Raw genomic sequence first — 121,020 nt, 5'->3', positions numbered from 1 at the left:
GATCATCACTGCTCAAACTTCGTTTCCTGATTAGAGGTACCTCTGGACATTGTTGTTATAAACATAATTTGCATACTTTAAATTGCTGACATTTTTGAAGCAGCCACAAGCATCAAGGGAAATTGTAAATATAGTCTTTTAAATGGGACGAAGTTAAGTATGTAATTAAATCAAATTTTGATGCATGATGTTCATTTTTATGATCTTTTAAAGCATATATTTAGGGTTTATGTTTTCGAGGTACCTTTGCAATGTTGTCATGTAAATTTTTACAAGGCAACAGTCTTATGAATTATTCAATTAAAGTTAATCTCATCTAACCCTTGAAGATTATTACTGAGAGTTCATAAAATTTAGACCGCCTACCTTTTGTCATGACCATTAAGAATGAAAGACAAGGTCAAAACACTATTTTTCCCCCAAGGTTTGTCGAAATGATGTTCTGACACTTTAAATTTAAAAAAGCCAATTTTCACCTACCATCTACTTCTGTTAGTGAATTTCGTTAGGTGAAATAAATAAAAATTATTTTATATAAATTTTTCTATTTTTTCCTTTTTTTTCTACTTTCTACTTTCCCTCTTATTCTTTTTATTTTTCTTTTCATCTTATTTTTTCTATTTTCCCTTTTCAAACAGTTTTGAGAGTAATTGTAATTTTAAAAATACTAGAGGTGTTAATAAAATTTTTTAGGTTTCTTTTAACCTTAAAAAAAGTTCAAAGTGGTTTTTGAAATTTTAAAATTTTGAGTTGAATCATTTCAAAATAACTAGTTTTTTTAATAAGAAAATCTTATTTAAATTGGACTTTTTTTTTTGTGACCAAATTGACCACTCCAACCAATGATAGTCTGTGGTGGTGGAAGTTAATCAAAATAAAAAATGAGCTAAGAGACAAAATCAAATATAAAATTGGAAAAAGGAAGAATACCTTCATTTGGATAGACAATTAGCACCCGTGTAACCCTCTCTTGGAGAAGTATAGAGAAAGACCAATCAAGGGGCATTGATGACTTGGGTACTAGTAGGGATGCGAAAGTTATGGAGATTGTGAATGACAACTCTTGGAAATGGTCGACTGTTAAACTCTTGGAAATGGTCGACTGCGGACTCTAATGCACTTTCGGAGATCAAGGAAATTGATTAATAATCCTAGACTATGTAGCATGGAAACGAAAATGGAAAAACGTGGAAATGGAAACGTAGAAACATATTTTTTAAAAAAGATAAGAAACGGAAACGTGGGAAAACTCATAAATATGAAAAATATAAGAGTTTTTTTATAAATACCAAATTTTTTATAACAAAAACATATAAACTTATATAATATAAAAATAAATAATAAAAAAATGAAGAGAAAAAATACTATAAAATATAATCATAAAATCTATTGTAAATTATTCTTGAGCAACCACATGTAGATATTTAAGAAAAAAGCAATAATTCACACCAATTTATATAATGTGTCAAGTAGGAGATAAGTAACACATCGAAGAATGGAAAGAAAATAAATTCGATATGAGATTTAAAGACATTTCTAGTTTGAAAATACAAAAGATATGTGTTTAATCAATTTCATTTTTTTTCTTTTAAAAGAAAAGTGTTTTAAAATTTTTCAAAAATTTCAAAATGACCCAAAAAGTTTCAAAGAGTTTCAGAAACAGAAACATTTCTGAAACATAAAAACACACCCCATTGTGAGTTTCCATGCTACTTTGATCCTAGAGATGGCTTAGATTCTATCGCATGGTTTCCATCGTCCAATGGTCAGTTTTCTACGAAGTCGGTTTGGAATGAGTTTAGGAGTAAGAAAAAAGAGGTTAAGTGGGCTGACCTTGTATGTCACTAAAAACACATTCCTAGACTAGCCATTATCCTCTGGTTGGCAATTAAGCAAAGACTCATGACTAGAGACAAACTTGTCAAACGTGGACTCACAAATAATGCTAAATGCGTGTTATGTAATAATCATTATGATGAGGATATAAACCACATTTTCTTTGGACATGAATACAACAACTATATCTGGAAGACCATTTTGAGGAAAAGTTTCTTGAGTTATAATGGGCAAAACTAGAACTCCTTTATTGATGAAATTTCTTCGGATTTGAAAGGAAGTCAGTTAAAATTCTTATGGGCAAGTTAAGCCTGGGGCTACTATTTACGCCATTTGGAAGGACAGAAACAACAGGATTTTCTCTAATCTTCTGCAGCCCAAAGTTCGAATTGTGGAAAGGATCAGAAGACTGGTAAGAGGCTGTCGGAAATATAAATTGGGCTTACAAGTGTGTAGATTGAAACCCATGTTACACAAAACCAATTGGCTTATGTTAAGGTCCAATCTATAACACTTATATACCACTTATTTTACTTAAGTTTATTAGATGTGGGACTCTTCTTTATTTGAGTCTCAACACCCCCGCTTAAGTGCAAGCACCTAGGTTATTAAACCTGCCTCTTGGCTCAGTCGATTTTTGGCTGGGTGCATTGTCACTTGTATCCAGGAACACTTAGGCTGTTAAACCCGCCGTTTGGCTCGCGCTCTGATACCATGTCGGAAATATAAATTGGGCTTACAAGTGTGTAGATTGAAACCCATGTTACACAAAACCAATTGGCTTATGTTAAGGTCCAATCTATAACACTTATATACCACTTATTTTACTTAAGTTTATTAGATGTGGGACTCTTCTTTATTTGAGTCTCAACAGAGGCAAAGGGGCTGACCTCTCAAATTTTTCGCCTACTAATGTCAATAAAGCCATTGCTAGGAATTGGAACCTCCTCAACTGCATCTTTCATCTTCAAATGCTAAGGCTTCTCCTCTTTGGAGGTGGCAGCCCTTTTTGCTAACAGTGTGTTTTTTTGTAGGTTCCCTCTTTCTGATCTTTAGTCGAGTCCTATTCTGTAGGCTTTGGTGCTGTTTGCAGTGGTCAATATTGATAGCTTTTCCCCTCTCCATTCCCTCAACTCTGCTGCTGGGATTTTCTTTTCTGCTCTTTCCTGGTGGCTTTCGAAACCTGCCTTTTCGCTACTGTCTTCTAGAGCTTGAATCTCCTGTTTCCTGGTGCTTGTGTTTGTTTCTAAATTCTGATCAGAAGCTTTCGCATCCGTTTTCTGTGCTTCCCCTGTTTTTGCCGTTCAATCCCCTGCTTTGAGTCTTGATAGGACTCTTCCTTGTTGGCTGGCCTTTTATTATGTTTTGGCAGTGTATTATTGGCTATCCTCCTTGGGGATGAGTTTAGGATGTATTGGGACTGTTTTTGGAAGATTTTGTAATATAAAATAACAAAGAGTTTAATTTAAAATATCATTCAAAATATTTAAATCTTTGTTTTTGTATTTGAAATTTTATTCTTTTTTAACTCAAACGAGCTTTTTAAGGGCATAGAACTACCATTTCAACATCTTTGTTTTTGTTTTTGTTAAACTCTAGGATTTGTTTTTTTTCACTTTTAGGTTTGAAAATTAGTATTAATACTATTATAGTCTTTAAACAGGATTCTTAAATGTCACGTAATATATATGTGGTTATAAAATTAACTAATTAGAAACAAAAGACACGATTCGATGGTTTGTGGTCTGGATTTCTACAATTGAAAAAATAAAATCAAAATTTGCCACATAAACAAAGAATTGCATGGAAATTCCTGAAATGCTTTAACGATCTTAAAAAGGATATCAAGAAAAAAATTTTCCAAATCCAAACAAAGTAAAAGAAAAAATTAATTCGTGCAGACTAATTCCCACCAAAAATATTAAAACGAAATCAATTTTTCAACTGCTGTCATTTTCATATTTAATTTTCCATTAGTAAAATATAATGTGGATGCAGGTGTTTGATTAAGATAAAGTTTTTTATTACTTAAAAAAATAATAATGAAAGAATTCAATTGTGACAAAATTCATATGCCATATACCTAAATTATTTTATTTGATTGAGTAATCTTCTCTTTTGTTTTAATCCCACTGCTTCTAGATCAATTTATATTAAATCAAAGATAAAATAATATCAAATCATATAATAATATATATAAATATATATGTATTTATGTATTTAAAATAGATACATATAATATTACTGATTGTTTGATCAATAAAATTATATATATCTTTCTTAAATATAAATAGATACACATTTAATGTATATCATTATATAATTGAATGATTTTAAATTAAAGATAAAATAATATTTAATTATATAATAATTTTTTTAAATATGTATCTATTTATATATTTAAAATAAAGATATATAGTAGTATTATTTTATAATATGCTAATTAATGGGAGAAATATATTGGGGGAGAACATCTTGAGAAAGAATCACTTTCATTTCATGGGAGGAGGAAGCTTAAAAGTCATTTTCTAATTTTCCGCGTATCACTCCAAATCAAAACAGCTGAGAGAATTCACATCAAAAAATACAAAGGGAATTTAATGTTGTCATTTTCATATTTAATTTTTCAATTTCTTCGGAAGAAAAAATACAAAGGGATTTTGATGCCATGACTTGACCGCAATGGAGATTTTGATGGTCCTCTTAAAATACTAGTCTAAACTAATAGTCGTAACTTCAATGGACGGAGACTATTGAGCTTGACAAATGGTCTAAATTTTCATCGGCAAAAATAGTAAAATATTTTAATATTTAATATTAATAAAATTATGTGTATAAGAAATAAGCGTAAACTTATGTTCAAATTATAATAAATTATCATATAATTGAATGATTTTAAATTAAAGATAAAATAATACATAATTATATACTAATAATTTAAAATAATCTTTTGGCTTGCTTGAAAATAAAATACAAGTAGAAATCACAAGGCAGCTTAATGTTCATTGGGCAAAAAGTCCAAGTCAAAAAGACGAAAGGCAGGGCATCTTCTGGGAAAACAGATAAGGCAAAGAAGAAAAAGGCAGGCCATCTTCCTGGGAAAAGAGATGAAAAAGACTTAGATATTGTGGAATATAGTTCAATTGCTCAATTAGGTGATGTTTTAGTTTACCCTTCTTTGTTTATGCGAAGTGCCTCTCTTCACTTGCACTTTATGGCTTCCTCTTCTTCTTCTTCTTCGTCTTCATCCATTACTCCTAAAATAGAGTATGAGGTTTTCCTTAGTTTCCGCGGTGTGGACACCAGACAAAACATTACCAGCCATCTTTATGAAGCCTTTTGTCAAAAAAAGATTAAAACTTTCATTGATGATAGCCTTGTTAGAGGAGAAGAAATTTCTATATCTCTTTTGAAGGCAATTGAACATTCAAAGATTTCGGTTATCATTTTTTCTAAAGGGTATGCTTCCTCAAGATGGTGTCTCAGAGAACTTGAAGAGATAGTCAAATGTAAGAACACGTATGATCAGATCGTAATACCAGTCTTCTATGAAGTAGATCCATCTGATGTGAGGAATCAAACTGGGGATTTTGGGAAAGCATTTGCTGAGCTCGAAAAGCGTTTTATGGATGATTCAGAGATGTTGCAGACATGGAGGACTGCTTTGAGGGATGCAGCCAACTTATCTGGTTATGATTCAAAGAACTCTAGGTAACTGTAAATTTTTTTGTCAATGTTTTTATGTAATAATCTTTTTTCTTTTTTGGTAAGTACTTGGAAGCTACAAATTACCAATTTTTATGTAATAATCTTACATACTATAGTTTCATACATTTTCTATTTTTATTATCTTTTCCAAATTTACTGGAGGCAGATTCAGATGGTCAAAATAATAATCAATTGGAAGTTTGACCTTATATTTTATACTATGCTAATTTGGGTTGGGTTCTTCTTGTGTGTCTTCTGGCTCAAAACACATAAAGACTTAACACAAACACTATCCATTAATACGAAGTGTCAGTTTTACAATCCAAATATGATACATCATTGAATACATACTTACTGATTATTTCATTTTTTCCCAGAATTGAATTGAATTTTAGCATTGATAAGTTTTACAAGTTTTTACGACATGAAAAGTGATGATCAAATTATATCTGAATCTAAAATTTTGTGCCACTGAGGAATGAACTTAGAGTTCATGTCATGACGCAGTTCTTCATTATGCCAATCTTACATTTTAAAAATTTTTATTCAATGAAGAATCAAAAGAAACAGAAAAAGAATTAAAATTATGTTATATTTCCTTATTTCGTTTTTAGTCATTTAATTTTAGTATCATGTTATTTAATTATTTATTTTTTATTTTTAGGAATGAGGCAGCGTTAATAAAGGATATTGTTAGTGATATATGGAAGAAATTAGATTACAACTCAGTTATTTTTACCAAGAATCTAGTTGGACTAGAGTCATCAATCAAAGAGATTGAAAATTTATTATGTACAAAAAGTGTTCGTAAGCTAGGAATTTGGGGCATCGGGGGCATAGGAAAAACTACTCTTGCTAGTGTTATATTTGAAAAAATCTCTAAACAATTTGAAGCATGTTACTTCATTTTAAATATTAGAGAAGAATCAGAGAAAAACGGGGGATTAAATGACTTATGCCAAAGATTGAGTTCTGCAGTTCTAGGGGATAAACATCCCAATCATGGATTCACCTTCACAAGAAAAAGTCTCATTAGTAAAAAAAAAGTTCTCATTGTGTTTGATGATGTAACGAATTTAAAACAAATGGAATGTTTAATGGCAATTTTTGATGACTTGGATTCAAATAGTCAAATCATCATAACGACAAGGGATAAACATGTGCTAAGAAATTGTGAAGTGGATCACATTCATGAGATGAAAGGCTTATGTTTTGATAATGCTCTTCAACTTTTTGCCCTATATGCCTTTAGAGGAAACACTCCAACAACAGATTATATCAAGCTATCATCAAGTGTAGTAGCTTATGCTAAAGGTGTTCCACTAGTTCTTAAAGTTCTAGGTTCCTTTCTATTTAAGAGGACGAAGAGAGAATGGGAAAGTGAACTAAAAAACTTGAGAACAAGTCCTCATGTGGATATCCAAAAGGTATTAAAAATAAGCTACGAAGGGTTACATGATAAACAAAAGTGTGTATTTTTGAATATTGCATGTTTCTTTAAAGGGTATAAAAGAGATCTTGTAGAAGCAATCTTGAATGCTCGTGACTTAGACGCTTATATTTATATAAATGTTCTCATTGAAAGATCTCTTATAACTACTTCATATGACACTATAACAATGCATGATTTACTTGAAGAAATGGGTAAGGAAATTGTTCGGAGAGAATCAATTGATAATCCTGGTGAACGTAGTCGGTTGTGGGATCATGAGGATATATTTTCAGTATTGAAGTATAATACGGTAAGAGTCAAAACACTAATTTTTTATTTCTATTTTATACATAAATTATAATAAAATATTTGCTAGTAGAATATTTATTTTCAGTTATCATTGGGAATTAATTTATTTGGTATAGGGTAGTAATGACACATCTATTATATTTTTTATATTTACATATTTTGAAAAGAAAATTGAAAAAATTATATATTCAAAGGTAAATTACTTATGAATTGATATTAAGCAATTTCAAACTAACTTTTCATCAATATGCTCGTGAATACCAGGGAACTAAAACAATTCAAAGCGTACACTTGGATATGTCTAAAGTAGCAGAGTTGTATTTAAATCCTAAAGCTTTCAACCACATGAGAAACATAAGATTCTTGGAATTTTATGGGTTCGAACATAGAAAGAAGGTGTCTGAATCTGATTCCTCTGCATTGCACCATAACTTAAGATTCTTGAAAAAAAATAGCTCCAAGAATGGAAAGAAGGTGCATGGTTTTGAGAAACTTAAGTCTGATTTTTCTGAGCTAAGGTACTTTTGCTGGCATAGATATTCTGCAAAATCATTGCCACCAAATTTTAATCCAAGGAACCTTGTTGCACTTTACATGCCTAATAGCAAAGTTAAAAAACTTTGGACTGGTAACCAGGTATTTGTTAACTTTTATATTGCTTTTTTTTGTATGCTTTAAATTGTTATTTTTTGTAAGTTAGTTATGTTTCTAGCTTTACTTCATTTAATTTTTTTTCTTTTTTTGATAGGTTTTTGTTAATTTGAAACATATTGACCTCAGTCACTCTAAGCGTCTATGCAGAATACCAGATCTTTCGCTTATGCCAAATCTTGAGAGCCTGAATCTTGAAGATTGCACAAATTTGCTTGAGAGTTTCTCATCTATCCATAATCTCCATGAACTTGTTATCCTGAAGCTACAAGGATGCAAAAGCTTTGATAATCTTCCAATTAGTTCTAATTGCCAATCTCTTCGAGAAGTTAATCTCTCCAATTGCTCAAATCTCAAAAAAGTTCCATATCTCCCTAATACAATTGAAGAGTTATATTTAGATGGAACTGCAATAAAAGAATTGTTATCAATAGGACATCTATTTAGACTAGAAAAATTGGGCCTTAGAACATGTTCAAGGCTTGAGAGGTTACCGGATAGTATTCATGAGTTGAAATCTCTTAAATGTCTTTATCTCTCAGGTTGTTCTAAACTTGACAGATTTCTGAATGACTTGGGAAATTTAACAGCTTTGGAGGAACTTGAATTGGAGGAAATTGCTTTCGCTGAAATACCAGAGTGTATAACAGGTTTGATCAACCTGAAAACATTATCTTTCGCAAGATGTAAGATGCAGAAGCTAACAAGTATCTCGCTTGTCCATTTATCTATCTTCCAAAATATGATAAGGCTAAACTTGGTTGATTGTTGCATTGAAGTGTTGCCCAACAGTATTGGCCAATTACTCTCACTGAAATATTTACATCTTGACCAAAACAATTTGGAGACGCTGCCAGAGAGCATCAAATACCTCTCTAACCTGCGAGCTCTTTATCTAGGCAATTGCCGGAGGCTTAAATACTTACCGGAGCTTCCAAGTTGGTTACGACATATAAAAGCAAATAATTGCATATCTCTTGAATCAATATCAAGTTTATTCGCTTTATTCCTAAGAATGCGTGGTTCTAGGGAGGAAATCAGCTTCATCAATTGTCTCAAACAAAAATTAGATACGACAGCTGCTCTCTTGAATATTGAGAGAGATGTAGCTGCGTGGTATTGTCCTATAGTAAGTGCGTTTCTCTCACTTTCTCTGTTTTCTTATAATTAACTTTTATCCTCCCATTGAAAAGACTGAATAATTAAATATCAGTATATATTTCTTTTTAAAAGTAAAAGATGTGTGAATTAAAATTAAAATTTTAATTTTTATCAACTTAAAAGATATAGAGAAACTTACATGAATATAGAGTTCCAAACAAAAATTAGATATAACAGATGTGTGGACGACTGATTTATGAATATAGAATTTCATATGACATTATATTAATATATGTAAGGCCAAATGACTATTTCCCACCCAAGGTTTGATGCAAACCGAACTTTCTACCCCGTAACTAGCAAAAATCCAAATACCCACCCGTCTGTTAAATTTCACTGTTATTGTTAGAGATAAAATTTTCATTTACTAAAATATTTAAAAAAAACTATCCAAAGTTTGAAAAATGAATATTTTCCTAGAAGGGTTATCCAACCACCACTACTGGTGCAAGAGACGACGATGGTTTGATTCCTCTCTCCCTCCCAACTTCTTTCTCCATCTTGGTCTATCCCTGACCATCACTGTCCAATGAAAAATTGACCAATGACAAAGTCTTTGCTCATCCCAATGAAGCCGACAATTCATCTTTGTCAAATATGAAGGCGGACCATCTTTCTCTTAGACAAAGGCAATGAATCACTATCGTTGTCTTCATATGGAGACAAAGTTGTGTCTTCATCGATTGCTTTCGTAGGTCGTTGATGGTCGGGAATGAAACGACTTTGAGAGAGAAGCATGGATGGAGAGATAGCACAGTCATCGCCATATCCGACTGTTGGTAGCGGTGGTTGCAAAAACTCTAGGGGAAAATATGCATTTTTCAAACTTTGTTTGGAGGGAATTTGTTAGATATTTAAATCTAGGGGGGAAATCTGATAAATTTTTAAACCTGGGGAAATACTTATTTTTCAAACTTTGGGTGAGGGGGGGAATTGTTAGTTTTTAAACTTGTGAGGGAATGTGATGCATTTATAGTCTTTTTTAAATATTTTTATTAAATGATAATTTTATGCTTGACGGTAATAGTGAAATTCAATGGATGGGTGGAGATTTATATTTTCAATAGTTAATAAGTGGGAAGTTGGGTTTGCATCAAACCTTAGGTGGGAAATAGTCATTTGGCCTATATGTAATATTAAATGGGGATAAATTTGTGTGTGTGCCTCAAAGCAATAGAGAAACTTAAAGAAGTGATGTACATGCAGGTGATTCCTTGGTCAAGATGCAACATATGTTACGTTGGAAGCAAAATTCCAAAGTGGTTTGACTTAAAAAGTAATGAATCTTTTATAGAGTTTTCAAAAGGTTGGCTCAATGATAACTTAATTGGTTTCGCTTTGTGTGTTGTTATATCATTACTAGACTACCAAGAACTTAGAATTTTTGAAGTTGGATTTGATCTAATTGTTAACGAGGAGATCATTTCCTCTGGTGCTTTATTTACGTCAGTATGGCATAAGAATGAGGTTATTGAATCAGATCACGTATTCGTAGGATATGATTATAGTATCATGTCCTTGGAATTGCTTACTCTCAATTTGAATAGCCAGGGTGTCATTAAGTTCTTTGTTGATCATGCAACTAAGAATGGTAGGATTCAAAGCCAAGTGAAAAAATGTGGAGTGACTTTGTTGTATGCCAAAGATGATGATTTGAGAAGAAATGAAATAGTGGATAGAGACAAGAGATTGAATACTTTAAATTGCTCTATTAATGACTGTTTGAAGTGTTGTCTAAATTGTTGCCGGAAACATGACAAAATGGAAGGTTTGGCAAGATCATTTGAAATTTTGGAAAGGTGGACTCCTCATTCAGAAATATACAAGCAATGGATGAAATATGAAGGGTAAGTTGGATTAAATTAGATGTAAACAAAAAAAGTACATATGTATTTTATCAAGCCCTGCTTTGTATGGTTTTTATGGCCTTAACACATACTATAGTAACTAGTAAACGTCTTTCTCATAGTTATGCCCTCAAAATATGTGGCCGCCTAAGTATTTTTACTACATGGTAGGTGGACTCAAACAATGAATTTAATTGATTTATTTAGTGAAATTTTAACTTTGCGAATCTTTTTTCAACTATTTATAGTGACGTCTCATTTTCATTTAACTCTTTTATCTGTAATAATAAAAAAATTATTGTTTTGATGTTTTACATGCTAAACATTGTCATAAGGTATCCTGTAATTGTTGCCTATGGTTATTTCTAAATTATTTCCCTTTTGTTTCAAACATATGATTTATATTTTATGCTTGAAAGATTTCTTATATGTTTCACTTGATTTATCAGGATTTCGTCTATAACGCCATGTAATAATAAACTTACATGATTAGGATTTTTATGTTTTTATTTTATAAAAAGGAATGGTTATGCAGTGATCTCAACTCATAATTCATGGAAAATGATCTTTGTGTCGTTCAATTTGTCACATGTAGAAATAACATAAGACTATGTTGTTATTGGTATTATCGTTATTATTGATGGAAATATTCATTGTATTTTACAGAATATGTTATGCGGCTAGGAAATATCTTGCACCATTGAAACTTGATGATCTTCTTCTAAGAGAAAATGTGTTGTAAGTGCAAAGTCTATGAGCTTATTATATTGGCCAAAACACTTGTTCTCACCCAAAGTTTAGTGTATTTCGCAAACTCTCACATATGAAATTAACAAAATTCATTAAATGATAAAAATGTTATTTGACTAATAATATTAAAAAAATAAATTTTATCTCATTTTCCTTCCTTAGTTTAAAAAACTAACAATTTCCTCTTACTCAAAAATTTGAAAAGTCATTTCTCTCTTGCTAGGGTTTACTTTTCTTTTTCCCATTTCTAGCCACCTTCTTTGTTGTCAGCTAATAGCCCATGCCCAGTCCCTCTCCTTGCCAATGATGTCTGTCTCTCTAGTGCTCCATTCTGATGAATCAATCGTCTTGACGAAGAAGAATTTGTTGAATCTAGATTTCCAAATGAATTGTCTTTGTCTAGACAATTCATCGTCATCCAGACAAAGTGAAGATGATTCTTCTGATCATCTATGTCTTTGTCTAGACGACAAAATATTCGTCTAGATTCAACGAATCCTTTATTGTCTAGATGATTGGTCCGTCATGAGGGAGCACCGGCAAGGAGAGTCATGGGCTGTCAGCAGATGATGGAGAAGGTCTCTGGAAATTGGAGAAAGAAAAGAAAAACCTAGCAGGGAGAAATTGTGACTCTTCAAACTTTTGAGTAGAGGAAAATTGTTATTTTTTAAACTAATGGAAGGAAAATGAGATAAAATTTTATTTTATTTTAGTATATTGGTCAAATAACATTTTTACCCTTGAATTTAACAGATTTAATTAATTTAAATAGCCTATGGGTAAGTGTTTGAGTTTTTTAAAGAGAATTTGGAAATATACTAAACTTTTGGTGGGAATAAGTCTTTTAGCGTATTATATTAGGTCAGAACAGGTTGATAAGAGTCCCTTTATGTCCCCGTGCCCCTCCTTCATATGGTAACATGATGGCTGGTGCTTGTGCAAATTTAACTCACCGGGCAGAGTAAATTTACTCCATTTCTGGGTTTATTGTTTTCCTGATCTTCAGGATATCCCAAATCTTGCAAATTTTTCTATGGTATTCTTTATAGTTGTTGCGGATTTGTGCATATTAGTCTAATGATTTCAAGGTATAGTTAATGTTGCCTTTTGAACGACTCGCTAACTTTCCTTCTATGCTATTTAGGTTGCAGTATCTTGAAGCGCATCTTCTTTGATGCTATTCAGTGTGCTGGTTTCTAGTTGAGTTCTCTTGCAGTTTCGTGGGAGGGAGCATTCACGATGATGGCAGAATAGAGTTTGCATACTACAAATCAGGTGCAACCGATCCAACTTTTCTGTACTTGGCGTATGGGTTGAAGGAAATCAATTGTTAATCCAATTAGGTAATCAGATGGTTGTGTCATGTAGTTTAGGCTTTAAGATTTTATAAGATATTATTGTATTCTGTTTACTTTTCAGTCAGATGATACTTTACATGTAACATTCTAGCCTCCTAACAAGTACAAACGGGAAGCAAGTAAACCTTTGGATAAGGTAAGTTCAATCGTGTTTCTGGTCATTTCAATTGGATTGGGTGGAAACATTTGTTAGTTGGTTGAAAGATTTCCATGGGGCTTTACGTTTTCCTAGTTGGCTGAAACTTTTGAAATATTACACTTTTCAAAATTGGTTCTCGTATCAATGCAATTCAGGTGGTTTTTTGTATTAGTTCGTGAGGACTTTTGGTCATAGCTATGTGATCTAGTATATTTGTATTTTGCTAATGTTTTTTATTTCGGTGGGCAATTAATTTCAGGGTTTCACAAGCATGACAAAAACTTGAATCCAAGTTATCTATTTGGAAATTCTAATGTTTCATCCGTTTTGCTAATCCCAATATTTTGCTAATGTTAGCATATACTATTCTGTTGTTTTCTCTAGCTTTCTTGAATAGTAATATCTATTTTCAGATAGAATCTCTTCTCCATCAATGCCATAGAAATTAGCACAAGGCCATGAATTGGCACATAAATTACTGAATGTACTATGCACTACCTTTGACTTCAGTGTAAACAGTGCTCATAGTCTCACAATCGACAAATTTTATGCATAGGTTGTTGCTAATTTTGTTGGGCTTATATGGTTTTTAAATAGATTAAATGATAATCTCTTTTGAAATGAAGTGAGTCTCTGTTTTTTTTTGTTACAAACTTCTGCAGATACAAAGACGTCTTGCACAAAACCATGAGGCTGCTCGTTAAAGCCGGTTGTGGAAAAGATATGATGAGACCTGCTTTGAAACAGATTTACTAACACGCAACAAGTGGTTTGGGATTCTAAATTTAATTTGGGTTTGTATGTAGGTGGTGGAGTAGAAGGTTCTCAGATGGGGTTTTCTGGGCCTGTAAACTCAGGTTTGTCAAATTATTTCTGATTAACTTCTTGTTTTGATATCCTCATTCACAAACATTCTGTTTCTTGAAATTGCATGTCTCTAGTTGCATATTTTGGTATCTAAATCTCGGAGCCAAGAGTGTATGCATGATAATAAGACTGTTTGTGGAATTTTGTTACTACCAGCTTACCACCACCACCACTCATGGTATGCTTCCGATATTTATTGTACAATCGTGTTCCCTTCAAAGCATTATTCCCCCGGTATTTTCATAGTTTTGTTTTTTCCACCATCATTTCAAGTACATAAGAAAAAATATATCCCTTCTTCGTCAACACTGAAGTCATTTCAATTGCCGTCCATAAATCAGTGTCTCAAAAATTTTCCTGGCAATAGATTCCACCCATCCACAATCACATGTGTCCAACGCTTTGCAAACTTGACACCTCCATGAAAAATGATGTTGTGTTATGTTGCTATGTATATGATCTCTGATGTGCTGAATCTGTTCTTTGAGATTTGATTACCAGTAGTTCCTTTTGCTTATAGAACACTTTTGTCATTTCATGTTCTTGCATTCAACAAAAAGTCCTCACTGAGGTTTGTGCAGGAATTGCTGCATTTGAGATGGAGTATGGACACTGGGTTGAAGAGCAAACTAGGAAAATTTGTGAACTGAGGTCTGCTTTGAAGGCCCATATTAGTGATACAGAGCTTCGCATACTAGTGGAGGGTGGCTTGAGCCACTATTTTGAACTTTTCCGCATGAAATCTACTGCTGCAAAAGCCAATGTTTTCTATACAATATCTGGCATGTGGAAGATAGCAGCTGAACCTTTTTTCTTTTGGATAGGAGGTTTTGACCCTTCTGAGCTTCTTAAGATGATTCATATTTCAATTTATTCAATAAAGTGAAACAATTTGCTCCACTGAAGGTAGTTATGGATAATAAAAGGAGAAACCATAGTTTTGGATACACGCGTAAATATTGCTTGCTCACATTCTTCTTAATTGAATTGTTCTCTAAGGTCTTTCACCACAGGTAGAATAACGCTGATTCATAAGCTGACATTGATAACAGGTTCTCGTTCCTCATCTTGACACTCTGACTGATTCACAATACATGGAAGTAAATGATCTAAGAGAGTCATGTCAGCAAGCGGAAGATGCTCTCAGTCAAGGCACGGAGAAATTGCAGTCGACTCTTGCTTGAAACTGTTGCTGCTGGTCAACTGGTAGAAGGAGGTTACATCCAAAGGATACCTACTGCAATGGAGAAGTTGGAAGCTTTAGTCGGCTTTGTGAACCAGGTAAGATTCCGCATCATTGCTCGATCAAGTATGGCTTATTCTGGATTCTTCCCAAGTATTGCGGATCTTAACTTTCAATAGCTTTCTGTTATCCGTTTTCTAACCTGTCAATTAGTTCTTTATCAGCACATCTGATTTAAATTGAGAAACTTTCTAGTGAGTGGAAATTGCATTCATCTGCAAAATTGAAGTTTTCTTCTACTTTTAACTGTTTATTAGTTATTATTCTTCTACTATTCATCTGCACTATGCAGCTCGTATGGAAAATAACTAGCTGGTGATTGAGTTATTATTTGGGCAGAAATTCGGCAAGCCCGAGATGCCAGACAAATCACACCTCTTTTAAACCATCTTCTTGGCATTGAATTCACTATTTTGGTTCTTTTTTTGCATTCATGATTCACAGGAAATATTATTTTGGCGATGTTCTCAAAAAACTGTAGTTGATTTTTTCTCGAGTGCTTTGCTTTTCTGCAAACTTAAGTATGGTTACAGAGTCTAATATGGATCTAAGCATAACATGGTTCTTTAAATTTCGGGTTCATACGATCTGATCTATGTTAGTTTTTACTTGGAACATCTTGACATTTTACCAACTTTATAAGCTCTTGCCCGAACAGGCTGATCATCTTTGTCAAGAAACAGTACAGCAGATGTCTTGTATCCTAACAACTCGGCAGACAGCTCGAGGTTTGCTTGCACTAGGGGAGTACTTCCGACGACTCAGAGCTTTGAGTTCAATTTGGGCAACCCGTCCTCGCAAGTCTGCCTAATCTTATACCAGAAAAAATCAACAAGCTCAAAATCCCTCCAAAATCATCACTGCTGGAACTTTTTTTCCCTGTCAGAGGTACCTCTGGACATTGTTGTTATAAACATAATCTGCATACTTTAAACTGCTTACGTTTTTGAAGCAGTTGCAAGCGTCCTGAGAAATTGTAAATACAAATAGTCTATTTACCTGGACGAAGCTATGTTTGTAATTAAATCAATTTTTGATGCATGATGTTTATTTTTATCATCTTTTAAAGAATATATTTAGGGTTTGTGTTTTTGGGGTGCCTTTGCAATGTTGTCATGTAAATTTTTACAAGGCTACAGTCTTCGTACTCTGTAGGTTGTCACGTAAAATTGTGTATTATACAAAATATTGTGTTCTTGGAGTATGAATAGATACTTGATCATATAATATGTGATTAAAGATTTAGCCATTGTGATTAGTGGAAGAATGACTACATGTTGTGTGTCAATTCATTTTGACATATGTGGATTTGTTAATTTTTCAAAGAAGCATCTTTTAAAATGGGGAAACACAATAGCCGTAGTGATAGAGATATACTACTTGATATATGAGGAAGTAGTATTTCCATAAAAACAAGAGACGGTAAAAAAAGAGTAAAATTATTTTCTATTTTATATTCTATGTCTTTACTAATTTTGTAAACTTGATCGTACCCCAATAACATGAATTATACTTTTTTAAGGAGTCCTTCAATAGAAAAAGTAGATTATCTAAATTTCTAATTATTGACTTAAATATTACTTTTCTAATATTATTTTTTGGGATAACAAATTTCATTATTTTAATAAAAAACTTTTGATCTTTCAAAAAAAAAAGTATGTGATAGTTAGATCTATCTAGGTTTTCTTGTCCTTATTATTTTTTACTCTAACAAACATATTCATTGGATCAAACAAGAAATTGCCACTTGTTGAATGATACATTTTCACTTTTTAAATTACAAAAAGTTGAAATCTCACCCAACATCTATTTTTGTTATAGAATTTTGTCAAGTGAAAGAGTGATAAGATCATTACATATAGAATATTTTTTTCTCCTGTTCTATCTATTTTCAACTTCCCCTCTTATTTTTTTTATTTTTATTTTTCTCTTATTTTTTCTATTTTCCCTTTTCATAAGTTGATGAGATAGATGGTCAATTTTAAAATATTAGAGGTATTAATGAAAATTTTAAGGTTTTTTATTTGAAAAATAAGTTTAAGGATGTTTTTAAAATTTTAAAATTCAATATGCCCTTAAATAGTTTCAAAAAAGGAAATCTAACATTTTAAAGTTGATTAAAGTTTTAATATTTTTATAAGTCTAAGTGAACAATCTTTAAATTGATAACAATATATTAGTAGTTCAACATTTATATTAGATGTTGTTAACAGTTTTGTAATTTAATAAAAAGATAAAACAATTATTTTGAAGAAACTTTAACAGATTCACTCATAAAAGTGGATGACAAAAGAGAATTTGCTTTTTTGAAATTGCAAGGTAAAAATTTATCATTTCTGTAAAACTTGGGTGGAAAATAGTCATTTGGCCGAAAAACAATAAAATTGAAAATAAAATGCAAGTAGAAATCAAAAGGAAGCCTAATGTTCACAGATCAAAAAGTCCAAGTGAAAAAGACGAAAGGCAGGGCATCTTCCGGGAAAACAGACTAAGCAAAAGAGAGAAAGACGGGTCATCTTCCCGGAAAAGAGATGAAAAAGACTTAGATATTGTGGAAAATAGTTTTAGGATTCTTTGTTTATGCGAAGTGCCTCTTATCACTTGCAGTTAATGGCTTCCTCTTCTTCTTCTTCCATTACTCCTAAAATAGAGTATGAGGTTTTCCTTGGTTTCCGTGGGTGGACACTCAACAAAACATGGTAGTTCGTTTGCTAAGCTTGAAAATTGATGATAAAACTTTCATTGATGAACTTGAAGAGATAATTAAATGTAAGAACAAGTATAAGCAAGTTGTAATACCGGTCTTCTATGGTGTAGGTCCATCTGATGCCAGAAATCAAACTGGGGATTTTGGGAATTCGTTCGCTAAGCTTGAAAATTGTTTTATGGATGATTAAGAGATGTTGCAGGAATGGAGGACTGTTTTGAGGGATGCAGCCAACTTCTCTGGTTTTCATTCAAAGAACCATCCGTAATCAATAACTTTTATGTAGTAACTATAATCCTACTTTCAGCAGTTTCTTTGATTTTTTATTTTTATTTTCTCTTTTAAATCAGAATATAATGAACAATAAAAATAAACAGAAAATAATTTAAATTATGTTGTATTTCTTTGAATTGTTCTTGGTCATCTAATTTAGTATCATTTTATTTATTTATTTATTTTACTTTATAAGAATGAGGCATCATTGTAAGAGATATTGTCGATGATACCTTGAAAATATTGGATTATCACTTCTCAACAATTCAAACCAAGAACCTTGTTGGACTAGATTCATTAATAGAGGAGATTTAAGAATTATTATGTATGAAAGGTGTTTGCAAGATTGGAATTTGGGGCATAGATAAGACTATTCTTGCTATTACTATATTCAACAAAATCTTTACACTGTTTAAAGCTTCTTACTTTATTGAAAATATTAGAGAAGAAACAGAGAAAAGCAAGAGATTAAATGACTTATGCCAAGAATTGAGTTATACACTTCAAGGGGATAAACATCCTAATCATGGATTCATCTTTACAAGAAAAAGTCTTATTAGCAGAAAAAAAATTCTCCTTGCATTTGATGATATAACAAATTTAAAACAAATAGAATGTTTAATAGAAGTTGTTGAAGACTTGGGTTTAGACAGTTAAATCATCATAACGACTAGAGATAAACATGTGCTAAGAAATTGTGAAGTAGATCACATTCATGAGATGACAGAATGCTCTTCAACTTTTTGCCTACATGCCTTCAAAGGAAACCTTCCAACAGAAGATTATATCAAGCTATCATCTAGAGTAGTAGCTTATGCTAAAGGTGTTCCACTAGCTCTTAAAGTTCTAAGTTCTTTTCTATCCAAGTGGATGAAGAGAGGGAAAGTGTACAAAAAAAACTCAAGAACAAGTCTTCATGTGGATGTCCATGAGGTGTTAAAAATAAGTTACGATAGATTAAATGATATAGAGAAGGTTGTATTTTTAGATATTGCATGTTTTTTTAAAGAATATTAAAGAGATCTTGTAGAAGCAAACTTGAATGCTCGTGACTTCTATTCTCATATTGATATAAATATTCTCATTGAATGGTTTCTTAAAACTACATCATCTAACACTGTACTAGGAGTACATGATTTACTTGAAGAAATGGGTAGAGAAATTGTTCAATAAAAATCAATTGATGATCCTGGTAAACATAGTCAGTTGTGGTATCATAATGATATCTTTTCAGTATTGAAGCATAATATGGTAGGAGCCAAAACACTAATTTTTTATTTCTATTTTATACATAAATATAATATAATATCAATTAGCAGAATATTCATTTCCCCTTATCATTGGGAATTAAATTATTTGGTATAGGTTAGTAATGATACATCTATTTTTTTTTTATTTACATATTCTGAAAACAAATTTGAGAAAGAAATTACTTAAGAATTGATGTAATTAAGTAATTTCAAATTGACTTTTCATCAATATGCTTGTGATTACCAAGGAACTAGAGTAATTCAAAGCATATGCTTGGATATGTCTAAAGTAGAAGAGTTGCATTTAAATCCTAAAGCTTTCAACAATATGCAAAACCTAAGATTCTTGGAATTTTATGGGTCCGAACATGGAATGAAGGTGACTGAATTTGATTCCTTTCCATTGTGCCTTAACTTAAGATTCTTGAAAAGAAATAGCTCCATGGATGGAAAGAAAGTGCATGGTTTTGAGAAATTTAAGTTTGATTTCTCTGAGCTAAGGTATTTTTGCTGGCATGGATATTCTACCAAATCATTGCCACCAAATTTTAATCCAAAGAACCTTGTTGCACTTTATATGTTTATGTTAACTTATATATTGCTTTTTTTATTTGCTTTAAATTGTAAATATGCGTATGTTATTTATGTTGTCTTAATTCATTTAATTTTTTTTTTTACAAAAAACTTGTTAATTTGAAATATATTAACCCAGTCACTCCAAGTATCTATGGAAAATACCAGATTTTTTGCTTATGCCAAATCTTGAGAGCTTGATTCTTGAAGATTCTACAAATTTGCTTGAGAGTGTCTCATCTATCCATAATCTCTATAAACTTGTTATCCTAAATCTACGAGGATGCAAAAGCTTTGATAATTTTCCAATTAGTTGTAATTGGCAATCTCTTCAGAAAGTTAATCTCTCCAATTGCTCAAATGTCAAAATAATCCATATCTCCCTTATATAGTTGAAGAGTTATATCTAGATGGAACTGCCATTAAAAAATTCCTATCAATAGGGCATTTATTTAGATTAGTAAAATTGAGTCTTAGAAAATGTTCAAGGCTTGAGAGGTTACCAGATAGTTTTTGTGAGTTGAAATCTCTTGAATGTCTTTATTTCTCAGGCTGTTCCAAACTTGACAGATTGCCAAATGTCATGGGAAATTTACAAACTCTGGAGGTACTGGAATTAGAGGAAATTTTCTTTTGTAGAAATACCAGGATGTATAGCCAATTAAAACATATGGAAGAGAAGGAAATCCATTTCATCAATTGTTTCAAACTAAAATTAGATTTGAAAGATGCTCTCTTGAATATTGAGAGAAATGCAGATGTGCGGTATCTCCATGAAGTAAGTTTATCTCTCTCACTTTTTTTGTTTTCTTATGATGTCCTTTCATTTTCTATAAATTTTGAATCTTCAAACTTTATAACATTTATTATCCCATAGGAAAAACTCAAAAGTTAAATATTAGTATACATATTTCATTTTAGAAGTAAAAGATGTGTGGAATAAAATTTTAATTTTTATGAACTTAAAAATAGCCCTACTCTTATAGTGTCTTGCCTATTTGAGATTTTTTGGGTGCATTTTGTACGTTGTATAGGATTGCACTAAGTTTTTAAAATTATGTTAGATTGAATAAGATTTGGGTAGGACTACTATATATAACATATAATAAATAAATTCAAATTTCATAATAATGCACTAAATAATTTAAAGGGAATTTACAATATTTTCTATATAAAATCAAGTAGGCTAAGTGAGAAAAGATAAAACAGAGAGATTTTTTTTTTATTGATAATCAACACAAAAATACACAACTAGGATTTATATACAAGATTTGATTGCCAGGTTGGCAATCCATGTCTTTAACTTGGGATTGAAACTTGGAAAAGAAATCAATGAAATCTAGAAAATCTGGAAAAGAAATCAATCTACTACTTTTGGAATGAAGATAGATCGATGATTGAACAAAGTGGAGGGGTTTTCTTCTTCTTGTTTGTGTTATAATGAAACAATGAGTTTTGAATAAAACTCGTCGTTTTGATTTAATTAACTTTGCAATTCTAACCCTTGTATTATTACAAACAAATCCACCATTTTGCACTTCTCACACTTTTATTCTCAGCATTTTGCAGTTCTAATATCTCATCTCCCCTTGAACATAACTCTCTTTATTATCAGTATCTCCCCTTAAACATAACTCCCTTTATTTTCATCTTTTTGATTGAAATTTTCAGGTAACACACCTGATGACACTGAGTTATGAAACCAGTGGAGAGTTGAATTTAGTATAATCTCAAGACAAGATTAATTGGCTTTTTGTTTATATAAAAATTTTAAGGAAGAACTATCTGTAAGAGAATTTACAAGACAATAAAACTATGTATTTATAGTTTTGAGTATATAATTGGATACACTGATGATGTGTCATTATGTAATTGAGTAATTTTGAATTAAAAATTGGTTAAAGATTATACTGAATTGAACTATTAGGAATAAATATTGAACAAATTTGATGAAAGAAGAATGCAAGTTTGATGAAAGAGAAAACAAACAAATGAAGAATAGGAAGGGAAAATGAAAACCTAATTGAAACTTTTATTGTTCTCATAACTCTCTCCCTTTTTTAATGAAACGCTTAGTTTTGGGTGAAACTCACCGTTTTACATTATTAACAAAAAACCACTCTTTGTTTTGGGAAACAGAAGAATGTCCATCAATTTAAGAAAACTATTCGAGCACCATAATAGTTTTCACAATTATAAACAGATTCACCACTTTGTTGTTCTCACACTTTTATTTTAAATGTACTCTTAAACATAACTCCCTTTATTCTCAATATCTCTGTTTAAATATAACTTCCTTACCTAACTCAATTTTATTATCATTGTATCTTAACTTTAAAATATATTATACATAATTACATTTAAAATATGGTCTTTTTAATTATATAATATTAATTAAATAATTTATATATTTAATTATTTTTATTTGATATAATGAAATACTATGTAGTCTTAATCTAAGAGAAAGTTGATAATTCTTTAATCAAAATGTTTTCTATCTGAAATTTTTACTCGGACTACTGATTTATGAATATAGAGTTTCATACGATATAATATTAATATATATAGTATAGTATTAAATTGGGTTAAGTGTGTGTGTTTCTCAAAGCAATAAAATAACTTAAAGAAGTGATGTACATGCAGGTGATTTCTTAGTCAACAGTCTACATATGTTACCTTGGAAGTGAAATTCCCAAGTGGTTTGGGTTAAAAAGTATTACATTTTTATAGAGTTTCCAAAAGGTTGGTTCAATAATAACTTAATTAGCTTCGCTTTGTGCGTTGTTGTATCATTACAAGATTATCAACAACTTAGAATTTTTGAAGTTGGATTTTCTCTGATTGTTAACGGAGAAATTATTTCCTTTGGCCATTTATTTGAATCAAAAAGGTATAAGCCTGAGGTTATTCAATCAGATCATGTATTCATGGGTTATAATTACATTATCAACTCTGTCGAGTCGCTTACACTAAATTTGGAAAGCCAGAGTAGCATTGTATTCTTTGTTGATCATGCAACTAAGAATGACTGAAGTGAATCTGAGGTGAAAAAATGTGGAGTGACTTTGTTGTATGCCAAAGATGCTGTTTGAGAACAGATGGAAGAGTGGACAGAGACAAGCGATTGAATTCTATAAATTACTATATTAATGACTATTTGAAGGGTTGTCTAGACTGTTGTTGAAATCATCATATAAATGACCAACTAGTAAGTTAAATTAAATAAAATTTCCAAAAAATAAAAACATTACATATATATTTTTCTCATTTTAAAGTCCTTAAACACATAATAGTTACTAGTAAGCATCTTTCTAATAGTTTAGTGGACTCAGACATTGAATTTAACTTTTCAAGCTTTTTTTCAACTCTTTTCACTGATTTCTCTTGTTCATTTAACTTTTTTTCTATAATAATAATAATAAACATTAAGTAAGGCATCATTTAATTGTTTCCTCTGGCTATTTCTAAATTATTTCCCTTTTGTTTCAAAAAAAGTTCACATGATTAGGATTTTTATTTTTTTGATTTTTTTCAAAAAATGTTTACACAGTGATCTCAACCCATAATCCATGGAAAATGGTCTTTTGTCATTCAATTTGTCACATGTAGAAATTACATAAGGCTATATTGTTGTTGGTATTATTGTTATTATTAACAGAAATATTCTTTGTATTTTATAGAGCCACTGAAACTTGAAGGTTGAAATGTTCTTACAGAAAAGGTGATGTAAGTGCAAAATCCTTGAGTTTATAATATTAGGTTAGAACATTATTGCTGGCGTTTGGTTTTCTGGACTATAAAATGATGTAGATTTTTTTTATACTGTTGTAATTAAGATGCTATTATTGGGTATTTTTTTTATTTGAAACACTATTTTGTCTATTTCTATGATGTTTTTGCCACTTATGGGTACCAAAAATTCACAACCAATTCAGCTTGGGGGTTGTGTGATATGGTATAAATTTGTTAGAATGTAGGCTCTGATGGAGTGAAAAAAAAAAAGAAGCTATTTGGCTTCTCTTCAAAACGGTATGTTTCTGAGTGTTTATTTTGCCAGCATTCAACTGTGTTATGTAATACTTATAGGTATGCCCAACTATAATTTGGTTTTTTGACCTTGTGTGTAATTTAATTATGTTTAATTAGTCAAGCTTATGAAAACTGCAATCCATGGTCGCGTGGGGTGACCACACGCCCGTGTGTGTTGTGACATGGGCACAATGGTCTTTTTACAAACGTTCTATGTAATTTGGCTAAGTTTGGAAGGATTACACGCTTATGTATGGAGGAATACACCCCCGTGTATCGTCAGTGCATTTGAATTTTGGATAAGGAGTAGTTTCACGGAGATTTCGGAAACTATCATTTTCATGTAACAACATATACGATTGTGTATGAATAGTATATGATCATATATCACTCATTTTAATGAAAAACAAAATGAATCCAAACACCTTTTAGCACACATTCTCAGAAATCAAAGCGTTGTGAGGGTGAGCCAAGGGGAAGCCATTAGAGCTACGTGGCCTTGCCACGTGACAATTTTTGCACCATCGAAAGTGAGGTAAGTAGGGCCTTACCCTCAATGCTTGTGATTATTTATGAATGAATTTGAATTGATAATTTGTAGAATTTGTATTGATAATTTGCAGAATTTGTTAATGTTAATGTGGTGATGTTACATGAAAATTTTGATGGATGAATATGGCTATATGTTGACTATTAAGGATATGAATTTGTAAATGTGTCTCATGAATGGTTGATGGTTTGTGATTAGAAGTTGATTATTTATGGGATGACAATTTCATTTATGTGATTAGAAACTTGCATGATTGGGAGAGTTATTGCCAATTTTGGTGGTATGTATTGGCTTGGTAGTATTGCGTGTTGAATGGCATGAAATTAGAGTAGTAGGGATGATTTTCGTATAGCTAGAAAATCAGTAGATCAATTGGCCAAATTTTAGAATTTTGACGATACACAACCATGTAGATTTGGGAAAATTTCTCCTTGTGTGTGACATGTATATGCGTGTGCACCAGGAGAGAAAACACCACCGTGTGTCAAAGACACACCCTTGTGTACTTTTGGGAAAAGTAGTATTTAGGGATTTTTGATATGAGAATGTTATATATAACTATGGAAATGACTATTTACAATTCGGAGGGGAATAATTAAGAGAAATAAGAAGAAAAGACCCCAACAAAGGCTATCAATAATGGGGACCATATTGGGGGTGCCCAACTATGTGGACTTTGACACGAACCCCGACTAGAGCAAATCATAGTTGAAAACACCAAAAATGCATCATGAGATTTTATCACCAAGTTGTGTGCTGCGTGAGTTCCATCAAACTTGGTGCAATGTGGAATAGTCACCAAACCATGTGCAGCGTGACTGGTCACCAAGCTATGTGCAATGTGATGCATCACCAAGTTGGGTGTAGTGTGATGCAACCATTGAGTTGTGTGTGTTGTGGCAATGAAAGCAAAAAGTGTGTGTCTGTATAACCCAAACCCTAACCCGATCGGCTCGTGTATAGACTACATTCGATAGTTGACATCGGGAATGTCACGTGCTTTCACCAGATATCGAGGACATCGTTGAACAGAAGTCATCAAGGATGATGTGATTGATTGGGCATTGAGTGTCGAGTAAATTTAGATGGGAATCTGGGATGCTAGGCAAACATCTGAAATACTGCAATATTAATAAAACTGAGACACCTCGAAAACAACTGATATTAATTATGTTATGTGTTTACCTACTTACTGAGTGTGTTTCACTCACCGTGTGCCATTTCTATGGTTTTGCAGGTAGAGTCTTGGAGTAGCATTGCAACAGCAGGGGAGCTAGGGGCATTTTTGTAATTTGCATGCATGAGACGTACTTATGTATTTGAATTTGTAGTGGAACTATTCTTTTTAGTTTATGCACATGGGATTTTATATTGTCTTTACGCATTATTTATTTTAAATAAGACACCTTTGGGGATTTGTAGGATTTTGTTTAAGATGCACGCTTGGTTTTAATGTGATGCATAGGAAATTTTAAACAGGCACGCCTCTAGTTATTTATTTTATGTAGGAGTATGTTAATAGAGAGGGGGGTTACATGTCATGAATGTTGAAGTTTTGTAATTTGTTGATAATTGATGGTGTAGATCTGTTGTTTTTCCGTGTCTTCCAGTGTATTGAGCATGTTCTCTGCAATGTAAATTGATGTATTCCTGCTATTTTATCATTAAAGTATTCAGTGAAAATTGGGTATGTAAAATATTCAAATACTTTCTTCTTGTTCTTCCGATGTTTTGTTCTTCTTGGTTGAAATGTAAGCTACTTTCATGATTATGGAGATCGGAATGCTTGTGCCTGTTAGAGTGCTTAATACTAGTGTTGGATTCTTGATAAATTCTTTAAGTCAGATTGATTACCTATCAGAGTGAACTTCTGATTATATTTGAATTTATATCAAACAAATATGAGCTTTCGTGAATCAATTTGTTAATGGCATGAAATAAAATTAGTCTTAGAATTCCTCTGTTTTGATTTTAGATGTTAGTGGCTGCTTGCTTCTAATCATGAACATGAGGACCAAGACATGGAAAACCAATTTCTTGTTCTTGTTGCTTTTGCATTTAAATTAAAGCCTTTTTCTTTTCTCTATTTGAGCATCCAACTCCTTTGGTTAAGTGTGTATTATAGATTGTGGTTTGCATTAAAATATTTAACTTTCATCGCTAGATTTGTGTCCTTCATCTGCTTTTGTCCTATTGCATCCTTATAAACAATTTGTCTTCTGTTGATTTCATCTGCAAGAGATAAGGCTTATTGTTAATTGAAGTCATCTCAGATCTGTATCAAATTATGTCAGATATTAACTATTAGACTCTCTTGCTTTTGTGTAAGTAGAGCAAGTTTCTGAGGTTTCCATGACTTAGGTTGTTCTGCACTGGAACTCAGTCAATTAGATATCCTGTTAGACTGATTTTGTTTTAGTTTAAATTTAGACCTCAAACTCCGATTCCCTTTATATCAATTTTGAATCTTTTTGTCTTATATGTTGTATGTGTGTTTATGTCTAAAGCTAATGGAGCTGCATCCCATCATAAGTTTGAAGGGCATGAACTCTCTGTCCACCCAGTTTGTCACCCAAGTAGATTTGGAATTTATGAGCCCATTCATCAGCGTGACACATGGGGGAAAACGTTGAAAAGCAATGGCAATCCAAATACATCAACACGTATGATCATGGAGGTAGATACAAAACTAGATACTAAATTAGATACTCAGGTGCAAACTATTGACATTTCTTCTGATGGTAGAGGACACAGTATTTGCACCCCCAATCTAAATAATTCTTTTGTTCAACTTTTTGGTCAGAGGATACTTCACATGGAACATTCCCGCCTTCTAACAAGTATGAACAAGAAGCAAGCAAACATTTGGATAAGGTAAAGTTCGATTGTGTTTCTGGTCATTTGTTTACCTCTGATTCTTATTTATATGAATTTTATTTGTATTGGGTGGATTTATTTGTTAGTTGGATGAAAGATTTCTATTGAAAATTAAAAGGGTACACACTGTGTTTCTCCTCCATGTTATCTTTCCCTCTTTTCCCTGCTGTATTTTTCTAGTTCAGGTTAGCTATTGTACATGTTTATTTGCATCTTCTGTTTTCAGCAGACTCACAAACTCTTGTTTTGCTTCTTAGTTCTTGATGCTTGTTTCATTGAAATTATTGTTGCTTTATGTTTGCCTAGTTGGCTGAAACTTTGGAAATATAACACTTCTGTAAAATGGTTCATGTATTAAGGCAATTAAGGTGGTTTGTGTATTAGTTCATGAGGATTTTTGGTCATAGTTCTATGATCTGGTATTTTTGTATTTTGCTAATGTTAGCATGTACTATTCTTTTGTTTTCTCTGGCTTTCTAGAATAATAACTATTTTCAAATTGATCATTTTCTCCATCCCGAAGATAGAAATTACTCAAACAGTCTATATCTGCAAAAAGCCAAGAATTGGCACATAAATAACTTAATGTACTATGCACTACCTTTGACTTCTGTGTATTCAATACTTGCAGTCTCACAATGGACCAATTTTACCCATACGTTGTCACTAATTTTGTATATGGTTTTTTAAATTGATCAAATGATATTCCCTTCAACATGAAGTGAGTCTTTGTTCTTTTTGTTTTTTTGTTACAAACTTTTGCAGATAGAAAGACGTCTAGAATCTAGTAGATTAAAGTTGGTTCAGTTTGCGGGAGACTGAGCAACCTAGACAATAGGTATAAAAAAGATTTACTATTTCTATTTCTTGCTTATAGTCAATTGGTATTACGACACTAGAAACCCTTTCCCACCTATTTCCTGTTTATATTAAAATATTTGAAGCAATGTATGCTACATGCAGGGTTTGTATATAGGCAGTGGAGTAGAAGGTTCTCACTGAAGTCCTTTCGAAGGTGTCTATAAATCAATCTCTCAAAACGTTCCTGGCAATAGGTTCCAGCCATCCACAATCGCAGGTTTCCAAGGCTTTGCAAACTTCACACCTCCATAAAAAATGATGTTGTGTTATGAAGTTATGTAAATGATCTCTGATGTGCTGAATCTGCCCTTTGAGATTTGATTTCCTGTAGTTCCTGTTGCTTACAAACCACTACTTTTTGTCATTTCATCTTCTTGCATTCAACAAAAAGTCCTCACCGAGATTTGTGCAGGAATTGCTGCATTTGAGATAGAGCATGGACACTGGGTTGAAGAGCAAACTAGGCAAATGTGAACTGAGGTCTGCTTTGCAGGCCCATATTGGAGATAGAGCTTCACATACTAGTGGAGGGTGGTTTGAGCTACCATTTTGAACTTTGACTGAGTCACTTCTACTGTTGCAAAAGCCGATGTTTTCTAAATAACATCTGGCATGTGGAAGACTGCCGCTGAACGTTTTCTCTTTTGGATAGGAGGATTTCGCCCTTCTGAGCTTCTTAAGGTGATTCACATTTCAATTTATTCAATAAAGGGAAATAATTTGCTCCATTGAAGGCAGTTATGGATAACAAAAGGAGAAACCATAGTTCTAGACACGCGTAAATATTGCTTGCTCACATTCTCCTTAATTGAATTGTTATCTAAGGTTTTTCACCACAGGTAGAATAACACTGATTCATAAGTTGACATTGATAATAGGTTCTCAATCCTCATCTTGGCACATTGACCGAGTCACAAAATATGGAAGTTAATAATCTAAGAGAGTCATGTCAGCAAGCGGAAGATGCTCTGACTCAAGGCATGGAGAAATTGCAGTCGACTCTTGCTGAAACTGTGGCTGCTGGTCGACTGGTAGGAGGGGGTTACATCCCAAGTATACCTACTGCAATGGAGAAGTTGGAAGCTCTAATCAGCTTTGTGAACCAGGTAAGAGTCCGCATCATTGCCTGATCAAGTAGGGCTTTATTTTGGATTCTTCCAAAGTATAGCTGATCTTAACTTTCAATAGCTTTCTGTAATCCGTTTTCTGACGCATCAATTAGTTCTTTATCAGTACATCTGATTTATATTGAGAAACTTTCTAATTAGTTGAATTTGCATCCATCTGCAAAATGGAAGTTTTCTTCTACTTTTAACTGTTTATTAAAGCACTATGCAGCTTGTATGGAAAATAACTAGCTGATGCTTGAGTTATTATTCTGGCCGAAATTCTGCATTGAATTTATCATTTTGGTGATTTTTCTTTTTTTTGCATTCATGATTCGCAGCAAATATCATTTTTGTTATGCTCTAAAAAACCGTAGTTGATTTTTCCTTGAGCGCTTGGCTTCTCTGCTAACTTAAGTGTGGTTACAGAGTCTAATTTGGATCTTAGCTTAACATGGTTCTTTAAATTTCACGTTTGTATGATCTGATCTATGTTAGTTTTTACTTGGAAGATCTTGATATCTTACCAACTTTATAAGCTCTTGCCCGAACAGGTTGATCATCTTTGCCAAGAAACATTACAGCTGATGTCTGCTATCCTAACAACTTGCCAGGCAGCTAGAGGCTTGCTTGCACTAGGAGAGTACTTCCAATGCCTTAAGAGTTTTGAGTTCAATTTGGGCCACTTGTCATTGCGAGCCTGCCTAATCTTATACCAGAAAAATCAACAAGCTTTTGATTTGGTGATGATCTTCTTCTCAATAATGTAACTCATTGGTTAAGTGCTTACTTTGTTGAGCAGTAAAGTATGTACCTGAAATCTCCATAACAAAGGTTGGTTTAAAGCTGAAAAGAAATGAAATGGATGAGAGTACAAAACTGGGGTCATGTGCATATAGTGAATGGGTTGTGGAAAGCAAGAAAGACATGCGAAAATGTGTCTAACCCTTATTATAGGTTGTTGCTCCTTCTTCTGCTGTGTCAAATGTGCACTAAACATAAATGAAGCATATTTAACTTATTAATTAATCACATAAAAATATTTTTTGTGTTTTGAAGGATCAATGGAGGTTGCACTGTTAAAATAAGGTGGATGCGCTTGAAAGAAGAAAGGTGGAGTTTTACTCGTCAGAAAAAAAAGAGAGGAAAGGTGGAGTTTCAACTTTAACCCATGTAGTACAAACAAAAGCGCAAATGGAGAAGCATGTTTTCTTAAAAAAATAGGAACAGAAATGTGAAAATTTTCTATATATTAAAAATATAAAGTCTTTTTTCTTATAAATACCAATTTATTAAAATAAAATATTTTAAGCTTTATTTTAAATATATATATATATATGTATGTATGTATGTATGTATATGTATATGCATACAAACCTAAGAACAAGACTGTTTTAAAGAATTTCTCTTTACTTATCCAGATATTACTTAGATTCTAAATCAAATATGAAGAATAGTGCACCAAATTAGTTACACTAATAAAGACAGTTGTTTTAGACTTTGCCGAGATTTTGAGACACCAGAAAGGAGGGGAGTTCATGTTGTTGATGCATTGATCAAGCCAAATATATCATTAAAGAACTAATGAGTCGAAGAGGAGTTCGTCAAGACTTCAAGACACTGGAGACAGTTAGGAGTTAGATGTTGGAGAGTGTGAGGAGTTAAGATGGCAAAGGCAGTGAGGAGTTGAGATGCCAGAAACGGAGAGTAATTGTGACGATTGGGATGAAGAGGAGATAGTTAGGTTACCATGTAAATGGGGAACGATTTGTTTCTGAGCAATACTATGTGTACCCACTTTGGATACACAAATGTATACACACTCATATGTGTCATCATATGATTGGTTATTGTTTTATTCTTAATTCAAAATCATTCAATCACATGATGACATATATGAATGTGTATATATTTATGTACCCAAAGTGGGTACACATAGTTTTATTGTTTCTATTTTTATTATCTTTTCCAGATTTACGGGAGACCGATTCAGATGGTCAAAATAATAATCAATCGGAAGTTTGACAATATATTTTATACCATGCTAATTTGGGTTGGGCTCTTCTTGTGTGTCTTCTGGCCCAAAAACACAACAAGACTTAACACAAACACTATCCATTAATACGAAGTGTCAGTTTTACTATCTAAATATGATATATCATTGAATATTATTGATGTTTTATAGTTACCCAGTTTGAATATAATGCAAGATCCAGCTTATTTATCACCTAAGAATCACACAAGAATAGTATAATAAAAACAATGCACAATGAATCAAAACAGTAATATACTCGGTTTGGATTCAAAGATTAGAACCCTACATCCAAGGCAGAGGAATTCTCTAACAAAATTCATTATGAATCGAAAGAGTACACTTACAGAACTTGACTTGCTTCAACTCAACCAAACAGACCTCAACTGCACTCGAAACAGAGAATCAAAGCAAGCACGATGCTGACTCGACGATGAGAAGGCCAAATCGGTAGAGAAACAAGCAAATTTCTCTTAGGATTGGAAACCCTAGCACAGAGAATATAAAGAGCCAGAGAGAAATTCAAGCCTAAAGCTTCCTGCGATTTTCTTTTCTTTTTTTTAAATCAACGCATGCCTTTCTTCTGTCTTTTCTATTTTAATAAACCAATTAATGGTTTATACCCATTACATAACAACTTAGCCATGGAATGACTAAACTACCCCTGATTATTATCTAAAGACCAAACTCTGCCCCAACTTATTCTCCTAATTACAAGACTGCCACTCTCGGTTTTTTAAGTCACAGCTTTTCAATTACGTACTTACTGATTACTTCATTTTTTCCGAGAATTGAATTGAATTGAATTGAATTTTAGCTTTGATAAGTTTTACAAGTTTTTAGGATATGGAAAGTGATGATCAAATTATATTTGAATCTAAAATTTTGTGCCACTAAGAAATGAACTTGAGTTCATGTCATGACGCAGTTCTTCATTATGCCAATCTCATATTTTAAAAATTTTTATTCAATGAACAGTCAAAAGAAACTGAAAAGAATTAAAATTATGTTATATTTCTTTAATTGGTTTTCAGTCATTTAATTTTTGTATCATATTATTTAATTATTTATTTTTTTATTTTTAGGAATGAAACAACATTGGTAAAGGATATTGTCAATGATATATGAAGTAAACTGGATTACAACTTCTCAGTTATTCTTACCAAGAACCTAATTGGACTAGAGTCATCAATTGAAGATATTAAAAATTTATTACATTCAAAGGGTGTTTGTAAGTTAGGAATTTGGGGCATCGGGGGCATAGGAAAAACTACTCTTACTAGTGCTATATTTGAAAAAATCTCTAACCAATTTGAAGCTTCTTACTTCATTCTGAATATTAGAGAAGAATCAAAGAAAAGTGGGGGATTAAATTACTTATACCAAAAACTGAGTTCTACAGTTCTAGGGGATAAACATCCCAATCATAAATTCACGTTCACAAGAAAAAGCCTCATTAGCAGAAAAAAAGTTTTCATTGTGTTTGATGACATAACGAAATTAGAACAAATAGAATGTTAATGGGAGTTTTTGACAACTTGGATTCAAAAAGTTGAATCATCATAACGACAAGGGATAAACATGTGCTAACAAATTGTAAAGTGGATCACATTCATGAGATGAAGGGGTTATCTTCTCATAATGCTCTTCAACTTTTTGCCCTACATGCCTTTAAAGGAAACCCTCATATTTCTATACATGAGATGCATGTTTCTTTAAAGGATATAAAAGAGATCTCATAGAAGCAATTTTGAATACGCGTGACTTCGACTCTCATATTTCTATACATCTTCTCATTGAAAGGTGTCTCATAACTATATCATCTGACACTATAACAATGCATGATTTACTTGAAGAAATGGGTAAAGAAAATGTTCAACAAGAATCAATTGATGATCCTGGTAAACGTAGTCGGTTGTGGAATCACGATGAAATCGTTTCAGTATTGAAGTATAATATGGTAAGAGCCAAAACACTTGTTTTTTATTTCTATTTTACATGTAAAATATAATAAAATATTATGTAGCAGAATATTATTAAATTATTTGGTATAGGGCAGTAATGACACATCTATTATTATTATATTTTTACATATTCTGAAAAGAAATATATTTGAAAGTAAATCACTTAAGAATTTATGTAATTAAGCAATTTCAAATTGACTTTTTACCAATATGCTTGTGATTACTAGGGAACTAGAGCAATTCGAAGCATATGCTTGGATATGTCTAAAGTAGAAGAGTTGCATTTAAATCCTAAAGCTTTCAACAACATGCAAAACCTAAGATTCCTGAAATTTTATGGGTCTGAACATGGAATGAAGGTGTCTAACTCTGATTCCTCTGCATTGCGCCACAACTTAAGATGCTTGAAAAGAAAAAACTCCAATGATGGAAAGAAGTTGCATGGTTTTAAGAAACTTAAGTTCGATTTCTATGCGATAAGGCACTTTTGCTTTCATGGATATCCTGCCAAATCATTGCCATCAAATTTTAATCCAAAGAACCTTGTTGCACTTTACATGCCTAATAGCAAAGTTAAAAAACTCTGGACTGGTAACCAGGTATTTGTTAACTTTTATATTGCTTTTTTTTGTATGCTTTAAATTGTAATTTGTTGAAAGTTAGTTATGTTTCTAGCTTTATGTCATTTGATTTTAGTTTTTTTCTTTTTTGGACAGGTTCTTATTAATTTGAAACATATTAACCTTAGACACTCTAAGCATCTATACAAAATGCTGGATTTTTCACTTATCCCAAATCTTGAGAGTTTGATTTTGAAAGATTGTACAAATTTGCTTGAGAGTCTCTCATCCATCCTTAATCTCCATAAACTTGTTATCTTGAATCTACAAGGATGCAAAAGCTTTGATAATCTTTCAATTAGTTTTGATTGGCAGTCTGTTAGAAAAGTTAATCTCTCCTATTGCTCAAATCTCAAAACAGTTCCATATCTCCTTTGTACAGTTGAAGAGTTGTATCTAGATGGAACTGCAATAAAAGAATTGCTATCAATAGAACATCTATTTAGACTAAAGATATTGAGTCTTAGAAAATGTTTAAGGCTTGAAAGGTTACCGGAGAGTATCTGTGAGTTAAAATTTCTTCAATTTTTTTATCTCACAGGTTGTTCCAAACTTGATAGATTGCCTAATGACATGGGAAATTTACAAACTCTGGAGGTACTAGAACTGAAAGAAATTTCTTTTGAAGAAATACCAACATTTATAACAAGTTTGATCAACTTGAAGACATTATCTTTGACAAGATGTAAGATGCCAAAGCGATCAAGAACCCCACTCATCAATTTTTCTGTCTTCCAAAAACTGGCAATGCTAAGCTTGGTTGATTGTTGCATCGAAGTGTTAGCCAACAATATTGGCAAATTACTCTCATTGAATTATTTATGTCTTGACCAAAACAATTTGGAGACACTACCAGAGAGCATCAAAGACCTCTCTAACCTGCACATTCTTTATTTACGCAATTGCCAGAAGCTTAAATACTTACCGGAGCTTCCAAGCCGGTTAAGACATATGGAAGCAAATAATTGCATATCCCTTGAATTAATATCAAGTTTTCCAGCTTCATTCCTAGGTATTCAGACTTCTAATGTGGCAGCTTGGTTCCTCAATTGTTTCAAACTAAAATTAGATAGGACAGATGCTCTCCTGAATATTGAGAGAAACGCAAATGTGTGGTATGGCCGTCATGTAGGGGTGGATTCTAAGCAAGCCTGTTCGGGCTCGAAACGAGCTTTGCTCAAATGAGCCCGAACCTGAGCTTGCCTTGAACGAGCCCGAGCCCGAACACGAGCCTGAATTTTAAGCAAAAACGAATACGAGCCCGAACACGAACATTGGTTAAGCGAGCTGAGCACTCAAATAAAAAAACATTTATTTCAAAGAAGAAACAACATCGTTTTTCCTTGGAAATACGAGCTTAAAGCAAACCCGAGCCCGAACACACAAACCCGAACACTAAAATTATGAAACGAACAGAACACGAACATATGTTTAGCGAGCTCGCGTGAGCCCGAGCCTGAGCCCGAGCTTGGGCTCACTGAAAATGAGCCGAAAATGAGCTGGGCCCTGTTCGGGCTCGGCTCGGCTCGTATCCAGCCCTACCGTCATGTAAGTCTATCTTGCTCTCTTTTTCAATTTTCTTATGATGTCAATTCATTTTCTATAAATTTTGAATCTTCAAACTTTATAACTTTTATTATCCCATTCAAAAGACTTAAAATTTAAATATGAGTATACATATTTCATTTTAAAAGTGAAAGACGTGTGGATTAAAATTTTAATTTATATAAACTTAACAAATAGCCCTACCCTTATAGTGTCTTGCCTATTTGAGATTTTTTGGGTGCATTTTTTGGTGCACTGTATTGGATTGCACTAAGTCTTTAAAATTATATTAGACTGAATACGACAAGGTAGGACTATTATATATAATGTATAATAATTAAATTCAAATTTCATAATAATATACTTAATAATTTAAAGGGAATTTATAATTCCCTTTATCTTCAGCATCTCCCCTTAAACATTACTTCATTAGTTGACTCACCTTTATTCTGAACATCTCCCCTTAAACTTAACTAGTTTTATTTTCATCATCATGATGGAAATTTTCTGACAACACACACCTAATGATATTGAGTTATGAAACCAGTGGACAGTTTAATTTAATATAATCTCAAGAAAAATTAATTTGCTTCTTGTGTATATAAAAATTTTAAGGGAGAAGTATTTGTAAGGGTAATTACAAAACAATGAAACTATATATACTTGATATTGAGTATACTATTAGACATATAGATAATCTGTCATTTTGTGATAGAGTGATTTTGAATTAAGGATTAATTAAAGATTATATTGAATTAAACTATCCAAACAAGCATTGAACAAATTTGATGAAAGAAGAATGTAAGTTTTGATGAAATAAAAAACAAAAAATCAAGAATAGGAAAGGAAAATTGAAAGCTTATGTGAAACTTCTACTTGTTTTATAACTCTCTATCCTTTATTATGGAATGATTTGTTTTGGTTGAAACTCATTGTTTTATGTTATTAGCCAAAAACTGCTATTTGTTTTAAGTCCATCAATTTATGAAAACTATTCTAACACCACAATATTCTTCACAATTATATACAGATCCACCAATTTGTAGTTTTCACACTTTTGTTCTCAATATACTCTTAAATATAACTTCTTTTATCCTTAACATGTCCCTTTAAACATAACTTACTTAGCTGACTCACTTTTTATTCTCATCATATCTTAAATTTAAATCTTATCATACAATTACATTTAAAATAAAGTTTTTTATTGTATAATATTCTTATACATATAAATTTGCTATTGTTAACTAAGTAATTAATATATTTAATTATTTTTATTTGATATAATGAAATACTACGTAGTCTTAGTCTAAGACAAAGTTGATAATTCTTTAATCAAAATATTTTCTATTTTAAAATCTTACTTGAACTACTAATTTATGAATATAGAATTTCATATGACATAATATTAAAATATATATTATTAAATTGGGTTATATATGTGTGTGTGCATCTCAAAGCAATAGAATAACTTAAAGAAGTGATGTACATGCAGGATTCTATATATCGTCGGCTAGATGTGCGCATTTGTTACACTGGATGTGAAATTCCATAGTGGTTTGATTTAAAAAGTAATGAATCTTTTATAAAGTGTCCAGAAGGTTGGGTCAATGATAACTTAATCGGTTTTGCCTTGTGTGTTGTTGTATCATTACAAGATTATCAACAAGTTGGAACTGTTAATGTTGGATTTCAATTGATTGTTAATGGAGAGAGCATTTTCTTTGGCCATTTTGTTGGACCGATAATGTTTAAGGCTGAGTTTCTTGAAGTTGAGAAAGTTATTGAGTCAGATCATGTATTCATAAGTTTTAATTATGTTACCGCATCCATAGAATTGCGCAGACTTAATTTGAATAGCCAGAGTGACATTGGGTTCTTCGTTGATCATTCAACTAAGAATGGTAGGGTTCAAAGCCCGGTGAAAAAATGTGAAGTGACTTTGTTGTATGCCAAAGATGACAATTTGAGAAGAGATGCAAGAGTGGACGAGATATGAGATTGAATTCTATAAATTGCTCTGTTAATAACTGTTTGAAGTGTTGTCTAAATTGTTGCTAGAAACATGACAAAATAGATGGTTTGGCGAGATCATATGAAATTTTAGACAAACAGTCTCCTCATTCAGAAATATACAAGCGATGGACATATTATGAACTGTAAGTTGGATTAAATTAAATGTCAAAAAAGATATAAACACACACACATATATATATATATGATGAAGCCTTGTTTTGTATAGTTTTTAATAGCCTCAACACATACTGGTAACTAGTAAATGTCTTTCTCATATTTATGCCCTCAAAATATGTGACAATGCCTAGGCATTTCTACTACATGATAAGTGGACTCAAACAATGAATTTAATTTATTTATTTAGTCAAATTTTAACTTGCAAATCTTCTTTCAACTTTTTTCATCGACTTCTCATGTTCATTTAACTCTCTATCTAAAATAATAATTATTATATATATATATATATATTTTTTTTTTTTTATGTTTTACATGTTAAACATTGTCGTAAGGCATCCTTTCATTGTGGCCTATGGTTATTTCTAAATTATTTTCCTTTTGTTTCAAAGATGTCTTGTATGTTTCAATTGGTTTATCAAGATTTTGTATATAACTCCACCTGTTAAAGAACTTCACATGATTATGGTTTTTATCTTTTTATTTAAAAAAAAAAAAAGGGTTATACAGTGATCTCAACTCATAATCTACTAAAAATGATCTATTGTTGTTCAATTTGTCACATGTAGAAATAATTATTATTGATGGAAATATTCATTGTATTTTACAGACTATTTTATGCGATTGACAAATATGTTGTACCATTGAAACCTGAGGATCCTCTTGTTACAAAAAATCTGAAGTAAGTACAAAGTCCATGAGCTCATCATATTAGGTCAGAATCGGTTGATAAGATTCCCTTTATGTTCACATGTCCCTCTTTCATATGGTAAAACGATGGCTGATGCATTTAGTTAATGCTTGTCGGAAATATAAATTGGGCTTACAAGTGTGTAGATTGAAACCCATGTTACATAAAACCAATTGGCTTGTGTTAAGGTCCAATCCACAACACTTATATACCACTCATTTTAGTTAAGTTTATTAGATGTGAGACTCTTCTTTATTTTGAGTCTCTAACACCCCCGCTTAAGTGCAAGCACCTAGGCTGTTAAACCTGCCTCTCGGCTCAGCCGATTTTTGGCTGGGTGCGTTGACACTTATATCCAGGAACACTTAGGCTGTTAAACCCGCCGTTTGGCTCGTGCTCTGATACCATGTCGAAAATATAAATTGGGCTTACAAGTGTGAAGATTGAAACCCATGTTACATAAAACCAATTGTTGTCGAAAATATAAATTGGGCTTACAAGTGTGAAGAATGAAACCCATGTTACATAAAACCAATTGGCTTATTTTAAGGTCCAATCCACAACACTTATATACCACTCATTTTAGTTAAGTTTATTAGATGTGGGACTCTTCTTTATTTTGAGTCTCCAACACCCCCGCTTAAGTGCAAACACCTAGGCTGTTAAACCTGCCTCTCGGCTCAGCCGATTTTTGGCTGGGTGCGTTGACACTTATATCCAGGAACACTTAGGCTGTTAAACCCGCCGTTTGGCTCGTGCTCTGATACCATGTTGGAAATATAAATTGGGTTTACAAGTGTGAAGATTGAAACCCATGTTACACAAAACCAATTGGCTTGTGTTAAAGTTCAATCCACAACACTTATATACCACTCATTTTAGTTAAGTTTATTAGATGTGGGACTCTTCTTTATTTTGAGTCTCCAACACCCCTGCTTAAGTGCAAGCACCTAGGCTGTTAAACCTGTCTCTCGACTCAGTCGATTTTTGGCTGGGTGCGTTGACACTTATATCCAGGAACACTTAGGCTGTTAAACCCGCCGTTTGGCTCATGCTCTGATACCATGTCAGAAATATAAATTGGGTTTACAAGTGTGAAGATTGAAACCCATGTTACACAAAACCAATTGGCTTGTGTTAAAGTTCAATCCACAACACTTATATACCACTCATTTTAGTTAAGTTTATTAGATGTGGGACTCTTCTTTATTTTGAGTCTCCAACACCCCCGCTTAAGTGCAAGCACCTAGGTTGTTAAACCTGCCTCTCGGCTCAGCCGATTTTTGGCTGGGTGCGTTGACACTTAGCCTAAGTGTTCCTGGATATAAGTGTCAACGCACCCAGCCAAAAATCGGCTGAGCCGAGAGGCAGGTTTAACAGCCTAGGTGCTTGCACTTAAGCGGGGGTGTTGGAGACTCAAAATAAAGAAGAGTCCCACATCTAATAAATTTAACTAAAATGAGTGGTATATAAGTGTTGTGGATTGGACCTTAACACAAGCCAATTGGTTTTATGTAATATGGGTTTCAATCTACACATTTGTAAGCTCAATTTATATTTCCGACAATGCTGACTTCTGAACTACTTGCTAACTTTCTGTCTATGCTATGTATTTCTGCTTTGCAGTATGTAGTTCCCTGATGCTATTCAGTGTGCTGGTTTCTAGTTGGGTTCTCGTGGCAGTTTCGTGGGAGAGAGAATGCACAATGATGGCAGCGTAGAGTTTGCATACTACAAAGAAGGTGCAATGGATCAAGTGTTAATCCATTTCAGTAATCAGATGGTGGTGTCATATAGTTTAGGCTTTAAGATTTTCTAAGATATTTACTATATTCGGTTTCTTTTGATACTTAATTATGATATAGTGAGTTTTTAAACCATTTAAAAGGTCCTAGATTTGAACTAAAATTTATTATTATATGTACTTCACACATTATGTTAGCATTTGTGTTTTTTTATATATAGAGAGAGGATATCAATATATCTCTTAAAATTTTATTTGAAATTTCTTAGATTTTATTATTTCTTAATTGACTCTTTTATATTTTGTTTTTATTCAATGTTGATCCCACTAAATTTTATCTTTGGGTCTGCTACTATAGTCAAGAGATGATGAACTCTTACTTGTATGTGTATTGGGTTGGGAATGTAGATGCAAACATTCCCTTCCCTCTTGGATGTTTAGAAAAAGAAGGGAATATAGGACGAAATAAAAATAGAAGCGACAATGCCATTTACTTTTTTTATCAAGAAATAAAAATAGAAGGGAATAAGGTCTTTAAAAAATTACCATTAAGTAATTCAAGTCGAATTTAACAATTGACTTGATGAAAAAAATGATGTGAAACATCCTCTCTTATTGGAGAAGGTTTAATTGTTACTTAATTATTGTACATAAAATCGTAATATTTTGAGCAAATATGTGGAGTGATTTTATTTGTATGTCAAAGATGATGATTTGAAAAGATAAGCAAGATCAGTGGATAGAGACCAGAAGTTGAATACTGTAAGTTGCTCTTTTAATGACTGTTTGAAGTGCTATATAAATTGCTGTAAGGAACATGATCAGTGGGAGAATTTTCTGAGATCATATGAAATTTTAGATAGATGGTCACCTTATTCAGGAATATACTTGTTGCCTTTGGTTTTCTCGATGTTATTTCCCTTTGGCGTTTGATATATGATTTATCTGTGAAGCATGAAAGATTGTAAGGAGAAGACTGTATCTAATTTGGTATCCGGTTCAAGCTTGCTCTGGGAGGTAGTTAAACGGAACCTGTTATCCTACTGTTAGGCGTCCAATGCTCATTAACGGAAGAAGAGGCACCTGTTATACAGTCGTTACTCGAAGTAACTGGTGATGTGCATGTTAGTTATCATGAAAGAAAATTAGTCTTAGAATTCCTCTGTTTTGATTTTAGATGTTAGTGACTGCCTGATTCTAATCATAAGTATGAAGACCAAGAAATGGAAAACCAGTATCTTGTTCTTGTTGCTGTTGCATTTAAATTAAAGCCTTTTTCTTTCTCAACTTATGATATTTGACTTTCATCGCTTAGATTGCTACTTACTGCATCTGCTTTTCTCCTTTTGCACACTTATAAACAATTCATCTTCTGTTGATTTCATTTACAATAGATACAGCTTATTGTTAAATTGAAGTCTTCTCAGATCTGAATCAAATTAAGTCAGAACTTAACTATTAGAGTCTGTTGCTACTGTGTAAGTAGAGCAGGTTTCAAAGGTTTCCATGACTCGGGCTGTTATGCTTTGGAACTCAAGTCAATCTGATATCCCGCTAGGCTGATTTTGCTCCAGTTCAAATTTAGACCTCAAACTCAGATATGATTTATATCAATTTTGCACCTATTTGTCTTTATGGTTTTATCTTGCATGCTTTTTTATATCAAAAGCTAATGGAGCTGCATCCCATCTTAAGTTCGAAGGGCATGAACTCTCCATTCACCCAATTTGTCACCCCAAGTAGATTTGGAATTTATGAGCCCATCCATCAAATTGGCAGATGGCGGGAAAACTTTAAAAGTAATGGCAATCCAAACACATCAACACCTATGATCGTGGAGGTGGATACAAAACTAGACACTCAGATGCAAACTATTGACATTTACTCTACTTCTTCTGATAGGGAGGGAGGTGGAACATTCCTGCCTTCCAACAAGTATGAACAAGAAGCAAGTAAACCTTTGGATAAGGTAAGTTCGATTGTGTTTCTGGTCATTTGTTTACCTCTGGTTCTTTTTTATATGAATTTTATTTGTGTTGGGTGGATGTATTTGTTAGTTGGATGAAAGATTTCCATTGAAAATTAGAAGGGTACACACTATTTTTCTCCTCCATGTTATCTTCCCCTCTTTTCCCTGCCATATTTTTCTAGTTCATTTTAGCTATTGTACATGTTTATTTGCATCTTCTGTTTTCAGCAGACTCACAAACACTTGTTCGGCTTCTTAGTCTTTGATCCTTGTTTCTTTGAAATTATTGTTGCTTTATGTTTGCCTAGTTGGCTGAAACTTTTGATATATAACACTTTTGTAAAATGGTTCATGTATTAATGCAATTAAGGTAGTTAGTGCATTAGTTCACGGGGACTTTTGGTCATAGCTCTGTGATCTTGTATATTTGTGTTTTCGGTTGTTGCAGTCTCTCAATCGATCAATTTTACCCATAGGTTGTCGGTAATTCTGTACATGGTTTTTAAATAGATTAAATGATATTCCCTTCAAAATGAAGTGAGTCTTTTTTTTTGTTACAAACTCCTGCAGATACAAAGACGTCTTGAACAAAACCGTGGTGCTGCTCGTAAAAGCCGGTTGCAGAAAAAGGTATGATGAGGCCTACTTTGAAACAGATTTAACATGCAACAAGTGCTTTAGAATTTTTTAGTTTGTGTTTTTTAACAGACCTGCGTTCAACAGCTAGAATCTAGTAGATTAAAGTTGGTTCAGTTGGAGCAGGAGCTTGAGTGAGCTAGAGTGAGTATTGAGAAGATTTACTATTTCTATTTCTTGCTTACTCGGTATTATGACACTAGAAACCCTTTCCCATCATTTTTCATTTACATTCAAATGTTTGTACAGCGAATGCTACACTGCAAGGGTTTTATTCAGGTGGTGGAATAGAAGGTTCTCAGATGGGGTTCTCTGGACCTGTAAACCCAGGTTTGTCAAAGTATTGCTGAATTGCATGACTCTAATTGCATTTTTTCGGTATCTGAATCTCGGAACCAAGAGTGTGCAAATAATGTTAAGACAGTTTGTGAAATTTTGTTACTACTAGCTTACCACCACCAGTCATGCTATGCTCCTGCTATTTATTGTTTAATCGTGATCCCTTCAAAGCATGACTCCTGCGAGTTTTTCATAGTTTTGTTTCCTATATCATTTCAAGTGCTTGCAACAAGTACTTAAGAAAATTTATATCACCTCTTCATCCGCACTGAAGTCGTTGCTGTCCATAAATCAATTTCTCAAAAATGTTCCTGGCAATAGATTCCAGCCATCTATAAGCACAAGCGTCCAGCACTTCGCAAACTTGACACCTCCATGAAAAATGATGCTATGTTATGAAGCTATGTATATAATCTCTGATGTGCTGAATTTGTTTTTTGAAATTTGACTTCCAGTAGTTCCTGTTGCTTATAGAATACTACTTTTTGTCATTTCATTTTCTTGCATTAAACAAAAAGTCTTCACCGAGGTTTGTGCTGGAATTGCAGCATTTGAGATGGAGTATGGACAATGGGTTGAAGAGCAAACAAGGCAAATTTGTGAACTGAGGTCTGCTTTGCAGGCCCATATTAGTGATATAGAGCTTCACATACCAGAGGAGGGTGGCTTGAGCCACTATTTTGAACTTTTCCGCGTGAAATGTACCTCTGCAAAAGCGGATTTATATAATGTCTGACATGTGGAAGACGACAGCTGAACGTTGTTCCTTTTGGATAGGAGGATTTCGTCCTTCTGAGCTTCTCAAGGTGATTCATGTTTCAATTTATTTAATAAGTGAAATAATTTGCTCCGTTGAAGGTGGTTATGGATAATAAGAAGAGAAGCCATAGGTTTGGGTTTTGTAATCCAAAATGTGTCTTAACGGTTTAGGAGCTCACAGACTATTTAATCAATTTTATATGCACATAAAGATACCAAACATTTCTGGTGTTTTATCGATATGAGATTTGCTTAGGAGTGTCACAATATTGCTCTTTCACACACATCTTAATTGAATTCTTTTCTAAGTCTTTCATCAAAGGTAGAATAACGCTGATTAATAGGCTGACATTGATAACAGGTTGTCATTCCTCATCTTGACACCTTGACCGATTCACAATATATGGAAGTTAATAATCTAAGACAGTCATGGCAGCAGACCGAAGATGCTCTGACTCTAGGCATGAAGTTATTGCAATCAACTCTTGCTGAAACTGTTGTTGAAATTAGTGGCTCTTTATGTCCCACATCTATTAATTTAATCTCTTTGTATTTTACCAAAGCCTATAAATAGAGGCCTTGGTTTTAGTTCAAAATCATCCCTAAGACAGTTGTAGTCAGATACAATTGTATTGAAAGAATCCTATTATTTAGGGATCTCTAATAGTTTATGTTTCCTTTGTAACTATTCTTTGGAGATAGTGAAAGTAGTCAGCGGCGCCGAGGACGTAGAAAATGGCATCGACATCAACAAAGACAATTGTGACAACCGCAAAAATTGATGTGGAAAAATTTGATGGCCGAAACAATTTTGGCTTATGGCAATGTGAGGTGATGGACGCCCTGTGTCAAGAAAATCTTGATATAGCTCTGGAGGAGGAAAAACCAGAGAAGATGGATGACAAAGACTGGGTGAGGATCAACCGTCAAGCTTGTGGTACAATTCGTACGTGTCTTTGTAGAGAGCAGAAATATCCATTCATGAAAGAGACGTCTGCAAGTAAAATGTGGAAGACATTAGAGAACAAGTATATGAAGAAGAGCAATGAGAATAGACTTTATTTGAAGAAGAGACTGTTCCGTCTTCAATTGAAACCTGGTACAAGTATAAGTGATCATATTGATACTTTTAACCAGTTGATAGCTGATTTACTGAATCTGGATGAAACTTTCAAAGATGAAGATAAAGCAATGCTTCTACTAGGATCTCTACCTGAAGAATTAGATCATCTAAGTATTACATTACTTCATGGAAAAGAGAAAGTGACTTACGATGAGGTATGTGCTGCTTTGAGTAATAATGAAATTTGAAAGAAAGATCAACAAGAGAATAGAGAGACAACTATTGAAGCCCTTATTGCAAGAGGACGAAGTCAAAGTCAAAAGCAAGAAAGAAGGGGTAGATCTCAGAAAAGACCTAGTAAAGATGAATGTGCTTTCTGTCGAGAGAAAGGGCATTGGAAGAAAGATTGTCCGAAGTTACAAAGGAAAGATGAGGGGAAGACCAAAGTTGCTTCATGTGTAGCTGAAATTGAAGAAGATGAGTCAGATTTTGCTTTAGTAAGTCTACCAACAACATCTCAGTATGATGAATGGCTTCTAGATTCAGGTTGCACTTATCATATGTGTCCACACAAGGAATGGTTCTTTAGTTATGAAAAACTAAATGGTGGAGTTGTTTTCATGGGCAATGATAGTCCTTGCAAAACTGAGGGGATAGGTTCAATCCGTTTGAAGAATAATGATGGGTCAACTAGAGTTCTGACAGACGTTCGACATGTACCACAGTTGAAGAAAAATCTTATCTCTTTGGGAGTTTTGGAATCCAAAGGCTTCAAGGTGTCAATACAAGATGGAGGCTTGAAAGTTATCTCTGGTGCCCTTGTAGTGATGAAAGGTACAAGAAAAAATAACTTGTATTATTATAATGGTGGTACAGTTTTTGGATTAGTAGCTATAGTATCTGGAAAAGATGTAGATGATGAAACAACCAGACTTTGGCATATGCGTTTGGGACATGCAGGGGAAAAAGCCTTATTTAGTTTGGTGAAACAAGGCTTATTGAAAGGAGCAAAGACCTGCAAGTTAGATTTTTGTGAGCATTGTGTCTTGGGAAAACAAACAAAAGTAAGATTTGGTACTGCAATTCATAATACTGAAGGTATTTTGGATTATGTTCACTCTGATGTGTGGGGACCTACTAAAACAGCTTCTTTGAGAGGTAGACACTACTTTGTTACTTTTGTTGATGACTTTTCTAGAAGGACATGGGTGTACACTTTAAAGAAGAAGAATGACGTATTAGGTGTTTTCCTGAAATGGAAAAATATGGTTGAAACTCAGACTGGCAGAAAGATTAAACGACTAAGAACTGATAATGGTGGTGAGTATACCAGTGATCCGTTTTTTGAAGTTTGTCAGACTGAAGGTATTGTACGTCATTTCTCAGTCAAAGGAACACCACAACAGAATGGGGTGGCTGAATGCATGAATCGAACCTTGCTGGAGAAGGTTAGATGTATGTTGTCCAATGCTGGGTTGGGCAAACCATTTTGGGCTGAGGCTGTTACACATGCATGTCATCTCATTAATCGTTTACCATCCACTGCAATTGAAGGGAAATCACCCCTTGAGGTATGGTCTGGAAAACCTGTTAATGACTATGATTCCTTACGTGTGTTTGGTTCGACTGCCTATTATCATACAAGGGAGTCTAAACTAGATCCAAGAGCTAAGAAAGCAATCTTTATGGGGATTAGTTCTGGAGTGAAAGGATATCGTCTTTGGTGTCCAAAGTTGAAGAAAATCATTCACAGTAGGGATGTTACCTTTAATGAATCTGCCATGTTAAAGAAGGTAACAAAGAAGATCGATGATACTCAACAGCAGGAGGAGTGTATTCCACAACAGGTGGAGTTTGAGACAATCATAACAACAAACCCAGTTAGAGTTGTTGAAAATGATAGTGATACTCTAGTGGCAGAGGAGGAAAGTGAAGATGAAGAGGTTTCAACCCAAGAACCTCAACAGCAACAAGAATCAATTGCATCACATGGGCCAAAACGAGAAATACGTAAGCCTGCTCGATTTGCTGATATGGTGGCCTATGCACTTCCAATTGTAGATGATGATATTCCTTCCACTTATAAAGAAGCAGTCAAAAGTCTAGAAGCTGAAAAATGGAAGAAAACCATGGATGAGGAATTACAATCCCTTCAGAAGAATAAAACTTGGCAGTTAGTTCAATTGCCAGAGAACAAGAAGACAATTGGGTGCAAGTGGGTGTATGCAAGAAAAGATGGATTTCCTAACAAAGAAGATATTCGCTACAAGGCAAGGTTGGTAGCAAGAGGCTATGCTCAAAAGGAAGGGATTGATGAGGTATTTTCTCCAGTTGTAAAGCATTCCTCTATTAGAATTTTGTTGGCCTTGGTAGCACAATTGAATCTTGAACTAGTTCAACTTGATGTGAAAACTGTATTTCTACATGGTAATTTGGAAGAGGAAATCTACATGACTCAGCCTGAAGGATTTAAGGTTGCTGATAAAGATAATTGGGTTTGCAAATTGAAGAGATCGCTTTATGGACTGAAACAGCCACCAAGACAGTGGTACAAGCGATTTGATCAATTTATGATGGAGCATAGGTACACAAGAAGCAAGTATGATAATTGTGTATATTTTCGCAGGCTACAAGATGGGTTTTTCATTTATCTATTATTGTATGTTGAGACTGCTGAGAATCCTATAGATATGATGACCAAGGTGGTAACAACGATCAAGTTCAATCATTGTTTGAACTTGATCAACATCCTGCAAGCTTAAATTGCGCCGAAAGGCGCATTTGAAGTCGTCGCTGAAGAAGATCGTATAAAGGAAATTTGGTGGGACTCACTAAATCGCCAAGGTGGAGATTGTTGAAATTAGTGGCTCTTTATGTCCCACATCTATTAATTTAATCTCTTTGTATTTTACCAAAGGCTATAAATAGAGGTCTTGGTTTTAGTTCAAAATCATCCCTAAGACAGTTGTAGTCAGATACAATTGTATTGAGAGAATCCTATTATTTAGGGATCTCTAATAGTTTATGTTTCCTTTGTAACTATTCTTTGGAGATAGTGAAAGTAGTCAGCGGCGCCGAGGACGTAGGTACATTTACCGAACCTCGTAAATACTTGTGTTCTCTTTCTGTTATTTTTCTGCATTTTATTTTCTGCTTTAATTATTTATTATATTCAATAGCATAGAAGTTGTGTTTTGTATTTCCGCTGCACAACAACTGTCACTGCCGGTCAACTGGTAGAAGGAGGTTACATCCCAAGGATACCTACTGCAACGGAGAAGTTGGAAGTTGGAAGCTCAAGTCAGCTTTGTGAACCAGGTAAGATTCTGCATCATTGCTCAATCAAGTATGGCTTTATTCCGGATTCTTCTGAAGTATTGCTGATCTTAACTTTCAATAGTTTCCTGTAACCCGTTTTCTGACCCATCACTTAGTTCTTTGTCAGCACATCTGATTTATATTGAGAAACTTTCTAATGAGTTGAATTTGTATTCCTCTGCAAAATTGAAGTTTTCTTCTACTTCTAACTGTTTATTAAAGCACTATGCTGCTTGCATGGAAAATAACTAGCTGATGACTGAGTTAATATTCTGGCCAAAATTCTGCAAGCCCAAGATGCCAGACAAATCACACCTATTTTAAACATCTTCTTGGCATTGAATTCATTATTTTGGTGATTTTTTATTTTTATTTTTTTGCATTCATGATTCGCATCAAATATCATTTTTGTGATGCTCTGAAAAACTGTAGTTTTTTTTTTCTTGAGTGCTTCGCTTTTCTGCTAACTTAAGTGTGGTTACAGAATCTAATATGGATCTTAGCTTAACATGGTTCTTTAAATTTCAGGTTTGTATGATCTGATCTATGTTAGTTTTACTTGGAACATCTTGACATCTTACCAACTTTATAAGCGCTTGCCCGAACAGGTTGATCGTCTTCGCCAAGAAACATTACAGCAGATGTCCTGTATCCTAACAACTTGCCATGCTGCTCGAGACTTGCTTGCACTAGGAGAGTACTTCCAATGCTTAAGAGTTTAGAGTTCAATTTGGGCCACCTGTCCTCGCAAGCCTGCCTAATCTTATACCAGAAAAAATCAACAAGCTTAATCTCTCCGGAAGATCATCATTGCTGGAACTTCGTTTCCCAATCAAAGTTAACTCTGGACATTGTTGTTACAAACATAATCTGCATACTTTAAATTGCTGACATTTTTGAAGCGGCCACAAATGTCCTGAGAAATTGTAAATATAAATAGTCTTATTACCTGGACGAAGTTAGGTTTGTGAGTGAACCAATTTTCGATGCATGATGTTCATTTTTATCAACTTTTAAAGCATATATTTAGGGTTTATGTTTTTGGGGTATCGTTGCAATGTTCTTGTGTAAATTTTTACAGGCCAACAATCTTCGTACTCCATTTGTTGTCAAGTAAACTGTTTATTGTACAAGATCTTGTGTTTTTGGAATTTGAAAAGATATTTGATTATGAAATACCAATGTATGTTAATAAAGATTTAGTCATTGTATTTGGTGGAAGAATAATTGCATCTTTGTATGTAAATTCATTTCGATATCTATAGATTCATAAATTCTTTAAATAAGTATATATAAGAGAGTAGTATTTTCATAAAGATGAGAAAAGAAGAACAAACTAGTTTTCTGTATTTTATTCGCTGCTTCTTTACTATGTTTGTAGAGTATATCATACCTTTACAAGGATTATGATAGCACGAATCATACTTTTACAAGGAGTTCTTCGATTAAAAATGTAAAGTAGCCAATTTTCTAATTATTCACTAAAATTTAACTTTTTTAATATCAAGCTTGGGATAACAAGTTTAATTATTTAATAACAAAAATTAATTTGTCTCTTTAATAAAAAAAAGCGATAATTTGATCTATCTAATTTTTGTGATTTTGTCATTTTTCTTCTCTATCAAATATGGTTATTGGTACCAAATGAGAAATTGCTGAGTTTATGATAAAGAGTTTTTGTTGTGAATTTGCAAGAGTATGACTCATGAGTATGCAATATTTTAAAATTGGTTAAAATTGTGATATTTTTAAGAGTTGAAGTGATAAATTTTTTTAAATGATGAATACATATTAATAATTTAACATTTATATAAAGTGTTAATATCAATTGTGTAATTTTAATATAATAGGTGAAAATTCGGCTGTAGTCATTTGGCCGAAATCAATAAAATATTAAAAGACAGCCAACTTGTTTGCCCAAAAAAAAAAAGCAAAGTAGAAATCAAAAGGCAGTCTAATGCTCATGGGTCAAAAAGTCCAAGTGGAAAAGGTGAAAGACAGGGCATTTTCCAGAAAACAGATGAAGGTGAAAAAGAAAATGCTCGTAAATGTGAACAACTATTGTGTCTCTCGAATATACAATTGATGTACCACTGGCACATGTGTATTCTTGATGGAATGACTGTTCTATCATTTGAAATGGTTGTTTTATCTTGTTTATATAGACACATCTTTATACAACGAATAGCATTATATGTATAAATAATGAATATGAACTTTTACATAAATAATGATATATTATTATGTAATTAAATAATATTTTATCTTTAATTTAAAAACATTCAGTCGTATGGTTGCATGTTCACGTTTGTGCATATGTTTGTGTTCATTATTTGTGTATAGAATTTTGTTGTTATGCAACATGGACTAAGTCTTTGGTGATTTATTAATACATATCGATACTCAATCAAAATACTCGCTTAGCCAATGCATTCTAGAAAAAGAAGAGTCTCTTCTTTCTTTCTAACTACTCCTATTGCTCCGTGTGGATAACTTGGTGTTGTCTTACCCTTGGTTAAATAGCAAAAGACTTCTCAAATTCACTTCAAAGAGAAAGAGCCACCAAACATGAGTAATTAAATTCCACACACCTTCTTTACCTTTGAATACATATTGTAGCCCAATATTTTGATCTTGGTAATGTTTACGGTGAATATCATTATTGTTAAAATTTTGTTTACTATTTCACTGCATTATGGTTTATTCTTTTAGAGTGATATGACATCTATAAACAGATATTGCTAACTTTTCTTTAGCTCTCTAGGCTTCATTCTTTGGAAATGGTAGCCTTGTTTGTTTGCCAAGTTGGCAGGCCTCACATACTACATCAATTTCATGCATCATTATCTCTTTTATGTAAGTGACTAAGTCTAGCATTATGATAATGCCCCAACCTTTTGTGCCATAACATGGTTTCATCAATTGAGTTAGTGAGAGCTTGTGTGTTTGTTTTATTCAAGTCAAGTGGAAAGCTTCTCTGTTTCATCTCTAGAATCATCACTTCCACTCTATTTGGATCATACATTACACACATTTTATTTTAAAATTGTAGACAGTAATTCTTCTCTAGCATTTGTCCTATACTCAACAAATTTTGTGCAATATTAGGTTAAAAAAAAAATCATGAATGGTTTCAATACTTGATGGAGTGTTTATTGTAATAGTGCTTATGCTCTTCACTTGAACAAACTTTCAATTTCCTATTTTTACTGCAGAGACATGGCTTTTCTTCGAATCGAGGAAAAGACTCTCATTAGCTATCATATGGTTTATGCAGCCACTGTTTAGCAACTAAGTTTGTGAATATGCTTAAGCTTCATAACAACTTGTAGTGAACAATTACTCCTCCAGTTGTTGTTCCTCTCATTATTGCCTTTCCACCACTTAAGCTTGTTGTTAAGTAAACTTTCCCTTATTTTTGCAAACTTTTTCAATATGGCCAAATTCTTTGCAGACTCTACATTGTATTCCAGGTCTGAACTAGTAGTGTCTTTCTGCATGGTTAGTTTTTTGTAATGAGGACATGGTGGAAATCTTCCTCTTTAACCTTTTTGCTCATTGTCATAAACTTATTTCTTTTCTTTCTTTGTGAAATGCTGTTTATTAGAGCTTGATACAACTTGATGCCTTCCTTTTTTACTTGCTTTTAAGGCTCCTTTTGTTGCTGCTCTTGAAAGCTTTCCTTTGCTCAATAAGTTTGAGAGCTCTTAAATGGTCATTTTTGTCATGCCCTTAAAGTCTTCAAGAGAGGAAATTTTGGCCTTAAATTTCCCAGGTAAGATCACAAGAACTTGCTCAACTATCTTGCTTTTGGCTATCTCTTCACCAAGCAATGCTAATTGATTGGCAACTTTCATAAGTCTGTTAATATACTCTTTCACAGCTTCACTCTCTTTCATTTTCAACAATGTAAACTCCCTCTTCAAGTTAAATATTTCCATTTGCTTTGACCTGTCACTACCATGAAACTTCAATCTTAGCTTATCCCAAGCTTCTTTTGTTGTCTCACAAGTCATTAGTCTTGCAAAAATCACATCAATGACAGCTGAATGTATGCAAGAAAGTGTTTTATATACCTTTTGGCAACTTTCTTTTAATGGTATTTGATTTGGTTTACTGTTAGGTTATCTGGGAAAGAAACTGGTTCCTTCCTTATCTTAATCGCATCCTAAAGGTCAAAAGCTCTCAAGTAGGCGTTAATTTTAACTGACCATATGGGGTAATTTTCTATAGAAAAAACTGGAGCTGCACCACCAGTGAAGTTGCTTGATGCCATCCGTTTCTTGTCTCTGAACTCGATGTTTTTTTCATAGCACTTTGGTTTTTCTTCAACCATTCTTCTCTGCTATACAAGCCCTTTGATAAGAATAAAGAGCTTTGATACCAGTTTATTGGTTTTAGTTTATGCAATGAGTTTTTAATGAAAAAAAGAGAAAACGCTAATGTTGCTGCTAAAAATGTTTTTGTTGGAAAAGTTCTACTTCTTTTCATTACTTTTTCTGAATAAATATTACATGACTTAGCTTACAAAAAGTTAGAAAATCAGTTACTGTTCAAATGGATTTAAGCATAGCCATTGACTTAAACTAACACATATTAACTTGTGTCAAACCTTTACCTAACACACCTAAAATTATCAACTTTACAAAAGCACAAGTTAATTACAAAAGCATTACATCATAGTTACCAGGAAAATGCTGTCGTTATGCCACATCAATGTTAAAATTCCAACTCAGCTTCCAACTACTGCTAGTTCACTCCAGCACATCAAAAACCACGCAATGAGGCATGATATTTATGTGGTTTTATCCCCGAAACCTAATATGGTTTTGGGTCTTTCCCACCCCAAAACCTAACTTAAGGGGTCAGAATTTCTCTTGCACTTATACATCCACACCAAACTTAATTTTCAGTGAATGTATTATTCTCAACAAAGAATAATAGCAAGTTTACAGCAGAATTAAACAACAACCAATATCATTTCATAGCCTACAAAATCAAATAGCAGCAACACATGGCAATAACCATCTTAACACATAATTAATTAGTAGTGCGTAAAATGACCCAATTCCAAGCAATAAAATCCAAAGAACATCAAAATTAAAGTCAAGGAAGTTGTATCTGCACGCCTAGTTGCCAACCTATCATTAGCTTGCTTACTTGAGATGAAGCCAACCTGAAAGCACATCGAGTAGCATTGAAAAGAAGACACATCAACATTTTGGAATAGAGAACTACAGAGCATAAAGCACAAATGTAAATTGCAGAAAGTTAGCAGAGTAGTTCATAAGGCAACATAAAGTAAGCTTTACCTTGAAACCATTAAACTGTTATGTAGGGAGCCACAACATCTATAAAGAATACCACAGAAAAAAGGTTCCGAGATTGGAGAACAAGCTTAGGAAAACAAGCTGCCCTAGAAATGAAGAAAATTTCCTTTGAAAGCAATACCTGTTGTATTAAATTTGCACAACCATCAGCTATCCCTTTACCATGTTACAAAGGGATATGGGAACATAAAGGGAATCTTATCAACATGTTTTGACCTAATATTATGAGCTTAGGGATTTTGTACTTACATCACCTTTTCTGTATGAACATTTCAACCTTCAAGCTTCAATTGTACACAATATATTTCTTAAGCTCAGAACATATTCTGTAAAATAAAATGAATATTTCCTTCAATAATAACAATAATACCAATAACAACATAGCCTTATGTAATTTCTCCATATGACAAATTGAACCACACAAGACCATTTTCCATGGATTATGGGTTGAGATCACTGTATAACCATTCTCTCTAAAATAAAAAAATAAAAATAAAAATCTTGATTATGTGAATTTTATTGACACATGGAGTTTCTAACAAAATCCTGATAAACAAATTTAAACATATAAGACATTTTTCATGCTAAACATATAAATCATATATTTCAAATGAAAGGGAAATAACTAGAGGAAACCATTAAAGGATGCCTTACAAAATGTTTATTATTATTAGTTAAAGGAAGAACAGAAGTCAATGAAAAGAGTTGAAAGAAGATTTGACAGGTTAAATTCAATATTTGAGTCCACTAACCATACAGAAGAAATGACAAAGCAACCACTTTTTATTAGGGCACAACTATGAGGAAGATGCTTACTACTTACCAGTATGTGTTGAGGACATAAAATTTACAATACACACACACACACACACACACACGTATGTATATAAATAATGTTTTTTATTTTTTCTAATGTTTTGGACATTTTTTTTAATTCAACTTACAGTTCGTGTATCATCCATTGCTTGTATATTTCTGAATGAGGAGACCATCTATTTAAAATTTCGTACGATCCTTGTAAACTCCCCCATTGGTCATGCTCCTCGCAACAATTTAGACAACACTTCAAACAGTCATTGATAGAGCAATTTATAGTTTTCAATCTCTTGTCTCTATCCACTCTTACATCTCTTCTCAAATCATCATCTTTGGCATACAAAAAAGTCACTCCACATTTATTAACGAAGGATATAACATTGTCATTCTTAGTTACATGTTCAACAAAGAACACAATGCTACCCTCGCTATTCAAATTAAGTGTAAGCAATTGCAAGGACATGATACTATAATCATAACCTACAAATACATGATCTGATTCAATAACCTCACCCTTTAATCCTTCTGATATGAATAATCGGCCAGAGGAAATGATCTCTTCATTAACAACCAGACTAAATCCAACTCGGATAATTCTAAGTTGTTGATAGTCTTGTAATGATACAACAACACACAAACCAAAACCAATTAAGTTATCATTCAACCAACCAGCTGGAAACTCTATGAAAGATGTATTACTTTGTAAGGCAAACCACTTTGGAATTTCACTTCCAGGGTAACATATGCAGGCTTTTGCAAGAGAAGTTGTCGCTCGTGTTTTGTTGTCCTGCATGTCCATCACTTCTTTAAGTTTCTATATTGCTTTGAGACACACACACACACACACACACATATATGCACACATATTTAGCCCCATTTGAATAATACTAGATATTTAATATTACGTCGCATGAAACTCTTATATTCATAAATCAGCAGTCTGAGTAAAAATTCCATATAGAAAATATTTTGATTACTGAATTATCAACTTTGTCTTAGATTATTCTTTATTATTAATTAGATAATTTTAATATCAAGTAATGTTTTATCATTTTATATGCATTAGAATTTATCACAAATTAAAGTTCCTGATCAAGACTACCTAGCATTTCATTATATCAAATAAAAAAATTAAATATATTAATTATTTAATTAACAATAGTAAAATTTTATGTATAAGAATATTATATAATTAAAAAACCATATATTAAATGTAATTTTGTATAATATAATTTAAAGTTAAGATATATTGAGAATAAAAGTGAGTCAACTAAGGAAGTTATGTTTAAAGGGAGACATTGAGAATAAAGGGAGTTGTATTTTAGAGTACATTGAGAATAAAAGTGTGAGAACTGCAAAGTGGTAGATTTGTTTGTAATTGTGATAAATATTATGGTGTTATAAAAGTTTTCATAAATTGATGAACTTGTCTTCTCATTAAAACAAATGATGGGTTTTTGTTATTAATGTAAAACGATGACTTTAAACCAAAACTAATCATTTCATAACAAAGGGGAAAAAGTTATGTAAAATGTAGAAGGTTTGATTAGGTTTTCATATCCCATTCTTGTTCTTGATTTTTTGTTATCTCTTTCACCAAATCTTCATTCTTCATTCATTAGATTTGGGTTTCTCTCAAATCATCTAGTGTTCATGCATTTAATGGTTGATGAGGTAGGTGAGTTTTGTATGCAGTTTTTGTTATGAATTTTAATTGACATGGACCCTAAATGGCGTCACTTGCAATAGTTGTAATTTGGAAACAAATTGTTAAAAGATGTTGTGTAACGAATTTTCAAAATAGAATAAAATTAACTATTCATTGTCTTCTTCATTCTCTCCTTAGCAAGCATTAGTTTGAAATTTTCACCAACCAAAAGTAAATAGATCTTATAGAGGAAAGGGTAGTGACAAGACTAAGCCAAAAGGCATTCTAAGGTTGATCCATGAAGCTTGAATTTCTAAGTTCAATGAAGTGGACCTTGACAATTTGCTTTTGCAAGCTAAATATTTCTTTGAGGTAGATGGAATAGCTGCAAAAAACTTGGATAAGGTGGCACCTCTTCACCCAGAGTACAACACCCATAGGTAAGCCCAAAGACACTTTCATCCTTTTCTCAATCTTGTTATGAATTAAGTTCTCTAATAGGGATGGTCGTTCATTACAAGGGTGATGTTTGTCCATGCTTTGAAGGGCAAAAATGTCATTTCACATTAAGCACATGAAAATGATAGTAAAAAAAGCACACGCCCACGTAATCAACAAATTTGAATTTCTAGATAAGGATGACTTTCATAACAATTCAAAAATTGTCTTTATTGAGTAACGCCACACTCGTGCATGTGTAGAGAACATACGACTGTGTGTCATGTTTGACAGGCAAAATAAAAAAAGGCATAAGGCTTGATGTGCATTATTTTGCACTCATATTTTTTACAGTCAAATAGTAACCACCAAAAGAGAAAGAGAGAGTGACCAAAAGAATCTTGAAAGGAGGATAGGATCGTTGGAATCACCACAACCATGTGATGAATTGTTTGATTGCCAGAGAAAAAGTAAGTATGCTAGTCTTTTTGGCTAGTCAGTTAAGAGAAAAAAAGTCTTTTTGCCAAAGAAAAAATAAAAAGAGTTATGTTTAAGGGGAGATGTTGAGAATAAAAGTAAGTTAACTAATGAAGCTATGTTTAAGGGGAGATGCTGAGAAAAGAGAGAGTTATGTTCAAGGGGAGATGCTGAGAATAAAAGTGTGAGAAGTGCAAAGTGGTTGATTTGTTTGTAATGGTACTTAAGTGTCAGAGTTGCAAAGTGGTGAATCTGATTGTAATTAAATCAAAACGGTGAGTTTTGTTTAAAACTCATACTTTCCTTATAGCACAAACAGGAAGAAGAAAACCGAACCACTTTATTCAAGACACTACAAGGGTAGGTCTATTTGTTAATTTTATCAAAATAAAAAATTTTAGTCCATACGTCTTTTACTTTTAATATGAAATATATGTATACTCATTTAATTATTCAGTCTTTTGAATTATAAATTTTGAAGATTCAAATTTTATAAGAATTGACATCATAAGAAAACTAAGAAAGTGAGAGAGATAGACTTACTATAAGGCGATACCACACATCTGCATTTCTCTCAATATTTAAGAGAGCATCTGTCACATCAAATTTTAGTTTGAAACAATTGATGAAGTCGATTCCTTCCATTGAATCCGGCATACTTAGGAATATGGCTAGTAAACCTGATATTGATTCAAGAGATATGCAATTCTTTGCTTCCATACGTAGTAAGTTGCTTGGAAGCTCTGATAAAGATTTAAGACTCTGACAATTTCTTATATAAAGCTCTCGCAACTTAGAAAGGTCTTTGATGCTCACAGGCAAGCTCTCAAACTTGTTTTGATCAAGATATAAATATTCTAATGAGAGTAATTCACCAATATTGTTAGGTAAAACTTTGATGCAACAATCAACCAAGTTTAGCTTTGTCATCTTTTGGAAGACTGATAAATGGATGAGTGGGATACTTGATCGGTTTTGCATCTTACATTTTGCAAAAGACAATGTCTTAAGGTTGATCAAACTTGTTACAAATGTTGGTATATTTGCTAAAGCAATTTCCTCTAGTTCAAGTTCCTCCAAGGTCATTAAAGTTCCCAGGTCATTCGGCAATCTGTTAAGTTTGGTACAACCCGAGAGATAAAGACATTTAAGAGATTTCAACTCACGAATACTCTCAGGTAACCTCTCAAGCCTTGAGCATTTTCTAAGACTCAATTTTACTAGTCTATATAGATGCTCTATTGATAGCAATTCTTTTATTGAAGTTCCATTCAGATATAACTCTTCAACTGTACAGGGGAGATATGGAACTGTCTTGAGATTTGAGCAATTGGAGAGATTAACTTCTTGAAGAGATTTCCAATAAACACTGATTGGAAGATTATCAAAGCCTTTGCAGCCTCGTAGATTTAGGATAACAAGTTTATGGAGATTATGAATAGATGAGAAACTCTCAAGCAAATTTGTACAATCTTCCAGAATCAAGCTCTCAAGATTTGGGATAAGTGAAAAATCTGGCATTCTGCATAGACGCTTAGAGTGACTGAGATCAATATGTTTCAAATTAACAAGTTTCTGCAACAAAAAAATAAAAATAAATGTATTAAAGCAACATATTTAACGTAAACATATTTACAATTTAGGGGGGGGGGGGGGGGGGGGGGGGGGGGGGGGAATGTAGCAATATAAAAGCTAACATATACTTGATTACTAGTCCAAAGTTTTTTAACTTTGCTATAGCGCATGTAAAGTGCGACAAGGTTCTTTGGATTAAAATTGGGTGGCAATGATTTGGCAGGATATTTATCCCAACAAAAGTACCTTAGCTCAGAGAAATTAAATTTAAGGACCTCAAAACCATGCACCTTCCTTTCATCCTTGGACCTATGTTTTTTCAGTAATCTTATGTTATGGCACAATGCAGAGGAATCAGATTCAAACACCTTATTTTCAGGTTCGGACCCATAAAATTCCAAAAATTGTAGGTTTTGCATGTTGTTGAAAGCTTTGTGATTTAAATGCAACTCTGCTACTCTAGACATATCCAAGCGTATACTTCGAATTGCTCTAGTTCCCTGATAATCAAGAGAATATATATTGATTAAAAGTCAGTTTGAATTTGATTAATTACATCAATTCTTGAGTAATTTACTCCGAAATATCATGTATATTATCTTTTCAATTTTCCTTTTCAAAAAGTGCAAATATAAGAAATGTAAGAGATGTGCCATTATTACCCAAGAACAATTAAATTTATATATTATTATTTCTCATGTATAAAGTAGAAATAAAAAATTAGTGTTTTGGCTCTTACCGTATTATACTTCAATACTGAAAAAATATCTTCATAATCCCACAACCGACTACGTTTGTCAGGATCATCAATTGATTCTTGCTGAACAATTGCTCTACCCATTTCTTCAAGTAAATCATGCATTGTTATAGTGTCAAATGAAGTAATTATTAGAGACCTTTCAATGAGAACATTTATATAAATGTGAGAGTCCAAGTCACGAGCATTTAAGATTGCTTCTATAAGATCTCTTTTATAACCTTTAAAGAAACATGCAATATCCAAAAATATGTCCTTTTCTCTATCATGTAATCCTTCATAACTTACTTTTAGCACCTTCTGAATATCCCCATAAGTATTAATACTTTTCAAGTTTTTCAACACACTTTCCCATTCTCTCTTTGTTCGCTTAAATAGAAAGGAACCTAAAACTTTAAGAGCTAGTGGAAGACCTTCAACACATGCTACTACACTTGTTGATAGCCCGATGTAATCTTCTGCTGGGTTGCTTTCTCTAAAGGCATATTGGGTAAAAAGTTGAAAAGCTTTATCAAAAGATAATCCTTTCATCTCATGTATATGATGCACCCCACAATTTGCTAGCACTTGTTTATCCCTTGTCGTTATGATTATCCGACTTTCTGAATTCAAGTAGTCAAAAACTTCCATTAAAAAATCCATTTGTTTTAAATTTGCAGTCACATCATCAAACACAATCAGAACTTTCTTACGGCTAAGTCTTTCTCTTGGGAAGATGAATCCAGTATTGGGATGTATATCCCCTAAAAGTGCATGACTGAGTTTTTGGCGCATGTCATTTAATCCCCTACTTTTCTCTAATTCTTCTCTAATATTTTCAATGAAATAAGAAGCTTCAAACTTTCCAAAGATTTTGTTGAATACAGTGGTAGCAAAAGTAGTCTTACCTATGCCCCCAATGCCCCAAATTCCTATTTTGCAAACACCCTTTGTACATAATAAATTTTCAATCTCCTCAATTGATGAATCTAATCCAACTAGGTTATTGGTGTGAATTATTGAGGAGTCGTAGTCCAATCTTCTCAAAATTTCATCAACAATATTATTTACAAGTGATGCTTCATTCCTAAAATGTAAAAAAGATAAAAAGGACACTAAATGAGACGATAAATGACGATGTAAGAAAATATAGAATAACTTCAATGCTATTCTGTTTCTTTTGACTGTTCATTGAATAAAATTTTTAAAATGTGTCATGACATAAAAAATTAAATAGTCAGTGGCACAAAATTTTGGATTCAAATATAATAGATCATCACCTTCCATATCCTAAACACTTACAAAACTTATCAATGGTCAAATTCAATTCATGGAAAAATGAATTACTCAGCATAATCCAAAAAAGAAACTTATAAACAGATTATGGTTACAAATATATGATTTCTTCAATTATAAATTAAGGATAGAAATAGAAATATCATATATTACGCTTTTCAAGCAGATAAATAAATTTAATGTTACCTGTAGTTCTTTGAATCAAAACCAGATAGGTTGGCTGCATCCCTCAAAGCAGTCCTCCATCTCTGCAACATCTCCAAATCATCCATAAAACGCTTTCCCAGCTCACCAAATGCAATCCCAAAATCCCCGTTTGATTCCTGACATTAGATGGATCTACTTCATAGAAGACCGGTATTACGATCTGATCATACTTGTTCTTACATTTAACTATCTCTTCAAGTTCTTTGAGACACCATCTAGAGGCAGGGTAGCCTTTAGAGAAAATGATAACCGAGATCTTTGAATGTTCAATTGCCTTCAAGAGAGATGGAGAAATTTCTTCTCCTCTGATAAGATTATCATCAATGAAAGTTTTAATTTTTTTCTGACAAAAGGCTTCATATAGATGGCTGGTAATCTTTTTCCGGGTGTCCACACCACAGAAACTAAGGAAAACCTCATACTCTATTTTAGGAGTGATGGAAGAAGAAGAAGAAGAAGAAGAGGCCATTAACTGCAAGGGAAGAGAGGCACCTCGGATAAACAAAGAAAGCTAATTGAGTAATTGAACTATATTCCACAATATCTAAGTATTTTCTTACTGTACATTTCCACTCTCATCTCTTTTCTGGGAAGATGCCCAGCCTTTTTCTTTTTTGCTTTATCTTTTTTCCCAGAAAATATGCATGTCTTTAGTCTTTGTCATCAGTGAACATTAGGCTGTCTTTTGATTCTACTTTCATTTTATTTTCGAGCAAGTGGCCTTGCCTTTTCTTTTTTAATTGTTTTTCGGCCAAATGATATGTCCCACCCAAGTTTTAAAGAAACAACAAATTTACATCCTTCAAGTTATAAAAACTAATTAAATTCTCATCCTTCATACCCTTTTATTAATGAATCTGACAAGTTTTTTTAAATGACTATTTTACTCTTTTTATTAAAAATTATAAAATTGATATCAACATTTAATATAAATATAAAGAGAGAGAGAGAGAGAGAGAGAAAGGATATCAATATATCTCCTAAAATTTTATTTGACATTTCTTATATTTCATTATTTTTTAATTGAATCCCTTATAAATTGTTTTCATTCAACTTGATCCCATTAAATTTTATCTTTGGGTCCACCATATGGCAAGAGATGATGAACTCTCACTTAAATGTGTTTTGGGGTGGGAAAGTAGATGCAAATATTCCCTTCCATCTTGGATGATTAGATAAAGAAGGGAATATAGAACAAAATAAAAATAGAAGGAACAATGCCATGTACCTTCCTAATCAAGTTATACTATTATAGTCTAGATTTTATGATATGAATTAATTATTTGTTAATAAGGTCTTAAAAAAAATTATTATTAAGTAATTCATGTTGAATTTAACAATTGCATTGATTAAAAAAAAATCATGTGAAACATCCTCTATTATTGGAGAATATTTAATTGTTACCTAATTTTTTAATGTAAAATCATAATATTTTGATCAAACATGTGGAGTGACTTTATTGTATGTCAAAGATGATGAAAAGAGAAGCAAGTGGAGTGACTTTGAGGATTCTTCCGTCTTTCTTTGGTTTTTGTTATTAATGTACTTTTATTATCTTCTTCTTCGCCTTCTTTCTTTAAGATGTCCTTACATGGGTTCCATAAAAGACTATTTGGCATATAATCAACCGGTCAACTTGTTCCATTTCATTTGAGTGACTAATAACTAGATAGAAGAACAAAGATTGTGGGTGCTTCGACCAATGCGGGACTAGGCCCAACTTCCTGGCTTTGCCTAGTGGAGTTATGGTCAGATCAACTAAAACTACTCAAGCAATGATGAAGCTGTATGGAATTAGTGGGTTTGGGGATAAGAGCATGGAGGCGCTTGCGTTGAAGAAGAGAGCAGACAGTGAGTTTGAGATGGGTGATTTCGAGGAGGCTGAGGGATTGCTCATCAAGTACAGTTTTTATTGGGGGTGGATGTAAAATTTTTAAAATTTCATGTTTACATGTGCTTGCAATTTCAGTAGTTTAATTTTCTATTGAATTTCATTGATACATGGTCTGATTTAACTGTTAATAGCTTAGATATATTGAGATTTTATTTCTGCATCTTGTTTTTCGTGGTTCTCAATTGATGCAGGGTCTAAATTTAAAACCATTTTGTGGTAAAATCAGTAGTTTTAAGTAAAATATAACCTTAAGCAAATAAACATCATAATGTTTTGACAATGGCTAAATATTGGATGGAGAGTAAAAAATTTAAGTAACTCTTATTACAAGTACTTTTATTACAAGTACTTTGATTTTGAGTTTTATATTTACTAATCTAGCAATCTATCGTAAGGGTTACTTTCTTTAATACAAACATATTAGAAAACGTTAGTTTGTATATTCAAGTCTATTTGTGAGATTTCACATCTTAACCAATTATTACACTTATAGTGGATAATTTAATATGAAATATTAAACACCATTTGATCCTAATTTATGTAAAATTACTATCCGAACGAAAAGGTCTTATATTCAATGTTTAAATACTTTGGTATTTATAGAGAATTTTGCACTTATACATACCAAAATGAAGCCTAAAGTGTGTCCTATAGGCAACCGTCCAAAATAAATTCATTGAAATAATTTTTTTTTTTTTTAAAAAGCATATTCTCCTTATCTCTTAGTTGGTTTCTTTCTATAGCTTAATTTGACAAATATATTAATAAATTATGATCATGGCGACATTGTTGAGTGGTCTATATTGCAATAAACATGACCCTTCGAATGCTAATAAATTCATGTGTTGGACTGTGAAATGTGCTTAGATATCTTTGGTAGATTAAGATACATTTCATTTTGGATCTTATAAATTATTGCATGTGCCTATCCTAAAACCTAATTTTGTCAACAAATTTCATATGAGGCAATCTTTTATACATACATGGCACGTGCTGTCGTTGACACCTAAATTAAATCCTAAATTTCTGCAACAAAAATGTAGTAAAGGAAAGTAGGGATCGTTCCCTCAAAAAGCTTTGATTAGTATGTCATCACAAATAAATCGAAACAAAGAAATAAAAGGGAGTTTTTTGAAGTGAATGCAAATTATAATGAAAAACAATAAATAAAAATTCAGTAAAATAATCTAAAAAGAATAAATCAATTTAACAAACTTTGGTCTTCGATCACATCCACCATTGGAACTACGATTGATCATCGAAACCAAAAATATCAAATTAATTATTCAAATATTCGTTGTGGTATTAAATTTACCTGTATTTCCTTACGATTAGTTAACCAAAAACATGTATTTCAATTAACCCTTATTGATTAATAATTCGGATACGATCTCGAATTTAATTAAACAATAGCATTACGAATGAGAAAAACCAACGAAGCAAGACAACACAAACGTACGACGTTGCATTTAATCTAGTTGATTATTTTTCTAGGATTTATAGTTTCTGACGCAGCAAACTATAAACCCAGTTGCCACTTCGATTAAATGGATTGAACAATTACGGATTCAACACCTAAACTAGCAATAGATTATATTAATTGATAAACTAATTGCGCACCTTAGAAATCAATCAACACAATCATGAAAAATAATTCAGAAAGATAATCAATACTCAAATAATCAAAAAGATGCATTAAAGAACAAAAATAAATCTCACAATCATTGTAGTTCCATGGTTTCAGATCCCTTCAACCAAGAGAAATTATTCAGCCACTGTAAACCATATTTTGCTCTCTAATTCTCTAATTACAATGGTTAATTAATTCTCAAATAAAATAAAAGTATATATATTATCTCCCTACTAAAAATCTGGGAATTGAAAGTCAATCCTAATCTCTTAATCCAACTAAGCAAAGTGATACATATCTTCCCAAAAAGAAAGGAAAAGATATGTATATCTTTCCTCCAAAAATATCCTTCATTATCCATCTCAATTAATCTTCTTTTCCAACTGGTAATTATCCTTTTTTTTAGGAAGCAAATCTTGATATTTAGTGGACCCTTGCAGTTGATCTGGACGTCCAGATTTTATTTCCGCATTCTATTTTCGTCTTTCACGTGCCCACGTCTAGTCAGCATCACGGAATTTCCATATTAATAGATCTGCTCCAGTTTTTCATCTTTTTGGCCTAACTTACTCCAAAAATACTCAAAGCTTCCTTAAATGCAAAAAGATAAGTAATTCCATTAGATTGAATTAAATTTTCACACAATATAAGGGAATTATAAATCAAAATAATAACAATTAATGGCATTATCAATACATACATACATACATACATGCACACACACACAAGTATATACACTCAATTTTCATTTACGTACATACACCTTGCTTCTTAATAAATTAATTTTCTTGACCACCGAAACATGACAACATGACATTTTGAGGCAAAAGGTTTTCATTAAATACATTTTTCAATATTTTTTATGACAAAGAAATTTTACTTAGATTAGACTATTCTTTTGGGATTAAACCGATGATATTAAATTGCATACACATCAATTATTAAAAAAAAAAAGAAGGAAATTAATAAAAAAAATAATCCATGGTGGAAAAATAAAGAAAAAAATATAATTCCTATATTAATTTTTACACGTTAGAATGTCTGATACTAAATACAACAAAATTGTGTATACCCATTTTGGGTACATAAATTAGTACATACCTAATATGTGTCATTATGTGATTAGTTGATTTTGAATTAAAAATAAAGTAACATTCAATCACGTGATGACATATATGAGTGTGTATCTGTGTGTGTACCTCAAATGGATATGCATGATAATCATAATTATCATTAAAATGAAGTGATAAATTTTAGGGTGTATTAATTGGAATACAGCATCATTTTCTACATTTTGTTAGAATATAAAGAACTTTATATATATATTTACTTCTGGTTTATGCAGGTATTATGCATGTAACAGGCTAGCTGAGAAAAGTGACATGTATGGTTTTGGAGTCTTACTCTTGGAACTGATGGCAAGCCGGACTGCTGTTGTGATTATAGGCAATGTTGACAACATTCATATAATTCAATGGTTTAGTCCCTTTGGTGAAGGAGGGGATATAAGAAACATTGTCGATGCCTGGCTAGCAGGAAATTTTGACACAAGTTCTGTTTGGAAAGCTGTGGAGACAGCGATGGAATGTTTGCCACCAATTTCCATCCAGAGGCCAACTATGAGTCATGTGGTGATCCAAGTTTTGAAGAAACGACAAATTTACATCCTTCAAGTTATAAAAATTAATTAAATTCTCATCCTTCATACCCTTTTACTAATGAATCTGGCAAGTTTTTTTAAATGACTATTTTACTCTTTTTATTAAAAATTATAAAATCGATATCAATATTTAATATAAATATAAAGAGAGAGAGAGAGAAAGGATATCAATATAGCTCCTAAAATTTTATTTGACATTTTTTATATTTCATTATTTTTTAATTGAATCCCTTATAAATTGTTTTTATTCAACCTTGATCCCATTAAATTTTATCTTTAGGGGCATAGGTAAGACTACTCTTGCTACTGTTGTATTCAACAAAATCTTTGGACAGTTTGAAGTTTCTTATTTCATTGAAAATATTAGAGAAGAATTAGAGAAAAGCGGGGGATTAAATGACATGTCCCAAAAACTTAGTCATGCACTTTTAGGGGATATATTAATAATTATCTATTAATAATTATAAGTTTTGAACTACTAATTTTGAACTACTAATTTTCAAAAATCTAAATACTTATCTATTAATAATTATAAGTTTTGTAGCCTTTGAAAAATAAGCAATGTTATTTTATCTTTAATTCAAAATTACTTAATCACTTGATAACAGATATCAAATATGTATGTATTTATATACTTAAAATAAGTATACATAGTTTTGTTGTTAAAAAATATTATAAATTGATTTAATGAAGGCATACATACATATTTTTTATAGCATTTGCAACAGAATTTTTTATAGTATGATATCTGTTGCATTTATATACAATATATATAAGAAAACTAATATAAAAAATTCTAAATTTCCTGAAATAAAAATAAATATTTGAAGGGAAACTATCAAGCTAATCAAGAAAATGTATACAAATTTTTATTATTTAGGAAGAATAATGTGTTCGAGAGAATTGTGCTTCTTGATTAACATGAATTATCGATATTTAACCCGATGTTTTAATAATCAGACTAAAACTTGACCCGATTAAAAGCTAAATTCGGGTTTTTTTAATTCAATTAGTTAGACCAACTATCAGACCAAGAAAATAAATAATTTTTTATAGCATACAACAAACTCAGCATTTGCAAGAAGCCCTTGATCCACGTTAATGCTGGTGTTATAACTATGAATTAACATGATTAACTTGATTGAACTATAATTCAAAATACTCTAACTCGGTTCGAAGATAATTTCCTACTTAAAACTGTATTTAACATGAGATTGATACGAATTACATTATACCATGGTTTGATGTCCATTGTAGATCCGAAGATCTCTACCAGCTGTTTCATTTAATATTTTCGATGATACAAGGTACTCGATAACAACTATTTTTAAGTAAAATCAGTAGTTTTAAGCAAAAACATAACCTTAAGCAAATAAACATCATAATGTTTTGACAATGGCACCTAATGCTTTAAAATTTACTCTCACCTAGCCCAAAATATATTGAGATAAAGATCATCATGTTGAATTATTGTAACAATGACACCTAATGTTTTAAAATTTAATCTCAAGTTACCCATATATAATTGAATTTTGAATATGAATATTAATAGGCTGGTAGTGGTGGAAGATTTTTATGGGGTGGGTGGACAACATTGGGCGCTGAGCAAACACCTAATCAACTACGGTAATAACAAAAGAAATCGCATTAAAAACGTGAGAATATTTGTTGGCTGTAGTGCTCCCTCCCACATGTTGTTGTAGGCCGTGACGGCGACTAACTAACCACCAAAATATTAATTAAAAAGTCCTACAATTCTAATCACCATTTTCTAATTTTTCCATCTAAATATGAAGATGATTAGAGCATTTGGTTTAATGCATCTATTTAGAAATTGAAGAAATTTGTTTAATTGACCCACTAATTTACCACCAATCAATTTGTAATATTTTAAAACCTAGATCAAATAGGTCTAACATGCTTATGTCAATTGCAATTATAGACACTCCATGATTAAGGGTGTGATTAAAAATTTAAAACGACTTGAATAGTGTTAAATTTAAATTCAATTCGATTAACTTTAAAATGAAGCTCAAGAAAGGTTGGAGTAAAAAATTATATGTTAATCTTTTATTTTTTAAATTATTAATTTAAATTACATATTTTATATATTTACCAAATATCCTTTATGTTCAAAATAAAGAATTTAGATTTTTAGAATATAAATATAAGATTTTAAAACTTTTAAGAACTTATTAATTTTTAATTAAGTCGAGCTGTAAGTTTATGAGTTTACCAAATATTGGGATGTATATCCCCTAAAAGTGCATGACTAAGTTTTTGGGACATGTCATTTAATCCCCCGCTTTTCTCTAATTCTTCTCTAATATTTTCAATGAAATAAGAAACTTCAAACTGTCCAAAGATTTTGTTGAATACAACAGTAGCAAGAGTAGTCTTACCTATGCCCCTAATGCCCCAAATTCCTACTTTGCAAACACCCTTTGTACATAATAAATTTTCAATCTCCTCAATTGATGAATCTAATCCAACTAGGTTCTTGGTGTGAATTATTGAGGAGTCGTAGTCCAATCTTCTCAAAATTTCATCAACAATATTATTTACAAGTGATGCTTCATTCCTAAAATGTAAAAAGATAAAAAGGACACTAAATGAGACGATAACTAATGATATAAGGAAATATAGAATAACTTCAATGCTGTTCTGTTTCTTTTGACTGTTCATTGAATAAAAATTTTAAAATGTGTCATGACATAATAAAGAACTGTGTCACTAGGTGAACTCAAATTCTGATTTAAAAAAAAATTAAATAGTCAGTGGCACAAAATTTTGGATTCAAATATAATAGATCATCACCTTCCATATCCGAAACACTTACAAAACTTATCAATGGTCAAAATCAATTCATGGAAAAATGAATTACTCAGTAATTATCTGTTAAATGACATCATATTTAGACAACAATTAGCTAGGTATAATCCAAAAGAGAAATTTATAAATAGATTATGGTTACAAATATATGATTTCAATTATAATTAAGGATAGAAATAGAAATATCATATATTACGCTTTTCAAGCAGATAAATAAATTTAATGTTACCTGTAGTTCTTTGAATCAAAACCAGATAGGTTGGCTGCATCCCTCAAAGCAGTCCTCCATCTCTGCAACATCTCCAAATCATCCATAAAACGCTTTTCCAGCTCACCAAATGCAATCCCAAAATCCCCCATTTGATTCCTGACATTAGATGGATCTACTTCATAGAAGACCGGTATTACGATCTGATCATACTTGTTCTTACATTTAACTATCTCTTCAAGTTCTTTGAGACACCATCTAGAGGCAGGGTAGCCTTTAGAGAAAATGATAACCGAGATCTTTGAATGTTCAATTGCCGTCAAGAGAGATGGAGAAATTTCTTCTCCTCTTATAAGATTATCATCGATGAAAGTTTTAATTTTTTTCTGACAAAAGGCTTCATATAGATGGCTGGTAATCTTTTTCCGGGTGTCCACACCGCAGAAACTAAGGAAAACCTCATACTCTATTTTAGGAGTGATGGAAGAAGAAGAAGAAGAAGAAGAGGCCATTAACTGCAAGGGAAGAGAGGCACCTCGGATAAACAAAGAAAGCTAATTGAGTAATTGAACTATATTCCACAATATCTAATATTTTCTTCCTGTACATTTCCACTCTCATCTCTTTTCTGGGAAGATGCCCAGCCTTTTTCTTTTTTGCTTTATCTGTTTTCCCGGAAAATATGCCGTGTCTTTAGTCTTTGTCATCCGTGAACATTAGGCTGTCTTTTGATTCTACTTTCATTTTATTTTCGAGCAAGTGGCCTTGCCTTTTCTTTTTTAATTGTTTTTCGGCTAAATTATATGTCCCACCCAAGTTTTAAAGAAACGATAAATTTACACCCTTCAAGTTATAAAAATTAATTAAATTCTCATCCTTCATACCCTTTTATTAATGAATCTGGCAAGTTTTTTTAAATGACTATTTTACTCTTTCTATTAAAAATTATAAAATTGATATCAACATTTAATATAAATATAAAGAGAGAGAGAGAGAGAGAGAGAAAGAATATCAATATAGCTCCTAAAATTTTATTTGACATTTCCTAGATTTCATTATTTTTTAATTGAATCCCTTATAAATTGTTTTTATTCAACCTTGATCCCATTAAATTTTATCTTTGGGTCCACCATATGGCAAGAGATGATGAACTCTCACTTAAATGTGTTTTGGGGTGGGAAAGTAGATGCAAATATTCCCTTCCACCTTGGAAGATTAGAAAAAGAAGGGAATATAGAACAAAATAAAAATAGAAGCAACAATGCCACGTACCTTCCTAATCAAGTTATACTATTATAGTCTAGATTTTATGATATGAATTAATTATTTGTTAATAAGGTCTTAAAAAAAATTATTATTAAGTATTTCATGTCGAATTTAACAATTGCATTGATGAAAAAAAAAATCATGTGAAACATCCTCTATTATTGGAGAATATTTAATTGTTATTTAATTTTTTAATGTAAAATCATAATATTTTGATCAAACATGTGGAGTAACTTTGTTGTATGTCAAAGATGATGAAAAGAGAAGCAAGTGGAGTGACTTTGAGGATTCTTCCGTCTTTCTCTGGTTTTTGTTATTAATGTATTTTTATTATCTTCTTCTTCGCCTTCTTTCTTTAAGATATCCTTACGCGGGTTCCATAAAAGACTATTTAGTATATAATCAACCGGTCAACTTGTTCCATTTCATTTCAGTGACTAATAACTAGACAGAAGAACAAAGATTGTGGGTGCTTCGACCAATGCGGAACTAGGCCCAACTTCCTGGCTTTGCCCAGTGGAGTTATGGTCAGATCAACTAAAACTACTCAATTAATGATGGAGCTGTATGGAATTAGTGGGTTTGGGAATAAGAGCATGGAGGCACTTGCGTTGAAGAAGAGAGCAGAGAGTGAGTTTGAGATGGGTGATTTCGAGGAGGCTGAGGGATTGCACAAGTACAGTTTTTTATTGGGGGTGGAAATGAAATTTTTAAAATTTCATGTTAACATGTGCTTGCAATTTCAGTAGTTTAATTTTCTATTGAATTTCATTGATACATGGTCTGGTTTAACTGTTGATAGCTTAGATATATTGAGGGTCTAAATTTAAAACCATTTTGTGGTAAAATCAGTAGTTTTAAGTAAAAAAATAACCTTAAGCAAATAAACATCATAATGTTTTGACAATGGCACCTAATGTTTTAAAATTTAATCTCAAAAACATCAAAACGTTACCCATATATAATTGAATTTTGAATATGAATATTAATAGGCTGGAGTGGTGGAAGATTTTTATAGGGTGGGTGGAGAAGGGAGTGACAAATCGAATTTTTTAAGAAAGATAAATATTGGATGGAGAGTAAAAAATTTAAGTAACTCTTACCTAGCCCTAATATCACTGATAGTTAATGTGAGCAAAAATGAAAAATAATAAAATGGAAAAAGTCAATTACTCTGTTAGTGATGGTGGAATATAAAGTCAATGACTTATTATTTGATGTTTTAGTTTAGCCTTCTTTGTTAATGCAAAGTGCCTTTTCTTCTTGTTCCGTATATTTTCTATTTTTATTATATTTTCCAGATTCACTGGGGACAGATTCAGATGGTCAAAATAATAATCAATTGGAAGTTTGACACTATATCTTAAAAATAATAATCACTGAGAAATGAACTTTCTTTTTTCAAACCAGAATTTGAGTTCACGTAATGACCCAGTTCTTCGTTATGCCAATCTTACATTTCAAAAATTTTTATTCAATGAACAGTTAAAAGAAACAGAAAAGAATTAAAATTATGTTTCATTTCTTTATTTCGTTTTTAGTCATTTAATTTTAGTATCATATTATTTAATTATTATTTTTTATTTTTAGGGATGACATAGCATTGGTAAAGGATATTGTCAATGATATATGGAAGAAATTGGATTACGATTCCTCAATTATTCTTACCAAGAACCTAGTTGGACTAGAATCATTAATTGAAGAGATTGAAAATTTATTATGTATAAAGGGCTTTTGCAAGCTAGAAATTTGGGGCATAGGAAAAGCTACTCTTGCTGGTGCTATATTTGAAAAATCTCAAAACAGTTTGAAATGTCTTATTTCATTTTGAATATTAGAGAAGAATCAGAGAAAAATGGGGAATTAAATGACTAATGCCAAAAGTTGAGTTCTGCAATTGTAGGGGATGAACATCACAATCATGGATTCACCTTCACAAAAAAACGTCTCATTAGTAGAAAAAAGGTTCTCATTGTATTTGATAATATAACAAAGTTAGAACAAATAGAATGTTTAATGGGAGTTTTTGACAATTTGGATTCAGAAAGTCGAATCATCATAACGACAAGGGATAAACACGTGCTAACAAATTGTAAAGTGGATCACATTCATGAGATGGCAGGGTTATCTTCTTATAATGCTCTTCAACTTTTTGCCTTATATGCCTTTATAGGAAACCCTCCAACAGAAGATTATAACGAGCTATTATCTATAGTAGTAGCTTATGCTAAAGGTGTTCCACTAGCTTTTAAAGTTCTAGGTTCTTTTCTATTCAAGAGGAAAAAGAGAGAATGGGAAAGTGCGCTAAAAAACTTAAGAACAAGTCTTCATATGGATGTCCGCAAGGTGTTAAACATAAGTTATGATGGATTAAATGATAAAGAGAAGGTTGTATTTTTACATATTGCATGTTTCTTTAAAGAATATAAAAGAGATCTCATAGAAGCAATCTTGAATGCTCGTGACTTCAACTCTCATATTTCTATGCATCTTCGTATTGAAAGGTGTCTCATAGCTACATCATTTAATGTCATAACAATGCATGATTTACTTGAAGAAATGGATAGAGAAATTGTTCGACAAGAATCAATTGATAATTCTAGTAAACGTAGTCGATTGTGGGATCACAATGAAATCATTTCAGTATTGAAGTATAATATGGTAAGAGCCAAAACACTTGTTTTATATTTCTATTTTACACATAAAATATAATAAAATATTAGTTAGCAGAATATTATTAAAATATTTGGTATAGGGTAGTAATGACACATCTATTGTTATTTTTATTTACATATTCTGAAAAGAAATATATTTGAGAATAAATTACTTAAGAATTGATGTAATTAAGCAATTTCAAATTGACTTTTCACCAATATGCTTATGATTACCAGGGAATTAAAGCAATTCGAAGCAAATGCTTGGATATGTCTAAAGTAGAAGAGTTGCATTTAAATCCTAAAGCTTTCAACAGCATGCAAAACCTAAGATTCTTGAAATTTTATGGGTCTAAACATGGAAAGAAGGTGCCTGAATCTGATTCCTCTGCATTGCATCATAACTTAAGATGCTTGGAAGGAAAAAACTCCAGTGATGGAAAGAAGTTGCATGGTTTTAAGAAACTTAAGTTTGATTTCTATGAGATAAGGCACTTTTGCTTTCATGGATATCCTACCAAATCATTGCCGCCAAATTTTAATCCAAAGAACCTTGTTGCACCTTACATGCCTAATAGCAAAGTTAAAAAACTATGGATTGGTAACCAGGTATTTGTTAACTTTTATATTGCTCTTTTTGTATGCTTTAAATTGTAATTTTTTGTAAGTTAGTTAGGTTTCTAGCTTTACTTCATTTAATTAATTTATTTTTTGATAGATTCTTGTTAATTTGAAACATATTGACCTCAGTCACTCTAAGTATCTATGCAAAATACCAGATTTTTTACTTATGCCAAATCTTAAGAGCTTGAATCTTGAAGATTGTACAAATTTACTTGAGAGTTTCTCATCTATCTATACTCTCCACAAACTTGTTATCCTCAAGCTACAAGGATGCAAAAGCTTTGATTATCTTTTATTTAGTGATAATTGCCAATCTCTTCGAGAAGTTAATCTCTCCAATTGCTCAAATCAGGAAACAGTTTCATATCTCCCTAATACAATTGAAAAGTTATATCTAGATGGAATTGTCATTAAAGAATTCCCATCAATAGGACATTTATTTAGACTAGTAAAATTGAGTCTTAGAAAATATTCAGGGCTTGAGAGATTACCAAATAGTACTCATGAGTTGAAATCTCTTAAATGTCTTTATCTCTTAGGTTGTTCCAAACTTGACAAATTGCCTAATGACATGGGAAATTCATTTTCTTTGGTTGTTTATTTGAATCAAAAGGGTTTGAGGCTGAGGTTATGCCCTGTTTTCTATGGTTTTTATGGCCTTAACACATAGTAGTAACTCGTAAACATCTTTCTCATAGTTATGCTCTCAAAAAGTGTGCCCACCTAGGTATTTCTGCTACATGGTAACTGGACTCAAACATTGAATTTAATTCATTTATTTAGTGAGATTTTAGCTTGCGAACCTTCTTTCAACTCTTTTCAGTGACTTCTCATGTTTATTTAACTATTTTATCTATAATAATAATATTTTCTTTTTTTGATGTTTTACATGCTAAACATTGTTGTAAGGTATCTTTTAATTGTTGCCTATGGATATTTATAAATTATTTCCCTTTTGTTTCAAATATATAATTTATATTTTAAGCATGAAAGATGTCCTATATGTTTCAATTGGTTTATCAAGATTTTGTATATAACTCCACATATTAATAAACTTTACATGATTAGGATTTTTATTTTTCCTTTTTTTTTAAGAGAATGGTTATACAGTGATCTCAACTCATAATCTATTGAAAATGATCTTTTGTCTTTCAATTTGTCACATGTAGAAATAGCATACGGCTATGCTGTTATTGGTATTATCGTTATTCACAAATTGCTGCACCATTGAAACCTGAAGATTGTCTTCTCAGAGAAAATCTGATGGAAGTACAAAGTCCATGAGCTCATTATATTCTGTCAGAAGTGGTTGATAAGATTCCCTTTATGTCCCCACGTCCCTCTTTCATATGATAAAACAATGGCTAATGCGTTTAGTCAATGTTGCCTTCTGAACTACTCGCTAACTTTCTGTCTATGCTATGTAGACAGAAATTAACTAGTAATTAATTTGGTGTTATTACAGATAGGTATTATATCCCTTGCTGCTTGGCATAGCTTGGAGAAATAATTTGATGTGAAATTTGCTAATTATCTAGCCTTACTCTCTGTGCAGGGGTTGTTGAGTCCTTGGTTAACAGTGGGAAACATTTCATTGATGCCTTGCAGCTTACTGAAGGCTTTCCCCCTTTTCCCCACTTGAAGACATACTAAAAGAATTCAAGGAGAAACTCACAGGGAAAGGGCGTGAGTTCGGGTGGAGCTACTAGTGCACAGGTTAATTTTCATACTAAAGCATAATGAGTGAGTGATGCTTGGAAATTCCTTTGTAACTAAATGCTGAATGAGAATTTTCTTTTCAATACAGATTGATGTAAATGCTCAGGAACTTGCTGCTTTGAAAGCTGTAGTTAGTGGTGTCAAAGAGTACGGGCTTGAAGCTGACTATCCTCTTGATCCACTTGAGAAAAGGGTTGAACAACTGGAGAGTTATCTGATAAGAAGTGCAAGAAACAAAGAGCAAACTGAGGATACTGTGGATTTCGTTCTCACAGTGGCAAGGTAGCTCTCGGTAGGAATGTTCTGCCTGTTTTCTGATGTGTTTATAATTTACTTAACGACTCGTGCACTTACGAGCAAAATGTAACTTTTTCTCTGACAGGGAAGTATATAGAGGAATGCCTGAGAGATATCCTCAGGCTGGTTCAAACGCTCATGATTATCAAGTTCCTGGCCAGCCTGTTTTTGCTCAGCAACCAAATGATCGAAGAATATGTTTTATCCCCAAGATGATAGACTTAATGTAACTTCTTACGGTGCAGTCTCCACACCAGCCATTTATGTAGTTATCAAATGCAAGATTTGTATGCAACTTTTAGGGGATATGCAGAGAATTTATCCCTTATTTCTCTCTTCTTATAAAATATGTGTTTTTGTCCTGTAATAAATATTATAAGGTAAATTGTATTTTTTAAAAATATTCTCGAAAGTCTTACAGCTCACTCTTCAAATCTTGTTCTTTTACATCTTGATCTACATCGTTTTACGCTCACCGGAATCACCCTGCACCATTTAACAAAATTGATTGCATATAATTTTAATTTTTAATTAAAATCATGAAGCAAATATAAAGTCACTACTGTAAACAAATACTCCTAACTGAATTGATTATCTACCTAATCACAATGTTAATATAATGTTTAATTGATTTTGAGCAGAATCGAAATAGCTAAATCAAGAATTGAGTATCCTTAAACAAATCAGTGCTTAACATAATTAATTATGTTGTTAATTTGGAGTTATTTATGTTTAGTGGCTGATAAGAGACCAATTATTTTAGGATTAACTTAAGAGCAATCTGCCATTAATATACTGAATAATAATTATTCATTGTGAAAAACAAATTCAAAGATTCCCATTTTTGTCAAAAATCTTTTACCTGATATATCTATATATAACGAATGAAGAATCAGCACTACAAAGAATCAAACACATCTACTTCAATGATTTTCAGAAAGTATACATTTTTGTGGCTGAAACAACAAATTTATGTTCTTTAAAAAAAATTGAAGAGAATGAGATTGACATAAAGGGCAGTTTTCAAGCTTATCAAGCTTTACCTCTGAAAATTGTTCCAGACTTCTTCGACTCCTGCAAATCATAATGGCAACTAGGTGTACCAGGATTAGGGAGGAAGTCATTCTTAGTCTCCTGGGGAAAAGGCTTATTTTCAAACTCAGAATTGTAATACGGCATTCCATCTCCTGGAACAGAAAGCACAGATTTTAACTAATCAAAGCAAGCTAATCAACTTATTACTTGTAAATAAAGTTATATAAGAACAAGAACCTAATACCTCCTAAATGGGTATTGTTTTTCCAGTTTCTTGGAAAGATTGAATTGTTACTTTGGTGAACTTCTTACTGCGTTTGCAATACTTCCTGGCTTCCTCACATTCTCAGAAACAATGTGACAATTAGAATTGAAGAAGGGCATGACATAAAGAAGCAGATTTAGATGAGAACAGACGAAGCACAAAAATAGAAAGATATGAGCTAACCTTGTCTTCTCAGTGGTGAAAAAGAGCTATGTCTGAAGGCCCTCAGCAGCTGTAGTATTCAATTAGGTTACAGTCAAAAACAGAAAAAATGCAGTTTCCTTCAAAATGAAAGGGAAATGGATATCATATTAAGCTCAAGCATTTACTTCCAAATCAACAAAAATAGCTGAAAAGTATAAGGAACAAATCAGACTGTCAGAGCAATCAGCATTTACAGAGCATACAACCACATTCTCAGAAACTGGTGACTGAGAAGGGCGACCCCTAATGCTGGTCAATGCCTGAAAAATGAATTTTAAAAAACTTACTCTTTTTTTTCTTTTATTTTTCAATTCAATGGGGCACCTAAGCAAATCTATTATTAGAGAAGAGATTTCGTTTTAAAAACAAATTCAGTGAAAGAAGCACTTCTGAACAAAATCTGGATAAACCCAGAGAATCTGTGAGAGCATATATTCTCACCTGTTAATCACCAATAGACGGGTGTCTGAAAATTTTCATTTCGTGTCCATGGACATACAATACAAGCACTCCAACATCTCAACACTGCACACCTGAAAGAACTCAAAATTATTGATCAGCAAAACTGAAACTATTGAATACAAATGATGTGACCGTTGGTTGTTTTACCAGTGAAAAGGCAGCTGCTGCAATTTCTACAATCTCTCTCCAACTTAAGTTGATCTTAAGTCTCTCCACTCAGCCTTGTTCCAACACTTCAGACCCTTTCTCCTCCACCACCCAAGAGCACAATCAACAAGTGCACAACAGAATCACTACTCCAGCAAGCAAATTTCAATTTCACAGCATCAACCTACCAAAATGAAGCAATGTAATAGCAGAAAAATACGAGGCAGCACAGAATGTAATCAGAAAATGTTTCTTTCATTTATCAATGAAATATTCAATCACTCCTCAATTCATTTCATTACAATGCTGTCAATAGGAATAAACTAGAAACTGCTTCAGAAAAAACACACTCCAATACGAAGATGAAAATACTAAGCTAGCTAATATGAGAGGCCAGTACTCCCCCCAAAAATAAACTCTCAATACAAATTTTTCTACATGATTCTTTCTACACAGCAATGCTCTCCCACTCCCATTTTAATTCTCATAACCGCCCCTATTTCCATCCCAGTCTTAGGTTGTGTATCATTATTTAGAGCCGCTGGCATGTACATCCCAGGTCCATTTTCTCCCTTTGCTGCATCTGGATTTCGTCAGGGTTTCTCTTCTTTGGGCCTGCATGAATAAACTTTAGCAATTAGTACCATATCAACAAATTTACAGAGATGAACTTCTATGCATTTTGAAATCTCTTTCAATCAAATTATGCAATAACCTTGAGGTTGACATGAGATTCCTGAATAGTCTTTCCATCCTTCTTTTTGCTCCACACATGTCCATCCTTCTTAAACTTTCTAAGCGTTTGACAAGGTATCATAAAAAAATAAACCACTCGGAATTAGAAATCAATGCAACAATGAATTGAATGGGTCAAAAAGGTTGAAGAAACAAGGTTCTAAATGAAACAATACTTGCAGGTGTTTCTGGTTGTTGAGAGATAAGTATATCGAGGCTTTTATAGTTGGCAAATATTTCACCTATTTCAGCTGCACTAAACCATCAAATTTGAGCTGGTTAGTAAATATGCATTTTATATGTGTATAATACATGTTTGTCTTATTTTACCATTTTAAACATGTTTCATCAATGTGTATTTTAGATCACATCGTATCTTTCAATTGTTGTGTACAAGGCCATATTTGAGTCTTACTCTTTTATTTATTTATTTTTTTTGAAAAAATCAGGAATTAGATAAATCATAAACATGACAAGAGGAGCACTAAAGTAACCCCTCAATCTTCCTAAGAAGCTAGAAAAGTTATACCCCTCAAGTATAAAAGTTTACATAGGTTTCTCCTCAACATAAGTTCTTGTATTGATTAAAAGTTTTTTTTTTTTTTTGGGATTAAAACAATCCACTGCTACTCTAAAAGTATTTATCCAAAATTCCACTACATAATTTTAGAAGTTTCATTTATGGCTCAAGAAAGTTGGTGAAGATGAGGTAGGCTTATGGTGTTAGATATAGAAGTGATACATGTTACAGTTACACTTGGCTAACTCTAGCCTTACAAGTCATAATTGGTGCACCAAAAATAGACATAAACTCAAATGATGAGAATGGATTTACAACCCTTCATAGGGCAACAAAATATAAAAGGTAAAACTCTTAACACATATTTGGTGCCACCCACAAAGGTAAAGTAGCCTAAAGAGTTTTACCTCTCATACTTTGTTGCCTAATAAAAAGTTGAAAATTCATTCTCATTACTTAAATTTATATCTATTTTTGCAGCACCAAATATGTCTTGAAAAGCCAAAATATAACCAAGTGTAACTGCAAAATGTATCACTTCTACATCTAAAACCGTAAACCCACCTTCACTTGTACCAAGTTTCTTGAGTCAAAATTAAAGCTTTTGCAAAATTATGCAACAAAATTTTGGATAAACACTTTTAGGGTAGCAATGGATTGTTTCAATTCAAAAAAAGAAAAAAAACTCTGGAATCAATACAAGAACTTGTGTTGGAAAGAAACCTATAAAAAACAGATTTTTTGTTTAGGGCTAAGGGATAAGCACCTTTAGGGTAGCAATGGATTGTTTCAATTCAAAGGAAAAAAAAAACCTCTGGAATCAATACAAGAACTTATGTGGGAAAGAAACCTATATAAAAACAGATTTTTTGTTACTTCTTCCAATGAAATTTCAATTATATAGTTGTTAAAACAACTCTAAGACAACAGGTTTTCATATCTTGTATGAAAACTTTTAATTGTAGCGCTATCAAAATTATCAGCAAGATCCACAATAAAAATGAAACAATGCAAAATTAAATAAATATTAAAATACTCGTTAAAATTACATCACGCTTACAATTAAGAGGTACAACTTTTCTAACTTCTTGGGAAGATTACGTGGTTACTTTGGTTGTCTTCTTGTCATGTTTATGATCTTTTGGGTTTTCTTGTTTGTATTAGAAAAAATATATATAAAAGAGTAAGACTCAAAACATGACTCTATATGATGTGATCTAACGTTATCCTCTTGTCTTCCCTTTAGTGAAGAAGTACTATGCCTACATGTTCCCTGCATCAATGGTATTCAATTAACTTGGTAGGAAATCAATAACAAAAATCAACCTTTCAAAATAAAGTGGAAAAATGAAATTATATCAACCTTAAGCATGCACTTCCAAATGAACCAAAGAAAAAGCCAAAAAACCATGGACAAATCAAATTGTAGCAATAGTAAGCATACATATTTTTATGAATTTTTTATTTGAAGACATTAGTTAACAAAGCGGGCACTTGCACTTAAACAAATTTATTTAACAAAAGATACAAAAATTAAAAAACAATATCTTCTGAGAAGTTGTCATAAGACTCATATCATCTGAATAAACCCCAAGAATCTTTGAGGAGGAGACAATGGTTTCTTACTTTTTAATCATTAGATACATAAGCCTTTGCAAATTTTCATTTGTTTCTAAATAAACATACAAGCAATTCAACATCTCAACTATGTTAACTTGTAAAATTTCACTCTTGTTAATTGATGAAACCGATAGACAACATTGAATATAAAATCTAAATTAAATTATTGCACAAACCTTGAAATTTTAATAAACTCATGCACCGGCTTTGCATCTTTCTTTTTCCTTTTACTCCACACGTGGTCATCCTTCCTAAACTCTCAAAGCCTTTGCAACTTAATGACAAAAAAGAAGCCACCTGCAATTAATGCAACTTAGCCAAATTACATCCATGAAAAGGTTAGAAAAATAAAATCCCAAATGAAACAATACTTGGAGGCCTTCGTTGTGGTTGAGAGGCAAGCATTTGAAGCTTTTCACGGTTTTCAAATATTTTACATATTTCAATTACATTCAATCACCTGTGTTGTGCTTCTTTCACGATTTCTTCAATGCCCGCGTCATTCAAACAATCTGCAACGTCATTCATATCAGTAAAACAATTCAAATTGTGAACTCATTCATAAGTACTTTCTCTGTTCAACCAGAAAGCATCTACTTGAAAGTGCCATAAGAAAGGTGTTAAAGATGAAACAAATGGTTGCAAAAACAGAGTACTCTGTTTATCGGAAAGTGTAATGATACTAAAATTTGGTGAAAAAATGAAAACAGTGTAGATTGATTGAAAAAAAAAAAATTGAAGAGCAAAAAAGGAACGCTAAGTTTATAGAGAGAAAAAGAATGAACTGAAATAGAATGGCAAAAAGAAAATTTAAGATTGACATTGTATTAGTATATGGTGCGAAATGCAAAAGTAGGAAGAAGATGATTGAAGATAATAAGTATACAAAAAATGAGATTGATTTAAAGGGCAGTTTCCTATAGTAATACAAAGAGAAGTTTTAGGTCAACAGGTACAGTTTCTGATGATAGGGAACATTTAATAGCTAAAAATTATCATGCTTTAACTCTGAAAACTGTTCCATAGATTTCTTCAACTCCGGCAATTCATAATAGCAACCAGGTGTGCCAGGATTAGGGAGGAAATCATTTTTAGTCTCTTGGGAGAAAGGCTGATTTTTAAACTCAGATTTGTAACCTGGCATTCCATCTCCAGAAAGCACAGATTTTAACAAATCAAAGCAAACCAATCAACTGATTACTTGTAAATAAAATATAGTTATAAGAAACCGTACCTGATATCCAAAATGGGTATAGTTTTTCCAGTTTCTTGGGAAGATTGAGCTGTTAGTCTTCTTGCTGCCTTTGCAATATTTCTGATATTTTCAGAAATAATGTGACAATGAGAATTGAAGGGCATAGAATAAAGAAGGAGATTTAGATGACAACAGACGAACTGACGAAGCACAAAAGTAGAAAGATATGAGCTAACCTTGCCTTCTCGGTTGTGAAAAAGAGCTATGTCTTAAAGGCCTCCGGAGCAAGTGTTCAATTAGATAGTAGTCAAAACAGATAAAAAAAAGTAGTTTCCTTCAAAAAGCACTTCCAAATCAACAAAAATAGCTGAAAAGTGCCAAGACTCAGCTCAAGAAACGAAACTTCAAGGAAAAACAAGAAAACTTGGCGGAAACCCTAAATCTACATACCAAGAAAAGGAAGAGGAGAGAGAGAGGTTCCAGAGAAATCCAGAGATGCTTTTATTGAATGAATAATAACAGTACAAGATATTTTGCTCCGGTAGGTGTTAGTTTCAACAGCCCGTTCCAAATTTTAAAGAAATCCAAAGGACCCTAACATGATTTGTTTCTTACAAATAAGACTTGGTAAAATTTCAATATAGGACACAACAATTAAATCCTGCAGAGCACTCCCAGTACACTAATAAAAAGCCCTGGGAGTGTACCCTAAAAGAATAATAAAAGATTATTTTATTGACTTTTGATATAATTAATCTAAAATATTTTTTATATTTGTTGTTATATTAATTGAAAATGAAGATATTTTTATATTAAAAAATTAATAAATAAGGATATAATTATAATAAAATTAAGATTACTTTGATAATCTTTTAATATGTAAAGTGACGGTGACAATCAGATTACTCTTTATATTATATACTACATTATCATTGATAATAGAAAATTACCAAAATTTTTTATTATTTGACAAACCAAATAAAATAATATAAATAATAAAATATAGATTATTAAGTAAATTTTTTAATACTTTAATCAAACGCCCCCTAAATGTTAACAGCTTGTGTTATTGGAATATACATTACACCATCAGAAATGACTGTTTGTTATCCAATTGATATATAACTAGTACAACTATACTATTGTTGGAATAGTTGTTCTATCATTTAAAATGACCCTTTTATTGTGTTTATATAGACACTCCTTTATCCTGCATGGACTAAGTTTTTTGTGAATTATTAACATATATCGAAACTCGGTCAAAATACTTACTCATCCAATGTGTTCTAAAAACATGAGTCCTCTCTTTCCTTCTAACTAGTCTGACTGCTCCGTGCAGATAACTTGGTTCTATCTTACTCTTGGTCAAATAACAAAAGACTTCTCAAATTCAGTTCAAAGAGAAAGAGTTGCCAAATGTGAGTAAGTTTATTCCACACACCTTCTTTACCTTTGAAAACATATTGTAGCCCAATTTTTTGATCTTGGTTTATGTTTACAGGTGAATATTGTTAATGTTAAAATTTATTTACTATTTCATTGTGTTATAGTTTTCTTTACTACGTAAATGCTTCCCAACACAACAACCCTTACACAAGTCTTTAGTTTCAACTCTAGAGTTTTTAACCTTTGATTCGCCGACCAATTTCAGTTTTGTATTAAAAATGATTATTCAATGAGTTTATTCTTTTAGAGTGATACTATATATACGAACTGTTATTTTGTATTTGTGGCTTAAACTTGAACTAAGGGTATAATGGTAATTTGGAAAAGTTAGTAAGGGTGTTTTTGTCATTTAAGCATGAGGGGCAGATAAGTAATTTTCGCTAGCTCAATCCCTAACAGTTTACTGTGCACATACCTCTCTTGCTCTCGGTATGCTTCCTCTGCTAAGGTTACTGTGCACAGGTGAGAAGTCAAAGATGCTTAGTAGGTAGTAGTATATGTGTTGAGGTCATAAGAACCATGAAAAACATAAGCTTGATAAAATATATATGTTTTTTTTAAACTTTTGGACATTTAATTCAATCCTACTTACTGTTCTTCTGTCATCCATTGCTTGTATATTTCTGAATGAGGGGACCATCTATCTAAAATTTTGAATGATGGCAGAAAATTGTCCATTTTGTCATGTTTCCAGTAGCAATTTATACAACACCTCAAACAGTCATCAACAGAGCAATTTATAGTATTCAATTCTTAGTTGCATGTTCAAATTCAAATTGAGTGTAAGCAATTTGAATAACATATTACTGTAATCATAACCTACGAATACATGACCTGATTCAATAACCTCACCCTCATGGTCTTTCACCACAGGTAGAATAACGCTGATTCATAAGCTGACATTGATAATTGGTTTTCGTTCCTGATCTTGACACCTTGATCGATTCCCAAAATATAGAAGTTAATAATCTAAGACAGTCATGTCAGTAAGTGGAAGATGCTCTGACTCAAGGCAAGGAGAAATTGCAGTCGACTCTTGCTGAAACTGTTGCTGCAGGTCAACTGGTATAAGGAGGTTGCATCCCAAAGATACCTACTGCAATGGAGAAGTTGGAAGCTCTAGTCAGCTTTTTGAACCAGGTAAGAATCCGAGGTATTGCTGCTGATCTTAACTTTCAATATCTTTCTGTAATGCGTTTTCTGATCAGTCAATTAGTTCTTTATCAGCACATCTGATTTAAGTTGAGAAACTTTCTAGCTAGTTGAATTTGCATTCATCTGTGAAATTGAAGTTTTCTTCTGCTTCTAACATTTATTTAAGCAATATACAGCTCGAATGCATGCCTGTGATGACCGACAAATCACACCTATTTTCTCATCCCTTTCCTTTTAGACCATCTTCTTGGCGTTGAATTCATCATTTCGGTGTTTTATTGCAGTCATGATTTGTAGGAAATATCATTTCGTGATGTACTAAAAAACTGTAGTTGATTTTTCCTTCAGTGCTTTGCTTTTCTGCAAACTTAAGTATGGCTACACAGTCAAATATGGATATTCTGGATGGATTAGTTGACAAAAGTGATGTTATATGTACTTATAATATATAAATATTAATTTAAATATCAATGATAATGTATCATCATGTCACTATAAACGCACATAGTTTTATTGTTAGTTGAATGTATAACAATTCACATTAATGTTGCATTTTGCTGACTGTAATCTGACACCATCGATGGCCTTAAACATCCAGCGTCGTGGTTCCCAAGCCATGGTAGCTAGCTATAGTTTATACATTGCGCATGCCACCAGGATTGAACTTGGAAATTTTGGTACTTGTAATTTGAAATTTCAGTTGAATAATTGTAGCTAGCTGACATTTTTGTTTGATTTGAAAGTTCGTAAAAGGGTTGGTGTGTGATTGTGTGTTTCCAAATCAGTAGCTTTCAATTTGGGGAATTTGAGTGCAATTTCTACTCATGTAACGTTTAAGTCAAATTTCACATGCTTAATTTTCGGTGGAATCTCAAGCATTGAGGAGACATAATATTATGTTTAGCTCCACACTTTCGCAAATGGAGTCGAATGTAAACACTAATACCTTTTAACATATCATATTGAAGTGAGAGACTTTGATGATGGATCGTTAGACTTATTATCTTGAAAAAATAAAAAAGATCAATTAATTGATTGTTTAGTTGTAACCTAATTATGTCTCTTAGATTCATAGTTTATGTTACAAAAACATCCTAATTTTATCTTATTTCTACAACATATTATAATATCAATAAAATTATGTATATCCAGATTTAAATAATTAATTAAGTACTTAAATGATATATCGTGTGGTTTGTTAATATTGAATTAAAGATAAGAGTAAAACTATGTGTACACATTTTTTAGTATATAAATAGGTATACTAATAATGTGTTATCATATAATTATATATTATTTTATCATTATTTCAAAATTACTCAAATAACACCCAATTACATGATAACATATCATGTGTATACCTATTTGTGTACTTAAAATTGTGTATGTATAGTTTTATTGTAATGATAAAATAACATATAATCATATGATAATATATCATCTGTATATCTATTTGTGTATTCAAAATTGTATACGTATAGTTTTTATTGTAATGATAAAATAACATATAATTACATAATGATACATCATTTAGGTAAGCAATTAAATAATCAAAATGATGTAAATAATATTACTCTTATGGTTTAAAATTTATATTGATTCTTTTAAAACGGAGATTAGGAATTTTTATTATTACAATTGAAGGGTGAATTTTTCTTTTTTTAAGAAAAAGAAGGTAATTGTATACATAAATTATTAATTCTTACCAATTAAGGTGACATAAAAAGTCTAATCTTTGTCTCAAATTTAGTTTATTCTATTCAAATTTAAGTAATTTAGATTGAATTCAACTCTAATCTTACACAGACGTATATACATGTCTTGAAAGTATTAACCTACAAACTCAGCATGAACAACTCTATGATGAGCTACCGATTAATGCCTTAACCTTATCCTTATTGATTGAACACTAAAAACTTTGAATGTCCATATAGCATTGTCTTCAACAGTAAAATCCCTTCTCCACACATCACGGGGCTCCATCTTAACAAAAAAATTGTCTTCCAGTCTTCCTGAATGTATGCCAAAATGGCAGTTCAAAGAGCTGGTTTCCAGTAACAGTTAGAATTGGTTCTCAATAATCGGTGTGTCGGTAGAAAAGGTTGACTAAGCAATGGAAAACAGTTACAACATAGACTTCTTGAGAAAACGGTTAGCTCTCAAATTTTTCGCCTACTAATGTCAATAAAGCCATTGCTAGGAATTGGAACCTCCTCAACTGCATCTTTCACCTTCAAATGCTAAGGCTTCTCCTCTTTGGAGGTGGCAGCCCTTTTTGCTAACAGTGTGTTCTTTTGTAGGTTCCCTTTTTCTGATTTTTAGTCGAGTCCTATTCTGTAGGCTTGGTGCTGGTTGCAGTGGTCAATATTGATAGCTTTTCCCCTCTCCATTGCCTCAACTCTGCTGCTGGGATTTTCTTTTCTGCTCTTTCCTGGTGGCTTTCGAAACCTGCCTTTTCGCTACTGTCTTCTGGAGCTTGAATCTCCTGTTTCCTGGTGCTTGTGTTTGCTTCTAAATTCTGATCAGAAGCTTTCGCATCAGTTTTCTGTGCTTCCCCTGTTTTTGCCGTTCATTCTCCTACTTCTCCTGCTGTTGTTCTCCTGGCCTCCCTTTTCCCCAGCTGTGGCTTGGTGTGGAGCCCTCAAAAATTTCTCCTGGTCTGCTGCTTGGTTTCCTTGCAGTTGAGGCATGCTTCTGGTCCTCATGGACCTTCAGTCTTTGCTGGTCTGGTTGGCTTGAATTCTTCCTGCAGGCTTTTCTTGCATCTTCAAATTTTTGCTCCTGGATTGCTACATGATGATATGGTCCTCTGGTTTGGGCTTATTTATCCTCTGTTGATGGGTTCTGGTCTGAAATTCCTGAGCTGTAGTCCTTCTATGAGGATCTTTGGATGCTGGTTTGTTGTATGATCAAGCAAGCTGAGTTTTGTCTCTCCGAGTAGTACGTCAGAATTCATTGAGTTTGGATTGTCAATTGATTCGGCCGGTGCTTCTGTCATTTCCTGATTTTGCTTTTGTCCATTACGTCTGCTTCCCAGTGTTGGCACCTGCATTTCCTCCTGATGTGCTTTGTAGTGTTCCGGTTGCTGTGCTGGTTGTTCTCAGTTGTTGGCCTGGAGTGCTACATTCGAGTTTGTTTTAAAAGCGAATTCCCTGCATTTTCCAAATTCATATACTTTCCTAAATAACAATTTATCAATATTTTACAAATACCCTTTTATTTGCCATAACTTCTAGTCCACTCAGGTTTCTTTGTTTTTTTTTATAAACTACCCTATTGTTTAGTTGTTATTTATGAAAACTGAATTAATCAAATTTAATATGTATGTATAATCTTAATTAAAAGAACAAATGCATTGTAAATTATTATTTAAAATATATTATGAAATGTATCGAATTAATATGATGCAATAGACATATTATATTATCAATACGTATCAATACACTTTTTAAAGAAAATAATGATATAAGAAGGGTTTACATGAAAATTTTCGAATTTTCAAGGATGTTTGTGATATTTTTTAAAATAATGATATGCAAAATTAATTTTTTATTATTTTATTATACGATATAATGAGATTCGACTACCATGTTTATATTCTATAAAATTATATACACATTTTTTTATATACATAATTAAATATTAAAACGAAATCAAATTTCCAACTGCTTAGAAATGGAGGGAATTTAATGTTGTCATTTTCATATTTAATTTTCTAATTTCTTCGGAAGAAAAAATACAAAGAGAAGCCTACAAGAAATCCTGTGGCTGTCGACCAAAATGGTGGAGGTGTCCCTGGTTAGCTATTGGGGAAGTTCCCACAGTGGCCATGACTTTACTGCAATGGAGATTTTGATGGTCCTGTTAAACTGCTAGTCTAAACTAATAGTCTTAACTTCATCGGTGAAAATAGTAAAATATTTTAATATTTAATATTAATAAAATTATATATATAAGCAATAAGTATAAAATTATGTTTAAATAATAATATATTAATATATAATTAAATAATATTTTAATATTTTAAAATAATACATAATTATATATTAATATTTTAAAATAATCATTTGGCCGAAAACAATAAATTAGAAAAAGGGAAGACAGCTTGCTTGAAAATAAAATACGAGTAGAAATCACAAGGCAGCCTAATGTTCATGGGGCAAAACGTCCAAGTCAAAAAGACGAAAGGCAGGGCATCTTCTGAGAAAATAGATAGGGGGTGTTTGGTTTGAGTAATGTTTTATTACTAAAATAGAAAGATTACCTTGAAGATAAATTATTTAGAAGATTACTGGATATAAATTATTACTACGTTTGATAAAATTTGATAGGTATAAATAATTATTGTGTTTGGTTAAAGATAATAAAAGATTACTAATAAATTATTTTACTTAAATGTCCTTGAATATAATTATTTTTAAAGATTTTTTATATTATTTGCAATATTAATTAAAAATAAATTTATTTTTGTCTCAAAAAATTAATAAATAATAATATAATTATAATAAAATCAAAATTATCTTGGTAATCTTTAATGTGATAATCAGATTACCACCTATATTATCTGCTACGTCAACATTGGTAATAAAAGATTATTGTAATCTCTTATTATTGACAAACCAAACAAGAGAATAAAAGATAAATTATCAAGATAATTTTAAAAAACTGAAACCAAACGGCCCTATAAGGCGATGTTTTAGTTCAACTGCTCAATTGGGTGATGTTTTAGTTTACCCTTCTTTGTTTATGCGAACCGCCTCTCTTCACTTGCACTTAATGGCTTCCTCTTCTTCTTCTTCTTCATCCATTACTCCTAAAATAGAGTATGAGGTTTTCCTTAGTTTCCGTGGTGTGGACACCCGACAAAACATTACCAGCCATCTTTATGAAGCCTTTTGTCAAAAAAAGATTGAAACTTTCATTGATGATAGCCTTGTTAGAGGAGAAGAAATTTCTGTATCTCTTTTGAAGGCAATTGAACATTCAAAGATCTCGGTTATCATTTTTTCTAAAGGGTATGCTTCCTCAAGATGGTGTCTCAGAGAACTTGAAGAGATAGTTAAATGCAAGAACACGTATGATCAGATCGTAATACCAGTCTTCTATAAAGTAGATCCATCTGATGTCAGGAATCAAACTGGGGATTTTGGGAAAGCATTTGCTGAGCTTGAAAAGCGTTTTATGGATGATTCAGAGATGTTGCAGACATGGAGGGCTGCTTTGAGGGATGCAGCCAACCTATCTGGCTATGATTCAAAGAACTCTAGGTAACTGTAAATTTTTTTGTCAATGTTTTTATGTACTAATAATCTTTTTTTTTTTTTTGGTAAGTACTCTGACGCTACAAATTACCAATTTTTATGTAGTAATCTTACATACAGCAGTTCCTTATATATTGTGTTTTTATTATCTTTTCCAGATTTACTGGAGACAGATTCAGATGGTCAAAATAATAATCAATTGGAAGTTTGACCTTATAATTTATACTATGCTAATTTGGGTTGGGTTCTTGTTGTGTGTCTTTTAGCCCAAAACACAGAAAGACTTAACACAAACACTATCCATTAATACGAATTATCAGTTTTACTTTTTTGAATGACAGCTAATTACTATCTAAATATGATATATCATTAAATACATACTGGTAATTACTATCTAAAAATGATTATTTCATTTTTTCTGAGAATTGAATTTTAGCTTTGATAAGTTTTACAAGTTTTTAGGACATGAAAAGTGATGATCAAATTATATTTGAATCTAAAATTTTGTGCCACTGAGAAATGAAGTTGAATTCATGTCATGATGCAGTTCTTCATTATGCCAATCTTACATTTTAAAAATTTTTATTTAATGAACAGTCAAAATAAACGGAAAAGAATTAAAATTATGTTATATTTATTTATTTCATTTTTAGTCATTTAAATTTAGTATCATATTATTTAATTGTTTATTTTTTATTTTTAGGAATGAAGCAACGCTGGTAAAAGATGTTGTCAATGATGTATGGAAGAAATTGGATTACAACTCCTCAGATGTTCCTTCCAAGGACCTAGTTGGACTAGAGTCATCAATTGAAGAGATTGAAAATTTATTATGTTCAAAAAGTGTTTGCAAGCTAGGAATTTGGGGTATCGGGGGCATAGGAAAAACTACTCTTGCTGGTGTTATATTTGAAAAAATCTCTAAACAGTTTGAAGCGTCTTACTTCATTTTGAATATTAGAGAAGAATCAGAGAAAAACAGAGGATTAAATGACTTATGCCAAAAATTGAGTTCTGCAATTTTAGGGGATGAACATCTCAATCATGGATTCACCTTCAGAAGAAAAAGTTTCATTAGCAGAAAAAAAGTTCTCATTGTGTTTGATGATGTAACGAAGTTAGAACAAATAAAATGTTTAATGGGAGTTTTTGGCAACTTCGATTCAGATAGTCGAATCATTATAACGACAAGGGATAAACATGTGCTAAGGAATTATGAAGTGGATCACATTCATGAGATGACAGGGTTATCTTTTCATAATGCTCATCAACTTTTTGTCTTATATGCCTTTAAAAGAAACCCTCCAACAAAAGATTATAACGAGTTATCATCTATAGTAGTATCTTATACTAAAGGTGTTCCACTAGCTCTTAAAGTTCTTGGTTCCTTTCTATTCAAGAGGACGAAGAGAGAATGGGAAAGTGCACTAAAAAACTTAAGAACAAGTCTTCATGTGGATGTCCACAAGGTGTTAAAAATAAGTTATGACGGATTAAATGATAAAGAGAAGGTTGTATTTTTAGATATTGCATGTTTCTTTAAAGGATATAAAAGAGATCTCATAGAAGCAATCCTGAATGCTCGTGACTTTGACTCTCATATTTCTATACATCTTCTCATTGAAAGGTGTCTCATAACTACATCATTTGACACCATAACAATGCATGATTTACTTGAAGAAATGGGTAGGGAAATTGTTCAGCAAGAATCAATTGATGATCCTGGTAAACATAGTCGGTTGTGGGATCCTAATGCAATCTTTTTAGTATTGAAGTATAATATGGTAAGAGCTAGAACACTTATTTTTTATTTCTATTTTATACATACATATAATAAAATATTAGTTAGCTAAATATTCATTTTTGGGACCTAAATTATTTGGTATAGGGTAGCAATGACACAACTATTATTATTTTATTTACAAATTCTGAAAAGAAATTTGAGAAAGAAATATATTTGAGAGTAAATTACTTAAGAATTGATGTAATTAAGCAATTTCAAATTGACTTTTCACCAATATGCTTGTGATTTCCAGGGAACTAGAGCAATTCGAAGTATATGCTTGGATACGTTTGAAGTAGAAGAGTTGCATTTAAATCCTAAAGCTTTCAACAACATGCAAAACCTAAGATTCTTGAAAATTTATGAGTTCGAACATGGAAAGAAGGTGCATGGTTTTGAGAAACTTGAGTCTGATTTCTCTGAGCTAAGGTACTTTTGCTGGCATGGATATTCTGACAAATCATTGCCACCAAATTTTAATCCAAAGAACCTTGTTGCACTTTCCTTGCGTAATAGCGAACTTAAACAACTTTGGACTGGCAACCAGGTATATGTTAACTTCTATATATATATTGCTTTAAATTGTAAATATATGTATGCTATTTATGTTGTTTCAATTCATTTATTTATTAATTTTTTTTTGTGACAGAAACTTGTTAATTTGAAACATATTGACATCAGTCACTCTAAACGTCTATGCAGTATACCAAATTTATCACTTATGCCAAATCTTGAGAGCTTGAAGCTTGAAGATTATACAAATTTGCTTGAGAGTTTCTCATCTATCCGTAATCTCCATAAACTTGTTATCCTGAATCTACAAGGATGCAAAAGCTTTGATAATCTTCCAATTAGTTCTAATTGCCAATCTCTTCGAGTAGTTAATCTCTCTAATTGCTCAAATCTCAAAGAAGTTCCATATCTCCCTAATACAGTTGAAGAATTATATCTAGATGGAACTGCTATTAAAGAATTCCCATCAATAGGGCATTTATTTAGACTAGTAACATTAAGTCTTAGAAAATGTTCAAGGCTTGAGAGATTACCAGATAGTATTCGTGAGTTGAAATATCTTAAATTTCTTTATCTCTCGGGTTGTTCCAAACTTGACGAATTGCCTAATGACATGAGAAATTTACAAACTTTGAGGGAACTGGAACTGGGGGAAATTTCTTTTGCAGAAATACCAACATTTATGACAAGTTTGATCAACTTGTGGGCATTGTCTTTGATAAGATGTAAGATGCAGAAGCAATCTGGTATCCCACTCTTTGATTTATCTGTCTTCCAAAGAATGATAAGGCTAAACCTGATTGATTGTTGCATCGAAGTGTTACCAAGCAATATTGGCCAATTACTCTCACTTAAATATTTAATTCTTGGCAAAAACAATTTGGAGACGCTACCAGAGAACATCAAAGACCTCTCTAACCTGAAATTTCTTTATTTAAGCAATTGCCAGAGGCTTAAATACTTACCAGAGCTTCCAAGCAGGTTAGAGACAATGATGGCAATGAATTGCATATATCTTGAATCAATATCAAGTTTACCAGCTTCATTCCTAGGTATTCCGACTTGTAATGCGGATGTTTGGTTCCACAATTGTTTCAAACTAAAATTAGATATGACAGATGCTCTCCTGAAAATTGAGAGAAATGCAGATGTGTGGCATCACCGTGAAGTAAGTCTATCTTGCTCACTTTCTCTGTTTTCTTATGATGTCAATTCATTTTCTATAAAGTTTGAATCTTCAAACTTTATAACTTTTAATGTTCCATTAAAAAGAGTTAAAAATTAAATATTAGTATACATATTTCATTGTAAAAGTAAAAGATGCGTGGATTAAAATTTTAATTTATATAAACTTAATAAATAGCCCTATCCTTGTAATGTCTTGCCTACTTGAGATTTTTTGGGTGCATTTGGTATGCTGTATTGGATTGCACTAAGTTTTTAAAGTTGTATTAAATTGAAAATGATTTGGCTAAAACTATTATATTTATATATAATATATAATAATTAAATTCAAATTTCATAATAATATACTAAATTATTTAAAGGGAATTTATAATATTTACTATGCAAAATCAAGTAGGCTAAGTGAGAAAAGATAAAAAGAGAGATTTTTTTTTTTAATTGATCATCAACATCTAAGCATACAACAACTAGGATTTATATAGAAGATTTGATTGACATGTTGGCAATCCATCCCTCTTTGATTTTTTTAATTGAAACCTGGAAAAGAAACTAGAGATTATTTGGAATCAAGATAGATCGATGCTTGAATACTGTGGCTAGGTTTTCTTCTTCCTGTTTGTGCTATAATGAAACAATGAGTTTTGAATAAAACTCACCGATTTGATTTAATCACAATTAAATACACCACTTTGTCATTCCAACACTTAACTACCATAACAAACAAATTCACCGCTTTGCAATTCAAACACTTAAGTACTATGACAAACTAATCCATCACTTTGCACTTCTCATACTTTTATTGTCAACATCTCTCCTTGAACATAACTCTCTTTCTCTTCAACATCTCCCCTTAAACATAACTTCAATAGTTGACTCACCTTTATTCTCAACATCTCCCCTTAAACATAACTCTCTTTATTTTCATCATCTTGATGAAATTTTTTAGTCAATACACACCTAATGATACTGAGTTATGAAACTAGTGGATAGTTTAATTCAATATAATCTCAAGAAAAGATTAATTGGCTTCTCATGCATATAAAAATTTTAAGGGAGAAGTATTTGTAAGGGTAATGACAAAACAATAAAAGTATATATACTCAATAATGAGTCTACTATTTGACATATAAATAATCTGTTATATTGTGATAGAGTAATTTTGAATTAAAGATTATATTGAATTAAACTATCCATAACAAACATTGAACAAATTTGACGGAAAAAGAATATAGGTTTTGATGAAAGAGAAAACAAAAAATCAAGAATAGGAAAGGGAATTGAAAGTTTAAGTGAAACTTCTACTCTTTTTATAACTCTCTATCTTTTATTATGGAATGATCTATTTTGGTTGAAACTCACTATTTTACATTATTAACCAAAAACTACCATTTTTTTTAGAAACATAAAACATGTCCATCAATTTATGAAAACTATTCTAACACCACAATATTCTTCACAATTATAAGTAGATCCACTAATTTGTAGTTCTCACACTTTTATTCTCACCATACTATTAAATTTACTATTCTCATCATATCTTAACTTTAAATTATATTATACAGAATTACATTTAAAATATACCTTTCTTATTGTATAATATTTTTATACATATAAATTTACTATTGTTAACTAAATTGTTAATATATTTAATTAGTTTTATTTGATAAAATGAAATACTATGTAGTCTTAATCTAAGAAAAAGTTGATAATTCTTTAATCAAAATATTTTCTATTTGAAAATCTTACTTGGACTGTTGATTTATGAATATAAAGTTTCTTACAACATAATATTAAAATATACAGTGTTAAATAGACCACTAATGTACATGCAGGATATCATTTGGGTTGAGCGAGTGGGGAACATTGTTTACCATGGAGGTGGAATTCCAAAGTGGTTTGACTTAAAAAGTAATGAATCTTTTATAAAGTTTCCAGAAGGTTGGGTCAATGAAAACTTAACTGGTTTCGTTTTATGTGTTGTTGTATCATTACAAGACTATCAACAAAATGTTGGATTTCACCTGATTGTTAATGGAGAGATGATTTTTTCTGCTTATCTGATTCACTCATTCCATTTTTGGCTTAAGTTTCTTGAAGGAGAGGACTTTATTGAATCAGATCATGTAGTCATAGGTTATCAGTACCTTCAGATGTTCGAGCAATTTCCTACACTCAATTTGAATAGCCAAGGTGGTGTTGAGTTCTTTGTTGAACATGCAACTAAGAATGGTGAGGTTCGAAGCCAGGTGAAAAAATGTGGAATGACTTTGTTATATGCCAAAAATGATGATTTGAGAAGAGATGCAAAAGTGGACAAAAATGATGAAAGATCTCATAAGCGATTGAAACTTGAAGGTTGAAATGTTGTTACAGAAAAGGTAATGTAAGTACAAAATCCCTGAGCTTATAATATTAGGTTAGAACATGTTGATAAGATCCCCATTATGTCCCCATGTCCCTTTCTCGTATGGTAAAGGGATGACTGATGGTTGTGAAAATTTAATAAAGCTTCCAGAGGAAATTTACTCCATTTCTAGGGCTTCTTGTTTACCTAATCTTCACGATATGCCTAATCTTGGAACTTTTTCCTATGGTATTCTTTACAGATGATGTGGCTTACTGCATAGTAGTTTAATAGTTTCAAGGTAAACTTGACTTCATGTTGCCCTCTGAACTATTTGTCTAACTTTCTGCAATTTACATTCGTGGTCTATGCTTTATAGTTCTCTATTACAGAATGTTGAAGTGCCTCTTTTTTTAAATGTTATTCAGTGTGTTGTCAGGTTGGCTTTATCTCAGACTGGCAACTAAGCGTGTGGACACAAATTCCCTTGACTGTCATTTTAATATTCTCTGGATTTTCTTGCCTGGAATTGGATTATGTTACTAAGTACTACTTAATTAGGTGTTGTATGGTTACAGATACGTTTTGCTGCTATTTGGTTCTCTAGGCTATGAAAGGGTATTGGCTGCTTTTCGATACTGCTGTAAGCTTGCTATTAACTAGTAATTAATTAGGTGTTATATCCATTGCTGCTTGGCATAACTTGGAGAAATAATTTGATGTGAAATTTGCTAATCATCTAGCCTCAGTCTCTGTACAGGGGAAACAAATTGATGCCGTACATTTCATTCATGCCTTCCAGCTTACTGAAAGCTTTCCCTCTGTTCCCCTCTTGAAGACATACTTGAAGAATTGAAGAAGAAACTCACAGGGAAAGGGTGTGAGTTCGGGTAGAGATACTAGTGACAGGTTAATTTTCATACTAAAGCATAATGAGTGATGCTTGGAAATTCCTTTGTAACTAAATGCTCAATGAGAATTTTCTTTTCAATACAGATTGATGTAAATGCACAGGAATCTGCTGCTTTGAAAGCTGTAGTTAGTTGTGTCCAAGAGTACAGGCTTGAACCTGACTATCCTCTTGATCCACTTCAGGGAAGGATTTAACAACTGGAGAAGTCGAAATCTGATAAGAAAAGGGGTGGAGATTTTGGTAGAAGTCAAAACTTCAAGAAACAAAGAGCAAACTGAGGATACCGTGGATTTCTTTCTCACAGTGGCAAGGCAGCTCCTCGTAGGCTTGTTCTGCCTGTTTTCTGATGTGTTGTGCACTTGCGGGAAAAGCGCAACATTTTCTTTGACAGGGCAGCATATGGAGGAATGCCTGAGAGATATCCTCTGGCTGGTCCAAACTCTTATGATTATCAAGTTCCTAGCCACCCTGTTTTTGTTCAGCAACCAAATGATCAAAGAATATGCTTTTATCGTCAAGATGTAGTTATCAAATGTAAGATTTATGTGCAACCTTAGTGAATGTGCAGAGAAATTGTTGGTGAGTGAATGACATTTTCCCACCCATGTTTGGCTGTAAAACACTTCTTCACCCCTAACTGACATAAATAACATTTCTTCATCCAAAATCATATATAAATAATATTTTCTTATCCAAAATTAAACTTCTTTATTGAAATAACATAATTAAAAAGTGAAATTGTTCTTTTATCTCTATTATTTTATTTTTCAAACTATCATATAACATTATAGTAACAAAAAATTAAAAATAACACTTTAAATATTTAAATTATATAAGAAAACATAATATTTCTCCATATTTTCACTCTCATTCCTTATTTCTCTTTTTTATAATAAAATTGTCTTTGTCGTATAATTGTATAGTATAGAATAAATTGTAATTTTTTAAAATATAAAGGGTTTTTCTAATTTTTAGAGGGTTATTTGAAATTCATAAAAAGTTTTGAGTCTTTTGAAAATTTTATAAATACGATATGCCCCAATAGCTTCAAAAATAATGTTACAATCCCAAAAAATTGAATAGAATACAATTCAAAGATTAATTTGTGAGTTTTGAAACTTTTTCTAAGAGTTAAATTATCATATTTAAAATGTTTGAATATGATAGAATATTGTTATTTTAGAAAAAGTGTTATTTATGCTAATTACAAGTAGAAAAGTGTAGTACAACAAACTTTGGGTTGTAAAATGTTAGTTACACAATATTATAAGTACTCATTTAAATACTCAAATGGGTACAAATTTATATGTATAATCACATAATTAGATATTATTTTATTATTAATTTAAAATTACTCAATTATATGATAACAATAAATGTATCTATTTATGTAATTAAAATAAGTACAAATAGTTTTATTGATGTAAAAATGTGTAGTTAATAAATTTTTATATGTCGTTAATAAATTAATAATACTATATATATATATATATATATATATATATATATATATATATATATATATATATATATAATTTTTATGTACAAATAATGATGTGTCACTATATGATTAAGTGTTTTTTATTTTTAATTTTGAACTGTCTAATCATATAATGACATCATTATTTGTGTATAAAATTATGTATATAGTACTACTTTAAATCAATTTTTTGCCAAAAAGGTTTATTCAATTATTAGTTTCCGTCTGTTAATTTTGAAAAATTCAAATATATTCCCAAGCCAAAAACCCTAATAAATATATATATATATATATATGTGTGTGTGTGTGTGTGTGTGTGTATCATCTCCTCTGCAGTCTGGCATCAGAAAGTGGTGGGCTCTATGCATTCAAACTTGTCTCCTCTCTGGCACTCAAAATCTCGGCGAACTCTCCATAACTTATCTTCAAATCGTTAGTGCATCGAACTGTTTGTCTTCATCAGGCTTTGGTATTATTTTTTTTTTCCTTGATTGAGATGAACTCTCCCATTGATGTGCTAAGTTATTACCTTTTCAATGCTTTTGTTTTGATGCAATCTCCATTGCTCCTTAGTGAATGGCTGTAATGAATATTCTTTTTATTGATACATGATTTAACAACTTTTCAATTGATAGACAAATTGGTTGAAAGATCATCTTTTCTGTTCTCTTCCTTTTCTTTCCTTTACTTTTTGGGATCTACGCTTCTAGTGTGCAGTCATTCATTGTAATGTCTGGACTTGTTCTACATTTATTTAATATTTTTATGATTATGACTCTGTCTTGTTTTTTTTTGTATATTTAACAATACATTATATGGTTGTTATAGTGTTAAAGTTTGTTGTATCTTTGCTGCACCATTTGAAGTTCAAATTAACAATGAATTAGCCCTGCGATACTCATCTGCTCTTGTTCAAGGTCCTGCAAATGTTTTCTGGTACGAATATCATCAATAACAGAAGAATAGATTTTCCTTAAGTTGTTAGTTGTGGAGATGGCTTTAGTAGCTTTGCTTGTTGTTACTGTCAATAGTTTTCTGTGTTTCATGTCTTTAGTAGATCATGCTTTTTAAATAATGCAGAAATTAAAATTCTCAGTTTTTCATCACTCAAGATCTCAAATTCTTTTTCGGTACCATCTTCTTTCATTCTCGCATTGCTTTCATACGAATTAGGCAGCCAGTAATGTATAAAATTCAATTGTCTAAAAGCCATAGCTTGACTGGAACTGGAGGTTGATGTTTATTTTCACGAGGATCCTAAATTCGAACCTGACTTATCAAGCACATATCAACCTGTAAAATTTCACTCGTTAATTCATAGAAATACGCTTGAATGATTAAGTCTTTATCATTTGCAAATTCAGTATATCATTTTCGATAAGTAATGTATCATTGACATAATATACCAGAAATGCCACTATGATTCCAGTAACTTCTTATATCCACATGTTTTATCTTCTAAATAAACATACAAACAATTCAACATCTCTTCTATGTTAACCTGTAAAATTTCACTCGTTGTTAATTCAAATTCACATTAAAAAGGTTAGAAAAATAAAATCCCAGATGAAACAATACTTGGAGACCTTGGTTGTGGTTGAGAAGCAAGTGTTCGAAGCTTTTCATGGTTTTCAAATATTTTGCATATTTCAACTGCATTCAACCACCTGTTTTGCCCTTCTTTCACGATTTCTTCAACACCCGCGTTATTCAAACAATCTGCAACGTCATTCATATCAGTAAAACAATTCAAATTGTGAACTCATTCATAAGTACTTTCTCTGTTCAACCAGAAAGCATCTACCTGAAAGTGCCATAAGAAAGGTGTTAAAGATGAGACAAATGGTTGCAAAAACAGAGTGCTCTGTTTATTGGAAAATGTAATGATACTAAAATTTGGTGAAAAAATAAAAATAGTGTAGATTGATTGAAAAAAAAATTGAAGAGCAAAAACGGAACCCTAAATTTATAGATAGAAAGAGAATGAACTGAAATACTGTATAACCTCTTATTTTGTTAATAGAATGGCAAAAAGTTACATTGATTGAATTACATTTGAATTTATACTCCGTTGTGTCTGATGTAGCAATCCTGGTGAAATGCAATAACCACCATTTATCTTTTATAGAGAAAGCGCACAAACATTGATTCTAAGCCGTTGGATTTTACTAAACGAGTAGTTAACTAAACGTTAGTTTTCTGCTGACAGGCTTGTGCCTCCTCTAACACAGTTAAGCCAAAGCACCAACCTACCTACTTGTTTGACTACATTCTCAACAAAAAAGGGAAAAAGATGCAAAAAGTGTCATAAATGATAAGAGAATTGTGATGAAATGAGAGAAGTTTACACTGAGATGGTCAAAGAGCAAATCCAGAGTTTACATTGGTTCATGTTCATGGGTGAATATCGTTAATGTTAAAATTTTGTTTATCATTTCATTATGTTATAATTTTTTACTACGTAAATGCTTCCCAACACAACAACCCTTACACAAGTATTTAGTTTCAACTCTAGAGTTTTTAATCTTTGATTTGCCAACCAATTTCTGTTTTGTATTAAATTTGATTATTCAGTGGGTTTATTCTATTAGAGTGATACTACATATACAAATTGTTATCTTGTACTTGTGGCTTAAACTTGAAGTAAGGGTATAACGGTAATTTGGCAAAGTTAGTAAGGGTGTTTTTGTCATTTAAGCATGAGGGGCAGATAAGTAATTTTTGCTAGCTTAATCCCTCAATACATTTGCTATTCTTCTTCCCAGCATTGCATATTGCAGAAACAAATTACCCAACCCTCTCTTGCTCTCGGTCTGCTTCCTCTGCTAAGGTTACTGTGCACAGGTGAGAAGTCAAAGATGCTTAGTAGGTAGTAGTAGTATATGTGTTGAGGTCATAAGAACCATGAAAAACTTGAGCTTGATAAAATATATATGTTTTTTTTTTTTTTTAACTTTTGGACATTTAATTCAATCCAACTTACTGTTCTTCTCTCATCCATTGCTTGTATATTTCTGAATGAGGGGACCATCTATCTAAAATTTTGAATGATGGCAGAAAATTGTCCATTTTGTCATGTTTCCAGCAGCAATTTATACAACACCTCAAACAGTGATCAACAGAGCAATTTATAGTATTCAATTCTTAGTTGCCTGTTCAACAAAGAAAACTATTCCACCCTGGCTATTCAAATTGAGTGTAAGCAATTTGAATAACATGTTACTGTAACCATACATTATCTGATTCAATAACCATACCCTCAAGGTCTTTCACCACAGGTAGAATAAAGCTGATTCATAAGCTGACATTGATAATTGGTTTTCGTTCCTGATCTTGACACCTTGATCGATTCTCAAAATATAGAAGTTAATAATCTAAGACAGTCAGGTCAGTAAGTGGAAGATGCTCCGACTCAAGGCATGGAGAAATTGCAGTCTCTTGCTAAAACTGTTGCTGCAGGTTAACTGGTAGAAGGAGGTTACATCCCAAAGACACCTGCTGCAATGGAGAAGTTGGAAGCTCTAGTTAGCTTTTCGAACCAGGTAAGAATATTGCTGCTGATCTTAACTTTCAATGCCTTCCTGTAATGTGTTTTCTGACCCGGCAATTAGTTCTTTATCAACACATCTGATTGAAGTTGAGAAACTTTCTAGCGAGTTGAATTTGCATTCATCTGTGAAACCGAAGTTTTCTTCTGCTTCTAACGTTTATTTAGGCACTATGCAGCTTGAATGCATGCCCATGATGCCCGACAAATCACACCTATTTTCTCATCCCTTTCCTTTTAAACCATCTTCTTGGCGTTGAATTCATTATTTTGGTGATTTATTGCATTCATGATTTGTAGGAAATATCATTTTCATGATGTACTAAAAACCGTAGTTAATTTTTCCTTCAGTGCTTCGCTTTTCTGCAAACTTAAGTGTGGCTACATAGTCAAATATGGATATTCTCTACTAATGAGAGTCTCTGAATAAGATTTCATGATCGGCAACCAGACCACTAATTGGTTTCCGTTAGCAAAAATGATATGATTGGTAGAAAGTAATATACTGATCTTAGCATAACATGGTTCTGTAAATTTCAGGTTCATACGATCTGATATATGTTAGTTTTCACTTGGAACATCTTGACATGTTACCAAATTTATAAGCTCTTGCCCGAACAGGCTGATCATTTCACCAAGAAACACTACAGTGGATGTCTCATATCCAAACAACTCGCCAGGTTGTCGAGGCTTGCTTGCAGTAGGAGAGTACTGCCAACGCCTTGGAGCTTTTAGTTCAATTTGGGCCACCCGTCCTCGTGACACTAGCTAATCTTATACCAGAAAAAATCAACAAGCTCAAACTCTTTGGAAGATCATCTCTGCTCGAACTTTGTTTCCTGATCAGAGATACCTCTGGACATTCTTGTTATAAACATAATTTGCATACTTTAAATTGCTGACATTTTTGAAGCAGCCAAAAGCGTCTTGGGATATTGTAAATATAAAGTCTTTTTACTGGGGACGAAGTTAAATTTGTAATTAAATCAATTTTTGATGCATGATGTTCATTTTAAGGTTTGTGTAATCGGGGTACATTTGCAATGTTATGTAAATTTTTGAAAGACAACAGTCTTATGAATTATTCAATTAAAGTTTAATCTCATCAAACCCTTTGAGAGTTATTACAAAGAGTTCATAAAATGTAAGCCGTCTATCTTTTGTCATGGCCATAAAGAACAAAAGACAAGGTCAAAAAACTATTTTCCCCCCAAGGTTTGTTGAAATGATAGTTCTAACCCTTTAAAAAAACCAAATTTTCACCCGTCATCTTTGGTTAAGTGAAATGAATGAAACCATTTTATATAGATTTTTTTATTTTTTTTTCTACTTTTTCTATTTCCTCCTTTCCCTCTTATTCTTTTTTATTTTTCCTTTCCTCTTATTTTTTCTATTTCCCCTTTTCAAAAGTTTTGAGAGTAATTATGATTTTTTAAATACTAGAGATGTTAATAAAAATTTTTGGGTTTTTTTTTTTTACTTAAAAATTGTTCAAAGAGGTTTTTGAAATTTTAAAATTTAATATTCCCTTAAATTTTAAAATTTCGAATTGAGTTGTTTCAAAATAACCAGCTTTTTAATAAAAAAATCTTATTTAAATTGGACTATTTTTTTGGAGCCAAATCAACCACTCCCAACCAATGACAGTATATGGTTGTGGAAGTTAATCAAAGCTGAGAGACAAAATCAAATATAAAATTGAAAATGTAGAGAATACCTTCTTTTAGATGTACAACTGACACCCCTATGAACCTCTCTTGGAGAAGTATAGAGAAAGACCAATCAAGGGGCATTGATGACACGGGTATTAATTGGGAGGCAAAAGTTATGGAGATTGTGAATGTCAACTCATGGAAATGGTCTACTGCCAATTATTGGAAATGATCGGCTGCAGGCTCTAATACGCTTTCAGAGATCGGGGGGCACTGATGAATAATCCTAGAGATGGCTTAGACTCTATCGCATGGTTGCCCTTGACCAATGGTCAGTTTTCTACAAGGTTGGCTCAGAATGAGTTATTTGGAAGGAAAGCAACAACAGGATTTTCCCTAATCTTCTGCAGCCCAAAGATAGAATTGTGGAAAGGATCAGAAGACTGGTAAGAGGTAAAGGGGCTGACCTCTCAAATGTTTCACCTACTAATGTCAATAAAGCCATTGCTAGGACCTGGGGCCTTCTGAACTGCATCTTGCACCTTCAAATGCTAAGGCTTCTCCTCTTTGGAGGTGGCAGCCCTTTTTGCTAACAGTGTGTTCTTTTGTAAGTTCCCTCTTTCTGATCTTTAGGCGGGTCCTACTCTGGAGGCTTTGGTTCTGGTTGCAGTGGTTGATATTGATAGCTTTCCCCCTCCCCATTGCCTCAACTCTGCTGCTTGGATTTTCTTTTCTGCTCTTTCCTGGTGGCTTTCGAAACCTGCCTTTTCGCTACTGTCTTCTGGAGCTTGAATCTCCTGTTTCCTGGTGCTTGTGTTTGCTTCTAAATTCTGGTCAGAAGCTTTTGCATCAGTTTTCTGTGCTCCCCTGTTTTTGCGGTTGATTCCCCTGCTTCTCCTGCTGTTGTTCTCCTGGCCTCCTTTTTCCCCAGCTGTGGCTTGGTTTGGCGCCCTCAAAAATTTCTCCTGGTCTGCTACTTGGTTTCCTTGCACTTGAGGCATGCTTCTGGTCCTCATGGGCCTTCAATCTTTGCTGGTCTGGTTGGCTTGAATTCTTCCCGCAGGCTTTTCTTGCATCTTCAAATTTTTGCTCCTGGATTGCCACATGATGATCTGGTCCTCTGGTTTGGGCTTAATTATCCTCTGTTGATGGGTTCTGGTCTGACAGTCCTGAGCTGCAGTCCTTCTATGAGGATCTTTGGATGCTAGTTTTTTCTATGATCAAGCAAGCTGAGTTTTGTCTCTCCGAGTAAAGTGTCAGAGTTCTTTATAAAAACTCAATAAATAAGTGACTTTGTGGTACCTTAACTTTTCTTATCATGTCTAACCTTCGTTTCATCTCATAACTTACATATCCTTTAATATTGTCCTTATCATCTACAGTGACACAAGGATTTCTTTAAACTCAATAAGTATGTGACCTTTGTTATATGCATTCTAAAATTATTTAAAATCTTGAAAGAAAATTTTATAAAAAAAATAAAGAATTTCTTTAAACCTGTGTTTACTTGCTATGCTGACTCAAGTGAGACAAGGATTCAACACCTTAATCGCATGAGCTTATCATAACTATTATAGTGCCCTTCCATGCATACAACATCATGGACTACTAATATTAATTATTAACTATCACTTCTATTTCGGGTGTGCTAATGTGCCCTATTGCAACACATTTGCATGAAGTCACTTATGAGTGCCCTTTGTAACAACCCTTATGAAAACATATTATGCACTCATTAGAAAAACATATTTTCTCTTGAGTGTTCATAAAACTTAATATCTCATGGGATCGTGTCCCACACTCAGGGCTATATGACCAAATTCCGTTATAATACACAACACCTTATAGCTTTGGAAAACATGTAAAACGAACACAACTCATTTTCTTATACCATAAATTTGAAATATGTTTTTAATGCATCATGTGAATATGCTTTAGCCCTCTTTGAAATTGCATGGCTTTCATACGCTTTCATGTCTAATACACTTAAGCTATAGATCACACAATACATGACTTTCATAACTTTATCTCATTGCCATGGATCACACAACACATGACCAACTTATTCTCATTGTCATATATCACAACTTATGACATATTGTCTTAATTCATGGTCATAATGTTCCATAAACTTGTGGTACAACTTGCTGCATTGGTTTTTCATAAACTTAAAATGATCATTCATCTTTACTCTATAGAACAGGTGTCCCTCCCTATAGAACAACCATTGTCTTTACTCTTAATTATTGTTTGCTCTTTATAACAACTATCCATTCTAAATTTTTTAATGATGAACCTCTACTCTAAAATGGGGTTCCCTTATATAGATTTTTTTATAATAACCGTCAAAATAGACATCCCATATTTTGGAACACGTGTTCCATTTGCTATAGTTATTACCCTCTTCCATTCTTTCAAGACCACATTTTTCTCTATAACTTCCATTACCCGACACAGAGGAATGAGTGTTCCATTTATTGGAATGGGCATTACATTAGGGAAGTTGTTGGAATTATTGATTTTGAGTCAATCTTCTAGTGACACTCTTTAACTGTAGGTGTATATGTTTTGTTTATTAATATTTTTTACCTTGAGTATGGAGATAAATTATTGAAGTGGCATTTGAGGAATTCTATTAGAAGTAGGTAAAGAAGATGTTAATGGTGGCACTACCAAAAAAAAAAGGGGCTATAACAAGAGGAAAATTAGTCATTAAAAATCTATTTCCAATCGCTAAAGAGTTTTAACAACGAAAAAAATCTCTTCATCACCCATCGTCATAGCATACACCGCTAAATGTATTAACGATGAGATGAAAAAACCCATCATTAATATAAATAATGAGAAGTGTAAGTTTCATTGTTAAAAATATTAATTTCAACGATAAATATTCTCATCGTTATAACAATATTTATCCATCACTATACATAATATTAACAATGAATATTCTTGTCGTTATATTCATCAATTACTAAATATAATATCAATGATGAATATCCCCGTTATCATAGTAATATTTATCAATCACTAAACATAATATTATCAAACACAATAAAGGAAACCAAAATAGATCGAATCAATCATAATGTCAATTCTACCAAATTAATAATCATGAAAAAATTCCCCCCCATTATCAATAGAAGATAGATTCTAATGTACGAAATCCAAGGTACCTACACTAGCATTTGAATGCACGTTTGGAAGGCCGTAGTTGTAATTATTCAAGATCCATTGCTTGTAGAACTACATTCTCACTTTCTCCCCTTTTATGATTCATAAACGTAGCCCAGTTCATGCTAACTTAATGAAATATGAAAAAGGATAAAGGAGGTCATTTGACAAGTTTATATCATTAAGGACTTGGAATTAGGGCTGGATTCGAAGCGAGCTTGTTTGGGCTCGAAACGAGCTTTGCTCGAACGAGCCCGAGCCCGAGCTTACCTTGAACGAGCCCGAGCCCGAACGCGAGACTGAATTTTGAGCAAAAAACGAAAACAAGCCCAAATCTGAACACCGGTTAAGCGAGCTGAGCCCAGCTCGCGAGCTGCTCACTCAAATAAAAAAAATAATTTTAAGCAAAAAACGACACCGTTTTGTTCTTTGAAATACGAGCTCAAAGCGAACCCGAGCCTGAACACACGAACCCGGACACTAAAATCATAAAACGAGCCGAACACAAACATGTGTTTAGCGAGCTCGGCGAGCCCGAGCCCGAGCTTGGGCTCACTGAAAACGAGCCGAAAATGAGCTGGGCCATGTTCGGGCTCGGTTCGGCTCGAATCCAGCCCTACTTGGAATTTCAATATTCACAATTAACAAGATATCTTTCTATATATTCCATAAAAAGGAAACCTGGCACTCGAACATAGGCCTTACTGTAACATGTTACAAAGGAATGGTGATCAACAAACTGATCCAGCCGACATATTTTAATTGATTACTCAAGAACGTAGGTCAAAATCTTTACCATATGTTGAGATTGTTCATCTTAATTGTTCAAAGCACTTTAAAACATAACCTAGTCAAAATAGTTTTAATTGATAATTCAGCCAAAGAATCGTTAAAACACAGAGGCAACTTGAAATAACTAATACAATCAAATTCATAATCCCAAGCAAGTCTACGACCAACTAAAGCCAATAACTAGTTTTAAGTCACAGGTAACCAGTTAAAACATGAGCCCCAGCCTGATATAACTTCAAAATTTTAGTAACATAATCTGAAGTAGTAAGACTTAGGCAGTGAACATAAATATATTCATCAAGTATAAAACAGTTCCAACTGATACCAACGGTTTTAGTCACAGTATAAAAAGTTTGAATAAATAAAATACCTCTCATCTGGCTGTTTAGTAGCGTCATTGGTGCTAACTAGAGGACCATCTACATCTACTAGTGCTCCACTAGATTCAGGCTTGGGCTTCTCCGTTGCAGCAGATTTTCAAAGTGTCAATTCAAGTAGTGTTTGAATAGTACCTTTTCGTTGCTTGGATCTAATGCATTCAGCATTTCAGAAAGGACATCCATAATGCCACATGCATTCTGAATTTCTGTCAAGCTAGTTAAAGTCTAGCCAAATTATGAAACATGATTACTAATTGTACCACAGAACATAGTAAAAGAAGTAGTAAATGCAACGCAAACATTAAAATTAAAATAAAGCAAATAGCCAATACTCATTCTTATTTTTGCAATACCCAAATCATCAGGTGAAGTTAGTGCTCCAGTACTCAGAAGAAAGACATGACAAAAAATAAGAAAGTAACAGAGCCATAAGCAGAGAGGATTGACCACTGAAATGAAATCACAACAACAATGAAACAATACACCAATTAAGTGTGTGCGTGTGTGCATAACAAATTTTAACATCATATTCTCACAGGAAACTTGAAAAAACAGCACAAGTATCAAATAAATGGCTATGATCATGGCATTAAGTATCAAATAAACTTGCACGCACAAATGGAAGTGAACCAGTGACATAACTCTTCTCCCCACTTTATGGGAGAATAAAATGGAAATTAGCAAAGCCTAAAACAGCAATTAGCACTGCTTGTAGCAAAATCAGTAGAGAAATGTACAATGAAATCAATCTATGTAGATAATGCATGAAAAGATGAATCAAACGGCAGTGCCATGTCTCATCACATAGGTTTTTTCTCCACTAATTAATCACTTAAAGAACCATCCACCAGAAACATACCAACTCCTGGTATGCTGCAAAATATTGTGGATGTCTTGCCCTCGGTCCTCCAAAAGCTTCTTGTCAAGTATCTATTAGAATCAACATCTTCTCCTTGACATGAAAGTCAGGCTACAATACAGAATCATGAGAACTATGAACAAGCTTTGGCAAAAAGAAACAAGTAAACCACAGAAAGAGAACAAAAACTACTCAAGAAACATTCTAACCTTTTTCTTTACTATCTTAACCAACTCATGAAGAACATCTCTCTCTGCCACATGCATATAGACAATGTCCCCACAATTCTTTAAGATCGTTTCCAACAACTGCAATGTAGCCATAAGAATAAAACTTGGATAAGTTTACCTTGTTAAAAATGAAAAGACATGAAAAGGTAGACAATAACTTTCCATCAGACATAACAACTCATTTATACTGTATATCTGGATCAGAAAGGATATTCAAGGATTAAAAATTTTAAGCTGAAAGCACAACTGTGAATACACAGTATGATCATTGATGTCAAATGACATATATACCTAGTGGTTAAGTTCTTCAATCCTCTTATCATATCCCAAGCAACTGAAGCAATAAAGTGTTCCATATAAATATTTGTAATGATAAATAAGGAAAAACAACGGGTAATGTGTTCGGGTTTCAACAGAGCATTAAATTTGCAAGCAAACACTTGAAAACATTTTCAACTTCTTATTTACAAGATCGGCAGCAATGTGTTGGGGTTTCGACAGAGCATCAAATTTAATCAATATTCAACTTCACAAACATGTAATAAGCTGAAATTTCTTTGAAAAAAATAAAATCCAAAAAAATCCACTGGAAAAGAATTGAATGAAGGAGACAAGATTAAGAAATTTACCAGTTTCTGCTCGATTCTCAGTCAAATACTATCTCTCATCGTAGTAGGTCGGTTGTTCGCCACTCGCCTGCTCATCTCAGTCGTTGCCGGTCACCGATTTTGTAAGATTTTGGGACTAATGCTCTCGGATGGGAGAGACTGGAGCGGAGCTAGAGAGTGGAAACTAGATGGTCGATTGGAGAAGTGCTATGGACGTTGGAAATGATATTTTGTCTTTGAACTCACACTTTATTTTAATTTTTTTATTTTTAATCCAAAACTATAACTTAACCAAATGACATAATTTTTAAGTATAAACCAATAACGAAGGGAATGAATTGCGCTTAGTCCGAATATCTCCTAATTTTAGTTTGTCTCTAAAGAAAAATATTTTGATTTGGGTTTGATTCAAGTTTAAATCAAATAAAAATAGTTTAACTCAAGTTTAATTCCAATTTATCACTTTAATTTATGGTTTTACACTGCAACTCATTAAAAAAACAATATCGGTTTATCCAACCATCAGTAAAACAACGGTGATTTGAGAATTAAATGATATAACCTAAATCGAATTGTGAACAAAATTTGAATCAAATTAAACCATCTTTAACTTATGAGCTAAATTAAGAGTTCGATTTAATTTTTAGAAATAAGTTGAGTGTTTAAGCTCGATTTAAAATTGAGTTAAATCGAAATGAATCAACTTATAAAAGTGAGCTAATTCGGTTTGAATCTAATCCTACCAATAATGACAGGTTACAAGTTTTTTATTAAGAAATTTAAAAATTCATCGTTAATAGTATAATTTTATTTAGTTTAACGAAAATATAAATAATTAGTCACTAAAATTATGAAAATAATACTTATAGCAATAATACAGGGCTTTTATTGATTTATTTATTTTTATTTTGTAGTGTGGGATTATTGAATTTGTGTAACAATCACATACCAATGTTCACGGCTCATATTTGCTTGCATTGTAAAGGGATGTAATTATGAGATCAATTAAAAAATTTGGAGGCATGGCATATTACAGGAGAAAAAGGTATGGGTAGAAAAGAAGTGAGATCCCTTCAAAGGCTTTAGAGATATGTAACTGATCTTCTTAATTACTGAAAATTATGAGAATTGTGATGTGCTCATAGTTTCTGAGTGGAATAGTAAGGAAGAATGAATCCAAGACTCGCAATGTTCATTTCAAATGACACCAAACAGGAATTTTTTTCACCTCTTATTCGAATTGTTGATGCAAGGAGAGAATGAGATTGCACCAAAGAAGATCGGGACAGTCGGAAAACTAGTCCACATGTTCACCCAAGCCTAGGGAGCTTGCAAATTTACATTGGTACTCGGCAAGTCGGGCATGGTGAATCTTCATGTGCCAAATTGATAGACTTTAGTGTATATTGCTATTTTAAGGAAGACAGTTAATTTCTTGATTCTTTATCATTATTACTCCAGAAAATACATGACAAACAAACCAGTGTTTCAAATAGAAAACAATACCCAAATAACACCATCTTACAGCAGTATAAACAACAATCAACATCATTTCATAGTCAGGAAAACCATAATACAGCAATTGCTAGCCTTTTTCTAGTATATAAATAACATAAGAATATAAAAACTATGCAGTGAGAAATGATATTTATGTGGTTTTGTCCCCAAAACGAAACCTGACATGGTATTGGGTCTTTCTCACCCCCTCAAAACCTAACTTAAGGGGTCAGAATTTCTCTTGTACTTACATATCCACACCCAACTTAATTTTCAACGAATGTATTATTCTCAACAAAGAATAATAGCAAGCTTACAACAGTTTTAAAGAGCAACCAATATCATTTCATAGCCTACGAAACCAAATAGCAGCAACACATGGCAGTAACCAGATAACACATAATTAATTAGTAGTGCGTAACATAATCCAATTCCAGGCAATAAAATCGGGAGAACATCAAAATTACAGTCAAGGGAATTTGTGTCCACATGCCTTGTTGCCAGCCTATCATTACCTTGCTTACCTGAGATGGAGCCAACCTGAAAGCACACTGAATAACATTAAAAAGGAGGCACATCAACATTCTGGACTAGAGAACTACAGAGCATAGAGCACGAATGTAAATTGCAGAAAGTTAGCCGAGTAGTTTGTAAGGCATCATAAAGTAAGCTTTACCTTGAAACCATTAAACTGCTATGCAGGGAGCCACGACATCTATAAAGGATACCATAGAAGAAGTTCCAAGATTGGGCATATAGTGAAGATTAGGAAAACAAGAAGCCCTAGAAGTGGAGAAAATTTCCTCTGGAAGCAACACCTGCTGTATTAAATCTGCACAACCATCAGCCATCCCTTTACCAAATTAAAAGGGGATGTGGGGACATAAAGGAAATCTTATCAGCATGTTCTGACCTAATATTATAAGCCAGGGATTTTATACTTACATCACCTCTTCTGTACGAACATTTCAACCTTCAAGTTTCAACGGTATACAATATATTTCTTAAGCTCAGAACATATTCTGTAAAATACAATGAATATTTCCTTTAATAAAAACAATAGTACCAATAACAACATAGCCTTATGTATTTTATTCATATGACAAATTGAATGATAGAAGACCATTTTCCATGGATTATGGGTTGAGATCACTGTATAACCATTCTCTAAAATAAAATAAAAATAAAATCTTAATCATTTGAAGTTTATTAACATGTGGAGTTATGAAAAAAATCCTGATAAACCAATTTAAACATATAAGACATTTTTCATGCTATACGTATAAATCGTATATTTCAAACGGAAGGGAAATACTTTAGAAATAACTAGAGGAAACAATTAAGGATGCCTTACAAACTGTTTATTATTATTAGTTAAATGAACAAGAGAAGTTAGTTAAACGAGTTGAAAGAAAATTTGACAAGTTAAATTCAATGTTTGAGACCACTAACCATACAGAAGAAATGACAAAGCGGCCACATTTTTGAGGGCACAACTATGAGAAAGATGTTTAACTTACTAGTATGTTTTGAGGATATAAAATTTACAAAAAAAAAAAAAAAAAACAGGGCTTGAGTGTGTGTGTATATATATAATGTTTTAATTTTTTCTTATTTTTTGGACATTTTATTTAATTCAACTTACAGTTCATGTTTGATCCATTGCTTGTATATTTCTGAATGAGGAGACCATCTATCTAAAATTTCATATGATCTCTGTAAATTCCCCCATTGGTCATGCTCCTCACAACAATTTAGACAACACTTCAAACAATCATTAACAGAGCAATTTATAGTATTCAATCTCTTGTCTCTGTCCACTCTTCCATCTCTTCTCAAATCGTCATCTTTGGCATACAACAAGGTTACTCCACATTCATCAACCAAGGATATAGTGCTGCCATTCTTAGTTACATGTTCAACAAAGAACACAATGCTACCCTCGCTATTCAAACTGAGTGTAAGTAATTCCAAGGCCATGATACTGTAATCATAACCTACAAATACATGATCTGATTCAATAACCTCACCCTTTAACCCTTCTGATACTAATAATTGGCCAGAGGAAATGATCTCTTGGTTAACAATTAGATTGAATACAACTTGGATAATTTTGAGTTGTTGATGGTCTTGTAATGATACAACAGCACACAAAGCGAAACCAATTAAGTTATCATTCAGCCAACCACTTGGAAACTCTATAAAAGATGTATTACTTTTTAAGTCAAACCACTTTGGAATTTCACTTCCTGGGTAACATATGAAGGCTTTTGCACCAGAAATTGTCCCTTGTGTTTTGTTATCCTGCATGTACATCACTTCTTTAAGTTTCCATATTACTTTGAGACATACACACACATATATATACACACATTTTTAACCCCATTTGAATAACATTAGATATTTTAATGTTATGTCGTATGAAACTCTTATATTCATAAATCAATAGTCCAAGTAAAAATTTCATATAGAAAATATTTTGATTAATGAGTTATCAACTTTGTCTTAGATTATTCTTTATTATTAATTAGATTATTTTAATATCTAGTGATGTTTTATCATTTAATATGCATTAAAATTTATCACAAATTAAAGTTCCTAATCAAGACTACCTAGCATTTCATTATATCGAATAAAAAATTAAATATATTAATTATTTAGTTAACAATATTAAAATTATATGCATAAGAATATTATATAATTAAAAAACCATATTTTAAATATAATTCTGTATAATATAATTTAAAGTTAAGATATATTGAGAATATTATGGTGTTAGAATAGTTTTCATAAATTGATGGTGTTGTCTTCTTTTTCTTAAAACAAAGGTTGGTTTTTTGTCAATAATGTAAAGCAGTGACTTTTAACTAAAACTAACCGTTTTATAATAAAAAGGAAAAAGTTATGTAAAATGTAAAAGGTTTGATTAGGTTTTCATATCCTTTTCCTATTCTTGATTTTTTGTTATCTCATTTATCAAATCTTTATTCTTCTTTCATCAAATTTGGGTTTCTCCCAAATCATTTGGTGTTCATGCGATGTTGTTTAATGATTGAGAAGGTAGGTGAGTTTTGTACACGATTTTTTTTACGTATTTGAATTGACATGGACCCTAAATGGCATCGCTTGCAATAGTTGTATTTTGGAAACAAATTGTTTAAAGATGTTGTGTAACAAATTTTCAAAACATAGCAAAATTAACTATTCATTATCTTCTTCATTTTCCCCTTAGTAAACATCAGTCTGAAATTTTCACCAAGCAAAAGTTAGTAGATCTTATAGTGGAAAGGGCAATGATGGGACTGAGCCAAAAAACACTCTAAGGTTGATCTACGAAGCTTAAATTCCCAAGTTCAATGGAGTGGACCCTAACAATTGGCTTTTGCAAGCTAAATATTTCTTTGATGTGGATGGGATAGCTCTAAAAAAACTTGGTTAAGGTGGCAACTCTTCACTTGGAGTGTAACACCCACAAGTAAGCCTAATGACACTTTCATCTTTTTCTTTATCATTTTATGAATGAAGTTAAGTAATAATGATCTTCTGGTAGGGACAATCGTGCACTACAAGGGTGACATCCATCCGTGCCATAGAAGGGTAAAATCATTATTTTACATTGAGCATGTGAAAATTACTAAGTAAAAAGAAGCACACACCCGTATAGTCAACAAATTTGAATTTCTAGAAAAGGATGAGTTTTGTGGCAATTTCGAAAATTGTCTTTAATGAGTAATTCCACACTCGAGTATGTGTAGAGAAACACACGCTCAAGTGTAAAAAACACACAACCATGTGTCATGCTTAGTAAGCAAAGTAAAAAGAAACACAAGGCTTGATATGCATTGTTTTGCATTTAGCCAAAAAGTAGCCACCAAGAGAGCAAGACAAAGTGACCAAAAGAGTCTTTAGAGGAAGATTGGATTGTCAAAATCGCCACAGCCACGTGAAGAATTGTTTAATTGTCGAAGGAAAATTAAGTATGGTAGTCTCTTTGGCTATTTAGTTTTGGGGATATATATACAAATGCATATACATAGACATATACATATGCATACACACACACATATATATATGTATGTATGTATGTATACATACACATATATATGTATGTATATATGTATACACTTACACACACACATATATACACACACACACACACACACACACACATATATATATATATATATATATATATATATATATATATATATATATATATATATATATATATATATATATATGTATGTATGTATGTATGTATACATACACATATATATGTATGTATATATGTATACACTTACACACACACATATATACACACACACACACACACACACACACACACACACACATATATATATATATATATATATATATATATATATATATATATATATATATGTATATACATGTGTATATGCATATGAATGTATATGTATGTATGTGAGATTATACTCTGAAATTCATTAGTTTATGATTCTTGGACATGGTATGATATTTGTAATGATCCGATGAGTGTTTATGTGTTGACATAATGCCAAAATAACAAGTAATATCACGGACATGTGAGTTTGCTGAAGATTATAGAATAATGATGTTAATAGGTATGACCTAAGAATTTTGACCATGTATTTGTCTTCATGGTTGAAAAATTGATGTTTAGGATTCTTAGAGACATGCCAAGTTGATTATACATGGTTGGATTGTAGTAGTTTGGCCAAAATTTGTAGAAACCAATAAGATACAATTTTCAAATCGCAATACACAACCATGTATCCATTTGCAAAGAAATATTACACAAGCAACAATGCACTCGCCTTGAGAAGAAACTCATATGGTCATGTGATATGGGTATGCTCTCATGTGTTTAGACAAGAGAGATGACAATCTATAATGACAATTGATAGTGTCAGTCAATGCAAGGATGATTATTAGATAGCAACTAGAGGGACACCCATCCCTGATTAAACACTCACTTTGTAGGGATTATATGAGAAGTACGGGTATAGGCAAGGCTATATGACACCCATTTGTCATAAGTAATGAAAAAGACCATTTTACCCTAGGCTATGTGCAAGGAGGGAATGAGAAAAGAAAGAGAATAGAAAAACTTTAGCAAGACAAGTTATGATAGCAAGCTACAGTAAAGGTGCTCGATTTTATAAAACATGACACAGACCCTGATTGAGTTAAATCTAGGTCATAATAAAAGAAAGTTAAAAAAAGTAGTGTACACCTAGTTAGCCCCTAATTGTGTGTGGTAGTGACAAGATATGTGAAAGTAGTACGGTTATATAAAAGATAGATACCCATGAAATACATAATGCACTAGGCGTCAAAACATATTAGCCACATAATTTAGTTCAGTTCAAGTGCGTATGGAATGAGATTGAGCATTTCAGTTAGTTCCTCACATGGTTAGCAGCATGTATTACACACATATTTGTGGTACGAGCTACCTAAAGGTGGTAATTTATATAGTGGTCTTACAACTAGGTGCATCTGGTAAGGAAGGGACTATGACTACTTTTTATGTGATTAGGGTATCATAGCTAGTTAGCCTTAGAGTCTAGTCGGCATGTGTGTGAGCCACAATAGATAGTAGATGTTTATAAAATTAACCATAATCAGTTAAGTGTAGGATAAATGTTGAAAAATGGCCATACTTTGCACTTTGAAAACAAGTCATGCATTATTTCTGATCCATTAGGTTGTGAATTAATTACTGTTGACATGAAAGACAAGAATTTTTCCATAAATTGGAAGGAAACTTGTGTTAATGCATATCAACATGTTAAACTGAACTCTAATTTATGGCATAAAAGGCTTGGTCACTTTAATTATTCAATAATGAAGCAAATGCAAGCTAAGAGTTTAGTGATGAATTTGCTTGCTATAAGTGATCATGATAAAATGTACAAGGTATCTTAACTAGGAAAACAAACCAAACTTTCATTTCCTATTTGCAAATCAAGAGCAAGTGATAAACTTCAGTTGGCTCACATTGATTTGTGTGGCCCCATGAGTGTCTTATCTTTGAATGGAAGTAGATTCTTCTTACTCTTTATAGATGACTACTCTAAACTTTGCTAGATTTATTTCCTTAAGAAAAAGTCAGAAGCGTTAAACATTTTCAGAAAATTTAAAGTTGAAGCAGAGAAGCAATTAGGTTGTAAGCTTAAAGTGATCAGATCAAATAACGGATTTAAATACACTTTAAAGGAGTTTGTTGTATTCTGTAATGTTGAAGGGATTGTACATCAATTGACCACACCTTTTACTCCATAACAAAATAGAGTTAGTAAAAGGAAAAATAAGTTTATAATAGAGATGTTCAAATGTTTAATGTCTAAAAAAAATTTGCCCAAATTTTTTTGGGCTGAGATAGCCAATACAATAGTGTATTTGCTTAATTTGTTGCTTACCAAAGCCTTAAAGTATAAGATTCCCTATGAAGGTTGGCATGGTCTTAAGCCTTTGGTAGATCATTTGAAAGTGTTTAAGAGTTTGTATTATATTTATGTGTCTAATGGAAGAAGAAATAAGTTGGATAAGAGGTTAGAATCTGGAATATTTGTAAGCTACATAAGTGTATCAAAGGGGTATATAATTTATAAACTCAAGACCAAGAAGATAATTATTAGTAGCAATGTCAAGGTTGATGAACAAAGAACCTAAAGTTGGGAGGAAAATAAAAAAGGCAACCTTGGTTCAAATCTTAATCACAGAATCAATGCTTTGTTAGAAAATCATTCTTATTTTAGTGATGATAAAGCTGTCCCTGTAACCAGAATTAGATCACTTGAAGACATCTATAATAGATGTAATGTTGCTCATGTTGAACCAATGTCCTGTGAGACAGTTGCAAATTATGAAGTGTGGAACAAAGCCATGAATAATGAAGTTGATATGATTAATAAAAATTGCACATGGAGTTTGGTTGAAAGACCTAAAAATCAGAAGATTATAGGTGTCAAATGGATTTATAGAACCAAATTCAACCATGATAGTTTTGTGAATAAACTTAAAGCTAGACTAATAGTTAAGGTAGCAACATGGGATAGAATTTATAGATACATTTGCTCTAGTAGCTAGATATGACAATCAAATTTCTATTAGCTTTGGCTACAAAGTCAAGCTGGAAAGTGTACCATCTTGACATCAAGTCTGCTTTTCTAAATTGCATACTAGAAAAAGACATTTATGTAGAACAACCTAAAGGCTTCAAGGTACCAGGAGAATAAGAGAAAGTGCATAAACTTCATAAGGCTCTATATAGCCTAAAATAGGCACCAAAGGCATGGTAGAGCAGGATTCACTCTTACTTGCTAAATCAAAACTTCTCTTGTAGCCAAAATGAGTACACCTTTTATGTAAAAAAAGGGTAAAAATGATTCAATTCTTATTGTTTCCTTGTATATGGATGACCTTTTAGTGACAAGAGGAGATGTGAAGTTAATTGTTGAATTTAAACAAAATATGCATAAGGAGTTTGATATGTCAGATTAGGGAGAAATTAAATATTTTCTTGGTTTGGAAATAGATCAAAATTCCAGTGGCATATTTATCTCTCAAAAGAAATATACTGTGGATTTACTAAAAATGTTTCAAATGGGAAATTGCAAATTAGTATCTATTCCTTTGGTTATGAAGGACAAGCTTAGGAGGGATAACATTGAGGAAAAAGTAGAAGCCTCTCAATACAGAAGCCTTATTGGTAGCTTGTTTTATTTATTTTCAAGCAGACTTGACATCACGTTTCCAACTTCTCTCCTATCCAGGTTCTTGCAGTTACCAAGCAAAAATCATTTGTGTGCTGCTAAAAGAATACTAAGGTACATAAAAGGAACTATGAAGTATGGCTTATGGTTTACAAAACAAAAAAGTGGCAAATTACTTGACTACTCATATAGTGATTGGGTAGGGAGCTTAGATGATCTTAAAAGCACATCAAGGTATTGTTCTTTCTTAGTAATGCAGTGTTCAATTGGAACTCAAGGAAACAAGAGGTGGTTGCACAATCTTCTGCTGAGGCAGAATATATTGCAACTGTAAGTACAACAAACCAAACCATATGGTTACGAAAACTCCTATTTGATTTGAATTAAGTTGAACTAGAGAGTGTGACTATTTTTGTGGATAATAAGGTTGCAATTGCCATCACTAAAAATCCTATTCATCATGGAAGAAGTAAACACATCAATGTGAAATTTCATGCCATCTGTGAAGAAAAAAAGATGGGAGAAATCAATTTAGTGCATTGCAACAATAAAGATCAATTGGCTGACATCATGACAAAGGCTATTGCTAAGCCTCAATTTGAATCCTTAAGGCTAAGACTTGGATTTATCGAAAAAACCTCAAAGGAGAAGTGTTAGTGACTTGAGGTTTTTTGTGTCAGTTTGTTTAATCCAAGTCAACACAACTATTTTGGTTAGTTGATATTTTGCTCAAAATGGTTGGTGATCCACATTTTATGATACTTTTTGCTAATATAAGTATGGTCAGCCATAAGTCTTGACATTTAATCTTGTACTTTGATGTATATAATGACTTTGTATGGGAATGAAAACAAAACTTAGAATATTCATCCACATATATATGCAGCTCACTTTACTCTCTTTAACTTTCTGTTTTTTTTATATCCTTTTTTCACTTGAAAATTGTTAACCTTTTGATCCAACAAATTTTTTTGGGTTTTACAACAAATATAAGGCCCTATTAGGTAGAAATGAATTTTCAGATTTAAATACAATCTTGATAGAACTATACAGAGATACAAAGCTAGACTAGTAACAAAGTATTTCAACAAACCCCATAGGTGGACTACTTTGAGACTTTTAATCCTGTTATAAAGGTTGACACCATAAGAGTAATATTAAGTCTAGCAATTACTTATGGGTGGATGTCAGCAATATTTTACCCAATGGTGTTTTAGATGAAAAAATCTTTGTGAGTTAGCCTCATGGATTTATTTCTAATTCTTCACAATGCAAGATAGCTTGTCAACTAAACAAATCATGTATGGCCTAAAACAATCCCCCAGATCCTAGTTTCGCAAGCTAAAATCTGCAGTACTTGACTAAGGATTCCTTATTCTGAGGCAGCATAAACATGCTAACTATTTGCTAAAGCTAACATGTCGGAGGCCAAGCCTTGTTCAACACCATTTGCTATTGACACTAAACTTGATAGTGAGGATAGTGAATTGTTTGATCAGCCTACTGTTTATAAAAGCATTTTGGGTGCCTTACAATATCTAACACTCTCTAAGCCAGATAAATCCTTTGTAGTTAACAAGTTGAGTCAATTCTTGCTGCACTTCTTGACTAGTAGGTCTATAAAAAAATTCTCATAAATTTGAAAGGAACAATGGACTATGCCTTAAATTTGGTACATTAACTCTAGATGGAAAAAAATTCTCTTATGTTGATTGGGCTAATATTCTCCTGATTGGGCTAGTAATATGCAAGATAGAAGGTCCACCAATTGGCTACTATTCATACATATGAGATAATCTCATCCGATAGGCTACAAAGAAACAAAAAGTACTTGCTTTTTCTTCAACTGAAGTTGAATACATAGCTCTTACACAACAATTGAAGTGGCTTGAATTTGGATTAGACGTTTATTTTCAGAGTTTGGATTAACTTTTTCTGCTCCTCCAACACTATGGTGTGATAATCAAATTGTTAGTTTACTAACTTCCAATCCAGTTTATTATACCTAATCCAAACATATGGAAACTGATGCTCGCTACATTAGATAAAAAGTTGCATACAAACTGGTGGTGATTCAATATGTGCCCACAAAGCACCAAAAGACTAACATTCTCATGAAACCTTTAGCTACTCCTAGATTTATTCAACCTAGCACTTTAGGTCTGCAACCTTAATCATACCTTTGTAAATACCCTAACAGATCCTTTTCCTTAAAAAATTCATAAGCCAGTTAATCTTGTCTTGAGATTATATTAAATTAGACCATCCACTGGTTTCATAACTTAGTATAATCAGGTGTGTTGTCTGAAAAATTCCATCCACATTATGAAAATAAAGTGAGTTATGTTTAAGGAGAGATGCTGAGAATGAAGAGAGTTATGTTAAAAGGGAGATGTAGAGAATAAAAGTGTGAGAAGTGCAAAGTGGTTGATTTGTTTGTAATGGTACTTAAGTGTTAGATTTGCAAAGTGGTGTATCTGATTGTAATTAAATCAAAATGGTGAGTTTTGTTTAAAACTCAACGTTTCATTATAGCACAAATAGGAAGAAGAAAACCTAGCCACTTTATTGAAGACACTACAAGGGTAGGGCTATTTGT

General features: G+C 32.4%; 7 protein-coding genes, 4 long non-coding RNA genes and 3 pseudogenes across 15 annotated transcripts; 9 read left to right on the top strand and 5 right to left on the bottom strand.

The window, feature by feature from the left end:
• The first annotated feature begins 4,839 nt into the window (after positions 1 to 4,839).
• Positions 4,840 to 9,107, top strand: LOC123198999 (disease resistance protein RUN1-like). Its single transcript, XM_044613799.1, has 4 exons — positions 4,840 to 5,547; positions 6,209 to 7,286; positions 7,550 to 7,921; positions 8,034 to 9,107. The coding sequence occupies exons 1-4, from the start codon at positions 5,021 to 5,023 to the stop codon at positions 9,105 to 9,107; spliced, it is 3,051 nt and encodes a 1,016-aa protein (XP_044469734.1). The 5' UTR covers positions 4,840 to 5,020.
• Positions 9,108 to 10,237: 1,130 nt separating this feature from the next.
• Positions 10,238 to 16,112, top strand: LOC123198998 (annotated as a pseudogene).
• An 11,068-nt stretch (positions 16,113 to 27,180) lies between these two features.
• LOC123198997 lies at positions 27,181 to 30,235 on the top strand (annotated as a pseudogene).
• Positions 30,236 to 33,396: 3,161 nt separating this feature from the next.
• Positions 33,397 to 34,741, top strand: LOC123198996 (disease resistance protein RPS6-like). The gene is made up of 3 exons (XM_044613797.1): positions 33,397 to 33,519; positions 33,751 to 34,122; positions 34,704 to 34,741. The coding sequence occupies exons 1-3, from the start codon at positions 33,397 to 33,399 to the stop codon at positions 34,710 to 34,712; spliced, it is 504 nt and encodes a 167-aa protein (XP_044469732.1). The 3' UTR covers positions 34,713 to 34,741.
• A 7,219-nt stretch (positions 34,742 to 41,960) lies between these two features.
• On the top strand, positions 41,961 to 49,291 carry LOC123199226 (annotated as a pseudogene).
• A 4,413-nt stretch (positions 49,292 to 53,704) lies between these two features.
• Positions 53,705 to 61,544, bottom strand: LOC123199222 (disease resistance protein Roq1-like). 3 transcript variants are annotated; one of them, XM_044614152.1, is made up of 4 exons: positions 60,897 to 61,544; positions 57,647 to 58,678; positions 54,669 to 55,327; positions 53,985 to 54,050 (listed from the first exon to the last, which is right to left on the bottom strand). In XM_044614152.1, the coding sequence occupies exons 2-4, from the start codon at positions 58,622 to 58,624 to the stop codon at positions 54,011 to 54,013; spliced, it is 1,677 nt and encodes a 558-aa protein (XP_044470087.1). In that variant the 5' UTR covers positions 58,625 to 58,678; positions 60,897 to 61,544; the 3' UTR covers positions 53,985 to 54,010. The 3 variants fall into 3 exon arrangements, 2 of the variants coding, with proteins under 2 accessions (XP_044470087.1, XP_044470088.1); XR_006498233.1 differs by lacking the exons at positions 54,669 to 55,327; positions 57,647 to 58,678 and adding an exon at positions 53,705 to 53,845 and having other exon boundaries at positions 53,974 to 54,050; XM_044614153.1 differs by lacking the exons at positions 53,985 to 54,050; positions 54,669 to 55,327; positions 57,647 to 58,678 and adding an exon at positions 59,349 to 60,501.
• A 1,118-nt stretch (positions 61,545 to 62,662) lies between these two features.
• Positions 62,663 to 66,132, top strand: LOC123198995 (probable LRR receptor-like serine/threonine-protein kinase At5g59680). The gene is made up of 2 exons (XM_044613796.1): positions 62,663 to 62,817; positions 65,787 to 66,132. Exons 1-2 carry the CDS (start codon positions 62,663 to 62,665, stop codon positions 66,130 to 66,132), a joined length of 501 nt encoding a protein of 166 aa, XP_044469731.1.
• Positions 66,133 to 68,333: 2,201 nt separating this feature from the next.
• On the bottom strand, positions 68,334 to 69,789 carry LOC123198994 (TMV resistance protein N-like). The gene is made up of 2 exons (XM_044613795.1): positions 69,163 to 69,789; positions 68,334 to 68,682 (listed from the first exon to the last, which is right to left on the bottom strand). The coding sequence occupies exons 1-2, from the start codon at positions 69,651 to 69,653 to the stop codon at positions 68,334 to 68,336; spliced, it is 840 nt and encodes a 279-aa protein (XP_044469730.1). The 5' UTR covers positions 69,654 to 69,789.
• A 1,175-nt stretch (positions 69,790 to 70,964) lies between these two features.
• On the top strand, positions 70,965 to 74,355 carry LOC123198993 (disease resistance protein RPV1-like). The gene is made up of 5 exons (XM_044613794.1): positions 70,965 to 71,083; positions 71,998 to 72,212; positions 72,311 to 73,068; positions 73,299 to 73,670; positions 73,780 to 74,355. Exons 1-5 carry the CDS (start codon positions 70,965 to 70,967, stop codon positions 74,353 to 74,355), a joined length of 2,040 nt encoding a protein of 679 aa, XP_044469729.1.
• A 1,567-nt stretch (positions 74,356 to 75,922) lies between these two features.
• On the bottom strand, positions 75,923 to 77,421 carry LOC123199265. Its single transcript, XR_006498304.1, has 3 exons — positions 76,981 to 77,421; positions 76,745 to 76,888; positions 75,923 to 76,187 (listed from the first exon to the last, which is right to left on the bottom strand). It is a non-coding gene; the product is annotated as an uncharacterized LOC123199265 (long non-coding RNA).
• A 631-nt stretch (positions 77,422 to 78,052) lies between these two features.
• On the bottom strand, positions 78,053 to 82,412 carry LOC123199243. 3 transcript variants are annotated; one of them, XR_006498260.1, is made up of 8 exons: positions 82,121 to 82,412; positions 81,924 to 82,004; positions 81,150 to 81,201; positions 80,866 to 80,986; positions 78,880 to 80,342; positions 78,726 to 78,805; positions 78,530 to 78,608; positions 78,053 to 78,429 (listed from the first exon to the last, which is right to left on the bottom strand). It is a non-coding gene; the product is annotated as an uncharacterized LOC123199243 (long non-coding RNA). The 3 variants fall into 3 exon arrangements; XR_006498261.1 differs by lacking the exons at positions 80,866 to 80,986; positions 81,150 to 81,201; XR_006498262.1 differs by lacking the exons at positions 81,150 to 81,201; positions 81,924 to 82,004; positions 82,121 to 82,412 and adding an exon at positions 81,061 to 81,100 and having other exon boundaries at positions 80,866 to 80,963.
• A 6,776-nt stretch (positions 82,413 to 89,188) lies between these two features.
• Positions 89,189 to 93,320, top strand: LOC123198992 (disease resistance protein RPV1-like). Its single transcript, XM_044613792.1, has 5 exons — positions 89,189 to 89,752; positions 90,450 to 91,520; positions 91,740 to 92,076; positions 92,179 to 93,210; positions 93,315 to 93,320. Exons 1-5 carry the CDS (start codon positions 89,232 to 89,234, stop codon positions 93,318 to 93,320), a joined length of 2,967 nt encoding a protein of 988 aa, XP_044469727.1. The 5' UTR covers positions 89,189 to 89,231.
• Positions 93,321 to 96,152: 2,832 nt separating this feature from the next.
• Positions 96,153 to 97,167, top strand: LOC123199264. Its single transcript, XR_006498303.1, has 2 exons — positions 96,153 to 96,480; positions 96,568 to 97,167. It is a non-coding gene; the product is annotated as an uncharacterized LOC123199264 (long non-coding RNA).
• Positions 97,168 to 103,174: 6,007 nt separating this feature from the next.
• Positions 103,175 to 109,448, bottom strand: LOC123199257. The gene is made up of 4 exons (XR_006498296.1): positions 109,225 to 109,448; positions 108,575 to 108,673; positions 108,366 to 108,476; positions 103,175 to 107,731 (listed from the first exon to the last, which is right to left on the bottom strand). It is a non-coding gene; the product is annotated as an uncharacterized LOC123199257 (long non-coding RNA).
• Between the last annotated feature and the right edge of the window lie 11,572 nt (positions 109,449 to 121,020).

This window comes from Mangifera indica, chromosome 16 (genome assembly GCF_011075055.1).
Source record: "Mangifera indica cultivar Alphonso chromosome 16, CATAS_Mindica_2.1, whole genome shotgun sequence".
NCBI lineage: Eukaryota > Viridiplantae > Streptophyta > Magnoliopsida > Sapindales > Anacardiaceae > Mangifera > Mangifera indica.
This window is presented reverse-complemented; position numbering and strand designations above follow the sequence as displayed.

Bases quoted from the DNA above. Each gene is read 5' to 3' on its own strand.
- LOC123198994 (XM_044613795.1), bottom strand. From the start codon at position 69,653: ATGGCCTCTTCTTCTTCTTCTTCTTCTTCCATCACTCCTAAAATAGAG. The intron at 68,683-69,162 runs GTAACATTAAAT...TTTACATTTTAG, and splicing joins TTTGATTCAAAGAACTACAG to GAATGAAGCATCACTTGTAA.
- LOC123198996 (XM_044613797.1), top strand. From the start codon at position 33,397: ATGCATGATTTACTTGAAGAAATGGGTAAAGAAAATGTTCAACAAGAA. The intron at 33,520-33,750 runs GTAAGAGCCAAA...TGTGATTACTAG, and splicing joins CAGTATTGAAGTATAATATG to GGAACTAGAGCAATTCGAAG.
- LOC123198993 (XM_044613794.1), top strand. From the start codon at position 70,965: ATGGAGCTGTATGGAATTAGTGGGTTTGGGAATAAGAGCATGGAGGCA. The intron at 71,084-71,997 runs GTACAGTTTTTT...TTTTATTTTTAG, and splicing joins GAGGCTGAGGGATTGCACAA to GGATGACATAGCATTGGTAA. The intron at 73,671-73,779 runs GTATTTGTTAAC...ATTTTTTGATAG, and splicing joins AACTATGGATTGGTAACCAG to ATTCTTGTTAATTTGAAACA.
- LOC123198995 (XM_044613796.1), top strand. From the start codon at position 62,663: ATGGTCAGATCAACTAAAACTACTCAAGCAATGATGAAGCTGTATGGA. The intron at 62,818-65,786 runs GTACAGTTTTTA...TGGTTTATGCAG, and splicing joins GCTGAGGGATTGCTCATCAA to GTATTATGCATGTAACAGGC.
- LOC123198999 (XM_044613799.1), top strand. From the start codon at position 5,021: ATGCGAAGTGCCTCTCTTCACTTGCACTTTATGGCTTCCTCTTCTTCT. The intron at 5,548-6,208 runs GTAACTGTAAAT...TTTTATTTTTAG, and splicing joins TATGATTCAAAGAACTCTAG to GAATGAGGCAGCGTTAATAA. The intron at 7,287-7,549 runs GTAAGAGTCAAA...CGTGAATACCAG, and splicing joins CAGTATTGAAGTATAATACG to GGAACTAAAACAATTCAAAG.
- LOC123199222 (XM_044614152.1), bottom strand. From the start codon at position 58,624: ATGCCAGATTTTTCACTTATCCCAAATCTTGAGAGCTTGATTCTGGAA. The intron at 55,328-57,646 runs GTAAGTCTATCT...ATGGACATGCAG, and splicing joins ATGTGTGGTATCGCCTTATA to GACAACAAAACACGAGCGAC. The intron at 54,051-54,668 runs GTAAGTTGAATT...TTTATTTTACAG, and splicing joins CAATGGATGATACACGAACT to AATATGTTCTGAGCTTAAGA.
- LOC123198992 (XM_044613792.1), top strand. From the start codon at position 89,232: ATGCGAACCGCCTCTCTTCACTTGCACTTAATGGCTTCCTCTTCTTCT. The intron at 89,753-90,449 runs GTAACTGTAAAT...TTTTATTTTTAG, and splicing joins TATGATTCAAAGAACTCTAG to GAATGAAGCAACGCTGGTAA. The intron at 92,077-92,178 runs GTATATGTTAAC...TTTTTGTGACAG, and splicing joins AACTTTGGACTGGCAACCAG to AAACTTGTTAATTTGAAACA.